The sequence below is a fragment of the Salvia miltiorrhiza genome, chromosome 4 (assembly GCF_028751815.1).
Source record: "Salvia miltiorrhiza cultivar Shanhuang (shh) chromosome 4, IMPLAD_Smil_shh, whole genome shotgun sequence".
Taxonomy (NCBI): domain Eukaryota; kingdom Viridiplantae; phylum Streptophyta; class Magnoliopsida; order Lamiales; family Lamiaceae; genus Salvia; species Salvia miltiorrhiza.
Genome location: NC_080390.1, coordinates 36,229,191 through 36,373,369, shown reverse-complemented (window position 1 = coordinate 36,373,369; position 144,179 = coordinate 36,229,191). Strand labels below are relative to the sequence as shown.

Genomic DNA, 144,179 nt, shown 5'->3' with positions numbered 1-144,179 from the left:
GCCAAGTCAATAAATCAACATTTTTTTCAAATGTATAAAATTTCAATATTAATAATAGATGAGGATCATAATAATAACACCAAATGAAATATTTATACGCTTTCATAATTGGTTAGGAATAATATCACAAGGGACTGAAGGAATGGCTAATCCTAATGATGATTTTTAAGTTAAATTTTACCAATCATGTGATTAGGATTTAGGAATGAACATGTGACTGGTTTTTCCATTTTTTACCCCATTCATGCATTCTGGTCTTTCTTTTAATGTTTTTTCTTGTAGGAGTTCGTGCCACTTTAACATGGCAAAAAAGATTGAAAATTGCTCTGGATGCTGCAAAAGGGCTTGCGTTTCTTCATGCAGTGGAGAAGCCCATTATTTACAGGGATTTTAAGACATCAAACATTTTGCTTGATATGGTCAGTCACATTCTTATGTTGAACTCAAATTATGAATGAATTTTTTTCAATATTTCTGGACTGAACAAAAATGATGCTTGATTAAACTGAAAAGCTACATCGTAATTCTATTTGTTCGTAATTCTCCTTTGGTTATGCAATTTTGTTTATTTTTGTTATAGTTTACACTAAACTTCAAGAAAACAATCTGCAGGATTTTAATGCAAAACTTTCTGATTTTGGACTGGCAAGGGTTGGCCCCACTGGTGATCAAACGCATGTGTCAACACGGGTTATGGGCACGTACGGTTATGCTGCTCCCGAGTATGTCATGACTGGTGAGTCCTACAATAGCAGACTTGTACTGTATCTATCAAATGTCCAAGATGTTTATGGCACAATCTTTTGGCATTATACTCAACCGATCTTCTCTTTCCTTGAAAATGAGATGGCAACATTGCATGACTATTTTCATATCGTCTCATACCACTACTTTCTTGAACTTTTGGCAGCCTACCTGAGAAAGTGAATATGCTGTTTCTTTTTCACTGTATATGTTCTTTATTGGATGTTTGGCTTTCCTCCATCATCATAAAAGCTTCCATTTTTGGGTCTTAGCAATGTCTCACTGTCGCATCGTGCATTGTTCCAGGTCTAACCAATTTTTCCATAACAACTGTTTATGTATGATCGTGTTGTTTTACCAAACCAATGGCTTTACTTTGCAGTTTAATTTGTGTCCGATGTTGATGGCTACATACTTTGATGGATCGAACAAATTCTGAACTTGTTTGATCATGTAATCCTTAATATGCTCAATCTTTATCTATTGTGAATCTAATCTATCATCCAAAGTAAAACGCCCCCTAATGGAGTTACTTTATCATGGACTGGTTCAGGACATTTGACAGCAAGAAGCGATGTTTACGGCTTTGGAGTAGTTTTGCTGGAGATGCTGATTGGTCGGCGAGCAATGGACAAGAGCAGGCCGAGCAGAGAGCACAATCTCGTTGAGTGGGCCCGGCCCCTACTAAACCACAGCAAGAAGCTCGCGAGAATACTGGATCCGAGAATCGAGGGACAATACTCGGGAAGAATTCTTATGAAGGTGGCCAATCTAGCATATCAGTGCCTGAGTCAAAACCCGAAAGGGCGGCCCGTGATGAGTCAAGTGATTGAGATACTCGAACCCCTTGTGGCTCAAGAAACGAATCAAGAGGAGATGGTCCTGAACAACGGAGGTGGCAGTGTAACGCTCTATGAAGTTCCGAAGACACCCAAGGAACAGAGTTTGCACAAAGGCGAGAGCGAGAGTGGGAGAGAAGTGCAGCCTGCAAAGGGCAACGGGAGAAGCAAGAGCGAGCCTCCGAAGGAATGCGACCGTTACGATCGGTCGCCGGAAGATTTGCTGCTTGAGAGATCAACCTCAGGTAAACATTGAATTGCATTTGAATTGTTGTACACTAATTTTGAAATAAATGCATCATCTTCTTGCTTCCTTGTGTACCACAGCTACATATTTTTGCACCTTTTGTTCCTTAATAAAAGTTATGTTTCCACCTTTTATCTCTAATGCTGATTCTTAGTATTACAATTTTCAGCTTCAAGTACGCATGGACTTTGTCAATATTTACCAAAACCCAAAACATAGACTATATCTATTTGAATAAGTAACTACATAAGTTATTCAATATTGATTTAGATCTGGATCTTGATCCGTCTCATAATGAAATAGTCATGTTTAATATGTAGATTTGGTGATATTGGCTGTTAATTAAGCTGTTTTTACGCTGCTAGTTTTTCTTTTTATGTGACTGTTTAAATAAGGCAAAACACATTCATAGGTTTCTATACTTTTTTTTTCCCAATAGATCTTTATACAATATTTTATTTTAATAGATCCTTATATTGCTATTTTTTTAGACGAAAAGCTAGAAATTATATTACGTAATATCATCTTGTACGATATCCATAACATCAACTGGTTGCCTCCACAAGTCCACATCAAAAACAAACTCCACTTTGTCCCTTCGCATCAACCACAACGTTTTCCATCTTGTGCATTTGAAGAAAACAAGACCCGAGAAAAATTTGCTGATAAGACACCGGAATTCATGGAATGCATTTGGATTTCCCAATTCTCTCGCGTTCTAAGCTAAACAATTCATTGCTTCCAACGGGGCTGCACTGCAGCTTCCGCCGATATTAACTCAAGATTCTCGTCCTCGTCCATCAATCTTAATTGCTTGTGTCTTCGTAACCCGGACTTGGTCCCCCAATCTTATATTTCTATATTTGATTTTATCAGGTCTTTAAGCTTTTCTGTTAATTCAGTGACATGTCAACTGTATTTTTATTAACTACATTTTATATCATATCTTAGTAGCCAACTTAATACATACACCACAAATTCTGCACCCTATTGAGTATTAACGTATGACACAGATCTTTTCTTCCAACAATGCAACCAAGAAAAAATTAGTAACACGAGTTTAATGATATCCCTAGAAATCCAAAAGAATTGTTCTTCAACGATGGATAAATTAATTAAGGAGATGGTCAGAGTGAATACAGCCATCATATTCAGTGGCGGAGCCAGGATTTTTTTTTGGGGGGGGGGGGGGGGGGGCTGAATTGTTACGGGGGTTCGCCCCCGGAAATTTTTTTTGGGGGGCATTCAATACATTTTAGACATTTTTTACTAGAATACAAATATAATAATAATAATAACAACATTTTCATAGATAATATAGTTCAAAACATTTACTAAATTTTTTTTGGGGCATTCAATACATTTTAGACATTTTTTACTAGAATACAAATATAATAATAATAATAATAACAACATTTTCATAGATAATATAGTTCAAAATATTTACTAAAATTTTTTTTGGGGCATTCAATACATTTGAGACATTTTTTACTAAAATACAAATATAATAATAATAATAATAATAATAATAATAACAACATTTTCATAGATAATATAGTTCAAAACATTTACTAAAATTTTTTTGGGGGCATTCAATACATTTTAGACATTTTTTACTAAAATATAAATATAATAATAATAATAACAACATTTTCATAGATAATATAGTTCAAAACATTTACTAAATTTTTTTTTTTGGGCATTCAATACATTTTAGACATTTTTTTACTAAAATACAAATATAATAATAATAATAACAACATTTTTAGACATATTATAAAATAAAATAAAAAAAATCAAAAATTGGCGGGGGGGGGGGGGGGGGGGGGGGGCCTGGCTACGCCCCTGATCATATTGTTATTGAATGGACTGAGAGAGAGCTAGTAGAGGCAATGAGTTCTTTATATATTTATTTTTTTTGAAGAAGGGAGATACTGCATTCGTAATTAGGGTTTATATTGCCAATTAACTAGTAGTATATGATATAAAATTTAATTAATAAAAAATGTTTGGCATCTCATTAATTTAACGAAAAAACTAACAATTTCGTTGGCTCCATTAGAAAATGACACAATGAAATCAAATTATATAGAAGTATAAGAATCTATTGAGATAAAAAATTGTACAAAGATTTATTGAAAAAAATAATAATATAGTGACCTAAAGATGTGTTTTGCCTTTAAATGATGTTATGTTGAAGAAAAAGAAAAGAAAAGAAGTATTTTACTCATTATTTCTTGTTCATGACAACGTAGACCTACTTTCACAGAATTCGCAAGAGAATGAATGGGAGAATTTAATAAGTTATCACCTTTTATTAATAATTAATATAGTTGGATAATATTAATTATATCACTATATTAATCATTCCGTTGAAATACAAAGAATGACGTGGTTGATGCTTGTTATCTTTGGATTGAGTTTTTATTTGATTTTATTTTTGAGAGAAATTTTTATTGAATAATTATCATTCTATGAACTCAATCATAATTCATAAACTATATGGAGATCGGACCACCTCCGACATATTGTTACTAAATCTGATTTTATGCCGTAAGCTCTTTTGGCAATTTTGCTTGAATTGTATAATATGCGCAGGTTTTTACAAAAAACGAACCGATTTTTTTAAAACTATTGAATCAATCAATCCAATTCGATTTCAGTCGGTTATTTTTTTTAAAAAATATCAATTTAGTTAAAAAATTGAAACTAGAGCTTATTTTGGTTCAATTTTTATTCTCTCATCGATTTTTCTTTTAAAAATAACTAGTTCAATTTAATTTTTGTTTATAACTCAATCGAGTTCAGTTTGATTTGAAAAATATTTGTTTATATAAAGTTTGGATGGAGATCTACAACGATTTTGTATGAATACCTTTACGAGGATGGATCGAAGATGATAGCGAGTTAAACAAAGAATTTAGACTGTCTTTAAAATGCCTTCAAGAATTTGTAGCTTTCCAAGAAGACTTTGATGCTTAAGTCAGTAATGTAACTGAGGATTTTGTGATGGAGAAGAACACTAGAGAGAAGTTAAGTGTTTTGAGTGAAAGTGTCGAGTGTTTATTCCTTTATGCATGAACACAGTGAGGATATTTATAGGAGAAGAAGGATACCTAAGGATAAATCAGTCTTCTTTCTGAGAATTGGAGGTAATTTCATGGAGACACTCTTTATCTATTCTGTAGCAAGTATTACTCTTTGTGTTGGAACCAGACAAAGGCAATTATATATGTAGGTGTATTTTAGGAGGAACACATGGAGTATGTTGTAAATGAATCAAATAATTTTGCTCGATTCGATATTCAATTTGAAATTTGATATTCATCTTTGAAATTATTCGACTAGTTTTCAAATACGAATATTAAAACAATGATATTCGATTCAATATTCGTATGATATATATATTTATATAGGATTGGGTTCAGGTAGAACCCTTCCCTTAGGTAGTATATATAAGTATAGACAGGGACGGATCCAGAAATTTTTTGGTACGGGGGCACAAAATAATTATATATATATATATATATACATATATATATATATACTCCATATAATATGTTAAAAAAATTACTACTATTAAAATTGGAACCTACGAGTTTCCATTGACAGAAATATTTGCATAATTGACTCATTATTAACATTATCAAAAATTTCTTTATCAATATATACAATTAAACTATCATTCATCTATTGATCTCTCATCCGATTGCGTAGACGATTCTTTATGATATTTATTGCAGAAAATACTCTTTCAACTATAACAGTGGCAACCGAAAGAATAAGAGCTAGTGTTATAAGCAAATAAACCAATTAATATAACTCGTGCTTTTTCGTTTCTACCATTTTTTTTAAGGTAGCTGCACCACTAATTGAAAAGTTGGGTTGTAGCTATTGACTGCCATGCAAACCTAATACCCTATTGAGTTCCTTTATATATATGCATATTAAATTAATAAAGTTACAATTAAAGTTACAATTAAAAAGTGGGGGCACCGAGTTAGTTTGGAATTAGAATTGGTAATTGAGATATTTGTAAAAATATACATATGTAACTAAAAAGAGGAATAAGTTGTGGGGGCACGTGCCCCCATACTAAACAACGTGCGTCCGTCTCTGAGTATAGAACCAATAAGGACCACACATTTTCTTCATGTGCAGCACTAAAAGAATGACACGTGACAAGGAGCTTTCAAGACCTTTCAAGGCAAAATCTGCCCATGGATAAAATTGGAATATAATTTTTGAATATTAAAAAAAAAAATTACTCCATCCGTCCCTGAAATAAATTCATCTTTTTTCCTTTTTTGGACGTCCCCCCAAATAAGTTCCTCTTTCTTTCTTTCCATTTTTGGACAACTACCCCACCACTAATAAAGTAATAATACTTTATTTATTTTTACTTGTTCACTTTTTCACCACTCCCAAACTTAATTTAACACTTTTTCACCTTTTCACACTCTCAATCGAATTATAACATATTTTTTCTCCCTAGCAATACACTACCATTTTTTCTTAAACCACTGGCAGTCCTCAAAGAAGGAAACTTATTTAGGGACAGATGGACGTATTATTTTTAATTTTTATATTTATTCATTTAAAAAAACTGACATATTTTCCATGCATAATATTATACAGAAACATGCATAACTTTACACACAAAATGCTTTTTACCGTCCCACCCCTACCTAGCCCCAACCGCCACCACCAGCCCCCACCACTTTTTTTAAAAAAAAATTATCGAAAAATTCATTTTTTTGCACGCTTAACACCAGATACATGGTTCTATTTTATAATATGCATTTTTCAATTTAGCATGTAGGGTTTACTGACACAATATAGATGGTATTTCTCGCCCCCAACTCCCCACCCGCAACCCCCCTCCCCCCCTCCCACCACCACCACCACCGCCATCATTTTTTTTATATAATTTTTTTAAATTTTTTCAAATTGTTTTTTAATTGTTTTTTTTTTGTCGAAAATTTATTTTTTCGCAGGCTTCATTAACATAAGATGCATGGTTTAGTTTTGTGATTTGCATTTTTCTATTTTGTAATGTGCATGGTTCGTTGATATAATATGCATGATATTTTTCACCACCCCACCCCAAACAGAAGAATGAACCATGCATATTGTAAATCAAAACAATGCATATTATAAAATCAGAAAAAATAATGCAGGGTTCTGTGTAATAATATGCATGAAAATGTGTCAGTTGCAGAAATCTAAAAGAAAAGTAAAAAAAAAAGTCATTTTTTTGGTTTTGTTTTTGTTTTTGTTTTAATATTCATTTTTTTTTTTTCAATTTACCCCTATGCAAATTTTGCCTTGGAAGCCATCTGCCACGTGTCACTCCCTTAGTGCTCCATATGAAGAGAATATGTGGTTCTCATTTGGATCTATATACTACCTAAGGGTAGGGGATCTACATGATCCACTCCCTATATATATATATATATATATATATATATATATATATATATATAGGGTGTGGTTCTAGAGAGAACTACATTATTTGTAAGAACGAGAGAACCATCAAATCTAATGCATCCACTGTAAAAATTAATGCATTCGCTGTTAAAATTAATGCACTAAAAAAATGCTCCCTTCAGGATTCGAACCCATGATCTGCATTCATCCAACAAGATGATGCATCCACCGTAGATCTTGATGATCGAATGGCTGAAAATGGTTCTCCGGTCTTCTTTTATTTATGGTTCTTTCTTGAACCTCTCCCTATATATATATATATATATATGATGTGCTTCTAGTGAAAACCACAATTTTCGTGAGAACATGAGAATCATTAAAATTACTGCATTTGCTATACAAATTAATGCATCCGTTATTAAATTTACTGCATTCGAAAAAAATAAAATTTTTGCTCCCTTCAGAATTCGAACCCAGGTTCTGCATTCATCCATCAAGATGATGCATCCACCGTAGATCTTGATGATCCAATGGCTTGAAATGGGTCTCCGTTCTTATTTTATTAAGTGGTTCTTATTTGAACCTTTCATATATAGGGAGAAGATCAAATGAGAATGGACAAATGTGAATAGAAATGAGGATGAATCTGTAACGTTGAATTTTCAAATCCTATGGCTGATATTTATCTAGAGGGGGCGAATTTTTACTTGGGTTCGAATCCTGGAGAGAGCACAAATTTTATCAATTAATTGAATTTCGTTATGCAGTCATTATAAGCAGCTTATGCAACGCTATATACTAACTTATGCAGTATTCTTATTTCTTACGAAAGATAGCATTTTTAGTATAACCCAACCCTATATATATAATTAACTACTCGGATCTCATTTGAATTTATTTTTTTATGTAATTAAATATTAGTGATTTATAATTATCTAATCAAAAAGGTTAAAAATATAAAATGTGTATTCATCGAATTGATACTGATTAGCAAATCCCGTAAATTACTCAAATTCCATCGGTTCTCTCTCTTCACTCTCTCTCTTCTCTCAACAAGTAAAAACCCTAAATGAAAGCATCTCTTTTCACTTTCTCTCTTCTCTCATCGGTTCTCTCACCGCCCCTCTCTCACAGCAAGCCAGCCACGCCACCCCCTTTTCCCGGCGAAATCATCACCAAAAACCACCTCCGGCGTCGTCCCTCTCTCCCTCTCTCGCGTAACCGACGGCAGACGGCCAATTAGGGAACGTCGCCGCCGCCGTTCGCCTCCCCCTTATCCCTCTCTCGCGTTTCCGGCAGCGGATGACCAAGGAGTGAGCGCCACCGCCGCCGCCTCTCCTCATCCTTCTCTAGCGTCTCCGGCAGCGGACAGCCTAGGAGGAGCCGCCGCTGCCTCTGTTCGCTGCATCGCCTTCCCTCTCTCACCACACCCTCTTTCACCACAAAGGGGTTGGCGTTTGGAAATCAAGGCGGCGCCCTGCGCGGCTGCCTGACACGCACAGGGACTGGCGACGTGCTGCTCGGCGTCGAAAGAAAAGTCCGGTTGCTGGAAGTGAACGTCGCACCTTGTGCGGCCGGCTGATTCGCGCAACGGCCGGTGTTGTGCGCAGTAGTTCTGACAGAGTGTTCGGCGGCCTGGATAGAAAGAGGTAGTTTCGTCGCGGCTGGATCTGGCAGCTGTAAGTTCATGGATTCTAAAATCAATGTTTCAATGAATGTTGCTTATGAATCTAATGAACATGGTGTAGTATATTGAACATGCGCATTGAACATCGTGTAGTATATTGAACGTTGCTTATGAATCTGACGAACATGGTGTAGTATATTGAATATGTTCATTGTTTCAATAAACGTTGCTTATGAATCCGATGAACATTGTGTAGTATATTGAACATTCAATGAGTTGATACTTACTTGGAGAATCTATGGCGGATATTAAAATTGTAAATTTTACTTCAATGAAAAACTAAAGGAATCTCTAGCAAAACCGTCATTTTTTTTTCATGAAAACTTGAGAAATATGTTGAACGGTACATAAATACGATGTTCATTGAAATTAAAGTAATGTTCACTATAATTCGATTACATTAAATTATATTACATATTTATTATGTATTGTTCATTGTAAATCATTTAATTATATTTATAGTCTCATACTTGTATATTCATATATATATATATATATATATATATAATAAATTATATTAATGTTATAAGTTATATATAATTTATTTTAGAAAATTAACATTAGTTATTGATTATATAAATAAAATACATTATTTAATATCATTTGATTATCTTTACTCTCATTTATTTATTTTTCAAAAATGTACTTGAAAATTATAATTATTTTGATATTATTGTAAATTTTTATATAAATTAGTTGCATCTTATTTTATAATTACAAACATAATTATAATTATATATTAAATCTTTATAATTATTTTCATACCTTGTTTCGGTATATATATACCGGTGATGCGGTATCATACCTTGTTTTAATGTATACCTTTAATACGGTTTACAGTATATACCACGGTATCGGTATACACCGATATACCCCGATATTTGGAAAACTTATACCTTTATCTTACCGAAAATCTTCAGTACGATATCATACCTTATCGAAAAGTACGGTATATTTAATTTTAAGTTCGGTATTTCACGATATTTTTTAGTACGATATGACCGGTATACCGAATTTTTGATATATTTCCCCAGCCCTAGATACCGCATCTCTTATATATCTAAATTTATCGGTAGCGCGAACAAGACTCATGATTGGTTTCTTTAACTTTTGTATATTCTTTTTCGAAGCTGATTAACTTGATTACTCAAACCTTAATTGGCGTGCTCCTCAATTAGTTGATTAAGACATCTCAACTTAAAATATAAAATTTTGTTATCTCCTAATTGGCTCATTATATTGTGTTTTTCGACTAGTTTGCTCCGGTAGAAAAGACATAATTTTTTCGACTAGTTGCATTATCTCGTTGATGTCACATGTCATTGTTGTTATGGAATCGTTTCTCAGTTCTAGTTATTGAGAGATGTTATATTAGTCATTTTTAATTTTGTGAGCATCATTTATATTAGTCTATGCTAGTAATTTTTTATATATATTTATTTTGATTCTAGCTAATACTTTAGAAAGAGTTATTGATACCACTAATTTTATAAAATACATAGAAATCAAAGTTCGTCTGAGTTTTTCCCTTTTAACTTCAAATAAATGAGTATAAAAGAATCGAAAGATTTGATTTTTATGTAATTTAGAAATTAAAGATGTTAATAACAAATCTTAATTAATGTATTAGCTAAAATTAAAATAAATGTATAAAAAATAATAATGGTAACATGAGCGGTGTTCATGGAATATAATTATAACATTGAATCACTAAGGACTCGTTTGCTATGTGGTATGGGATAAAACGGATAAGACATGACATCTTTGACTGTGATATCTATTAATTTATTAGATACAATATCATGTTTGGTAAGATATATAAAAAATATTTTACGCTATTACACCTCATAAGTGTGATAGAGAATCTAAAAGATATGGATAGTAGAGAACGGGCCATTAATTTATAAAAGGCTTTGAATTTTGAAGCAAACAACAACATATTCGGGTGTTATAGGTATCTATCTCACATTTATCATACATAATATAAACTATTTTCACCACAATTGCATGTCAACCAATTATAACCACAAACGACATGTACCCTCATTATCACGTGTCACGTGTATATATGATAAACACTCATTTTGCATTATTTTTAGGAGTGTTTAAGTGTTCAAAGTACTAGAATTATGCTTGGTTGTGATATCATTTGGTTTAAGTTTCATATTCTTTTGTGATATTACTTTTGGGTATGGTTTTGGTCATTTTGTTATAGGTTTGAGTGTTTTGAAAGCTACATATGGATGTTGAAGATCCAAGTTTCAAGTTACAAGTGTTCCGGATGAGAAAATCGACGAAACGAGCTTGAAGAGCTCGAGAAAAGGATGAAACGGAATTTCCGGCGATCAACCGGCGACCCAGCCGGCGACCGTCGGCAGAGGAGAAAAATCTGTGCAGCAGCCGGCGACCCAGCCGGCGCCCGCCGCTCAGCCCGCCGAGAAATCGGCGTGGCTGGCGATCAGGCGGCGCCCGCCGGGCGCCCGCTGCGCGCTGAAGGAATTTAAGGAAGAAGACGGCGACCGCCGCCTGCCCGCCGCGGGGTCGCCGTCAGCCCGTCTTTTTGCGGTTTTTCTCGTTTTTTGATGTCTTTTCGAGCTCAAACTCTTTAGTTTTACCCTGGCACTATATATAGGTCTTCCTTGTACCTATTTAGGGTTCCCAGCTTTAGTTTTTCAGTTCTCAATTTTCATATTTCAGTTTTTAGCTTTTAGAATATTTTAGCTTTCCAGTTTTCAAGGCTTGGATCAAGACTGAAGATTCAAGCCGCTACAATCGTTTTATTACGGGTTTTATACAATTAGTTTTTACAATTGCTTTCAATTTAATTATGTTTATGTTTGATTTCATTATGTCTGGCTAGTTTTCTTTATCTGAACCTAGGGTTTGTATATAGCTGATTAATTATGTGTTTTTGATTTATTGATATCAATTTGCCCTCCAACTTGTGATTCATGATTCCTGGTGCTTAATCTCTTGTGAATTATCTGATTAATGATTTACATGTCTAGCTGTTCAGTTTGAGTCTTGAATGTGATAATTGTTCAGCCGATTCAGGAATGCATGATATAGTGTTAGCCTTGAGTCTTGAATGCGATAGGTGAAGCTATAGGAAGCTATTCTTTATGTGCTATTGGGAGTTAATGTATTCCTTGGAGTCTTGAATGCGAAAAGGGATTAATTAATCTACATTCATAGGTGGTCGTTAGAGACGCTTGTGATTAACATAGTGATCTTTCATCAGGGTTGGATTAAAATTGGTAATTGAATCAATAGGTTGAATGCATATAGTTGATTAGTGAAAATACATCCCTAGGGTCAGAGCTTTCCCTTTTATTTGAGTTAATCATCATAGTGTTTATGCTCTTTAGTTTTATTTAGTTAATTTTAGTTTAATATTCACCTTCATATTTGTTTACTTGCATACTGTGAAAGTTTGTGTAGGAAATAGATAGAGTGATTTCGTGTTACAATCCCTGTGGATACGATATCCGATTGCTGTTTATACTACAATTACACCGTGTTAGTTGCGGTATTTTTGTGCTAATAAAATTAGTGATCAACTTTTTGGCGCCGTTGCCGGGGATTGTTTAGATTTTACTTTAATATTTCCAATAGGACTTAATAGTACTGCAAGTTTTATTTGTTTTTATTTTTATTTTCTGGTTTATATAAGTTGTGCTTCTGTAGGTTGCATATGAACACACGATCTCACGAGTCTCCTCTCTTTGAGTTAGACCCTGAAATCAACAAGACCTTGCGCAATCTTAAGAAGCAACAGAATCAAGTTGAGGATAATACGATGGCTACTCCAGAGCAAATCCAAATTCGAGCTCTGCAAGAGCAGTTGAAGAAGCTGCTTGACGCACAGGAGACGAGAGAGGCTCCGAAACAACCAGCCATCAATGAAGCGTTCATACCACAGTATGTATACCAGGAGCCCCCACGTGTGAACGTTACCAACTTTGAGCTGAAAACGGGTCTGATCACGATGGTTCAACAGAGCCAATATGGTGGACAGGCGATCGAAGACCCTAATGCGCACCTGGCGCATTTCCTGGAGCTGTGTAGCACGGTGAAGATGAATGGTGTCCCTGATGACATTATCCGTCTTCGTCTTTTTCCCTTTTCACTGCGGGATAAGGCGAAGTCGTGGTATCATACGCTGCAGCTGGGAAATAATGTTGTGTGGGAGGACTTAGCTCATGCGTTCCTACGCAAGTTTCATCCGCCTGGCCTTACGTTGAAATTGAAGATGGACATCGTGCAGTTTCAACAGTACGATGGAGAAAAGCTAGCGGAGACTTGGGAGAGGTACCAGGAGAAGCTCAGAAAGTGCCCATGCCATGGTTTTGATGAAGGTACGCTAGTGATCATGTTCTACAATGCCTGCGGGGAGCGTACAAGGATGCATATGGATACAGCTGCAGGTGGCTCTCTACTCCAGAAAAGCAGCTCTGACGCATGGAGCATTATTGATAGTATGGCTTCTACGAGCTACCAATGGCCATCTGAGCGTATGCAATTGAAGAAGGCTGCAGCTGCGTCTAGTTCTGATCCGATGGCAGCAATGGTGACTCAACAGGCAGTGATAGCTACACAGCTAGCAGAGCTGACTTCAAAAATTGGTGAGCTGAATGTTGGACGTCATGAGCAAGCTGTGATAGATCCGTCATGCATGGAAGATGTCAACTATGTGAATGGCAGAGGCTATGGGAATTTTCAGCGAGGACAGCCAGGGATGTATAACAGAAGTCAGCCATATCAGCAGGGTCAGCAGCAGTTTCAGCCAGGAGCACGCCCGCATCCGAATCTTTCTTACGGCAATCCGAACAATGCTTTGCAGCCTCCACCTGGATTTTCTGTTTCTAATGGAGGAGTCATCAATGAGACAAAGAAGGATTCGATGGAGGACATGATGAAGCAGATGCTCACAAAGATGACTGGAATGGAGGTGAATGTTGGAAATAAAATCTCTAACATGGAGAATAACTTCTCAGCACTTTCTAAGCAGGTACAGATGTTAGAGAATCAAGTTGGTCAGATGGCTAACCAAGCAGCTGCACAGCACAAGCCGGGCCAATTTCCTAGCAACACTGAGATTAATCCTAAAAATCAGTGTAATGCGATTCATCTAAGGAGCGGAACTCAATATCAAAATCATTCAGAGCTGCAGGATGAAAAAGGAAAAGGTGTAGAGATGGATGAGGAGGATGATGTGGAGACAATTGTTTGTGATCCGCCGCCTACTTCTAAGGCGTCGAGTTCTTCTGCTATCAAGGAGCCCAATCTTACTCCTACATTTCCCAGGCCAGAGTACAAGCCTGTAGCGCCTTTCCCGAATCGCCTGGGAAAGCCAAAGATGGATGCAAAGTTAGCCAAGTTTATGGAGGTATTCTCAAAGCTGCACATTAATATTCCTTTACTTGATGCTTTGAGAGATATGCCAGGATATGCCAAGTTCCTCAAGGATGCAGTCTCCAACAAGAAGAAGTTGGGGAAATATGAGACGATCAACCTTTCCGAGGAATGCAGTGCTGTGCTACAAAGAAAGCTACCATTGAAGCAGAAGGATCCTGGCAGCTTTACCATAGCTTGTGTGATTGGAGGGCAGAATTTCTCCCGTGTTCTTTGTGATTTAGGGGCAAGCATCAATTTGATGCCTCTCTCTATTTTCAAACGGTTGGAGATTGGAGAAATCAAGCCTACATCTATTGCCTTGCAGATGGCAGATCGTTCCCTTACTTATCCCAAGGGAGTGGTGGAGGATGTTCTAGTGCAGGTGGAGCAGTTTATCTTTCCTGCAGATTTCGTAGTGTTGGACATGCCGGAGGACAAGAATACTCCATTGATCTTGGGGCGTCCGTTTCTAGCTACAGGCCGAGCGTTGATAGATGTTCAGGAGGGAGATCTGACTTTCCGTGTCAATGATGAGAAGATGACATTGTCTATCTACGATGCGATGAAGAAGCCAGCTGAGCCACAAGTGGAGGATTGCAATCTAATAGATACTGTGGTGGATTTTCCTGCAGCTGTAGAGGATCCTTTGGAGGAGTGCATCACACAGTCCTTATATCCGTATTCCGATCTTGATGAGGCGTGTGATGAGATTTTGGATTATATCGCAGAGCTGGAGGCCGTAGAGAGCCATCCCATCGATCATGTGCCGTACATGGATATTAACAAACCTGTTGATGGGGGAAGCAAGTCAAAGGAAAAGGGAGCTGATTTTCCTGCGCCAGCTGCAGCTACAGCTGCACCCAAACTTGAGCTGAAGCCACTTCCTGAGCACTTGAGGTACCAATTTTTGGGTGAGAATGAAACGTTTCCTGTTATTGTGTCTGCTTATTTATCTCCGTTGGAGTTGGAGAAGTTGATGCGAGTGTTGAGGAAATACAAGTCTGCTATAGGATGGTCTATTTCTGACATCAAAGGAATTAGTCCTTCTATTTGCATGCATCGTATTTTATTAGAGCAGGAATACAAGCCTAAAGTGCAGCCACAGCGACGTTTAAATCCGGCGATGCAAGAAGTTGTGAGAAAGGAGGTGCTCAAATGGTTGGATGCAGGAATCATATATGCCATCTCCGATAGTGAGTGGGTGAGCCCAACTCAAGTTGTCTCTAAGAAGGGAGGCATGACTGTGGTGAAGGATGAGAAAGATGAGCTTATAGCTACGAGGCTAGTCACAGGATGGCGCGTGTGCATTGATTATCGAGCTTTGAATGCAGCCACACGTAAGGATCACTTCCCTTTGCCATTTATTGATCAGATGCTTGACCGCTTGGCAGGATATGAGTACTATTGTTTCTTGGATGGGTACTCGGGCTACAATCAAATTATGATAGCCCCGGAGGATCAGCATAAGACCGCTTTCACTTGTCCCTATGGCGTTTTTGCTTTTAGGAGGATATCTTTTGGTCTCTGCAATGCTCCTGCCACTTTTCAACGCTGCATGATGGCGATTTTCCATGGATTGATTGAAAATATCATGGAGGTATTTATGGACGATTTTTCTGTCTTTGGTTCCTCCTTTGATAATTGTTTGGACAATCTTGCTCAAGTGTTGCAGCGTTGTGAGGAGACGGCACTAGTGCTCAATTGGGAAAAATGCCACTTCATGGTTCGAGAAGGCATTGTTTTGGGGCATAAGGTTTCTGCCCAAGGTTTGGAGGTGGATCGTGCTAAGATCGTGGCTATAGAGAAGTTGCCGCCTCCTACGTCTGTGAAGTCGGTGCGGAGTTTTCTGGGACATGCAGGATTTTATAGGCGCTTCATCAAAGACTTCTCCAAGCTGTCCAAGCCGCTTTGTGCTTTGCTAGAGAAGGATGTGAAGTTTGTCTTCACCGATGAGTGCCTCGTCTCCTTTGAGAAGTTGAAAGCTGCACTGACCACTACGCCAGTTTTGATCACGCCAGATTGGAGTGCCCCTTTTGAGTTGATGTGCGATGCTAGCGATTGGGCCGTGGGAGCTGTGTTGGGGCAGAAGAGAGATAAGCTGTTCAAGGTAATTTACTACACTAGTAAAACTTTGGATTCTGCGCAGATGAACTACACTACCACGGAGAAGGAGCTGCTAGCTGTGGTGTATGCTTTTGATAAGTTCCGTCCTTATTTGATTGGAACTCATTCAATTGTCTACACTGATCATGCCGCCATCCGCTACTTGTTCACTAAGAAGGACTCCAAGCCCCGTTTGATTCGTTGGATCTTATTGCTGCAAGAGTTTGATATGGAGATCCGAGATCGCAAGGGATGTGAGAATGTGGTAGCTGACCACTTATCTCGATTGGAGAATCCGATTGAGGGGGATGATCCGAAGATGGCCATCAATGAGTCATTTCCCGATGAGCAGATCTGGGCGGTACTGTTTAAGGATCCATGGTATGCCGATTATGTTAACTACTTGGTTATTGGAGTTCTTCCTGAGGGGATGTCGCACTATCAAAAGAAGAAGTTCCTCCATGATGTCAAGTTCTATTATTGGGAGGATCCTTACTTATACCGGAGGTGCGCCGATGGCTTTATTCGGCGATGTGTTAGGGAGCATGAATGGCTAAAGATCATTGAGGAGTGCCATAGCTCGCCTAGTGGAGGCCACTTTGCTGCCAACCGCACTGCCATGAAGGTAAATCATAGTGGATTCTATTGGCCTTCAATTTTTGCAGATTGCCATGCTTTCGTGAAGTCTTGTGATCGATGCCAACGCATGGGCAACATTACCAAGCGGGATGAGATGCCACAGAACATCATTGTTGAGGTAGAGCTTTTTGATGTTTGGGGAATTGACTTCATGGGTCCTTTCCCTCCTTCATGTGGTTTTTCCTATATATTGCTTGCGGTTGAGTATGTGTCTAGATGGGTGGAGGCGATCCCGACTGTCACCAATGATTCAAAGGTAGTCATTAAATTCTTGCAAAAGAATATTCTGACTCGATTCGGAGCACCGAGAGCGTTGCTTAGTGATGGGGGTTCGCACTTCAACAACAAGCTGCTAGCAAGCGTTTTGGCGAAGTATGGAGTAAAGCACAAGGTGACGACTCCATATCATCCTCAAGCTAATGGGCAGGCAGAGTTGGCAAATCGAGAAATCAAGCAGATCTTGGAGAAGAGTGTCGCCAACAAGAAAGATTGGGCCAAGCACTTGGATGATGCTCTTTGGGCGTATCGCACCGCCTACAAGACTCCAATTGGTATGTCTCCCTATCAACTTGTGTTTGGCAAATCCTGTCATTTACCTGTTGAGATAGAGCACAAGGCGTATTGGGCGACGAGGAGAATCAATTTGGAGTTCAAGGAGGCCAGTCATACAAGGCGAGATATGTTGACAGAATTGGATGAGTGGAGGAATGAAGCGTATGAGAGTTCACGTATCTACAAGGAAAGGGCGAAGAAGTTCCATGATTTGAGCATTCGCACAAAGGAATTCAAGCCGGGACATGAGGTACTCTTGTATGATTCTAAGCTTCGACTTTTTCCTGGCAAGCTGCAGTCTAGATGGAGAGGTCCATATGTGGTTCACAAGAGCAATTGGAATGGGACTTATGAGTTGCTTGCATCGAATGGGTCCACTTTCACTGTTAATGGACATCGCCTCAAACCGTATTTCAAAGCTGAGTTGGCCCACGAAGTGGAAGTGGTCAATTTCATTGATCCATGATTGGAGGTATCGTCAAGCTATAGACGTTAATTTTAGCACTTTTTGGGAGGTAACCCAATTTTTATTGCTTTCTTTTAGCTTGTTTTTCTTTAGTTTAATAGTTCTTTTTCGTTTTTCCTAGTAGTTTTTTTTTTTATTACCGTTTTTCTATTCTTTATATATATATAAAAAAAAAAAATATCGCAAGGGCCGGCGACCGCCGGGCGCCCGCCGGATGAAGGGTTATTTTTACACGTGATCCGGCGACCGCCGGCTGATCGCCGGGCTGTCGCCGCGCGGTCGCCGTGCGTGCGGCTGGTGGCTATTTTAAGTGATTTTCTTCCCTTTTTCTCATTCTTTCACACCTCTAACTCTCCCACTTTCAAAACCCACGAAAATCACCATTTTCTTCATCAAATTACTCACAACTCACTTCAAATCCACCAAATTCCTTCCACACATCTCTTACCCACATCATAATCTTTCATTCCATCCGAATAATTTGAGTGTTCTTCCACTTAATCACCAACATTCAAGTTTGGGGGTTTTTGTGTTGGGTTTGTAGATCTTCACCTATTTTTGCTAAAGATTAAGGTAACTCACTTCTATCCTTTGCTTTTATTGTTATTCTTGCTAGTTTTACTAAGATTTTTGCTATTGTTCTAGCTTAGCTTGGTAATTTAGCTTGATTTTATGAAATTGGAGTAGTAGTGTAGTTCTTTATTTTGTGAAGTTTTGTTGTGAATTGAAGCATGCTAGTTACTAATGGTTTACTTGTTCATCTTACTTATGATTTTTAGTAATGCTAGCATGTTAATTTGTTGGAGAATTTAGATTGATTTTTGTGATTTGGGAAGTATGCTTTGCTCATGATATGTTTTGTTTTGCTTATTCATATGAGTAGAGTTAGCTTGGATTTGTGAGATTTAAGGATTGAGTTGTGGAGTAGGGGGATGGTTTTTCATGGAAGTTTTAACCAAAGTTAGGAGCTTCATTGCTTTATCTTTGTTGGATTGTTGGTTATAGATGGTGCTATGGAATTGATTGAAAAAAATTTTGTAGGAACAATGGCACCAAAGAAGAGAAAGGGGAGCGCTGGAGCATCGGGGTCGAGAAACACTCCATTGACACCCGATCAGCCCGAGTATCACGGCGTGGTACTCATGTCGGATCTTGATCGACCAAAGTTTTCAGCATTGTGGCATCGCAAGATAGAGCCCACACGATATGCCGACCCGGCTGTGCTCCAAGAGATGGGGATTTATGGAGATGTCCAGCAGTTGTTCGCCAACATTGGGTGGAACCGTATTCTTGAAGGAGGATGGCCCACGATAGAGAGAGTTGTGCTCGAGATGATGAGCACGTTTGATGAGAGAGTGATGTCGGCGACGTATCCCGACACGATGGCCTTCCAGCTCAACAACAATTGGGAGCATGATGTGGACATGAGCACTATTAACAGCATTTTTGAGTGCCCTACTGATTGTGCTTTCGCACACCTTGCCGGCTTTAGACCGAAGGAGCTGTGGAGGGATTTGGTGCAACCCGAAGGTGGTGTATATGCGTCGGGCACATCAAAGGCAGCTAGCATCAGAAACCCGGTCTTCCGGGCAGTCCAGCGCATCATCGCCCATACTGTTCTCGCTCGTAAGGAGAACAGTAATGTTAGCCAGTTGGACCTCTACATTATCTATGCTATGCTCACTAGGACCAACATCAGCCTCGCCGACATTTTGGTGCAGCAATTCTACAGAGTCGCCAAGGCCCCCAAGGGCATTATTACGATTGGAGGGATGCTCACTCCCATTGCTTTACACTACTGTCGCGAGGTGAGAGATTGGCAGGCTATGAGGGGTGAAACGCTACTACATGCTCGCCGGATGTTTGATATGCGAGTGATTTCCCGAGTAGAGCCGCCTTTCACGTTTATTCAGAGGGACGGAGATCACTTTCCCCTGCCCAACACTGCGCTCACCACGGTCAATGGTAGATATGACATGAACAACTGGAAGTTGGACACTCCTGCCCATCGCGCACTGGCAGGCCCAGGAAGAGGCGGCCACGGGATGCAGGCGCAACCCGAGATTGAGATAGATGAGGAGGAACAGGCGGTGTCTCCTCCCCATGCACATCAGGGCGCTGCTGCAGGCGCAGGAGGTCACTATGACATGGCAGCTTTGACCGAGAGGATGGGTAGCTTGGATGCCCAGTTTACCGTCGTTCGTGGCGACATGATGGCTGTGAGAATGGCGCAGCAAGAGGCCGACCGACGCCAGGCGGAGTTTGAGGCTTATGCACGTGAGCAGTTTAGTCGCCAGCAGCAGTTTGAGGAGTATCAGCGAGGTGAGATAGAGCGACAGATGGCTATGCAGGAGGAGCTTTTACGCGAGTACCGGCGGTTTCGTGATCCACCGGCCTCCTGATTGGGTTTCTGTGAGTATGCATCACATAACCTTTATCTATTCTTCCCTCCAAATTTATTTTCGAGCTTTTGCTCCTTAATAAGTTTGGGGGAGGGGGATGGAGATTGGTTATGTTTTGCATTATTTTTCATGCTTTTTCTTGCTTTTATTCGTTTAGCTTAGTCTGTTTTGCTTGTGTTTGGTCTGTTTTCGTAGCATGTTAGAGTCTGGTGTGTTCTTTACTTGCTTGTTTTATTATGTTTTAGTTGGTTGGTGCTTTGCTGCAATGCTTTTGAGTTGGTTATTACTCCATTAGATTTTTGGTGAGAGGCTTATGATGATTTCTTTGATAAAAATTTTGTAGAATTCAATCTTCTTTGACAAGTTGAGCATAATTTGAACTAATTTGCATAATTTAGGGTGTTTTTGACCTTGATTTTGGGACGTTGAATAAACCTGTGAGGATTTGAGCTATAACTGTCTATCATACACAGTTTATTCTTTGTTGTGAGTTTTGTCATGCATATGTAGTGATCTTCTAGAACTTGCCATGGTTTCTGTGTCGAGGTTGCTGTTGTGCCTAGGATTATGAGATGATTTTAGGCCATCTTTTGTTAGCCACATTATTTTCCCAAACACTGTCCTTGAAAATTTTATCCTTTGTTATCCACTTTGAGCCTATTTAGCTTTTATTCTTTAGCCGGATGATAGGGGGTGATGAAGTATATGGGGATCTTTGTGTGGTGAATATTCATAGTGGGTTGTGAAAAAGAAGGGATGATTTTGTGTTACTATTTACTCTTATGAGCTCTAGAAAAGTTGTGGAAAGAAAAGAAAAAAAAAAAAAACAGTTGTTCAAGAAAAAAAAAAAAAAAGTGTGAAGTCGAGTGTGTATTGAGAAATTTGATAGAAAATCGACTTTGTTTGTTGGAAATAAATGGAGAGCATAAAAGAGTATTTAGCTTTGTATGGTGATGATTAAATCCCTTGAGTTGTGTTGATTATGGTGATATAGTTGGGAGGAAGATGGAATTTATTCCATACTTGATTTGTGAAGTTATAAGGTTGGTGTTCTTGATCTATTTGAGTCACTTAGCCTATATTTCCCTACCTTAACCAATGTCCCTACATTATAACCCGAATAAAAAGACCTTTTTGATCTTAGTCCTGGCACACTTTTAGCGATGGAGATTGTAGACGATTGGCAAGCCTATGGTAAGAGATCTGCATTGCATTGAATTCGATGAGAGTATACACGTCCCATTCTACACATTGAGAGTTGAGTGATACACATACATAGTGAGATTCAATGGTTTGAAATTCAAGGCTGATTTTGCTTTAAGTTGTGTTTAATTGGTGAACTTTGTGTTTACTTGTTGGAGATTTGAGAATTCTAACTTTCTATGTTTTTCTGAGGCCTCTGTGATCCAAATTTCTGCCCATTCGTGTTTATTGAGTTTTTTCTTTCCATTATTCGAGGACGAACAATGATGTAAGTTTGGGGGAGTTGATAAACACTCATTTTGCATTATTTTTAGGAGTGTTTAAGTGTTCAAAGTACTAGAATTATGCTTGGTTGTGATATCATTTGGTTTAAGTTTCATATTCTTTTGTGATATTACTTTTGGGTATGGTTTTGGTCATTTTGTTATAGGTTTGAGTGTTTTGAAAGCTACATATGGATGTTGAAGATCCAAGTTTCAAGTTACAAGTGTTCCGGATGAGAAAATCGACGAAACGAGCTTGAAGAGCTCGAGAAAAGGATGAAACGGAATTTCCGGCGATCAACCGGCGACCCAGCCGGCGACCGCCGGCAGAGGAGAAAAATCTGTGCAGCAGCCGGCGACCCAGCCGGCGCCCGCCGCTCAGCCCGCCGAGAAATCGGCGTGGCTGGCGATCAGGCGGCGCCCGCCGGGCGCCCGCTGCGCGCTGAAGGAATTTAAGGAAGAAGACGGCGACCGCCGCCTGCCCGCCGCGGGGTCGCCGTCAGCCCGTCTTTTTGCGTTTTTTCTCGTTTTTTGATGTCTTTTCGAGCTCAAACTCTTTAGTTTTACCCTGGCACTATATATAGGTCTTCCTTGTACCTATTTAGGGTTCCCAGCTTTAGTTTTTCAGTTCTCAATTTTCATATTTCAGTTTTTAGCTTTTAGAATATTTTAGCTTTCCAGTTTTCAAGGCTTGGATCAAGACTGAAGATTCAAGCCGCTACAATCGTTTTATTACGGGTTTTATACAATTAGTTTTTACAATTGCTTTCAATTTAATTATGTTTATGTTTGATTTCATTATGTCTGGCTAGTTTTCTTTATCTGAACCTAGGGTTTGTATATAGCTGATTAATTATGTGTTTTTGATTTATTGATATCAATTTGCCCTCCAACTTGTGATTCATGATTCCTGGTGCTTAATCTCTTGTGAATTATCTGATTAATGATTTACATGTCTAGCTGTTCAGTTTGAGTCTTGAATGTGATAATTGTTCAGCCGATTCAGGAATGCATGATATAGTGTTAGCCTTGAGTCTTGAATGCGATAGGTGAAGCTATAGGAAGCTATTCTTTATGTGCTATTGGGAGTTAATGTATTCCTTGGAGTCTTGAATGCGAAAAGGGATTAATTAATCTACATTCATAGGTGGTCGTTAGAGACGTTTGTGATTAACATAGTGATCTTTCATCAGGGTTGGATTAAAATTGGTAATTGAATCAATAGGTTGAATGCATATAGTTGATTAGTGAAAATACATCCCTAGGGTCAGAGCTTTCCCTTTTATTTGAGTTAATCATCATAGTGTTTATGCTCTTTAGTTTTATTTAGTTAATTTTAGTTTAATATTCACCTTCATATTTGTTTACTTGCATACTGTGAAAGTTTGTGTAGGAAATAGATAGAGTGATTTCGTGTTACAATCCCTGTGGATACGATATCCGATTGCTGTTTATACTACAATTACACCGTGTTAGTTGCGGTATTTTTGTGCTAATAAAATTAGTGATCAATATATACGTACTTTCATCCCCAATTCAATCTATTTTTATAGTAGTTTATACTTCCTCCGTCCCGCTTCAAATGACTTAAAAAAATTAGGTACATAGATTAAGATATGTGTGATAAAGGTGTAAAGTGGTGGTAAGACAACTCAAAAAGTAGTGTTAAATGCCTAATTTTATTTCTAAATTTGGGTTGGATCATTTAAAGTGGAACAACTCAAAATGAAAATTGGGTCATTTGAAGTGGGACGCGGATGGAGTAATAATCAACATTTTCTGCTAGCTAATTAATTTGATTAATCACCCATGAAGGTACTTCGATAAATTTAATAAACTAAGCAATTGGTATTGGTACCTTACCTTAATCTACTCCAACTCACCTATGTCAGTTAACGTTATACTCTCAAGGCTCAAATTGATCATACATAACTTATAACCTTTATTTAGGATCAAGTCTAACATAATTGATTAACCAATTCAAATTAGACATTTTGGAATATTCAAACCTAATACTTCAAGAACACTCAACGTGCTGATCGTATTAATTGTCCACTTTAGACCCCCTAAGTTCTACGTTTATATTCACTTCGTCTTGCCTAATTCAAAATTAAAACTTAGTTGGGCATAATAACATGCATGAAATAAAAAACACATAATTAACTAAAAAGAACTTATTGGATAAACAACAAACTCCAACATAGTTAGAAAATATTCTAAATGAATAAATTTATTGGCTCAAAGGAAATTAATAAAACGGAAGTTAAATTGTATCTAGGGCTGAATGTTTTAGTGACGGAGGAATGCATGAGAAAAATTAATTACCCCTGTCATTTCTGTCATCCCTGATGGGGTCGAAGATCGTTTATAAGTTCAACAATTTATAAGATATTTTAAGATTTTATAATATGTAAATAACTTAAGAGTGCTGTATAACTTGTAAAAGTATTTGGATAATTGAATTTATAAGTTAGAGAGAGATCTTTGAGCAAAAGAGAGAGAATCTTATAAATTAGAGATAAGAAAATTAAAGAGGGATAAATCTAAAAATGTATATGATAAAATAAAAAATCATAGTATAATTAACTACTCCCTCCGTCCGCCAAAATTATGTAAAATTGCTTGGGCACGGGATTTAATAAAATTGGTGATGATTTTGATGTAGTGGAGAAAGGGTCCCACCACTTTATGAGATGTGTGGTTGAGATTGAGTTTTGAGTGGGTTTTTTGTAAATAAAGAGTGTTAGTAAGGATAAAATATTAAAGAAGATGGTGGGACCATTGCCATAAAAGGAAAGTGACATAATCTTGGCGGACGCCAAATATAGTAATTTTTACATAATCTTGGCGGACGGAGGGAGTAATTAGGAACTTATTTTTTGAAAAGTTTATTTAATTTGTGCAATTTATAAGTTGTTTAGGAGTTTAGTTTATTAAACACTTTTTAGGAGCTTAATTAATTATTAGCTCCTAAATAACTATAAGCTATTTTGAGGGGCGTATATATAAAGCTCAATCAAATACCCTCTAAGTCGAGAGAGTGATATATACGTTTAATATTATTTATGTTTCCTTCAACATGGTCCTCAAAATCGCTTAAATAGTCATTCTAAAGTTCATGAATGCTGCGTAACAATAAAAGTTATTCACGTTGCGACAGATAATTATTATATTAATCAATAGTATCTGATTAATTTTGGATGAACGCATGCATATCGTTGGCCTAGTAGTCGAGTAGCATTATTCATATAGTAATTATTAATTATATGTAATTTATATATGCAGGTATGGGCCATATCTAATATGAATGGATCATGCATGATGCATCTAAAACTTAGGCGAACAAGCCCCTTTGTCACATTTATATATAGTAGCACGAATGATTATTAACTCAACAGTTTAAAGTTGATAAAATAAATAAGACCCAAAAAATGTGGAGACTGAAACTGTCTAAAGGTGATGATGATCCATGGCTAACAAGCTTCAACAATCACACTGGAAGACAGTTTTGGGAATTCGACCCGACCCTCGGAAGAGACGACCAAGAGCAACTACTGGTCGACAAGGCTCGTAGCGACTTTGTGAAAAGCCGCTACGAGCTCAAACACAGTTCTGATCTCCTAATGCGGATTCAGGTGACAATAATTTTTTTTTTCTTTTTCGTATACATATATGGCAGATTAATTAAGGATGTTTTCTTATTAGTTTGCAAAGAAGAAGAAGGCTAGTGAGGTGGATGTGCCGGTGCAGGTGAAGATAGGAAAGGGAGAAGAAGTGAGTGAGGAAAGTGTGGTGACGACGTTGCAACGGGCGCTGAGATTCTACTCCACTCTTCAGGCTGAGGATGGTCATTGGCCTGGTGATTATGCTGGCCCTTTGTTTCTCCTGCCATTCTTGGTACTCTACAAACTTTTTTTCTTTTTTCTTTTTCAAATAGGATGGTTGATCGTTAGCTTATAAACTTTCTTGTTTCGTTTATCCCATTAATAATGACATTTCTTAAAAAAAACTACATTTTCTCACAAAAAGTTGTGGGTTTCACCATAATAACTGTGTCGAACAATAATGAATCATTAGCAATGGGATGGATGGAGTATTATTTTTCATTTTTACTTTTAAAAAAAATGAAAATTTGTTTGAGGAATGTTTGGTTTGGTGAATGAGATACATAATATTTATAAAATTGAATGATGATTAAAATTCAACTTTCGGTAATTATGTAACTGAATGATTAAAGTATGAGTCAAATTATCGATCACAGATTAAATCATGCAAACACTTAATTAAATTAAATTATTTTATGAATAATGCTTTATGATTCAAACCCAATTTCTCTGGCGCGAGTCTAAAGCAGTTTTTTCACAGGTTATATCTTTATTTATAATGGAAGCTCTAAACACCATCCTCCCAGAGGAACACAGGAAAGAGATACGCCGTTATCTTTACAACCATCAGGTTCATCGCTCCCTCCTCTAATTTACTAATTTGGGTAATTAATACGCCTAAATATACGGATTTATATTAAATTTTAGTTTTGCTCATGAATTAAAAATAATGCATTCAAATACACAAACATATACTTAATTATTTTGATTTTTCACACAATTGTCAATTGCCCTCAAATTAGTGCTAAGGTGTATGTATACATGTATTAAACAACTGATGTTCGAATTTTTACATTATGCTAGTCACAATGTTATTAATTTGCCACTTCAACTAGGCACGAGGCAATAATCCGCTAAAAATTGATAATTATGTGAAACATCAAAATAGTTGAAAATTTATACATGAATTTGGTGGCAAAATTTTAAATCATGGGCAAAACCAAAATTTTGATAAAAGATTATAGTAATATTTAGTGGCAATTAGGCTTTATTAATTAAGGGCAGTAGGCGGTAGAGATGAGTTTTTGGTGATAATATTGATAAGGTGCAGAATGTTGATGGAGGGTGGGGACTGCATATAGAAGGGCGGAGCGGCATGTTCTGCACAGCTCTCAATTACGTAACTCTGAGGCTGATCGGAGAAGGAATGGACGGCGGAGATGGAGCGGTGAGCAAGGCCAGGACATGGATTCTTGATCACGGTGGTGCTACTTACATTCCCTCCTGGGGAAAGTGTTTTCTCTCGGTATATTATATTGCATTTCAAGTGGGCCCAGTCACATAATGCATGGGTTTATTAGTGTTGTCTATTTTATTTTTATTTTGTTATGATTGTGAAGGTACTTGGTGTGTATGAATGGGATGGGAACAATCCAATGCCTCCAGAGCTGTGGCTTCTTCCTTATTTTCTCCCAATGCATCCAGGTTTAATTTATCAGACATTACAACAAATATTTGCCTAATTTACATGACTCCTAGTGACAGTCACAGTTAAAATCAGGCCATTTCCAACAAAGTTTTAGACAAAACTCTTTGTTAATTAGCTTTAAGATAAAATATAAATAGGGAGAAGTAGCAAATAACCCTCTATCATACAATCCTCTAACACATTTACCTCCTTATATATCTTGCCCCTCAACATCTCATATATAGTGCAAAATCCCCCCTGTTCCTGACGAACACTTAACACCGTTAAATATTTCTCATTATTTTTTCTTAAATGAGTCCCACTAATATATTTCTTACGCAAAATACACTCCTATAAATATTTCTACGCAAACCTCAATCTTAATTAATAATTAACAACTACCATTAAATATAAATTTTTGAGATGTCACAATTTATTTATTGGTACTATAATTTTGAGATGTAATTCTTCAAAAATTATGTCACTACTATAATATTTTTGTAACTTTTGACCGGCTTCATATGATTAAATCGGTTTTGGAAGCATTGTTTACATTATTGCAAGTGATATAGGGCGTATGTGGAGTCACTGCCGGATGGTGTACCTGCCGATGTCGTATCTCTATGGGAAGAGATTTGTAGGGCCAATCAATGGCCTTGTTTTATCACTAAGGAAGGAGCTCTATGCTCAACCCTACCACCAGATTGACTGGAATTCAGCCAGATTCCAATGCTGCAAGGTCTACAACTTTTGTTTTATTTTTAATGGAATATTTATATGATTAGTGATTGGAAGAGTATAACAAAACATTCTGATTCTGAGGCAGGATGATATGTACTCCCCACATCCACTCATGCAAGACCTTCTCTGGAAATGTCTCAACACTTTTGCAGAACCTCTTCTTATGAAGTGGCCTCTCTCCAAGTTCAGGCATAGAGCGCTACGCTCTGTTATGCAACACATCCAACACGAAGACGAGACCACTAATTACCTATGCATTGGACCGGTGAACAAGGTATCACTATTATATATATGGACACAAAACAATCTAGTAGTTTTATATATCAATCTCCAAGATTAGTATTAACTTGATATCTATGTAAAAATGAAGGTGCTAAACATGCTATGTCGGTGGATAGAAACTCCTAATTCATTGGCAGTGAAACGCCACCTTTCAAGAATAAAGGACTATCTGTGGGTGGCTGAAGATGGCATGAAAATGCAGGTCCCAATAGCATCATCATACATTGCAACTTCACTTCATTTGATTCTTGTCTTAACATGAACCAAATGGCAGGGATACAATGGCAGTCAGTTTTGGGATTGTGTTTTGGCAGTCCAAGCAATAATCAAAACCAATCTTCCTTGTGAATATGGAGTGATGCTTCAAAGGGCTCACCACTTCATCAAATCTTCGCAAGTAAGAGTGCGAAAACATTACAAACTTTCCCTAAGCCATTAGTTGGAGAAGTTGCATCTTACCAACTGAGTTGTACTTGGTTCTCTGAAACAAACACACACACACACACTTACAATCTCATGGTGTTATCTTCTACTCTGTAGGTGAGAAACGAAAGTTGCGTAGATTGGAGTTCTTGGTATCGCCATAGCTCTAAAGGCGGCTGGCCCTTTTCGACTACAGACAATGGCTGGCCAGTATCAGATTGTACAGCAGAAGGTCTCAAGGTAATAACACATAAATCTCTTGCTTTGATCAGACACCATGCATGTCTTGCTTAAAAGTATATAAATATAGGAGTAGAAGAGATTTCTGCTGAGCAAAATTTGCTGTTTTGTTTAAATCAAAAGGCTATTCTGAAATGTAGTAAGATTGAGAAAGGCCACAAAATATTTTCATCTCTTGTCCTGTTTTAGTGATGAAGTTGTTCCTGAAATGCAGGCAGCCCTTATGCTGTCACAGCTCCCCGCAGAGATAGGCGGAGAAGCAATAGAAGTGGAGAAGCTCTATGACGCTGTCGACCTAATCTTATCCCTTCAGGTGCTATTCAAGAAATTAAACTATCTTTTCTGCACACACACAAATGTGTAACTGCCATTTTCACTTCAACTGATGATGCTGCAGAATAGTAGTGGAGGCTTTGCATCGTACGAGCTCACCAGATCCCCTCATTGGTTAGAGGTATTGATCCAAAAACACACACCTTTTTTATCCAAGAAACTAATTAATTAACCAAATGTGGGCTTATGTGCACAGATGATCAATCCTGCAGAAACATTCGGTGACATCATTATCGACTACCAGTGAGCTACCTCATCCTTTCACATTTTTAGTCCATTCACAACTACAATTATTGGTAATCAAGCTTTTTTTCAATATTTATACACCTAGGTATGTGGAATGCACATCTGCAGCAATCCAAGGTCTGAAACTATTCAACAAGATGCATGGAGAATATCGAGCAAACGACATCGAATCATGCATACACAAAGCTCTCGACTTCATTGAGAGCATACAGTTAGCTGATGGCTCATGGTAAATAATCACTTGCTTCTTCTTTTTTCGATTTACTATTCCAAATCGAATGCTATATGGCAACTTTAGTGTCACTTTTATACACATATCAATAGTAAATGATACCGCACTGAACCAAACTCAAATTTTTAAATTTTTAGATAGACCTGAACTTTACTATGTATTGTCACTAACCGGGTGAGATTTTTATGTAGCACTTTGAATAAAATAAATAAGTTAAGTATCACACCCCATAAAAATATAAGTTTAGTAGCACATTCTTGTAAATGTACAAATATATCCCTAATGGTCCCCACATATATATATATATATATATATATATCACTTCTCTCTCTCAATATCTAATAAATAAAATTTTAAAAAAACGTCCACATCCCATCCCCACAAAATCTGCGAACAGCACTTCCAATGAAAAAGTGGGTCAAATTTAGAATCTTCTATCAAAATCAGTTTTGTCCTCTCTCTCTCTCTCTCTCTCTCTCTCTCTTTGTACACGAAATCAAAATTTTGACAAACCCTAGAGCCGTGTACGCGAACTCTCTGAATTTCCAAGGGAACAATACCGTGTCTCTCTTGTACAAGCTCAAATTTCATCCAATTTGAGAGCAAAATTTCACCCAATTTCACATAGATGATTTTTTTTTGAATTTATGAGCAACCGTGTACGAGCCGTGTATGTGTATTGAGAGGATTTTCTTCTTCTTTCTTGTTCAAATGTCTGATGAATGAACATTTGGTTGGTATCCTTCATTAACTACCCACCAGCAACCGTGTACGGAGCATTTAATTTCGTGAATTTAAGGTTGTTTCCTTAACAAGTCGTGTATGACTTTGAGTTGGTGTAAATGCACCCAACAACCATAAGATCACATAAAATCACGCCATAAACGTGAATAGAGAGAGAGAATCAGATTTTGGTTATTTTTAAATCAGATTTTAACGTGATTTTGGTTATTTTTAAATGAGAGAGAGAGAATCAGATTTTTATCACATAAAATCACGAAATTAATTTTAACGTGAATAGAGAGAGAGAGAGAGAATCCGATTTTTTGGTTTTAATAGTTGGTAATTTTAACGTGAATAGAGAGAGAGAATCAGATTTTGGTTTTATTTGGTTATTTTTAAATAAAAAACAAGTAATATGTCACTATCATTCACTTTATTGACTTGTACTTATGTACTTTAGGTCAAATGTGCTACAAAACTTATTTTTTATGAGCCTTGATACTTAACTTATTTATTTTATCAAAAATGCTACTACTATGTATTGTCACTAACGGAAATATATTAGGTTTATGATTTCTCGGGATTGAAAAATTGATGATGAGAATTAATTAGGTATGGATCTTGGGGTGTATGCTACACCTACGGTACGTGGTTCGGAATAACGGGACTAGTAGCAGGCGGCAAGACCTATGAGAACAGCTCCTCTCTCAGAAAAGCTTCTCATTTTTTACTGTCCAACCAACTTACCTCCGGTGGCTGGGGAGAAAGCTACCTTTCAAGCCAAAACATGGTAAAATTCACGGATTAATTGCAACATACCTTATACTTCTCACTTTTCAATTTTCGTATCAATTTTTTTTTATAATTATTGCAATTTCGGCTTTTCTATTTCTTCCTACCACCAAAAAGATTATGTGGATGTCAGCATAGGATAGAGAATGTCTTTTACTCTTTCTCTATTGAATTTTTAGTTAATGGTAATATTCAAGTCATCTTTTTCGATCATGCACACATTCACATCATTTTTAGGTAGCTAGAAAAGTTAAGGAATCTTCAATTACAAAAATTAGAAAATTAGTAAAGATTTGAAAATGAGATCGATATTTCAAATTTGAGTATAAATTCGTAATTTATTTTATAACAAATATTTTTCAAATTTTACGTTTTATTCCAATTTAGCATCATCTTACTCCCATTAATTAGTTCTCGTGGACTGTGACACAATTTTTGTCATTGCTTTTTTTTTTGAGGGAGTTTTTTTTTTTTGTCATTGCTAAGTAATATTGTTGCAACAGATGTACACAAACATTGGCAAGAACAAATCCCATATGGTAAACACTGGATGGGCTTTGTTGGCACTTATTGAAGCAGGGCAAGTAAGTTCTAACACCCTGCAATTTTTGTGAAAAAATACGATGCTCTACTTATTTTCTTTCATTTCAATCCATATTAGCACATCTACCGTCTACGTACTGATATCATTTCTTAATTATAGTGATTAAGAAAAATAAGGGTGTAAATATTAATGTTATTAATAGTCTTAAATTCTGTAATTTTTACCAAAAAAGGAAACAACTCACTTTCATTGGAACAGTAATTCAACTTATCAAATATTTGAATTGCATGATTTGATCAATAATGAATATTTGGCCCAAACTTTAATCATCCATTTAAATGATTATTCATGAATCTAAAATTAAATAAATTATTTAATCATCATTCAATCACATTAATCTTATCACAATATCCGTCTCTGCCTCACATGCATACAATCTTGAAACAATACGCATATTAGACGTACAATTACTATTTAAGTTTATTGAGACTCTCGAGTCTCGTGACTTGAAAAAATATTATCTTGATATTTAAAAAAAAGGAAGACAATATCTTGAATGAATTTTTTATTTCACGTCATATCTTGAATGATTTTGATATTTGACTTTTTCTTTTGTCCAAACATTGGGATAAATAGGCAAATAGGGAGCGGGGTCCGCTTCATCGTGCAGCTAGAGTGCTGGTTAATTCGCAGATGGCGAATGGAGATTTCCCACAACAGGTATAAATAAATTTATTTGAGAAATCTCTCTCTCTCTCTCTATCTCACATGAGTGTGTGTGTGTGTGTGTTTGTTTGCAGGAAATAAGCGGTGTGTTCAATAAAAACTGCATGATAAGCTATTCAGCTTACAGAAATATTTTCCCAATATGGGCGCTTGGAGCTTATCTCAACAACGTGCTGCGACCATCGAGGGACTAAAGTCTGAATATTAATTCATCTGCTCATCTCTTTTCTTTTCTAGAAAATAGAAATTAAAGCAATTGTATATGTTATGTAGGCATAGGCGCGATTCTCACTCCAAATTTCAAATTGTCTTATTTTTCGTACAACTACAACGCTTTCTTCGGGAATCAATATGTACAAAATAAAATGCACAAGCCGAGTACAGCCGTATGCGTTCACTATTGAAATGGTGACGCCACATGGTATACAATATAACGACTAAATTTGAGTATTGTTTATTTTATTTTTTAAATCCTTACTGTACTAAAAATGTTAACACCCACCTCTTTATACGAAACCATTACTTTAATGTAGATCCTAAAATTAATGAATTACAGTTGAGGTGAAGGAAAAACTACTTTATAATGAAGTAGTTTACGTCTCTCAAATATCTTGCTCTCTTTCTATTTTGGTCCGTACTCAAAACATCTTCTTAATCTACTTTTGGTAATAATTGCACTCACTATTACTCTTACAATCTTTACTTTTTTTGGGGCTCAATTCTCACTCATATGTAACACAACTAACTTTTATTAAAATTTGTACCTCCCTTAAAAAGATGTTTGGGGGATAAAGGGAGTAGTTTTTTTTTTTTTTTTAATGATTTCCCTAAACTAAATCGCTGTTAGAAAAGAATTCATTGAAACACAAATTTAAAAATGCAAAAACTTTTTAAAACATCACTGTTAAAAAAGAATTTATTGAAGCACAAATTGAAAATGCAAAAACCTATTAAAACAGTGTGCGCTAGAAGATTAATGCCCAAGACCTGAAATCTTGAATTCAAGTCTTCCGTCGTGTGGACTTTAAAATTTCATTATTTATCTATGTAATTTATAATAATAATAATAAAAAACTGTCAAAAACAAATGTTGATGGTTTAAAAAAATTGTTTATATTGTACAAAAGTTTAAAATTTATATCATACAACATTCAAATCAATTATATATAGTCTCACCTTCTTCCATTTTCGGCTTCTTACTGTGGAACCAAAATCTTTGAATTTAATAAAGCATTTTTCGCAAGTGTGAGTTCAAAGCTGCAGATTCGATAGTTTGATGTTCGATCCAACAAAAGTAAATTTCCAACTCGTCGGATTTCTCTATTTTACAATGGTCATTTCCCCATAGCGGCAAGAAGCACACTCTTGTGCACCCGGATACATGGTGCATTCAATAAATTCTAACTAGGAATTAATAAACACTAATTGAGAATTAATAAGCCCCAAATAAAACTCTAATCAGCCCCTAATCTCACTACTTGATTAAAACTTAATGAATGATTGCGGCGTAACAAGCAATTATATGACACTGCGACGACATGCACAATGAAATACAAGCGAAATCACAAGTTAATTAGACAATAATCTGATCAGAATAATTTTAGCAGAAATACAAGTCGAGTGAATTAAGCATGCATATATCTTCAAAGTGACAGTTTTTGCTTTCAGTTGAATCATATGTATATATATGAGCAATTAAGCATGCAAATATCTTCAAATACATAGCAGAGTATGAAATTTAATTGACATTCTGTTGAGAAACTAATATCTTCAAAGGCGGGATTAGGCATGTCGCAAAGCAAGATGAAGCATGGACTTAATCAGCAACGATATCGAAAGAAACAATGAGGCGGCAGCAGCAGCTGTAACCAATGTATTACTCACAACACTACTGACCTTCATCCATCACATCGCTTCCTTGACAAGTCTGAGATCTCAAATCACCGCCGCCTTCGGATTCACTTTTTCTAGCAACCGAATCTTCTAGGGCCTCAAGAAATGACGGAACAGTGAACTTGTCTGCCCGAAGATGAAAAAGAAAAAATTAACTAAGTTATTGATAGAAGGATCTAAATAGGGGAAATTAGTGCACATTTTTTTCTTAGTTCAGATGAAATGATCTAAAAGCAGAACATGAAGAGGTTATATAGATTTTTAGACTTACATTTACTGGGATCTATACCAAACTGGGTTAGATCCACCTGTCCCGTGCGCAGCACCTAGAATGAAAAAATAAGGAGAAAATCAAATGTGACAAACACTCGAAAAAGTAGCAAACAAAACATATTTTCAAGCAAATTTTCCATTTCGTTACCCCTCGTAAGATCAATATCATGACCAACAAGGTGATTGGGAAAGAAAAACTGGGTCAGAGAGAGCCTCACATAAGTAAATGAATCTAGTTGTTGGCGGAATGGGGGGCTCTGTAGCAATTCTAGTAACTCCTCCGGGGTCCATTTTCCCTGTAACTACAGAGGGAACTTCTTAATAACAAAGCAGATAGAATGAATTGGATTGCTGAGAAAGCCATAGTCAAAAACTTACCTCGGGTAAATATGAAGTCAATTCTTGATCTAAATGTAGCTCTTCAATATGCGGCAATAAAAATTCCGGCTTTAAAATATCACCTAATCCCAAGCCTAGATAACCAGAAGATTAGAACATATTTAAGCTGGACACAGGTTATAATAACCAAACACCATAACTCGAAATGCAAAGTACAATTTTTGAAAAAGAAACAAAATAACACGACTCAAAGATATCCAGCTGACATAGATGTTTCGTGTCCTGACATAAACCGACATATTTGCACAATTTGATGAGGTTTTGATGTTACCAACAAGGATTCCTACATCTCGATGGTGTGCAGGGCATATTTTTAGAATATTAAATCTTTGGCAACATAAAAACCTATGGAGATAGACAACGGGAAGATGGATTGCGATAAGCTGCCACTTTTTGACACACTCTCAGCTCATACCATCATGTATCAACAAGAAGAAAAATAATACCTGCATCCGGGTCTTCTGATACATCTACATCATGAAGAAAAAATATATAAGTTTTCAGAGGTGAGGAAGAAATAAGTAACAAAGGACAAACCAATTCATCATAACTTAACCAAGAATACCTGATGATCCTATGTTGCTAAGTATTCGTTGCAGATCTGCCAGTTTTACAGGTCCTGCAGATGTTACATCACTACTTACTTCGGCACCCATGCTGGGACCAACCAAATCTCCAGCCCTGTGAAAGAAGAAGCAACACCAAGTTAGAGACTCTCCAACAAGCTCCTAGTGATGCAGTGGGGTACTCATCTTGCTCAAATTTAGATATGAAGACTTGAGGATCTTATCCATGTGAGCTATCACTAAACAGGTTTCTAGATACTGTTAAAAGTACCTAGATGAGATATCATCTTCAAGAATAACTTCTGAGCTTTGCACAGGGACAGAAGCATCAGGTTCACCCTCAACAGGTAATTCTGTTTTGACATTAAAGGAGAAGGTATAAGAAGAAGGATCTTAGAAACTACGACGCTTATTGAATTCAGGTAGAAATTATATTAAAAGGAGAAGGTATAAGAAGGATGAAATAAGGTCGTCGTCCAAATACCTAAAGGTTGATTCAGGTAGAAATTGACAGAGTTGCATAACTGTGTATCATTCTCGGCTTTGGGCTCCTAAAACAAATAGAAGCAAAAGAAATTTTATGAATTGTAGAGATATTATACCCAATTGTGCAGATAAAGGCAACTCGTAATTTAACCTGCATCCAAAAGAAGAACTTTCTGTCATCTGTACGAAACTTCAGGATGTATACTCTTCCAGAAGATTGATTAACCTGCAAAGTACAGACAAAAGGCGATATATGCAAAATTTTAAACAAAAAACAGTTATTAAAGAAATCTTCAGGTATGAGTACTACAAAGAATGCAAGAAAGATGTACCTTCTCAAATCCTGCCTCATCAGGAAAAACAATTTGGTCCTACGTCAAACTTAATTAAGGAAAACAAAATTAAGATCAGACTGAAGATGGAAATAGTGAACATAGATAAGGCGTCAAGCACAGGCAATTAGCCAAATGAAAAATGAACTAGGATACATCCTCTACTATGTTTAGGGATCTGTCAAGCCATTGGAAATGCACCAGTCCTTCTTCTCCCTGCAAAAGGTACGCACAGATGATTGAAGAAAGAGGGAAGTCAAGACGCACCATTAGTTCACTAAGATGTGTGAAGGGCTTATAAGCTGTCAAAGTGTTTGGATAATTGAGCATATAAGTTAGAAGGAGAAAATTGAGGAGAGATGAAACTGGAATGGTATATATTGGGAATAACAAACCATAGTAAGGTTATTTTTGTAAATTGATTGTTGCTTATAAGAGCATAAAAAAATAAGACAAGGTTGAGGAACTTTTTTTTAGGAGCTTATAAGTTGTTGGAGCTTATTTTTACGGCTTATAAGTTGTTTAGAAGCTTATTTTGCAAAAAACATTTCAACAGTAAACAACTTGCAAGCTATTTTAAGGAGCTTATAAGCTCGGCCAAACACACTCTAAATCCTACTCCCTCCGTCCCGGTTATAATGTCCCAAAACTATAGGACAATACTATAACTTTGGGACGTTATAACCGGGATGGAGGGAGTATCACAGAGGGGCAAAGTAATTTTTAGTTTGGGGAAGAAAGAATATAAAAGGCTAGAGAAATTAATTATTACTCCCTCCGTCCGCCAAGGTTATGTCACAATTACTATATCGGGCGTCCGCCAAAATTATGTCACTTTCCTTTTATGGCAATGGTCCCACCATCCTTTTTAATATTTTATCCTTACTAACACTCTTTATTTATAAAAAAATCACTCAAAATTCAATCTCACTCATCTCATAAAGTGGTGGAACCCTTTCTCCACTACATCAAAATCATCACCAATTTTATTAAATCTCGTGCCCAAGCAAATTGCCATAATCTTGGCGGACGGAGGGAGTACGAAGTATGATGAAAATAAGCTGTATCTTCTCTTACCCTCCCAATACGAACAAGCCCTTTACGAGAATCAGGCAGCACACGAATTCCATCCATAAGCATTTTCCCAGCACGAAATTCCAGAAAAACTTCCTAAAGACAGAAAGTATATCAGTTATATTGTCAAAAGGAAAATTTCTTCAGTATACATTTGAACATACGAAAACCTTTAGCTAGCTTTAATACAGAAAGAAGAGGTTGTCTGATATAGTTGGACTAAAAACTCTAGCATGTTGTGAAATAGATTAAAATTAGAAATTACAGCAGCATAGACAAATTAAAACTCGTGTATATAGATCACCCAAACAATTCATTCACACATACAACTCATGAAGAGGATACTGACACCAAGCTTTCCCAATATATGATTATTTCCTTCCATAACTCCAAAAACATCTAGCCAGATACTCTAGTCATATATCAGATATCTGAAGAATCACATGCTTTCGGTATATGAAATTGACTTGGGGGAAAGCAAAAGTCAATTTAATACCCCCATAGTTCGAGTGAGATCAGCTAGTTCATTGGTGTAATAGCTAATTATATTATGCTAGAGATAGAAATTTTGCCAAGCCATGATGATGTGAAAAGATCTCTCGTAAAGCATGCTTCCGAGAAATAAAGCGATAATCAAAAAATGCAATGATGTATGCTTGATTCTATTATATACCAAATTACCAATTATAACAAATACAATGATGTACGCTTGATTCTATTATATACCAATTTTACGAAACTCTTATCATTAAGGAGAAGCTTTTGCGACTAATATCAGAGCCACTCTCCTCATTTGACTATTTTAGAATAGGTGTTTTATTTTATACTCATGGTTACCAGGATCACCCACCCCCCACGGCACTCCACCATCCAGATCACAGATCCTGATTCTAGGATCCAATGTTTTAAAGTACGTTTTATGAGGTGAGGCGCTTTTCTACCGCCACAAGGGCATAAGCATCGAGGCGGTGCGAGGGGTAGACCGAGGCGTAAATAATACAATACACATAACAGTATAACTAATATAATAAAACACATATAAACACAGCAAATATATGAAAACGCATAAAAACATGAGTTCATAACTACTTATTATGAATCATTAAATCTTTAAAATCTTAAACTCAAGTCCAATTAGGGCTGCAAGACTGAGAGAGAGAGAGAGGGGAGCAGGAGACTTTTGCCAGATTTTCTTTAAGTTTTCAGTGTTTGGGAGGATTTTTATTCCTTTTGATTTGTTGATTAGGGCTGTTTTTTAACAGCTCATGCAAAATTGAGGCTAAAATCAAAAGCCCATATAATTTCGGATCTTATTAGCCTAGAAAATAGGGGGGGGGGGGGGGGACATTTGAGCCTTGGCGCCTCTGTGAGCCTTGGTTGCATAGCTGCGCCCCAGCTGGACCGAGGTGTGCGCCCTATTCAGACCAGGTGAGGCACCACCTCAGCCACGGATTTTGACCGCCCTGCACTGAGCCCTGAGGCGTGCCTCAAAGCCTTCTTTTAAATCATTGCGAGGATCAATTTTTACCCAGATTGCTTGGGCACGCGAGCTGTATCAAAGTAATTGGCGAGCCAATTTTGAATAGTGAAAAAGATCTTTACCTTGATACTTATCTTGATAACTGATTATTGGCATCTTCGTGATTTTCGGACAAAATATCAGCGGCTATATGGTAAGATGTAGGGTTTTCGATGAAAGGCTCAGATGCGAGAAAAACGGAAGAGAAATAGGAGATGGTTTATGAAATTGGTGAGTAGGGATTGGCTCCACCTCTTGCAAGAATATGAAATATGGAATTCTTCTGTCTTAAGCCTGTGGGCTCTGGACCCTAAAAAAAAGGAATATTCTATGTTTTTATACTACAATTTAAAACCTCTGATACAGTTTCCATAATTTAAGAACACAGTCTTCATATTGAATACATTTTAAAGTTTTGCTAATTTATGTACTCCCTCCGTCCACGATAAGTGTGGTGTGATGGGAGGGCACGGGTTTTAAGAAAATAGTGGGAGATGTGTATAAAGTAGAGAAGGGGTCCCACCAAAGTTGAATTGTTAGTTAATTAATAAATGGTATGTGAGATGGGCTTTTTGTAAATATTGTGTGTGAATGAGGTAAAAGTATAAAGGTATATGTCCTAAAATGGAAAGACCACACTTATTGTGGACGGACGGAAATGGCAAAAAGACCACACTTATCATGGACGGATGGAGTATTAATTTGTAACAATTATCCAGGATTCACATTTTACACATACTGCAATGGGAAATTGCACACTGAGGTAGCCTAATACGACGAAAGTATTGTTGCATATCCGCAAATCCATCCTGGGATCAAGATCATGCCACAACCAGAATAAGTAGTTATAAAAGTGCAGAATTCTAGTAAACCACAACGAACAACTTCTCTAGACTAACCCAAGAACTATACGTGACGTCAGCTTACTATGAAAAATTGGGCATAAGCATTGGCCTACCTATTCAAATATGGTCAATAATGATCTCATCTTGCTCATCACCATATGATATTTCATATCTAAGTTTTAAAAGCAACCAAATAAGAACAAAGAAGTTTAGGATCCACAAAATTTCAAAGTCAACACCTCACCAAAATTTCAAGCAACCCCTACATTAATCTAGTCTAACTGAAAGCTAATCAACAGTAAACATCACATATAATACATGGTAGTCCCTGCCAATCCATTAAGAACATATTATTGTGATCATTATGAGTGCCCCGGTACACCATCGCAAACTAAAATGAAGATTGCTACAGATACAAAATAAATGATATAGCAGGATTACATACCTGAATATTTGCCAAAGAAGCCATGAGCAAAGCAAAAACCTTCTTTATATCCCTCGACCCTCGTATATCACTTTTATTGAAAATGACTGCCATCAAAACAGAAAAACATCAATTTCAACTAAGAGTCGTTTTTTAGGACCGGGATCCTCTGTCATGCAAGTATTAGTACAGGCCTAAATGGCCACCTAGCAACTTTTAGAACACTGCTTTCTGAAATTTTAAAAACCAGATTATATGTAATTTGCCCCATAATACTAATCCCATTTGCTAAGTATGAGATTAGTACGCTTATAATCAACTCAATCAACCCACTCCATGAACGCAATATATTTAACTCAGTAGACCCCAACCCAACCTAAGAAACTCCAATCGACCCCGCAAAAAAACTGAGATAACTAAAACAAATTACCGAGGGCATAATGATGATTTAAATCAATCGATTAACATCACGAAGCATTATAATAGTTTACTTATTACAGAAACTAAAACGTTTCATCTTGGAATCAAGCAGAAATTGCTAAAAGGTTTCAAGATTGTAGTATTTTTTAGCGGATAAAGCATTCAAGATTAAAAACGTAGATATACTCCTAAAACCCTAAGTATTCGAAAGTATAATTAGGAGGAGACTAATTAAAAAAGTAGCTGTCGGACGATGAATTTATCAAAAGTTTACCTGTTTTGGCTGTCTGTAAGCAAACGTGCAGAGAGAGAAGGGGCAGAGAGAGAGAGGAGAGAGAGATTTAAATATGATTTTGAGCCGACGTTGACAGTAGGAGGTAGGCAGCTGGGCCAAATAGAGTGGAAATTGGGCTTTCATGGAATCCAATTAACATTTTCACAAAGTTAAAAGAGTTGTCAAAAGGGTGAATTATATTCATATCCCTCGTTTTACTCCTTATTAGGGATGGCAATCGGGTACAATGGGTACGGATAGTGATTATTTATACTCATACTCACGAACTAAATGGATAGTGATTTTTACCCACGAAACTATCCATGGATATCAAATGGTATCCAAACCCGTTACCCGCGGATACCCGCTACCCGTCGGGTATCCACGAACCCGCTATCCGATGGGTATCCGTCACCCGCTATTCGCCGGATACCCGCCACCTACTATCCGTCGGATACTCACGAAACAAAATTTAAATATAAATTTACAACAAATTTAATAGAAAAAAAATCAACATAAATAACATAGTTCAAATCCATATGTTGAAATCCACAAAAAACAATGTTTAAATTCAAATTCATCAACTAAAATATAAAATCCAACAAAATTCTATAATTGCTCAACAAAATTCAAATTTAAATTAGATTATTAGAATTTGGGCCTTAGTTCAGTTTCTGTTTGGGCCTATTTTAAGATATAATATGCTAGCTCATAATCTCAAAATATATATTCAAAGCCCATATTTTATAGAATTTTTTGTGGATATTTGACGGGTAATTCACGGATAATTGACGGGTAATTGGCGGGTATTTTTCGCGGGTAAACGGGTTTCGCGGGTTTGGATAGTAAGTATCCAAACCCATACCCACGAACTAAATGGATAGTGAATTGCAACCACGAAACTATCCGTGGATATCAAATGGTATCCAAACCCACCCTAATAGGTTCGGGTTTTCGCGGATATCCGTTACCCGCGGGTAGATTGCCATCCCTACTCCTTACAGCTCATTTTTTAAAATACTAATAATAATTAATTAGAAATATATTATTTTATCCTATATTTTATTAATCCCCAATTAAATTCTTCAAGGAACTCGATTCCAGCATATTGTGACGGATGTGGCTGCGAAGGGAATCGACATCCCTTTACTTGATAATGTAATCAATTTTGACTTTCCACCAAAACCCAAGCTTTTTGTCCATCATATGGGGCGAGCTGCAAGAGCTGGTCGAACAGGCGCTGCATAGTCTTTTGTTACATCATAAGACATGGCTTACGTATTAGATTTCATCTCTTTCTCCCGAAACGGATCAGGCCTGCTCCAACAGAGGAAGAGCTGTTGAGAGATATGGATGGTATTATGACTAAAATAGATCAAGCAATAGCAAATGGAGACACTGTTTACGGGCGGTTGCCTCATAGACCTATAGATCTAATTTCAGACAGAGTTTGAGAAATAATTGATTCATCTGCAAAATTGAGTACTTTGGTGGGACCTTTATCGAAAGCATTTGGCATGTACTCAAAGACGAAAGCAAAACCGTCCAAGGAGTCCATTAAAAGAGTGGAAAAATTGCCTCGTGAGACATTTTCTTTTTTAGAAATAATAAGAGAAATTAAGAAGTTAATTAGCCAAAACTAATTACACCTTTATTTCTTCTTAATTAAGCTAATTAGTTATTCTCTCTCTGCTGAAATTAAATTATCCCTTCTCTCTCTACCTTACGTCGGATGCACAGTTCATTTTCTCCCTTACAACCTTCCGGCCACTACAACACAGAAGTCCGGCAGGAGCGGTGTTTAGCATCGTCCTTCTCAGCTCTGTTCATCGCCGTTGAATAGAGCCCTAGCTCTCCCATCAAAATCACTACCGCCGCGCCACTGTATGGGTGAAAATTGTCCCAGATTCGCTACAGCGCACAAGTCCTTTGTCGCGTTGTCACCCCGTCGATCCTGAATTTGAGTCGCTGTCACTGGGGCAATTTGGGGGCGAGGGAAATGGGGGAGGGGGAAGGAAGTGTGCTAGAGATTTGGGAAATGTGAGGAGGAAGGAAGCGGTGCTAGGGATTTGTGCCACGGCTAGGGATTTGGGGGTGGAAGGAGGAAGACGGAAGGGCGTGGTTGGGGATTTGAGGGTGTTTGGTGGTGGTGGAGACGGAGGGTGGCGCTAAGGTCTTTTACCGCAGCTGGGGATTTGAGGGTGGGAGGAGGTGCCGGTGGTTCTAGATTGGGGGAATGAGAGACGTTGGCCGTTTAGCTAGGGATTTGGGTGGTGAGGGGGAAGAAGACAATGGTGGCTGGGGATTTGGGTGGTTGGGAGGAAAGTGGTGGTCGGGGGTTTGGGGGGTTGGGGGTTCAAGGTGTTTGGGGAGAGGAGAGAAGGGGTGGGGGGTGTTTTATCAATTATTTTTAAATTAATTATTAAAAAATATTTATATTAAAAAATCAAATTATTCAAAAACTAAATATGATCTTAAAATTATTTAAAACTATTAATTACATATATAATTATTAATCCATTAAACTAGAACTACACTTAATACACTAAACAATAACTCCTTAATTCTCATGTCAAAAAGAAATGCACCGCTCATATTGGGACGAAGTGAGTAGGACATTTGTAATGGGACGGGGGAAATATGAAGGAAATTGAGTTAGTACTTATTTCCACTAGGGCTAACTACCGTTCTATTTCACATATAAAAAATGAGTTATTGGAGCTTTAAATAGATGATTTTTTTTAGCTTATTTTAATTTAAATTATTGGTGCCTAAATATACGAACTTTGGGTTTATTTTAGTTTTTCTCACGAATTTTAAAAGTTGTTAAAATATACACGAACTTTGGCTCATTTTATTTTTTTCCCACGAACTTTGAGATTAGTCAAAAAATTACACAAACTTAAACATTATTGTAATTTTTCCATAATTCAAATTTTAGTCAAAATTGGATCTAAAATGACGTCGACATGACACAATTCTAATCATAATGACGTTGTTTTTTGTTTTACTCCATGAATGCACGTCACAAGTTAAGTTCTTCATTTGATAATAGAGATGAAGAACGAGAAGTGGGTGACATGAATTTTTTTTAAAATAAATTAGAATATACTATTTTGTAATTACTCTATGAATTTACGTCACAAGCTAGGTTATTCATTTGATAAGAGAGATGAAGAAGAAGAAGAAGAAGTGTGTGACATGGAATTTTTTTACAAAAAAATAAAATATATTTCATAATTAAGACCTTTGTTTTGATTAGAGTTGTGTTACGTCGGCACCGTGTTAGATTCATATTCGACTGAAATTTGAATCATGGGAAAATTACAAATAAAGTTTAAGTTTGTGTATTTTTTGACAATTCTCAAAGTTCGTGGGAAAGAATAAAATGAGTTAAAGTTTGTGTATTTTTTTGACAACTTTCAAAATTCGCGGAAACAACCAAAATAGGCCCAAAATTCGTGTATTTAGGCGCCAATGATCCTTTTAATTTTTATGAATTGTGAAAGTTGTTAAAAGATACTGCATATTTCCTGCAAAATAGTCACAGGAGAGAGTGAAACGAGTTTTAATAAAAGTGATTAAATATATTATGAGTGAAGAAAGGTTTCCACCTTAAAGGTAATGTTAATAATGATAATTAATTATATTGTGAGGGCTCGTTTGGTACGCAGTATGGGATAAGGTGTGATACGTTTGACTAGATTGTCTTTTATTATATGTCATATTAATATCATGTTTGGTAGAATGCATTAAAAATATCTGTAAAATATAATATATTGTTTGGTATGTGATGCGTCTTCGACTTTTGGGCCATTTGGCCTTATTTTTTCTCTTCTTTGTGTTTGTTTGAGTCGTCTAGGGGAGAAAATAGGTATTCAGGAGGAGGAAGCTCGGAAAAGGGCATATGCACAAAATATGATCAGAATGGGCATTACCGGAACAAAACTATCCAAGCTGCCATAAATGAAACTCACCAGGAAGAGAGCTCGGCGAAGTACCCCTCAGAACCATTTGAGGCGCGGGAACCTTCGAAGTGTACCACCTAGTATGAGGCCAACCGAATGAAGCAGTTGGTAAGGCCATAACAGCAGTCCCAGTCAGCACAGATGGACTATATATGAACAAGGAAGAGAGCTAGGCGAAGTGCCCCTCAGAACCATTCGAGGCGCGGGAACCTCCGAAGTGTACCATCAGGTATGAGGCCAACCGAAGGAAGAAGTTGGTAAAGCCATGACAGCCAGGCACGATCAACACATATGGGCTTTATATGGAAAGACGTGTGAAGGAGATTGCCCGGAAGATTCTGCCGAATTCTAGCAAATGAAGGATCTGGAAGAATGTAGAATCAACCCCAAATCAGCTGGAGATCCATTACCAATCAAATCAATCAAGGATCAACCTAAATATGGAAGGAAATCAGCTGCCAGATATGGTCTGCCGGCTAGGGTTTGACTGCTACCGAACTGCTATTTAAAGACCATCATGTGTGGCTGGCAAACAGGCATGTTACATAACTCATAGACGAATTTTTACACTTGCACATCAGTTTTTAGTGCTCTTCTAGACTTAGACTTTTGTTAGTTCACCAAGAAAATAATTTACATTTAGTTATTTTACATTTTTCGCATCAAACAATTTAGTTACTTTTCGTATTTCAATTCCATTGTGACGAACAAAGCCAAGGTTGTTGCCTTAGGTACTTTTGATATTAAGTATTTCGATTTTCCTTTCATTCATGTGTTCATTATATTTCGCATATACGTTTTTTCATTATGTGTGAGTAGTTCTTTTGGTAAGGTTAAGGGGTGGAAATAATTGTTGTCGATATGTAGAACTATTGTGAGGCATTTGTGCTTTCGGTTGAGTCTAGTAGTTCCAGATGGATCTGAGCCAAAACCATGGACAGTAGGTCCCTAACGGGTGATCTTCGTTCGGTAAAAGGCTGTCCATGTCAAGCAAAGGCCAGACATACTTGGGCGTGACAACCAGTATGTCCATGACCGAGTAGCTGCGCAGCATCAATAAAACATGTTGTAGATCTGGAAGGCGAGGAAAGGATTGATGGGATACACTGTCCTCCCTCGATCTTGGACTTCTCTAGTGACCATCCATCAACTGTGACGAGGCATAAAGCCATGGTTATCGATCGAGGAAAGCACTACGCATCCGTAGGAGTATCACATGATTGGTTGGACGCAGTTCTGGAAATGAATAGCTCATAATGGTATTCCTTTCGAAGGTGTGGAACCGTGGACCTCAGGAGAGAAGGTTGGCGAGGGTCATACTTGGTGAGTGACGGGTATGGCTACTATCTAAGAAGGAGTGAAGCACAACCTTGTGACTGAGGAAAAACCATGATCTTCGGACCAAGTGATTACAATGGACTCAACCATCCTAAGTGTGAAGTATGATCTCTTGAAACGCCCCAATGTCTTTGGGCCATGCCTTGAGATCATGTGGATCATGGACGGATCATCAGTATGCCTATGACCGATACAAATATCGACAACAGTTATGGGCTAACCGAAAACCTTACCCCCTTTTATATTTGATCTTTGTTTAAGTTTACTTATGTAGATAAATAGGTTGAGACCGTGACAACTCAATTTGTGCACCCGAATAGTAAAGTGGTTCCTCACTCCTCGTGGGATCGACCTTAGCTTGCCGCTAAGACTAACCAGTCCAGTTATGGGCATAGGAGCGTGTACTGTCCGTCTGGGGCATACACAAAATATTTTGATACCGCACCGCACGACTGGTGCGTCGTATCAAATTGGCGCTGTTGCCGGGAAGTGACACGCATTAATTCTACTCTTCATTTTTCATCTTTCGCTTACTATGAGACGCGGGATGGCAATTGCCACCCCGTAGACCATACGTTAGCTGGCATTCCCGGCTGACCTGAACCTAAAGCCCAACGGTATAACTTTACCGACCATCGAAGGCCGGTATGAGCTGAAGCCAGACCTGATCCAACTCATGTCCAAATTCTATGGCATGCTTGAAGATGATCCAATCACACATCTCCAAGACTTCGAGATGATATGATCAACGGAGAATAACAGGGCAACCATGGGAGAATACATACCGTTGGTCTTGTTTCCTTTCACACTTCAAGGTAGTGCAAGGAAATGGTACTATAGGTTGTCCGCTGACAGTGTGACCACATGGGCTGAGATGCAACAAAAGTTCCTGGAGCAGTATTACTCAGCAACAAAAGTCTTCAGTATGAGGAGGACCATACAGAACATCAAACAAGGAGAGCTCGAATCATTTTACGAGTATTGGAGCCGATTCTAGAGGTTATTGGAAGAATTCCCATACCATCAAATCCCTGAATATAATTTGGTGGAGCACTTCATAACGGGACTCAAGAAGTACGAGAGAAAACTCGTTATTGCGGCATGTGAAGGTTCGATGTTTGACAAGACGCCCAAAGATGTTTTGCAAGTCATTGAATGTATGGACACAAAGTCGGGGGCATATGAATACAATCTGGAGACACCAAAGAATGTGGATAATGGAAACCTCAACGTGTTGAAGAAGGAGATCATGGAGCTTAAACAACTCGTAGCAGTCTTGATCACACCGGAGAATGTTCATCAGTGTGACCCATACCACATGACTGAGCATCAGACTGATGGAATACCCTCTCTCCTTAGGGGGTAGACCAATGAAAGATGTTGCTATGGGAGAAAATGATGACTAGCACGAGAGGTATGATCCATTCTCTTACTCTTACAATGTTGAATGGAGTGAAGATCCAAGTTTCCAATGGGGATATGGAGAAAAGAAGAATCAACAATTGCACACCCTTGTCCCAACTAGAACCACAAGGAGAACCAACTTGGGAGGAGTTAATGGAAGCAATAGCGAAGGATGTTGAACTCTTCGAGTTTGAAACAAAAGCTGGGATCGATCTGACCGAAGAAGCTAATAGAGCAATGTGGCAAGAGGGGAATGATTCTGAAAAACGGCATGTCAGTATGCCCAAAACACCAGGCACTGCAGCTAAATCAACTGGAAAAGACATACCAGAGTCTGAAGAATCTGTCAGAGAAGCCCATACAGAAGAGATTACCCAGAACTGCCAACTACCACACCGCCTTGTCTGAATAGCTTGGAGCAAGTAAATAATCAAAAACGGCCAGTAACCCAAAATACTTGTCATTTGGAGAAGAAGGCAAGAATGGAAAAGGCTGGAAAGTCAGAATAGGTGGTGGCGGTCATACCGGAGAAGGAGTTGCTGAAAGATCTTACTGACAGTGATGCTGCCAAAGTAGAAGAGTTTGGGAAAACAGATCTGGAATCATACTTTTTGGAAGAACTCACCCAGGAAACCCTGAAAAACGAGGTTGCACCATCTCGATCTGAAAATAAAGTTGAACAAAGAATGCAACAGGAGCAATGCATACGGTGGTGCTAGAGTGAGCAAGGAAATCGGAAAGTGAGTCTATGATCCACGCATACTAAAGATGGAGAAATGTTTTCTCGTAGAGCTTTATTTTGCATGAAGAAATGGACAGCGTCAAGCTCAAGACAATAAACAAGAGCGCTGATTGGGAGGCAACCCAGAATAAGGTCGCTGGTATGACCATTACTGCTTTATTTCATGTTTCTTTTGTTTTCTTGTGTTTTGTGTTTCTTGGAGGACTAACCATGCAGAATAGTTGAGCTGGATTCTATGCATCGAAGATCAAAACCCACTTTGCGAAGCAAAGTGTGTAGGTGGGGCCAGTGGAGTTACAGTAGGGTGGTCAAGGAATTACCGCATCAGCAGTATGATATGTGGTCAGAGTCTGCCCGACTGGCAAGACTTTAGCATTGAAGGATCAGAAAATTCATTCGTCCACTCTCCACCACTCCATAACTGCTACACATGATCTCAACTCCATATTGATGTCAAGGCACAATTTGTTGGATATTAGGGATGCATTCCACCGAGAGAAGAATCAACCTCTCGAGACCGAGTCCTCGCACTCCACGAATAAGTTTTCTCTCCCTAGTTGAGTCTTTATTTTTCTTTTGAGTCTTGAGTTAGAGTCTGTCTGCACATGTTGTTGGTATTGGTGATTCATGCATGCTATTTGGTTTGATTGGTTTGTTGGTATGATGAGCATGATCACATGATAATAGTAGTGAGCATACTGAATACTCCCACCTATGAGATCTGAGCCAAAATTCTGTGTGACTATGCTGATTGGTAACCCTATAACTTGTTTATGAATTTTAGCTAGTTGGTATAACTTACATGATTAGGGGAATTTCTTCAAACTAGAGCCCCAGAATTATTTCCTTGAGCTTTAAATGATAAACCCTTGCTAAACCATTGAATTATTTTATAAACCCTTGAATTGAAATGGATTAAAAGGTGTGACTTCCACACTATGCCAAAAGATAAAGGGAAATTTATTGCTCTAAGTGAAAAAATATAACTTGAGAAATGAAGGTCTGGGCACAAAAACAAAAATGGAACAATGAATTTGCTTGAATTGAAGAAGTTAAATCCCTACTGAAAATAATGGGAGAAGATGAAGTGGGTGTGCCAGTACTGAAGAAGATAGGTCGGTATGACTGGAACCAAGTCTTAAGCTACTTATCCAGAAATCTTTACCTCCACTTCGTATGCCCTACTACAACCTTTAAAAGACCCTTTGATGAATTATACAATTTGAATACTTGCTATGAATCCGTAATCAAGCCTATAGGTGAGCTAATGCAGCATACTATGAGAGTATACACTTAGCCATAAACTTGAGTGTGTGAGAAAAACTGTTATCTCTACATGTGATTTATCTGCTCAATGGTTTGTGGTATGATATTACGGATGATACATGCATGTATGATCTGAACTCATAACTGTACAGTTTCGTGTCTTGAGTCTTTATTTCTTTTCTTTCCTATCTTTTCGTCGGTGTCTTTTGTGAATCCACCTACATACTTGAAGGCAAGTATGGTTTAAGTGTGTAGGTGTGATGCGTCTTCGACTTTTGGGCCATTTGGCCTTATTTTTTCTCTCTTTTTTGTGTTTATTTGAGTCGTCTAGGGGAGAAAACGAGTATTCAGGAGGAGGAAGCTCAGAAAAAGGGCATATGCACGAAATATGATCAGAGTGAGCATTACCGGAACAAAACTATCCAAGCTGCCAGAAATGAAACTCACCAGGAAGAGAGCTCGGTGAAGTACCCCTCAGAACCATTCGAGGCGTGGGAACCTTCGAAGTGTACCATCTGGTATGAGGCCAACAGAAGGAAGCAGTTGGTAAGGCCATAACAGCAGTCGCAGTCAGCACAGATACGCTATATATAAACCAGGAAGAGAGCTAGGTGAAGTGCCCCTCAGAACCATTCGAGGCACGGGAACGTCCGAAGTGTACCACCGGGTATGAGGCCAACCGAAGAAAGAAGTTGGTAAAGCCATGAAAGCCAAGCACGATCAGCACATATGGGCTATATATGGAAAGACGTGCGAAGGAGATTGCCCGGAAGATTCTGGCGAATTCTAGCAAAGGAAGGATCTGGAAGAATGTGGAATCAACCTCAAATCAGCTGGAGATCCATTATCAATCAAATCAATCAAGGATCAAGCTAAATATGGAAGAAAATCAGCTGCCAGATATGGTCTGCCGGCTAGGGTTTGACTGCTACCGAACTGCTATTTAAAGACCATCATGTGTGGCTGGCAAACAGGCATGTTACACAACTCATAGACGAATTTTTACACTTGCACATAAGTTTTTAGTGCTCTTCTAGACTTAGACTTTTGTTAGTTCACCAAGAAAACAATTTACTTTTAGTTATGTTACATTTTTCGCATCAAACAATTTAGTTACTTTTCGTACTTCAATTCCATTGTGACGAACAAAGCCAAGGTTGTTGCCTTAGGTACTTTTGATATTAAGTATTTCGAATTTTCTTTCATTCATGTGCTCATTCTATTTCGCATTTACGTTTTTTCATTATGTGTGAGTAGTTCTTTTGGTAAGGTTAAAGGGTGGAAATAATTGTTGTCGATATGTAGAACTATTGTGAGGCATTTGTGCTTTCGATTGAGTATAGTAGTTCCAGATGGATCTAAGCTAAACCATGGATAGTAGGGCCCTAACGGGTGATCTTCGTTCGGTAAAACGCAGTCCATGTCAAGCAAAGGCCAGACATACTTGGGCGTGACAACCAGTATGCCCATGACCGAGTAGCTGCGCAGCATCAATAAAACATGTTGTAGATCTGGAAGGCGAGGAAAGGATTGATGAGATACAATGTCCTCCCTCGATCTTGGGCTTCTCTAGTGACCATCCATCAACTGTGACGAGGCATAAAGCCATGGTTATCGATCGAGGGAAGCACTACGCATCTGTAGGAGTATCACATGATTGGTTGGACGCAGTTCTGGAAATGAATAGCTCATAATGGTATTCCTTCCGAAGGTGTGGAACCGTGGACCTCAGGAGAGAAGGTTGGCGAGGGTCATACTTGGTGAGTGACGGGTATGGCTACTATCTAAGAAGGAGTGAAGTACAGCCTTGTGACTGAGGAAAAACCATGATCTTCGGACCAAGTGATTACAATGGACTCAACCATCCTAAGTGTGAAGTATGATCTCTTGAAACGTCCCAATGTCTTTGGGCCACGCCTTGAGATCATGTGGATCATGGACGAATCATCAGTATGCCTATGACCGATACAAATATCGACAACAGTTATGGCCTAACCGAAAACCTTACCCCTTTTATATTTGATCTTTGTTTAAGTTTACTTGTGCAGAAAAACAGGTTGAGATCGGGACAATTCAATTTGTGCAACCGAAGAGTAAAGTGGTTCCTCACTCCTCGTGGGATCGACCCTAGCTTGCCACTAAGACTAACCAGTCCAGTTGTGGGCATAGGAGTGTGTACTGTCCGTCTGGGGCATACACAAAATATTTTGATACCGCGCCGCACGATGGGCGCGTCGTATCAGTATGATGTTTTAAGATTATATAAAGTTAATAATAGTTATAATTAAGATTTGTATTATGTATACCACCTAGAGAGGTGGGATACATGTTGGGAAATAAAAGAATATCCAATCCTATATTTTGATGATACCAAAACTATGGGTGAGCAGAAATCGAACCGGATTGGTGCGGTTCGGTCCCAATTCTATTGGTTCGGTTTTGAAAAGTAAAAATTGAAAACTTTCGGTTTGGTGTCGGTTTTTTTGGTTCGGTTTTAAACTGAACCGAACCGATACATATTAATATTTTATTATATATAATTATTTTATAATATTTAATTATTTTTCTAATTTTTTAACCTAAAACTAAAACCCTAATTCACAATTATAATATATAATTATTTATCATGTTCATGTTGTGGGGATTTGACATTTGAAATTTGTGTATTTTACATTATTTTACAATTTTTAATTGGTATTTTTTTAAAAATAAAATAAAAAAAATTGCATTGTTCGGTTCGGTTCACCGAACCGAAAACGATAGTTTTATCTGTTCAGTTCCGGACCCCCTATTGGTGGGGTTCGGTTCCAATTTTAACCATCGAAATAATTTTCGGTTTTGAGTTTTTGGTTCGGTTTTGCACCGAACCGAACCGATGCTCACCCCTAACCAAAACAACTGAAAGGTACATTCTAGCTAATGGTGGTTTGAGTTTCTTGGATAGCTAGACTGGAGTGAATATAAGATAACTGAAGATGTCAGCTCGACTGAAGACTTGCTCAACTGAAGCACGCACACAAGTCCAGAACACACCCTGAGATGCAGACTCAACTGAAAGCTCCTAACTGAATGAAAATGCATCAAGAATGACTGAAGAAAGAAAGGGCACATGAATAACTTCTATGACACGCCGCAGTTAATGAAGAAGTCAGAAGCATTGACTTTAAACTGAGCCAGAAAAGAGACGTTATCTCCCAACGGCAGGATTTGAAGAAGAAGATCTCCGCCAACAGATCTATTCCTCATAGACGCCTATAAATAGCTCAGAATATCTCTAAAACAAAAAAATGAGAGAGATGAGAGAACAGAAGATTCCGATTCAATTCTCAATGCCAATGCTACATCAGAAAATCAAATCGAGCTTAATATTCTTTAAGCATTGAATCGAAGAAGAGAGGATTTAAATGTTGTAAAATCAGTTTCACTGATTACTTAAACTCTCTTATTGTAACTTGGATTCTCACATAAATAAATCACTAGCTTATTGACCGATTACTTGAGATTCTGTACTCAGTAATCTTAGTTGGTATATTACAATACCCTCTTTTCAAAAGAGTGAAAAGAGTGTTTGTACTCGAGCTTGAGACTTACACCAAGCTCGGTGGTTGTTTAGTACAACTAAACTAAACAGTTAGGTTACTTAGCACCCGTAAGCTAAGTGTGAAAATCCAACCCAATGAGTTGGTTGTTGTAAGGTGTTTCCTTATCAGTACGGGTTACGTTGCACCTGTAAGCATCGCAGTTAGGTTTGCGTTGCACGCGTAAGCATCGCCGTTAGGTTTGCATTGCACCCGTAAGCATTGTGGTTAGGTTTGCTATGCACCCGTAAGCATATGCCTAAAGTGATTGTCAGATGTGTTCTGGCCGTGGATGTAGGAACATTATTTTTCGAAGGGTTAATTGCATGTAATATCATGAACTTAACGCGAAATCCAAATTTAGCACGAATTTAAAAAGTTCCAATTAATATCACTACCTATGCCCCGTGTCCAATTTTAGCACCGTTTTTTGACGTGGCTTGTCGGCACATGCTTCGATCCTACGTGGCTTGCCGGTACAAGCTTCCGACCGGCGAGCCAAGCTCTCTCTCTCTCTCTTTCTCTCTCTCTCTCTCTCTTCCGCCGCCTTCACCCTCACCTCCTCCTCTTCCACAGCTCACGCCTCTCACCTCCTCCTCGCGATTCCGGCGACGAGTGCCGCCGCCTCCACCCTCACCTCCTCCTCTTCCACCGCCCACGCCTCTCACCTCCTCCTCGCGATTTCGGCAACGAGTGTCGCCGCCTCCACCCTCACCTCCTCCTCTTCCACCGCCCATGCCTCTCACCTCCTCCTCGCGATTCCGGCAACGAGTGCCGCCTCCTCCACCCTCACCTCCTCCTCTTCCACCGCCCATGCCTCTCACCTCCTCCTCGCGATTCCGGCGACGAGTGCCGCCGCCTCCACCTCTCACCTCCTCCTCGCGATTCCGGCGACGTGTGCCGCCAATTCCAGAATTTTCAGAATTTTCAAACCCTACCCCCAATTCCAGAATTTTCAGTCGCGCCGCCGCCGCCCTCTGCGCGATTCCCCTTCTCGGCGACTCCCCTCCTCGCGACGCCGCCACCCTCATCATTCTGGTAGGCTGAGGTGGGGGAGGGGGGGTCGGGGTCGTCGCGCCGCCCTCTGCAAACCCGCCGATTTTAGCCCCCCCTCTCTCTCTCTCTTCGGAGTACGTGGCAATGACGTGTCTACCGGAAGACACGTCATTGCCACGTGGTTCTGTCGGAAAACAAAACGGTGCTAAAATTGGACACGGGGCATAGGTAGTGATATTAATTGGAACTTTTTAAATTCGTGCTAAATTTGGATTTCGCGTTAAGTTCATGATATTACATGCAATTAACCCTTTTTCGAACCACGTAAAAATCCCGCGTTCATAAAAATTAATTGGCATGTTCATCTATTAGATTGTTTCTCAACTTCTCAACACATTTGAGCTTCTCAATAAAACCTAACCTTATATATATATATATATATATATATATATATATATCAAATCATGATTGGTGATGAGTAAATAGCAATGGGAATTGATGAGTAAATAGCAATAGGAATTATATAGAGTATTTATATCGATATATTTATATATATGCTAAATAATATATATTGGAAGGTTCCATAATTAAAGAAATTAGCACATTATACTTTTTAGATAGAGAAATGAATAGGATGAATGTTCGACTTAGGCAATATAGGCTTGGTAAAGGCATTCTGCCACTCATTGGCAGGGTACGTCTTTTGATGTTGTCATGTCAAGCTATATATATACATATATTTGTATGTATATAAGAGTAAAAAGTGAATCAATGCTAGATAAGATGGGTGTGTCAGATTAACACAATTACTTATAAATATATTGACCCGTAAATTAATTCCAAGAAAAGGGTATGATAAAAGCTACTTCCTTCTATGCGTGTAACATAAATCATTTGTACCTGAAAGATTGTTCTTTTCATGTGTCTATAGTTTTCGTGGTCGTGTGAGCATTGGGCATGTCAGGTAGAATGGGTAGATAAAAGCTAGTTCCTTTTCTGCTACATCAAATTTATTTTGTGCTTGAATGGATAGAAAGAGTAGGGTTAATCCAGCTATTGTTCCAAAATAAAATCTCCATATATACTTGTCAGGTTGAATGGATAGAACGAGTATGGTTGATTCCACCTGTTGTTACCAAATAAATTCTCCATACATACTTGCCTTATTTATTGTAGTCGATCAGACCAACATGTAGTTTTTTTCTTTTTTTTTGTATGCAAACATATATATATATATATATATATATATATATATATATATATATATATATATATATATATATATATGAGCCTTGCTTAATTTCGTCTGGTTAGTCGGATTGATAAGGGGTTTTATTCTACACGATTGTTTCAGCATTAAGGTGCAACTTGGCTAGACTCATCAGCAAGATTGAAGACAAACACAATGCATCCTGAGGCGCTGGATACTCTAAATATGAGAAAGGCAGTCTCATACAACCTTGTTGGCTCATGTGGGTTCCGGTAAGTTACATCCAACGATTGTTGTGGCGTGAATACAAACATTCATTCTTATACTAAGACATGACCCCACCATTTTTTCTTATATTTTATCCTTACGAACACCCCTTATTTACAAAAAAAAAATCATCCTTAATTCAATTTCAACCACTCATTTCAAATTTTGGTGGGACCCTTTCTTCATTACATAAAAATCACCATCAATTTTTTTGAAACTTGTGTCCACCAAAAGTACGAAGAGAGTATAAAATAATAAATTTCTTTTTTATTGACATACACTTCATTTTTGTTGGATTTTCTGGAGGACTTCAAAGGCTTGTAGATTCTAAAGTGAAGACTTTTGAAGAAGAATTTTAAGAGGTTGGTTTTTTTTTTTTAACAAACACCCGAAGGGTGGAAGGTTAAGCAGACCCTCAACCGGTAGATAAAAATATCAACCAATGTCCCATACATGACGTTTGCTCAAAAGTGACAACGTCCAACATAAACCACAAGAAAAAATAGAAAATCGACAAAACAAAACCATACATAGATTTAGCCCTCAAGTGACTACATCCAGAGGACAAAAGAAACGACACCAAAACAAGAAACAACTCAAGAACCAACTAACTATCAACATGAAAACAAAATCTAAAGTTAGGATAACCGGGTTGATCCATCCTACTAACTAGAGCAAGAAAATAACGAGAAGCGGATAAATAGTCGAAAGTAGTCAACGCCTGGATCTGATGCCCTCTCCTAGCCATAAAATCAGCAGACCGATTTCCTCGCGATAGATATAAGTAAACGAACCCGCCGATGCTGAATAAGTTGTCGGATCTAGGCAATAGCACGACAGATGCTAGCATGACCATAAAACCCAACAGACATGAGCGAAGCGATCGCAGCAGCATACAGTTCAACCCAGACATGGGCTGAAAAAGTAATAGCAACCTAAGACCCTCGGGCAGAGCAGCTAACTCTGCCTCAAAACTGGAAGTGGCAATACAAGGTGTGCAAAAAGCAATAAGAAGGGCTCCAGTGTGATTACGAACCAGTCCTCCACATGCACCACACTGCGTATGTGAATCGTAAGAACCATTAATGTTTAGCTTTATCCATGAGGACTCCGGAGGGATTCAACTTACCATAGTGGAATGAATAATCCTCATCACGGGTAGAGCTGGAGGCATGAAATCGATTGGAGGAGTGCAACCTCGCCAATGGGTGTCGGTAAGTGTCCTCGCCGCAACGAGAAGGTGTAGATGATGAGTAACCTGTCAAATCACGTGAGAAGCACTGAAAGGGCCTTATGCTTGTGGCTATTCCTTTCTGTCTAAAGGAACCACATAACTAAAAAAGGAATCAGAAAAGAAATGTCTCTTGGCCTCCCTAGGGAAGGCGCGGTGCCAGTGCCCTAATCTACATGCAATATCAGTGCTCGTGTGATAAAGTGTGTGCACAGAAGGAAACCAAGAGTCAAAATGCGCCCACACAATAAAGCAGCCTCACTCCACAGAAACACATGCAAACACGACTCAAGCTGAGGAGACAAACAACACAGACACATAGAGGCAAGAGATATGCCTCGCGATTGGAGACAAGAATCAACAGGGAGACGACCAAAAAGTAGACGCCACAGGAAAACAAAAATGGTGGGGGTAATACAATCACTCTAGATATCAGCAAACAAAGTCTGCCGGGAAAGCCGTCTCCAGACAAGATCCCAAGCAGAGGAAGTCGAGAACTCTCCATGGCTGGTCAAATCCTAACGCATCACATCCTCCGTCTACATCACAATCAGCGTCCGACTTAGAGCATCATTCAAATTAGTAAAAATATCATGCAAATCACATAAAGTATCCAAGCGAGTAACATCCCAAGCAAAAACATGCCAAAAATCACAAACTCGAGGAAAAGTGTGACCATTTTCAGGATGACTATATGAGCTCAAGGGGTGATTCCCAAACCATATAGCATCCCAGGAACTGATCCTACCATTCCCAATGGACCACATAATATGACAATCAGCCAACTCGAAAATACGTATCATAAGGCGCCAAGTAGGACTCACATGCACTGTGTAATGTGAGCGCCGACGAAAACGATCAGTACAATACTCGGCCCACATATATCTAGCCCAAAGTGACTCTCTAGCTTGAAAGCGCTACCACAACTTAAAGCTGAATGAGCGAACTAACTTAGAGAAGCGGCGAATGTCGAGACCCCGCTCCGCTAAAGGCATGCAAATCTGTTCCCAACTAGATTTGTTAAATGTTCTTGAGGTTCTTCGAATATTCTCCATGCTTTTGTTAAATTTTTCGAGCAAGTTGCTTTCATATTTTTGCTTTAAACTTAGCTCGATTTGTCGTTTATTTTTTTGGCTTTGACTCTTGGAAGCCATTTTTCACTTGTGTTTTTTATTGCTTGGTTGGTAACCATGTGCCTCTCTTAAATTTTGAATTTGTTCCTTTTTAGGGTGTCATACAGATTCATCGGGTAGTTGCGCCAGGCTAATTGGTGATGGAGAATGCGTGATTCCTCTTGGCATAACGAAAGACATGATTGTGGGGCATGTTGGGCTAAGTTATCCGCTACAAAATATGGAGTCGGGTTGGGGGTGAATAGCTATGATTTCATTATGGGATCTAAAAAGATAGATAAAATTCTTCCAAAAAGTTTGAATACTCTTAATAAGATATTTCACTCCAATTGGTATATTTAGGGTATGGTTTGTATGTATGAGCTTCCCTTAACTTTGGGCATCCGTGTTCCACTCATTCGTCTAGTTGTTGAGCTTTGCAAATATTATCAACTTTCTCCTAGTCAATTAATGCATAATACTTGGAGGATTCTATTGGTCACGGTTGTGTTTGCAGAATTGAAGGGTTTTGAAATCGATATATTTGATATCTTATATGCTTATCAGTTAGGTGAGGCCTGTGTAGATAAAGGTCTTTACCAATTCAAGTCTGACGTTTTAATATTCATTACTAACCTTCTAGAATATACTACAAGATGGAAAGAAAAATATTTCATTATCAGTGTCAAAGCTTTAGGGGTCCAAGCTGGTTACAAGGTTCCGTCTGCTTGTTATGAAGCATGTTGCTATACAATTGCTATCTAATGATTTTACATTCGTTTGTTGTGCAGATCGGATCAGGGAGAGGCCTTTAGTTATATCTAGGTTTCCAGACTAGCGCAATGATTTTACTTGTTTTTGGAGGAAGATCGTGATTATGGGTGATCTTATCAAAGAAAAATCTTAGGGAATCTTCTTTGTGGCGTGAGGTTCCTATCCGTACTGAAGGTATTGTTCATCCACCTAGTCATGCTCAATTTTGTATTGCTCTAATAGTCAGTACTTTGGAAATTATAAGGAAAGGTGAAAGATTTTCCACTATTATTTGAATTGACCATTGTTGAACGCATATTTGTTGACCAATTGACGGCGAAAATTTCATTCTACAACCTCCAGGGTGGTCATGCTGCTTATGAACACATCCAACAAAAGAAAATCATAGTTAGCTCACGCAAGAAACCAATTGGTGCCCTCTTAGATTTGGTGCCCACACCCCCGTATGTTGATAAAAGCAAGCGATTTGCGTTACCAAACGTTGCTGGTCGGTCAAGTAGCTTAGCCATTATTAAGTTTTATGTGGATGCTTCTACGTTTTGTGTTCCGCTGTCCGAGGATCATGCTCTCTTGGAGGCTGTTGGTATTGATGCGGCTATGAAGACTATTGTTTCACACTCATTTTGATAGGTTCATTTTGCACGTATTTCTTCTTCTTGACGTTTCTTTTCATTTTGCTCATTTTATTTTATAATTGTTTGTCATGTTGTTTGTTCTATCTTATAGGGCACATATCGTATTTTTTACTTGAAGGACAAAGTAAAAGAACTTGGGAAACAATTGAAGCAAATTCGCTCAGAGCAAGTTGACTGCAAGAAAGAGAATCATGACATCATAAAATGCAAAGTTAATTTGTAGAAGGTGATTGAAAGCTTTAAGGAAATAATGGTGTTCGATGAGCAAGATGCTAGAAAGCTTCATGATACACTTAAGCATTTGGAAGCTGTTAGTGCTTGCCTAAAGGACATTGAGTTTAAGATTGAGGTGTTAAATGACAGCATGAAAGATATTGGGTTAGATATTGAGGTTGTGATTTGTGGCGAAATTTATCAAGAGTTTCTTGATGTCAAGACAAATAAATGGGACACCTGCATCCGTGCAAGGTAGGATCAAATGAGTTCTTAAAGGAAAACATCAATTCATTCATACCAAGTAAAGATGAAGCACATATGTAACAGCTCCTGCCTCGCACAGATACACCCCTCTGTGTCCCACTAATTTGTCTTGCTGTAAAAAACTTTTGATACATCTTGTCACGAATCATGACCTCACTATCTAACCCAACATCTTTCATGCTGTCCTTCAACACCTCGATTTATGACTCAAGGTCCTTTACTTGAGCACTACCAGCCTCCAAAGTGCTCAAGTGTATCCTGAAGCTTTCTAGCATCTTGCTTATGGGACACCATTATTTCTTTTAAGCTTTCAATTACCTTATCTAAATCAACCTTACATTTCTTCAAGTCACGATTCTCCTTCTTACAGTCAACTTGGTCGGTGCGAATTTTCTTTAATTATTTTCCAAGTTCATTTATTTGTCATTCGAGTAAAGGGTACCATTTTTGTCCTACAAGACATAGAAACAAACAACATGATAAACAATTATAAAATACAACGAGCAAAAAGAAAAGAAACAACAAGAAAAATAAGAAGAAGTAAAATAAACCTATCAAAATGAGTGTGAAACAATAATCTCCATAACCACATCAATACCAACAGCCTTCAAGAGAACATGATCCTCGAGCAGTGGAACACAAGATGTATAAGCATAAGCATCAATGGGAAACTTCATAACGACTAAATCACCGGACCAACCAACAACATTTGGTAACGCATACCAATTGTCGTTCCCAACAGGCAGGGGTGTGGGCACCACATCCTAAAGAGCAACAATTGCTTCCTTGCTCGAGCTAACTATGATTTTCTTTTCTTCTTCTGTTGGATGCCTTCATAAACAGCACGACCACCCTGTAAGTTGTAGAATGTGATTTCCGCCATCGATTGATCTACAAATACGCGTTGAGCAGTGGCTAATTCAAATAATATTGGAAAATCTCCCACATCCCCTACCTTGCCTTAGAATTTCCAAAGCTCTAACTATTGGAGCAATACAAAATTGAGCACGACTAGGTGGATGAACAATACCTTCAGTACAGACAGGAACCTCATGCAACAAAGAAAATCCCCTAATATTTTTCTCTGACAAGATAACCCACCAGTCATGATCTTCCTTCGAAAATAAGTAACACACTTGCACTCTTTCCGGTAACCCGTATATAACCGACAACCTCTCACTGGTCTGACATGCACATCAAACGCCTGCAAAATCGTTAGATAACAATTGTATAGCACCACAATTCATAACAAGCAGACGGAACCTTGTAACTAGCTTGGGTCCTTAAAGCTTCGACACTGATAAAGAAATAAGTTTCTTTCCATCTTGTAGTATCTTCCAAAAGGTTAGTGATGAGTTCGATAATTTCACCCTTTAATTATGAGAATGATGATTCACCTGTAGTGTGTTAGTGAATCGAGAGAAAAAGACGAGAGCAGCTAAAGCGAGAGAGAAACTATCGTATTAGTATTTGAATAGCATGTGTTTACATTGACCAACATATCTTCTATTTTTAAACGCCTACGATAGGGGTAAACTAGTAATTACACAGCTGATAGCGACCCCGGTGGTTAAGAAGAATCTTCTAGGTCGTTGTTAGTCAGTTGTGCCTTCACTCTTTTCCAGCGCTGCGGGCATCCGCCAGCTCTAACGCTTTCTCCCTGACTATGTCAGCCCTGCCTGAGTCTGGGTGTTGCCCCTTCCGTACTTCATTCCAGATATGACCCTCTAACTTGTTTCCTTCCTCTCGGTTATATCAGCCCTGACGCCTATGGCGTTCAAATCCTCTTGACATGGCCCCAAAGTTCCTGCCTCTCATGCTTTTCTCCGAAGACACTATTCAGGCTTTTTTCCCTACCTTTCTTCCCAGCGCTGACGACACATGCGCTGTCCGGTTTACCTTACGCATATTTTACTCCTCATCAGCTACTCCCCCTAGTCTAATTGAGTGTTCCTATTGTTTACGCTCAATCAGCTCTTCCCTTACTCCCATTTGTTGTCAACGCTGCCCTTTTCCCTCTGTCGGGCATTAAATGCTTTTATGTTGGGTGGACCCCAGCCCGTCTAATCACCTCTCTCATTTTCAGAAAAAGACGCCTCTTCAATTGCAACCCCCGTTTGAAAATGCCACGTATCACTCTTGGATTGGACCAGTGGAACCCTCCTGCTCCGCGCCGCCCTCAACGTATAAAAGGCCCTCCGTCCTCCCCATTCTTCATTTTCGGCATCTTCAATTTTTATCCACAGTTTCTGACCGTTGTATGCTCCCGTCGTTCGTCCGACGATTCCTCGATGTCTACCGGACCCTGCTTACTCCCTTCACATTCCCGCGATCGAACTTAAGTACTGTTTCTGCTCCCCTCTCGAGTTGTGTGTCTGTAAAAAACCTCTATCGTCCCTTCTATTTCTAGAAAAGTTGTAAGTAGAATCATCGTAAAAACCGTAGAGATGTCTTCCTACTCTGTCCCCTCTTCGATTATGACCGTGAGAGAAATGAAAAGGCTGGAAAAAGCCTTATGGGGACCTATCCCTGGCTTGACCTTCCGCCTCCCTGATAATAAATCTCTCGAAGGTCCTTCTAACTTACGGGAGAACAGCATCGCTCTTTGGGAGCAGCAGGTCTGCGCTTACCCCCACCCCCTTTCCTCGTAGAGGTTTGTAACTACTTCTGTATCCCCTTCTACCAACTCGCCCCTTCAGCTCTGCGACCATATCTTAAAGAGATATCATGGTTGTCAAGACACGGTAGAGCTGTTTTGTCAGATCCAGATCCTCAAGAAAACCAACACCCATTACAGCTTCTCCACCAACAAAAAATATAAAACCACCTTTATGAGTAAGCTGCCCTCCACAGATAAAAATTTTGTAAATAAATATTGTATAGTTTCCCCCGAAAAGGGGACCTGGCGCGCCTTTGCTGAGGTCACTAACGTGATCTAGCACCCAGAGAGGCATACCCAGCCGCTCCGCTCTCTACCCCCTCCCTCTTACCAGAACTTAGCCATTTTTGATCAGCTCAACACCTTTCACTCTTCTCAGCCCTTCCCTTCCCGACGCTTAGTAGAAAATAATTCAGCGCTTGCGGTAAACGGGCTGTTCTCCCGTTTTCCCAATTCAAGAATAGGTATTTGTTTGTTTTTAGTTTTTAGTTTTTTTTTTTTTATGCGTGTTGATGAGACAGGTTCGATGTTAACTCGCCACTTATTTGTTTCAGAGATGGATTGGATGACGGATTGTGAGGGCCTTCTCCCAGCCCCGGCAGACGAGGATGAGGCCAAGGCTGAAACTCTCAAGGATGACACTCTTCGGGCTGATCCTTCTGACGCCGACACGTCCAAGACGGACAGTGACACTCAAGAGTTCGAGGGCCCGACGGAGATCCCTTCCTCCATTGACATTCCCTTGACTGAGGGCGTCTCCTCAGTTATGATTTCCTACACGTCCTTCCACCCCGGCCCGCGCCACCCTTGTCCAATTTTGGAGCAAATCACCCATATATCCACTGTCCACACAGGGTTGCGGGACGAGTATGAAAATGAGTCGGTTGAAGAGGACATAGAGATCCTTGATGTGGAGCCGGTGTCTGCTCTCCGCTCGGAGGCTGCCAAGACGGCTCCGAAGAGGAAGAAGAGGGACCTCTCCAATGAGAGAGTGGAGGTCCTCGCTCGCAAGAGAAGGGTGGTCCGTCTGGGCAAAGTTGCTGCCCAGGAGCCAGAGCTGCCAAGAAGTAGTCCCGAGGACCGGACTACCCTGTTGATCAGTCTCGTCTCCACCATGGAGGGGCGGGAATACAACGAACAAATGTTAGCCCGTGTTCACCCAGATGATCGGGCCATCACTCGTGAGTTCTCCGGCAAGGTGGTAGTCGAATCGCTGAGCCACGCTTACATGACGGTACATTTTCTCCCATTTGGTGTCTTTGTGTCCCTCATCTTATTTCTTTACTAACCCTATGTGAATCCCAAGGAAGAGGACCTGAAGGCAGAGGCTTTGCGCCGGGTGGAACTTCTCGATGAAGTGGAGGGGCACTTGGATGAGGCCAGATCTGCCTTGGTCCTTAAGGAGAAAAAAACCTCTCAAGCAGCTTCTCGCCTCAGCGAGGCAGAGGCAGAGCTGGCCCGTGCTCAAACCAGGCTGGCAGAACTGGAAGTTGAGATGAACTCCTTGGAGTCTACCCTTCAAGAGGCCAAGCAGGAGACTCACGAACTGGGCTATAGATTAAAAGAACGTTATTCCAAGGAGTACGATGAGTCTAAGGAGCGGTGGAGGGAGGCCCGCATCAGAGCCCACCGAGAGGGGATATCTTCGGGGCTCGCGACCAGCGATTGGAGTTTTTCCTGTCGCCCCAGGACCACCAATTTCTCAAGCTCCTTTTTTAGGAGACGGTGGATGCATTTTGCAAGACTCCCGACTTCCTGCGGAGGTTTGTCCCCGCCATGGCCCATATGATAATGGAGATCGACCGCAAAGGGGCGGAGATGGCTGGAGCCACTGCTGAACAAGTGGCAAAGCTGGATCTGCGGGCCTTGATGAGGTCACTAGATAACAACGCTCTGTGCGCGAAGCTGAGCATAGATCCCAATGCTCCCGCCAGCCCTGAGTGGTGGTATCCAGCGCTGGACTGTGCCCTCCAGCAATTTACTTTGGGGCTCTGTTCTGAAGATGTCCCCACTGAGCCTGTTTTCTCCAGCCCTTTTCTTGAGATCCTTCAAGAATTTGTGCAAGATCTTTCTGGGGACCGATTTCGCTGAGTTTGGGATGTACCCCCTAAACCTTTGTCCTCCGATCTAGCCAACCCTTCCGCTTCCCGAGAAGAGGTCCTTCAAGAGCTCGCCAAGTTATACAAAGATGAGGCCAGCTTCACACGTTCTTTGGTCGGGGACTTGTTCAAAGATCCAGACCCTTTTCCCGATGTTGATGCTTCCAGGTCTTTGCCTATCTTTAATGAAGGTCCCTTATCTGCCTCTTCCGGCCCTGGTCCCTCTAGCTCTGCTTCTGCTTCACTTCCTCCGCAACCCGAGGCTTCTCCTCCATAGATAGGCTAGGATGTATATGTATTTTCTATCTAGATCATATGTTTAGATAATCTCTTTTGACTCTGTATATGTACGAACTTTTTATCCCATATAAGTTACTTATCTCTTTTGTTGTTTTCAATTTATTACTTCGATCAGCTGGGTATTGGTGACAAGTTAATTCCATCACTCCAATTTTCTATCATTTTTCCACTTTGAACGAATATACATAGGTCTGACTTCCTTGGTACCCGTGCTAGGCCAGCTCTGGGAGCTCGGACTTGGGCGATCTTCGAAATTTTGACCCTTTTGGATGCCCGCGCTATGCCAGCTCGGACTTAGACGACATTTGAGATCCCGATCCTTCTGGATGCCCGCACTAAGCCAGCTCTGGGAGCTCAGACTTAGGCGACATTTAAAATTCTCCCTCACTTAATGCCCGCGCTAAGGTAGCTCTGGGAGCTCGCGCTTAGCAGACTTCTAGGTCTTATGTGCTCGCGCTACTACCAGTATTAAGATCCGATGTAGACAGTTGCCCGCGCTAAACTTCCTACATCCACGGTCAGTCGATCACACTGACAAATTTCACTGGGCATGTGCTTACAGGTGCACAGCAAACCTAGACAACTGAAGATCCTATCTTCAGTACCAACACATTGGGTTGAATTTATCACTCTTAGCTTTCACTAAAACAAAACTATGCCTTTCCGCAAAGACTAAGATCTCTTGGAGTCTGAACACTGGTCTGAACTCCTTACAACTCAAACTCTCAATTCGACCGATTGAAAAGAGGTTCGAAAATTTGCCAACTAGATTACAAAGAACAGGTTCTCTGTAATCAGTTATACCTAGGCTTTGGATATACAATATTTTCCTAAGTTCTAAGAGAATGTATGTAATCAGCAGTGACTGATTTTTGACTTTGTGATTCTCTTCTTCGATTCAAACTTTGAAATCGCTTTGAATGCTGAGTGACGAATTCGGCAGCGTTTCAGCTTATGTAGTTGAGTCGGTGAAAATTGAAGTGATCCTCGAGCTCTATTTATAGGAGAAGTCTTGAATAGATCCGTTAGCTGAAATGGTCTTCAAGAATTCATCCGTTATAGATAGATTTGAACTTTGTTGAGGCCTCAATCTTCGAGGTTTCTTTGTTTGGTGAGAACGTCTACTTTGATAGCAGGAGATACGACGTCTCTGAAAAAGGTAATCACCAAAAAAGAAGGCTCTGCAGAGAAAAGACGATCCTCGAAATCTCTGCATTTAATGCGGCTGTACTTCTGGAGTGCGTGGCTTCCTTTAAGGTTTGGAGCTTCAATTCAAGGAAGAATGTTTAACTGATACTTGACTTTGGTACCAGTCCGCTGAATCCACGTGGCTCGCATTAAATAATCAGTCGTAACTGATCCTTGGACTGGTTAGTCAAATATCAGTATTTGACTTTGCCTTAATCGTCACATCAGTCGGCAACTTCAGTCTTCAGTCTTCAGTCCTCCGGCTTCAGTCTTCAGAACAGCAACTAAACTAGAAAAAAACTCTAACACTTGAGTTCGAACAGTTCTAGTCTATTACAAGTCAAAGCTATTGATTTTGGTATCATCAAAATTAGGATTAGGATATTTCATTAAGTTCCCAACAATTTCTCCCTTTTTGATGATGCCAAAATCACACAACAATTCTAAGACAAGAAAAGACAGAGCAAGAACAACAAGTTACTAAACCGGGTGAATACTATTCCCCCTTAACAAGATAACCTATTAACTTGCATTCTCGAAGGAAAAAAAACAATTCAAAAGAACAAAACGAAGACATAACTGATGAGATCAGAGCCTAGACAAAAAGATATTGTTTTCAGGTGAGATCAAGAAAAGTTCATTTCATTTCATGAGAACTGATGAGAAATCAGTTACATTACAAAACAGAACTTATAGGAAAAGACAACCCTAACAGCTAAGATTTCTGACCATACATAGCGAAGACTGTCTTATAGATCTCTTGATAGTCATTTGGGTTATTGTCCTTGGTAACATTCCATATCCTGCGTATAGAATTTACTTCCCTCTTGATGATGTCTCTGTTGACACCAATTCTGACTCTCGGAGGGCAGATAATCTTCTTCAGTGGATAGGGAAATATTTGAATCCTTGCTTCCTTCTGAGCAGCCCAAAGTTTTTCGATCAAGCCTCTTTCAACCCAATTGATCATGAAGTATCTCCAAGCTTGTCTTTGGAAATCAGGAGTCCGATCCAGATTCGCAAAGACTATCCACTTGGTATAGCATTCCTTCAGCTTTTTCCACCAGTCATTCATATCAGCAGGTACCCAAGTATCAATTCTATCGCATCTGTCCAAATGGGATATTGAAAGACCTTCTGCAACATATGGCTTTAATCTATGTTCTTCTTGCAGATTAATAGGTGGGGGTGGAGGAGGAGCATTGCCACCAAATTTAAGAACTTTCTTGGCTTTAGGCTCAGAAGTTCTGGAAGAATCTTCTCTAGGCCTCTTTATGCTATATTCACCTGATACTGAGGGAGTAGGAGCAGGAGCAGGATGTGCGACGAGAGACTTAGATTTGGCAAAGGCCAATGCAAGATCATCGGGGAGATCAGGAAAAACAGGATCATCTAAATACTCTTCCCCCTTTTTGGCATCATCACCAGGGAGAGAGTTAACTTTCCTTTGGAGCTCCTGGAAGTCAAAGAGCATCATCTGGATGAGAGCAGAATCGAATGAATTACGAACAGAGTTGATCTCGCCTTCCAGTTGAGCAATCTTGACTTGAACTGGGCGGAGTGCTTCTGCAACCATAAGTTTGGCATATGTAGCAGTCATGAATTCCTTCATGAATTCAATGCGAAGGCTGTCAAGTTGTTGTTGTATATCCATAATCTATTGCTTAAACTGGACTTCTGCTTCTAGTACGTGTGTATGAAGGTCTTTGTGGTCTTGTTTCAGTTTTGGGAAAGAGACCTGAACGGGGACCATTTCCTGAACATATCTGAGGTGCGTGACACGTTGTTCGTCAATCCTGCGGCGATTAGTTGCTTGAGGAATTTTACACTGTAGATATCTTGACGTTCTCGTTCATGCTTGAGTGTCGCAATCTCCAGTTGCTGATCAGAGATGACATCCAATAAAGCTTGGATTAGATTTTCCGTGCCTTTAAGAATTTTGAAGGTAACCTTGTGAGGTTGTCTTCCTTTCCATTCAGTGATCCGGCCATTTGTATCTACATCAGAATCGTATCTGATAATTCTGGGCCTCCGTGGGATCTCAATGAATTCAACAGGTAGCTCGGGAGAAATGTGAGATTGTCGGGGTTGCCTCCTTAAGAAGAGAAAGAAGCAGCTTCAGTGGCTGGAGCAGAGAAAGTGACCTGCTCATCATCTGTTGTGAATCATCTCAAGGAACTAAAACAATAGACGATCAAAGGAGGCACCCAATCAATTCGCCCTCCTGAAAAGACTGGAAAGCCGATTTCAGTCGAAGTATGGAGAAAGATCTTCCAAACTGAAACAACAACATGGTGGAGCAAGGAAGCAACCTTACCTTCATCAGTCCAGGGGGAAGTTCAGAAGCAATCAGAAACTTAAACCTGTTTAGTTCAGAAAAGAACAACCATGAAAACAAGCAAATGAGGAGTTCAGTCATGCACAGTTTCAACCTCGACATCATATGACTGGACCTCTTTAGTCTCAGTACAGACAACTCCAACCTTTTGCTCCTCACCATCAATCTAGACACCATCATTCAAAACCAACTTCAGTATCTCAAAGGAGATACACATCTGATCAAAGAAGACCTCCAGTCTACAAAAGACCTAACTTCTACAAGAAGGAGAATCCAAAGAAGAGAAAAAGGTTCAACCAAGAAAAGCTCGTGTGCCAGCTGATGTATCGATCACCACAGTCAGCCGATCGGTCAATCGCAAAAAGGCAACAACACGACCAGTGATGAAACAGATCTGGGTTCCCAAGGGAACAATTACTAACACTCTAGGACCCAAACATTGATTGGGCACCTAAAATACTTCTTCCTTGCAAGGCAAAACCAGAAAACACAAACGAAGGAAGAGGTCAAAGCTCCAATCAAAACTTGGATCCTGGACAGTGGCTGCTCGACAGGCTTCAAAAAATATCTTACTCAATATGTTGAGAAAGTTGGACCAAAAGTTGCCTTCGAAGACAACTCAATTGGAAAAACAAAAGGATATGGTGTACTCAACATGGGTAATGCCAATATCAGCAATGTTAGCTATGTTTCTGGACTAAAACATAATCTGTTGTCTGTGAGTCAATTTTGTGACAGCGGGTTCGCAGTGAAGATCAAAAAGGATGAATTCACTATAAAGAACAATCAGAAGAAGGTGGTGCTGAGAGGAATCAGGCAAGGAAATCTTTACGTCGTCTCTTGGGAAGATAGCCCACCTGAAACATGCCTCACCAGCAAAAGCAACACTGAACTCAACTGACTTTGGCACAGAAGGCTCAACTACCTCAACTTCAAAACTATCAACAAGCTTGCAAAGCACCAATTGGTAGAAGGCCTACTATCTATTGTGTTTAGAAGACGCAAGAATGTGAAGCATGCCAAAGAGGAAAGCTAAACAGAGCTGCTTTCAAGTCGAAATCAGGCCATTCCTCGGAGAGAATACTTCAACTGCTTAACATGGATCTGTTTAGACCTGTGTCTCCCAGAAGTTACAGTGGTAGGAAATACACCCATGTAGTCGTAGATGATTACTCTCGATATACTTGGGTTCTTTTTCTTTACAAGAAAAGCGAGACACTAGAGGAATTGCCAAGACTGATGAAAAGACTAAATGTTGAGAAGGACAAGAACATCATCAGTATCAGATCGGATAGAGGAACTGAATTTCTAATTTCAGTTATTCGAAATTACTGCGAAGAAAGATGAATCAGCCATCAGACCTCAGCAGCAAGAACTCCACAACAGAATGAAGTAGCTGAAAGAAGGAACAGGTCTCTAAAGGAAGCAGCTAGGACGATACTAGCCGAATCAAAACTTCCTCTGAAGTTCTGGGTTGAAGTCATCAACAACACATGCTACACTTAGAAACGCTCATTCCTCACTCAAAGACATGGGAAGACTCCATATGAGTTATGGAAGAACAGAAAGCCAACAATTTCTTACTTTCATGCCTTTGGCTCTAGATGCTTTATCCACAACAATGATAAAGCAAAGTTAAACACCTTCGACAGCAAGGCCTATCCAGGATTTTTCCTTGGATATGCCAGTACTGAAAAATCCAGCAAAGCATATCGGGTGTTCAATTCTCAAACATTAGGTGTGGAAGAAACACCTCACGTTATCTTTGATGAGTTCAGGAAACGGAAACCCGAAGAAATTGCCAAGAATAAAAGGGTTTCATGTCCTGAAAAGAAAAGCAGTGACCCAACTGAAGTGTTGGTGTGGGGATCAGGGAAAGATGAAGATCCTGCACAACTTCAGTATCATAAGGTCACTCCAACTGAAGCTGCCCCAGAAGGCATCCGTCAAGAAGAAACTCCTCTCACTGAAGAAAACGTTGAACCAAAGTCAACAGAAATATCGTGAATAATTCTGACTGAAGAACCTCCACCATCTCCAAAATAAATCAAGAAGTACAGAAGATGATTGATCTTCACTCAAAACACAACATTATTGGAGAAGCTTCAGCAGGAGTTAAGACTAGAAGATCAATGTGCAACTTCGTCTACGACATCAATCAAAATTGCATCAACGAAGATGAGAACTTCAGCTGCTTCTTATCTGACACAGAACCAAAGGATGTTGAAGAAGCACTTAGATCCACCCTATAGATAATTGCAATGCAAGAAGAGCTAAATGAATTCAACAGGAATTCAGTCTGGGAACTAGTGGATCGTCCAGATGATGCAAATGTTAGGACTGAAATGGATTTTCAAGAACAAGAAGGACGAGAAATAACACGTTGTCAGAAATAAAGCAAAGCTAGTGGCCAAGGAGTACAGTCAAGAAGAAGGCATCAACTACAACGAAACCTTTGCCCCAGTTGCTCGACTGGAAGCAGTCCGACTCTTCCTAGCCTATGCACCATTCATGAAGTTCAAAGTACACCAAATGGACGTAAAATGTGCATTTCTCAATGGAGAGCTCATTGATGAAGTCTGCGTGGAACAACCTCCAGGATTTGAGGTTGCTGGACCAAACAAGGTGTACAAACTCAAGAAGGCACTCTACAAATTGAAGCAAGCACCAAAAGCATGGTATCTGATCGAACAAAGATTCAAGAGATGATCAATGGACAGAACTCTGTTCACTTTGAAAGAAGGAGAATAATTTCTACTCGAACAGATATATGTTGATGATATCATCTTCGAATCCAAGTCCGAACGAATGTGCAAGAAGTTTGCTGAGATTATGACAAGTAAAATTTCAAATGTCGATAATGTGAGAAATGAATTTCTTTCTGGGATTACAAGTGAAGCAAACCAATGAAGGCATACTGATCAATCAATCAAAGTATGATAAGGAACTGATCAACAAGTTTAGAGTCCAACACATGAAGATCGTGAAGATTCCTATGAACACCAACTGCAAACTCGATCCAGAAAAAGTGGAAAAATCGATTTCGCCAACGAAGTACAGAGAAATCATTGGATCACTATTTTACCTGACTACAAGCAAACCAAACATTGCTTTTGCAGTAAGAGTTTGCGCGAGATATCAGTCAGATCCTAAAGAAGCTCACATAGACGCAGCAAAACGCATTCTCAGATACATCAAAGGCACACCCAACGTAGGCATTTGGTATCCAGTCAATGATGACTTCAAACTTACAGGATACACTGATTCAGATTTCGCTGGATGTGCTATCGACATAAAATCAACTTCCGGAACTTGCCAATTTCTTGGAAGTAAGCTTATTTCATGGTTCTCAAAGAAGCAGACATCAGTCGCCACATCCACAACTGAAGCCGAGTACATGGCTGCTGGGAGCTGCTGCTCACAAATCCTTCGGATTATTCAACAACTGAAGGACTACGGGATCGAAGAAAGTGAGGTTTCTATCTTTTATGACAACTCAAGTGCCATTGCAATCTCGCAAAATCCAGTTCATCACTCCAGAATCAAGCACGTCGCTATTCGACATCACTTCATCCGTGACCATGTTCAAAAGAAGGACGTTTCAGTTGAGAATATCCACACAAGCATTCAACGAGCAGACCTACTTATAAAGGCACTTCCTGAAGATAGATTTATTGATCTCTGTGGAAGAATTGAATTAATCAATCCAGAAGAATGAAGATGGTCACTCCTTGAAGAAGTTAACTGAAACTGGAGTAGATGACTAACTTTGTCAACTGATGACCTTCCAACTGTTGTCATATCCACCAAAGAAGCGAGTCATCAATCAAGGGGGAACCTAAGTGTTCAGTTAACATCCTGAGGTATCGACTGACTACGATGATCAGTCAACCAATAAGTGTTTTTAAGTTAACTGAATCTTTTAACTGAAATATCCTTACATCTTTGTTAACTATCTTCACATATATTTCTTCTTTCATGAGAATCCCGCTTTATTCTAAGAAAATCATATTTTGAAACACGTATCGTAACTACATTCTAAGGCACAACTTTTCATGTTTATCTCTGCATGTTCATCTTCTCCACAGCAATTACCAAGCACGTTTTCTTTAGTCCTTTTCTGTCACATCCAAAGTTTTCTACTTTGTCTCTTGCCCTAACAACTCAAATACACGACTCACACTGTGAAAAAAGATCTAAAATTTTCAAGAAAATATGAAGATTTAAATTTCAAATGCGAAAGACTTCTCAATCCGTGATCAAGAAACTTGTTCGCTACGAAGCCTCAATCTCTCCAGAAATTCTACAAAGGCAGAGCGATTACGACAAATTGCAAGAGATTCTCTCTCGCTATGGATGGCTCAACTTCATTCACTCCATGCCTCCGTTCCTCCTCGGAGACGAAGCGATCAAGGAGTTCTACAGCACCATCGCATTCAACGCCGAAATTGGACAGTACATGGCTCAGATCACAATCTTCACATCCGCCGACTTCTCATCATCTAAGAAACACATAGTCAATGTTTCTCAAGCGGTCATATAGATCTTTCAACTTCTCGCCGAAGGATCTGCACCTATCTCCGACGAAGTCACCAACCAATTTCTTCGTGCTGCATTAAAGGAAGAATCATCATCTGGAGTGCAACGTACCATAAACATGCCAGTGCTTCAGCCCCACCTCAAGATAATTGCCAAAATCATCAAGAGGTGCTGGTTTGGTAACCTGGGATCGCCATATCACATCTCTCGATCCCACAAAATAGTGCTCGCAGCACTGATCCAAACACGCCCATTCAACTGGGAACAAGCATATCTCCGAGTCCTCGCGGAAGAGATGAATCAAGCCCATTCCTCAAGACATCTTCGTTAAAGGAGATTATATGCTTTTAGAATGAAGGAAGTCCAGTGACTAATGCGATCAATCTCTTTAAGAGCAGCCTAAGCTCATCCCTTGCAACTTCTACACCATCTTCCACGAGTACAACAACGAATTCCCCTTCGTCGTCTACCAGAATACATAGCCACACACGCTTCTCTCAGTCCAGGCGTGATGTAGGCAAATTTGCAATGTCAGCACTCACGCATGACACTGTTCCTTCGAACATAGATAAATTTTTGCCTCTCTTTTTGGCGTATACTCTCCCATCTTGTGGTATCATTGGCCCCATTGCCATATTCTCCACATATTCTGTTGAGAACTTATTGAAATATATGGTCCCTAGTTTTGATGATACCAAAACTTTTTGTTCTTCCTGTTTTAGACTAGAACTTTTTTAACTCATGTGTTAGAGTTCATGCCCTTAGTTAGACTGAAGACCACGACTAAGAAAGGCTAGAAAAGATAAGTCAAAATCCATCAATTTTGACTGTATGAGAGCTTCACTGAATCATCAGTGATGATTTATGCTTTTATGCGGAGCAAATGAAATTAGCGGACTGATACTCCTGACAAGTATCAGTTAACATTCTTAATCGAACTGGTACTCTAAAGATGGCATTAAATGCTCCTGCAGTCGCATTAAATGCAGAGATATTGAAGATCGTCCTTACTCTGTAAAAAATTTCTATTTGATGCAACATGTCCCAGAGGAACTCAGCTAGATTCAAAACTACTCTCACAACGACAAAAATTTTGAAGACCATCTCTCCAACAAATCTATTCAAGACTTCGCCTATAAATAAGAGCTCGAGGAACTCTACAACCTTCACCGATTCAAATACACAAGCTGAAACTCTGCCAAAGTTGCAACTCAGCCTTCAACTGCTATCAGAAGTTTGAATTGAAGAAAAGAATCATCAAAACTCAAATCAGATCATTGATTACACATATTCTCTTAGTTCTTAGGCAAATCCTTGTTCTACCCAAAACCTAAGATTCTGATTACTTGTGAACCTATTCTCAGTAATCCTAGTTGGAATAATCCAAATCCCTTTTCAACCGAGCGAAAAGAGAGTTGGAGTGGGATTTGTTTAGTACAAGTCTAAAACTAAACAGTTTGGTTACCTTCAAGTGTATCCCCCCCATACACCTATTAAAAGACCCTCCGGGATCCAACATATTCCACAATCCTTGGCACTTTGTTCACGGGCTATAAGAGTCTTTATCATGCTCATCTTGAGCTCTTGCGAATTCTCTATCATATCCACCATTTGCTTCTTGAGCTCATAATTGGGAGTCACTGCACTAGCTTCGACCCTACGACTACGAGTCAACTTTTGTTATGAACTCTCTCGACTAGAGTCTCAAAAATTTTGTTGAACTCCTCGACGATCTTCCATGAATTGCAAGGTCTACAACAAACCATCATAAAAGAATTGACTCAACATAACTGAAGCCATTTGCTGTTGTGGGCAATAGCAAAGAAGCTCCAAGAATCGTTCCCAAACTTCGTGGGAAGGTTCATCTAAACCTTGCATGAAGTTCATCTGAGTTCAAACTTCTAGGGTTTGTGATTGGGTAAAACTTCGACATAAATTTCTCAAATTTATTAACGAAGTAATTTATGCGCAGCGTGAAGATTTTCAAATTCCCTAAAATAAATCGAATATTTTTGAAGAGACTAATTAGCATTTATCTAGTGACATGTAATGTCAATATTTATTTTTGTACTAGCAATCAGTCCAAATACCATTAACAAATTGAAACTTTATGGTTTAATCACATCAGATATTCATCAAATAAAAAAAAGATTAGAAACTAGATTATATGATTGTTTTATAATACGCTCAAAGCTAATCTATTAGTAAATCTAAAAGACAAATGCCAATTTCACAATATTTAGTTGTAGCATAAATCACATTAGCATGATCATATTCATCTAAAATAGAAGACGTCGTACCTGATTGCACACTTATACTAGTTTGGTGTTGTAGTTGAATTTGAGAAGCGATTTTAAATTCGACAAAATCATGCCTTTCCATGTGCAATAAAAGCGTAATGTATCCTCATCATGTTGACCATTTGTAACTTGTATTACAATAATTACAATAGGCAGTATGTCTTTTCAAATCTATGGGACATTTGTCAGATCTTTTGGTCTAAGAACTTTCTTGAAATACTCACAAATATGTTACAAGAGATCAATCTTTTTTAACTTGAGTTGGTATCATCAGAATTCCATCATTTTGCTCTTGCTCCTCCGCCTCTCTGTGTAAATTCTAAGCAAATTCATATCCACTCTCTCTATAAATGAAGAGCAACTTGCTCACTTATAAAATTAGCTTCCTCACAGTGTTAGAGCCCCATCCTTGATGATTTAGGTTGAGGGTAAGTTGGACTTGCAACATCTACTTCGGAGTTAGAGTTGAAGGCAATAGACTTACTCCCAAATAAGCACGAGGACGAGATGGAGACATAATTGAATTTTGAAAAGAGTAGGATTTAAGTTCAAGTATAGAAAGACGATAACAATATATTAAGAACTTAGAAATAAGAACAAGTAATTGACTAATTAAAGTAACTAGTCAATTAAGATTTTTGATTCTCAGGAGATGAATTCCCATGTTGCAACATCTTCTTAAGCCATTTAACTTTGTTTATATATTTCTCCAAATCCACGATTGTTGCTTCAATAGTGCCAGAGCGTCTTGAATTTAGAGCATCTCTTCCACCGGCCATGTACCGTTTTTGACTCGTGTCATCCAAAACAACTACAACCTCTTTTCCAACTGTGCTTTGCCTAGAGTTAGTATCCGTTTGACTTGTTTTGCCAATGTTGTTATCTCCACATCCTTGGCTTGCATTTTTTTCCATATCGATCTTTTGTTTCTTCGAAAGTGTTGTTCTCTGCACACGCTTATCCATCTCTATTGTTTTTGTGCTCTTCACTTCACTTGATGTTGTTGAAAGTGTTGTTCTTCGCACACGCTTATCCATATCTATTGCTTTTGTGTTCTTCACTTCACTTGATGTTGTTGAGTTAGATGTTTCGGAAGAAGATAACAACAATTTAACATGCAGTTGAACTGACCTCAAAACATCTTCAACGCCTGCATTATGGGTATCCTCAAATCGAATCATTGAGTTGATAACTTTCATAACTATTGTTGATGAAAGGGAGATATACACACCAGACAAAACTAGGGTTTCAAAATAGGAAACGAGTATCATGTGTGTGCGTTCATCACCCTTCCAATTTTGTTTTTCATAAGCAAAACTGAACATTTACAAGATCTATTTTCTCCAAAGGCTGACAATTCATTGTTTCTAATCGTTATCATGTTAACACAGTAACGATATAACATGATAAGATCAAACACGAACTCGCTAAAAATCTTCTCAAACGCAATTCATACAAACACGACGATTTGGTAGGTGTTGACACGACATGATAACAACACAATACGATAAACAAATCCTAATACTCCCTCCATCCTCCAAGATTATGTAAAGATTACTATATCGGGCGTCCGCCAAGATTATGTCACGTTCCTTTTAAGACAATGGTCCCACCATCCTCTTTAATATTTTATCCTTACTAACTCTCTTTATTTACAAAAAACTCACCCTAAATTCAATCTCAACCACACATTTCATAAAGTGGTGGGACCTGTTCTCCATTACATCAAAATCATCACCAATTTTATTAAATCTTGTGCCCAAGAAACTTTACATGATGCGGACGAAAAGAGTATAATTTAAATCAATAATAATAATAATAATAATAATAATAATAAATAATAATAATAATAATAATAATAATTATTATTATTATTATTATTATTATTATTATTATTATTATTATAACGTTATACAAACACGACACAAATCAAACACAAACACCATATGAAATTTTCATGTCCTAATCTCATGTCGATGCAATAAAGCTCGACGCAAACCATTAATTATGTGGGCATTTGTGTCATGTCAAAAATTATCAACCCTATTATATCCATAAAAAAATTTATACTTCAAAAATTATTCCTTTACCAAATAGTTCGAGCTAAAAAAAATAAGTGAAAGAGCTTAAAATAATTAAAGGAACTAAGAAACTCGAAAAATAATGCAAATATTACACCATAGTAGTTGACCCCAACTTTTAGCATTTTCCAAAAAAAACCCCAACTTCTATTTTCTTTTAAACATTAAGCATTTTCTAAATAAATGCATGGGTATGTAAAATCCATGGACAGAATGATGAATCAACTCATGATTTTTAAGTGGAACAATGTTGTTTTATTGGGTGAGGTGGAAAAAATATTCCACCTAAGAATTCAGCGAGATGTTTATCGTTCTGTCGTCGAATTTTGTAGCAACTTTTTAGAAAATGCTGAAAGTTGAAAGTTGGGGATTTTGAATAGAAGACAAAAGTAAAGTTGTGAACATTTTTCGGATGGAAGTTGGCGACACAAAACATGATTAACCTTAAATTATAATTTGGAAAGAGACAAGTTTATAATCTCACAAATAAATTATAACTTCCACACTTAATAACTTAAAAGCCATGGAATTTCAAAAGTGAAAAATATATAATATTCATGCTTAAAAAAATAAAAAGTAAAAAAACCTCGCACTATCTTAAATACCATGATAAGTGAAAAATATATAATATTCATGCTTAAAAAAATAAAAAGTAAAAAAACCTCGCACTATCTTAAATACCATGATAAGTGAAAAATATATAATATTCATGCTTAAAAATTAAGAAAGTAAAAAGCCTCGCACTATCTTAAATATCATGATACGTAATCGACTATAAAAATCACAATTTTGGTTACAATTTCAACTAATAACCTCCACTTAAGATTAGTCAACATTCTAACCCAATTTTCATATCCATTAAACTCGTCTAACTCTAAAATTAGTTGGCATAGGTAAGAGGCCTAACATTCTCGAGTTAACCTGTCTAGGGTCAAACATAACCTAAACCTTCTCAATAAAACTTATTTCACCTCCATTAAGCACCTCAAGCCTTTGAGGGAATACATGAGTTCCCAAATAAACTAGTCACGCCAAACCGAATCATAAGCAAGCTAGTGTATATTGCAACATATATAACCTAATAACCTTTACATTGCACTCCCAAAGAATAACCTCAATCCATAAGTTCCTCAAAACAGAAGATATAAAGGTCAAGTAAAAAAACAGGAAAAGAATAAAACGTAGAAATATTCAACCAATAGAACAGGTGTCATGTACAAAGACCAACAAGAAGGTGACACCATGTCCTAAATTCATGTTGTAGACAAAGATTTGCCTTGCATGACAAACTATCACCTATAGTAACACTACTTATAAACATCATATGAGAAGGAGTGCTTTGAGTTCAATCAAACATGCATGTAAAGATCATGCTATAATTATGTTAGAGAATGATTCTTCAACCATGAAGACAGGAGTGCACGTTGCAGCAGCTGATTCTTGAATTGAATCTGTTTTATCTCTTATTTCATTATTTATTATTTTTTATATTCAGTTATTTTGATATTATTCCATTTCCCCTTATAGAAAAGGAAGATTAGGAAAGAATCCTTTTTCCAGTAAGGAAAAAGATTCAAAAGGAAAAATAGGTTATGAGAAGTCTCATCCAGGATTATTAAATTGATCAGGAACAGCGCTTGTCGCTTGGGAGCAGATATGGAATTTTTATTCAGTTTGTTTTTTGATTGTAGTTGTTGATTCTTTAATTGAATTTGTTTCTCTTATTTCATTATTTAGTATTTTTGTTATTCAGTTATTTTAATATTATTTCATTTGCCCTTATAGAAAAGGAAGATTAGGAAATAATCTTATTCCCAATAAAGAAAAAGATTCAAAAGTAAAAATAGGAGACTTCTCAAGTCTGAAGTCTCGTCTAGGGTTATTATATTGATCAGGAATAGCGCTTGTCACTTGGGAGCAGATATGGGATTTTTATTCAGTTTGTTTTCCTATCAAGAATAGTTCTACTGTTCCTTATTATTAGCATCCGAAACATCATCATGAGTTGTTTGTTGCTGATTCGTACCTTGATTTATTGGTTTAATAAGGCGAGCACAAGGGTGACCTGTACCATCTTCCTGCAGTTTGCAACAACAAAGTTATTCCATACATCAAAGAGGAGATCAACGAGTGTAAGGTATCATAGTGTACATGCATGCAACAGCACTAATAGCCTTTGAAAATGGTTGAATGATCTGGAAGCACAAATACCACTTCACAGAGAACTACAAGCACTCATGCTCTAAATTTTAAATTCTTTTTCCCCTTTACATAATTTAGCTTTCAGACCTTAAAGCAAATTGCATAGATGAAATTTTACCAATATGAATTCAAAGGGCAACTGAACCTTAATGTTAAAGGTAAAATTAAAACATTGAAAAGTTACCAAAAATAAAACAATAACAGTCGAATAGATAAATAACAAATGATAGGTTGTTGCATAATTCTATTCAATTTATCATTCTATTGACAATCACATGTCACAATATATGGCATTTAAAGAGCAATTAGGACACGATGAATCAACACAATTATATAGGTAGTTTACTTCATAAAGGAGAAGACATTGCAACTAGAAGCAAAACTACTTACCACTCGAACCCCCCTAAACATCAACCACAAAAACGTATGATAAAATCTCATAAACAACCTTAATATGACTACATTGGGATTAACCACCCAAAAGCAGGAGCTAGCTCTCAACAAAAAGAGTCATTTCTTCAATTTTAAGCCACCAAATGTTCCCTGAACAAGTCATAACTAGCACCACATGGAAGACACTTCAGTATAGAGGAATCTTAAGATCAAACATCTCAAAGAAGCAACACAGACTTGCCATTTTCCTTTAGATATTTCAGATAAAAACATATACGCGGACAAAAAATCCCTTGAGGGTTCAAGTTATGTTGTTGAACTTGCAAATAACCGCCCATGACAAACACTCAGTTAAACATATGAATCAAACAAGAAACGTAAACCAGTATTTACACGTTGACAACTTTACAAATTGTAAAATCTCTGTTAACCAAGTTACATGTGATTCCAAAAGTAGATGTTCAGGACACAAGTTATATACAGGAAATACATGCCCAATAGAAGAGAAAAGATGACAAACCTGAGTAGGTAATGTCCAACCATGTGCAGTAGACCAGTCTAAAGATGGGCGTAAATCCTTGAGAAGTACTCTATAAGACAAACCTTCACCATGAGGTGGTGGTCTCAACTCAATCTAACAAAAACAAATCAAAAATAGGCTAATATAAGGTTCACGACATAGTACTTGTTTAGCCCTATTTTGTGATGAATCTCTGGGTATTTACGTCTTATATTGACTTTTATTTTGGTCTCTTTCACTTAAGAGTTGAATGATTTGAGCTTTTGTGCTAATTTTGTGGTCTCAGGATTTTGTGCTCAAATTGATTGATATGTGGACAAAAATAAAGTCAGAATTTAGTTGATTGGTTTGAATAAGAATCGAAGTTTGTCTCGATACGAGTTCGTAGGCGAAAACGGATCCAAAATCCGACTTGAAACGAGGGAGAACAGGCCAAAACAAAACCGCTGCGCATTGCAGTAGACGGCGGGCGCCGTGGGACGGCGGCCGCCGTGCCCATTCTGCGAAAGGCCCTCACGGCGGCGCCGTTACACGGCGGCGGCCGCCTCTGTGCAGATCCGACAGTACGATTTTTCGATTAAAAACCCCTTTCTAGGGTTTTACTTTATTATTCTAGTCTCCAGCAGCCTCCATAGGCGATTTTCACCTCTTTCTTAAGGTTTTTAGAGTTCCACAACACTTACCTTCAATCTTGGATTCATTGGATTGCTATGTTTTGTAAGAACTCCCTTTGATTCTCTTTGTTTATGAATCCTTTGGTTATTTAAGTCTTTGTTTCTCTTGTCTTTAATGAATATGATGATTGAAGATTATTGTTGTTGATTCTATATTCTCTTGGTTTTATGAATCTTTTGGTTAATTGAGTTTTGTGTTTTATGTATTTGATGAATGTGAATATTGAAGTTCATTGTTGTTGATTCTAGATTCTCTTGGTTTTCTAAATCCTTTGGTTTATTTGAATCTTTATTTTGTGTTTTGATTAATATGATGATTGGAGATAATTGTTGTTGAGTTTAGATAATCTACGTGATTCGTAGTTTGTTGCTATTGTTTACCCTTTTCCTTTCTTGTTGATGAATATTTAGAGATTTCTTTTATGGAGATTAAGATTTTCTTGCATTCGAATCTTATGCTTGATTGAGTTTCTTGCCTAGGTAGTTATTAATCTTTGATGTTTACAAGTTTATGATCGTTTGGTTTAGTGTTGGAGTTGGAAACTCTAGTTGATTTCGTTAATGTTCAAATGCCATGTTCTAGTTAGTTCGTCGTTGAGTTGCTTGTGAAATTCTCTTTGATTGTGTGTGTTTGCTTAACATTCATTTGATCAAATGTTAATATGTTATTTCGCCTAGATAATCGTTGTTTATGGTGTTGAATTGATGATTGCTTTCTAGATTGCTAGTTTAGAACCCTAGCTTTGTTTGCCTTCTTGCATTCTTATTGGCTTTATATCTTTTGCCTAGTTAACTTTATATGCTTTATTTTAATTACGCATTAGTTAATCGGAGAGAAAGTGTCAGACCCAAACTTCTGATTAGAGTGTTTAGATTTCTTTTAAGTTTCTTGTGAGCAATACGATTAGAGCCCTGCTAAGTCTTCCTTGTGAGACGACTTGAGTCACCTTACCACCCTAGGACGACCTCGTATAAATTCGAGTCCATCCGTTAGGTGTTTTTGGATGAGTCAAATTTTGGCGCCGTTGCCGGGGAAGGCTTTAGGCATTTGATTGTGTTGCATTGTTTTCCGTGTTTATTTTTGTTTATTTCTTTTGACTCGGTTATTTTCTCCCTCCGGTGCGTTTGATTTGTTTGTTCGTGTTGTGTATGCAAGGACGTAGAAGCTTGAAGAGAAAGCTTGCACCTTACTACGACAACATTCATCAACCTCGGGAGGTTCTTTCAAGCCTGGAGAAGGAGTCCGAGTCCAGTTCGAGAAGCCTTGTGGAATCACAGTTTAGTGAGGAAAACTGTGAAGAGAGAATTGCTTCCAATCCCATTCCGGAAGCCGTTGAGGAGACACTTTCCGTGCATTCTGAAGAAGAAGAAGAAGCTCGGCCCAATCCTGACCAAGAAGCAATGGCGGAGCAGAATGTCCAGTACATGGGAGATTTTTCCAGGCCAGTTATTGGGACCACTAGCACTTCTGCGATAGTGTTTCCCACGGCGGTCCGGAATTATAATCTGAAGCCCAACGACTCAAACCTGCTGCCGCTCTTTCACGGGATGCCCAGTGAGGACGCCTTGCAGTTCATCCGTGATTTCTGCACCCAAGTGCAGACCTTCCCACTGCTGGAGCTCACCGAGGATCAGTTGAGACTCAAGTGCTTACCTTATGCACTCAAGGACCGGGCGAGAACGTGGTTATTGTCCTTGCCGCCGAACTCCATCACCACATGGGGAGAGGCAAGTGAGAAGTTCATGCTCAAGTACTACCCTAATCACAAGACTCAAGAGATTAGGAGCCAAATAATGAACTTCATGCAAGGAGCTGACGAGCCTTTCCACGAGGCTTGGGAGAGATTCCAAGAGCTCCTCCGCCAGTGCCCACAGCACCAGTTACCACCTGTCATGTTGATGCAGTTCTTCTATGACGGATTGATTCAGACGGCACAGTTTATGGTGGACAGTACAGCAGGGGGCAACATTGCCCGGAAGACAGTTGATGAGCTCAAGGAGATTTTCAACACACTTGCAGCGAGTTCTCAACAGAAATCAGCTAGAGGAAGGAGGGTTGAAGCCAATGCAGTAGCTCCCAACAATGAGCTTCAGAAGCAAGTAGCAGAATTGATGAGGCAAGTTCAGCACCTCAAGATGAACCAGGCAGAAGCCCCACCAGTTCACGCGCCACCAGCAGAAGGATGTGGAATTTGTGGCGATTTTGGTCATGGAACCAACGCGTGCCATCGCATGGGGGGATTCACACCTGAAGGAGAAGCAGAGGTCTATGCTGCTCAGAGCTATCCGGGGAGGCCTCAATTTGAACAGAGGCCTATCTTTAATCAAGGGCAACAAAGCTCCAATTCGGGTTGGAGAGCTCAGCAGCAGAACTACACTCAAGCTTATCAGCAGCAGCAGCCCCCGCAGTATCAGCAGTATCAACAGTTTCCTATGCAACAAGGGAATTTTCAGCAGCAGCAGCAATACCAGAATGCCTCCCAACAGTGTCAGAAGCAAGCTCAACCGCAGAAGCCGTCTCTCGAGGACACCATGCAGTCCTTCATGGAGATGACCAAACAGAACATGGAGTCTCAGAGTGCTACCATCAAGCGCCTCGAGACTACAGTTGGGCAACTTACAGGAGCCCTAAATCAGCTGCAGCAAGAACAGCCAACTGGGAAGTTCCTAAACCAGGACAAACAGCCGCGTCAAGCTCATGCCGTGGCGGTAATCAAGGAAACTACCCCAATAACCACGGGGAAATGGAGAAGCAGAACCGTGCAAGCAATCAAGGCAACCCAATGCCCCAGTGAGCCACTGCCACCTGTCACTGTTGCACCAGACCAACCACCACCCAAGCAAGGAGATCCAGGTAGCTTTATCGTTGATATTAGCTTAGGAGGGGTTGAAAAGGTCTTGGGAATGCTTGATTTGGGCGCGGCAGTCAATTTGATGCCGCTTGATATTTTTGAGAGGTTGGGAAATAAAGAGCTGAAATGCACGAACATTAAGATAGAACTAGCTGACGGCTCCATTAGCAGCACACGAGGCCTTGTAGAGGATGTTGAGGTAGTCGTGAGGGGGATTAGTGTTTTAGCTGACTTTGTTGTACTTGATGTGGGAAAAGGGATTAGAGGCGAGAATGGGCATCTCGTGCTACTTGGCCGACCCTTTATGGCTACCACCCATACTCGCATTGATGTGGGTACGGGAACTGTAAGTATGGTAGGGGCAGGTAGAGCGGTAACATTCTCTGTTTTTGATCAAAAACCTACTACCCCCACTCGCTTAATTCAAATCTGCTCTTATGTTGAAACCTTTAATGCTTTGGAGGAGAACTATATTGTGCAGGAACTCCTTAATAAGTTGCCGGAGGAGGACGAGATCGTGGAGGAATTCCTTGCTAACCTGCAGGATGAGGCTGACATTGAGCAGGAATTGCTGGAAAAGCTGCAAGAGGAAGATGATAAAGAGCAAGGCCTTCTGTGTGCTTTGCTATTGGAAGAAAAGCTTGATGAGGTTGAGTCACTCAATTTCGTTGGATGTGTGGATAGAGGGCCATCCCAGGATATGAGCATGGATGACTCATTTGGAGGACCCGCAGCTGCAACTCAAGAAGATGTGTTTACAAGGGCGCTAAGGCAGCTGGAGCTTCAATCGGATTTTGGTTAAGGGGTTCTCTTAGTCGGGCTGGCGACTTAAAAACTAGCGCTGCATGGGAGGCAACCCATGTTTTCTTGCTTTTTCTTGTTTCGTTTTTCTTTCGTTTTGTTTGTGTTGTGTTTTGTTGCTTCTGTTGTTTGGTGCAGGTTGTTGCGTTGGAGACTGCTTGTTCTATGGATGAGAGATAGGCAGACATCGTGGGAAACTACGGCTCGCCACTTGGATCGATATTCAGGGATGTTTTTCTCTTTCACCCCTATTTTTGCGAGCACTGAGGACAGTGCTAGATTTTAAGTGGGGGGGGGTGTTTGTTGATCCTATGGGTGCCTTTTTGTTGTGTTTTTGGGCTTTCTTGTGTGGGGCAAATGGTCTCCTTTATCTTGATTGTTGTTTGGCTTCAAGTAATAATGCACACTTTGATGATTTGTTCACAAGTAAATTTCATGCTTTGTGTTGGCTTGGTTGCTATCTTTGTCTCTCAGGCTATGCATATTCCTCTCTTGATGTAAGTTGTTTAATGTTTTGGATGCAACACCCTTATGAGCTATTCTTGACGTGATTTGTCCGGTAGATGCTAAAGGGAGTGTTTTCATTGTGATAGCCTACGATCTTATCCCTTGAGTTTGAATGTTGGTTTGTTGTGAAGTTTTCTATAGCTCTGGGTCTCTGCTCCTCTGACGGTAGTGTTATGAGCATGGAAAACCACGTGAGAACATTTTGGATTACCTCCAAAAGTGTTGATCTCACGAAAGTTGGCCCATCTATTGAGAATGGAATAACATCACCTTTAAAAGAAAGATGTATAAAATTATTTTTGGTTTGAATGTTTATCATCTTCAAGGAAAATGGGATTTGATTATAAAGGCAATCACATTAGGGAATTCACCTCTAGCGGAGAATTGGGTCTGATCGGATTGAATTGTATCATGTGGTTGTTGCTTCTTAAAATCTTAACAATGAACATCTCGTGAGGAATGTGAATGGCTAAGAGACTTAGATTGGTTGGAGATGTGAATGGTGAGGAAGTTTTCTTGTGAACTATCTTTTGGTGTCGTGACTTTGCTTGAGGACAAGCAAAGGATCAAGTGTGGGGGGGTTGTTTAGCCCTATTTTGTGATGAATCTCTGGGTATTTACGTCTTATATTGACTTTTATTTTGGTCTCTTTCACTTAAGAGTTGAATGATTTGAGCTTTTGTGCTAATTTTGTGGTCTCAGGATTTTGTGCTCAAATTGATTGATATGTGGACAAAAATAAAGTCAGAATTTAGTTGATTGGTTTGAATAAGAATCGAAGTTTGTCTCGATACGAGTTCGTAGGCGAAAACGGATCCAAAATCCGACTTGAAACGAGGGAGAACAGGCCAAAACAAAACCGCTGCGCATTGCAGTAGACGGCGGGCGCCGTGGGACGGCGGCCGCCGTGCCCATTCTGCGAAAGGCCCTCACGGCGGCGCCGTTACACGGCGGCGGCCGCCTCTGTGCAGATCCGACAGTACGATTTTTCGATTAAAAACCCCTTTCTAGGGTTTTACTTTATTATTCTAGTCTCCAGCAGCCTCCATAGGCGATTTTCACCTCTTTCTTAAGGTTTTTAGAGTTCCACAACACTTACCTTCAATCTTGGATTCATTGGATTGCTATGTTTTGTAAGAACTCCCTTTGATTCTCTTTGTTTATGAATCCTTTGGTTATTTAAGTCTTTGTTTCTCTTGTCTTTAATGAATATGATGATTGAAGATTAGTGTTGTTGATTCTATATTCTCTTGGTTTTATGAATCTTTTGGTTAATTGAGTTTTGTGTTTTATGTATTTGATGAATGTGAATATTGAAGTTCATTGTTGTTGATTCTAGATTCTCTTGGTTTTCTAAATCCTTTGGTTTATTTGAATCTTTATTTTGTGTTTTGATTAATATGATGATTGGAGATAATTGTTGTTGAGTTTAGATAATCTACGTGATTCGTAGTTTGTTGCTATTGTTTACCCTTTTCCTTTCTTGTTGATGAATATTTAGAGATTTCTTTTATGGAGATTAAGATTTTCTTGCATTCGAATCTTATGCTTGATTGAGTTTCTTGCCTAGGTAGTTATTAATCTTTGATGTTTACAAGTTTATGATCGTTTGGTTTAGTGTTGGAGTTGGAAACTCTAGTTGATTTCGTTAATGTTCAAATGCCATGTTCTAGTTAGTTCGTCGTTGAGTTGCTTGTGAAATTCTCTTTGATTGTGTGTGTTTGCTTAACATTCATTTGATCAAATGTTAATATGTTATTTCGCCTAGATAATCGTTGTTTATGGTGTTGAATTGATGATTGCTTTCTAGATTGCTAGTTTAGAACCCTAGCTTTGTTTGCCTTCTTGCATTCTTATTGGCTTTATATCTTTTGCCTAGTTAACTTTATATGCTTTATTTTAATTACGCATTAGTTAATCGGAGAGAAAGTGTCAGACCCAAACTTCTGATTAGAGTGTTTAGATTTCTTTTAAGTTTCTTGTGAGCAATACGATTAGAGCCCTGCTAAGTCTTCCTTGTGAGACGACTTGAGTCACCTTACCACCCTAGGACGACCTCGTATAAATTCGAGTCCATCCGTTAGGTGTTTTTGGATGAGTCAGTACTGCAGTTGAAAATTCTGCCAAAACTAACTAGCTTTCTCAACTTACTTCTCCGCCATAATAAAAATAAAACCTTCAATTTAAAAACATTTGCATGCCAAATGAGCTGCATTTTTGTAAACCTATGGCAGTGATTGCTCAGTTAAGTACTTGACAATGAACATGAAGACTGAAATTCAAACTAGTATGTACTCCCTCCGTCTCACTTCACTTGCCCTATTTATTTTCGGCACAATTATTTAAGAGGTAAGATTAGTGTAAAGGTGTTTTGACCCATTTTTTTTAGGGGAAGTGTTGGCCCATATTTAATGTAGTGTGAAGTTATTACCCAGAAAGGAAACAGGCCAAGTCAAATTGGACAACCCAAAAAGAGATACAGGCCAAGTCAAAAGGGACAGAGGGAGTAATAAATAACATAAATTATATTTTTCTATTGAAAAGCAAAAGAATGGAAGAGAAACTAATACGAAATGATATTTCACCCAGACCCAAGTAAATTTGGCACATCCAATTTGCTTCACAAAAACAGAAGATGGGAACATTTTATAAGCATAATATAATGTAACTAAATTTGATGACCTTCACTTTCAATGTAGTTGAAAAACACAAATGTGCATTTGTGGAAAACTAGAGGCCAGTTATAGAGGGAAGGGTATCAAAGGATTAAGAGATTAACCAAAGCAACCCAAGATTAATATCAAGGTTATTTACAGCATTCATTGAGCCTACAATAAAACTAACAGAATGTCCAATGCAACATAAGAATGTAGGGGGAAGAAATAAAGCCTTCGATATCGAAGAGCAGTATCCAGCACCTATGCATCATACTTGCTGCATTCATGTTCAGTGGCAGGTCTTCTGTAGTAATTATTATATACGTCATATGAATAGCATTAGAGAGCTAGGGAATACAATACTTGCTAGAGAATCGCATGTAGAAAGATTAACCAAAGTGACATTCTTCTTAAAAACATTGAGACAAAATCAAACCAACAGATACTACAGCTTACAAGGAGTATCCAGAACTTATTACTATCTGGTTGTATATATTTCTCTTTTCCTTATTTCCTTTTTTTTCACCCTCCATGCAGGAGGTTATTGTGGAAGTAGGTGGTCAAGTTTATAATTTGAAAGGATCGTTCACTATTGAAAATCCGGATACAATCTAATGTGTGTTCATGCATAAAAAGGTCTCTAAGAGTGTTTACCTGCGCCTCTTGATCGTCAAATACTTGTGATATTCTTCCACACCATAAACAGCCACTATTCATCCAGTCAACCAAATCACCCACCTTCCAGGAATCACAGACAATTACTATAACTTCTGAGATCTCACTGACATGAGGCATTTGCTTTTCATTATATAAAGTAGGGTACTGTGGCCTCAGAATTAATTCTCTACGTTTCTCTTTCGTGTTCCCCTTACCATGAAGGGGTATCTGATATAGCTTAGTCCATCTTAATTCTACAGAAAAACAAATTCAAATGCAAATAAGTGGTAATATAAACTTTTAAAAAGATGAGAGTCAAGGGGAAGCATGATAAATCTCACCAATTAACTAGGACAAGATGGAAGAATAACTGAAAACAAGACTCCTTCAAGAATGATATTTGTTCCCAGTTAACAGCAGCAATCATCAATAAAATTAGAGATAATCGTAATTTAAACTTTGGACCTTGTTGCAAATTAGACCCAACTTCATAAGCATTTTAATAAAGTTCCAACCTTTTGATTTGTAGTCATTTGACTCTTCTATATTTTTTCACAAGTGTGGAGTTGAGATTTAGACATCCATCCAACGTCGAAACTCAAAAATTATTGAGGGCTTTTGAAGCCCATTGTCTGGGTGGTTGTCCTCCTCTGTTGTCAATTTTATCATCTGATATCCGATAGGTGAGTCATACAATCGGGAGTTGGCGCATTGATGAGTTATTCTCAATTGTCTGAGTTGCAATTCTGCAGGTCTAATTAGGGATGGCAATTTACCCGCGGGTAATGGTTACCCGCGAAAACCCGAACCTATTAGGGTGGATTTGAGAGGCATTTGATATCTATGGATAGTTTCGTGGTTGCAATTCACTATCCATTTAGTTCGTGGGTATGGGTTTGGATACTTACTATCCATACCCGCGAAACCTATTTACCTGCGAAAATACCCGCCAATTACCCGTGAAATACCCGTCAATTACCCGTTAAATTTGCTATAAATTTATAATTAAATTTTATTTCGCGGGTATTCAATGGATAGTGGATGGCGGGTATCCGGTAGATAGTGGGTGGCGGGTATCGACGAATAGTGGATGGCGGGTATTCGACGGATAGCGGGTGGCAAATACCCGACGGGTAGCGGGTTCGTGGATACCCGACGGGTAGCGGGTATCCGCGGGTGGCAGGTTTGGATACCATTTGATATCCATGGATAGTTTCGTGGTTAAAAACCACTATCCATTTAGTTAGTGGGTATGAGTATGGATAGTCACTATCCGTACCCGTCGTACCCGATTGCCATCCCTAGGTCTGATGGTGGTCTTAACATGATAGGACAACCCAAACAATGGGATTCAAAAACCCTCAACTGAATTTAAGGTTCAAAGTTTCATGGATGTCTAAATCTCAACTCCAAACTAGAGCAAAAAAAATTAAGGGAATTGAAAGATTGGGACATTATTGCAACGATTTAAGTTGAGTCTAATTTGCAATGAGGTCCAAAGTTAAGGAATTAAATTGCAATTATCTCATAAAATTATCATACCCAACCCTACTAACTACAAAGGAGGATTATAAATACTACTCATATTCTTAGGGTTGGCCCATGATCCAACCAACTCCCCACTAACAATAATCAATAACGATAAAATTAAACAATAAAAGAACAAAGATTCAAACATCTGCCACAGACTTTTTCTCCCTCCCTTGGTGTAACGAAAAAGGACACAATATCAACTCCTTTTCAGTCAAAACAACCTCAAGGTGGAAGTGCGGAAGCTTAGCTCGAAGATCAACCCCATCCAACCAAGACACCTGCTGATAACCATGGTCATCTATGAAGCACGGGGACGTTACAAAATACGTATGCGATATGGGGACATAAATACGTCAATTTTCCAAAAATAAGATCGATACGTCAAAAATATGTTTCTATTTTTTATTTAATATATATTAGAATTCCATAATTCATTAATAAAATATATAATTTAAGATATTTTAAACTTTCCTTTTGGTAGATAATTTATTGATTGGAGAAAGGATCCCACCATGTAGAAATGAGTAGTTGCGGTTGAATTGAGGGTAGGGTCATATAAAAATGAGTGGTTGTGGTTAAAAAGAGAAAGTGGGGTTATGTCCCAAAATAGACATGATACATTCTAATGGGATGGACGAAAATGGAAAAAGTGATACATTCTTATGGGACGCACGGAGTATATAAATTCATAATATATTTTATATATATTATAAATCCATAATCCACATGTGAATACCACACCTCTCAAATCTTGCTGCCCACACATTTAATATGAGAAACCCATATGGTCCCATGCGTCTCATTCCCATCCCATCCCATTTCTTGAATTTTAAACCTAATTATTACTTCTCACACCAAGCAATACCACATGTTGCCCCTCAATTGAAGATGTAAAAGCCTGGTAAGAGGATGGCGTGGATGAAGCAGGCGAACCCAGTGGCGGCGAGACCTGGATAGGGAAGACGCTAACGATGTGTGACATGCCACAAAGGCTGATGAAGGAGCAAAAAGGACAGATGGCAGCGGTGGCAGCGAGGCGAGCAGCGTGCGTTGGCAGCAGAAACAAGGTGAGGATGGTGGTTGAGAGATGAATGAGATTTGAGGGTGGCGTTGCAATTCTAGGTTTAGGTTTTTTAGAAAACGTATTTTTGCTGACGGTCCCTAAAAACGTACTTTAATTAATAAAAATTGAAAAATAAAAGACATCCCCCAGGACGTATTTTGGCGTATCGTCCCGCAAGATATCCCCTGAACAAAGACGGAGGCTAGGAGCCATCCCCGTGCTTCCTAGATGGTTATGCAATTGGATGTAAGTAACTAGAACTCCATCCAGTTCAATAGCGTGGCAAAGCACCTCCTCCAGACCTCTGGTTAAAATATAGGTTCGTCCCGAGAAATTTCAGTAGTAATGTAGGAGGAAATTGTGTTATCACCCTTCAATAGCTTGAGCTCTAATAGAAATAGGGTGATAGGATTCATCTGCCTAATGCACGCATGACATTCCCGCACCGGATGATATACGCAAATCAACAGTGAAATTCTCATACCCTTCTACATGTGAATGAGGACTATTATATCACTTTTGTTCTAAGTACTAGTCCATGATCCAAGGCCAACCCACTCCTAACTAACAATAAACATTAGCGATGAAATTGAATAAATAAAAGAACAAAGACCCAAAACATATGCAGCCTTCTTTGGCCTCCTCTCACAAACTAATATATTAGCCAACTGATGCCACAAAATCCAGAGGGGTACACTTACAAAGTAGATGACAAATTTAACTTAAGACAGAATATATATCAAATAGAGAGACTTACTTTCATCCGGGTAGTCATAATATTCCAATAAATGATGAAGTATTCCTTTTCTCTTGGTGATCTCTCTAATCTGATACACGATATATAGATATTGATATAAGTAACAAAAACAATATGCCGAAAACTGATCCAGGGACTACATCAACATATACTAACCAAAAGCACAACAAGTGCAAAGGGATCTTAAAGGCAAAGGCACCAATAGCTTTGCACTGCGGCTCACAAAATTTAGAATGAACTCTTGTATGACAAAGTCAATAAGACCATGGCATAAAAATCCGCAAAATCAGAATCAAACACTAAAATTCATGTAGGTATAAATTGCATCTTCATATGATAATCTTAAACTTGCTTAACATATTTCCAAATCCATATTTGAACAGCCAAGAAAGATACATGTTCGATAGGTAAATAAAACATAGCTATAGACAACCTTGTGCTACTAAATATCTTATAATCCAAAAGCATGTTGATGACTTAGAATCACCCTCTTCATCTTTACGTAGTAGAGAGGCACCGGTCCTCTTTGACAGGCTCCACTTAGCTTTTGTGGTCCAATCGGGACTGAATTTCATACCCTTCTTATTTAGTGCATCTTCTAAATTGCGCAGATTGGCGCCAAGGAAATGAATTATTCAAGTGGTGCACTTCAAAATTGTAACTCGTAAGACACTATGTCTCACATGTGCATTGAGCCTTGGGCACAATTTTAACAACTATGTCTATAGATAGGTAAATAAAACATAGCTATAGACAACCTTGTGCTACTAAATATCTTATAATCCAAAAGCATGTTGATGACTTAGAATCACCCTCTTCATCTTTACGTACTAGAGAGGCACCGGTTCTCTTTGACAGGCCCCACTTAGCTTTTGTGGTCCAAAGCATGTTGATGACTTAGAATCACCCTCTTCATCTTTACGTACTAGAGAGGCACCGGTTCTCTTTGACAGGCCCCACTTAGCTTTTGTGGTCCAATCGGTACTGAATTCCATACGCTTTTTATTTAGTGCATCTTCTAAATTGTACAGATTGGCACCAAGGAAATGACTTATTCAAGTGGTGCACTTCAAAATTGTACCTCGTAAGACACTATGTCTCACATGTGCATTGAGCCTTGGGCACAATTTTAACAACTATGTCTATAGAGTACTTAGGCTATTCTGGTAAATCTTTTTTCTGAAATATCCCCTTTCTCTCAAGAGGATAGTGTTTTTTCTGGAGCTGGTTTCAAGGCCATATATCTTTGGTGGTGCCCCATTAGATACATGAAAACCATATTGTTTAGCCCTATTTTGTGATGAATCTCTGGGTATTTACGTCTTATATTGACTTTTATTTTGGTCTCTTTCACTTAAGAGTTGAATGATTTGAGCTTTTGTGCTAATTTTGTGGTCTCAGGATTTTGTGCTCAAATTGATTGATATGTGGACAAAAATAAAGTCAGAATTTAGTTGATTGGTTTGAATAAGAATCGAAGTTTGTCTCGATACGAGTTCGTAGGCGAAAACGGATCCAAAATCCGACTTGAAACGAGGGAGAACAGGCCAAAACAAAACCGCTGCGCATTGCAGTAGACGGCGGGCGCCGTGGGACGGCGGCCGCCGTGCCCATTCTGCGAAAGGCCCTCACGGCGGCGCCGTTACACGGCGGCGGCCGCCTCTGTGCAGATCCGACAGTACGATTTTTCGATTAAAAACCCCTTTCTAGGGTTTTACTTTATCATTCTCGTCTCCAGCAGCCTCCATAGGCGATTTTCATCTCTTTCTTAAGGTTTTTAGAGTTCCACAACACTTACTTTCAATCTTGGATTCATTGGATTGCTTTGGATGTCAATTAACACTTCATCGGATTGGTTTTCCTTGGATTGCTATGTTTTGTAAGAACTCCCTTTGATTCTCTTTGTTTATGAATCCCTTGGTTATTTAAGTCTTTGTTTCTTGTCTTTAATGAATATGATGATTGAAGATTATTATTGTTGATTCTAAATTCTCTTGGTTTTATGAATCTTTTGGTTAATTGAGTTTTGTGTTTTATGTATTTGATGAATGTGAAGATTGAAGTTCATTGTTGTTGATTCTAGATTCTCTTGGTTTTCTAAATCCTTTGGTTTATTTGAATCTTTATTTTGTGTTTTGATTAATATGATGATTGGAGATAATTGTTGTTGAGTTTAGATAATCTACGTGATTCGTAGTTTGTTGCTATTGTTTACCCTTTTCCTTTCTTGTTGATGAATATTTAGAGATTTCTTTTATGGAGATTAAGATTTTCTTGCATTCGAATCTTATGCTTGATTGAGTTTCTTGCCTAGGTAGTTATTAATCTTTGATGTTTACAAGTTTATGATCGTTGGTTTAGTGTTGGAGTTGGAAACTCTAGTTGATTTCGTTAATGTTCAAATGCTATGTTCTAGTTAGTTCGTCGTTGAGTTGCTTGTGAAATTCTCTTTGATTGTGTGTGTTTGCTTAATATTCATTTGATTAAATGTTAATATGTTATTTCGCCTAGATAATCGTTGTTTATGGTGTTGAATTGATGATTGCTTTCTAGATTGCTAGTTTAGAACCCTAGCTTTATTTGCTTTCTTGCATTCTTATTGGCTTTCTATCTTTTGCCTAGTTAACTTTATATGCTTTATTTTAATTACGCATTAGTTAATCGGAGAGAAAGTGTCAGACCCAATTACCCGATTAGAGTGTTTAGATTTCTTTTAAGTTTCTTGTGAGCAATACGATTAGAGCCCTGCTAAGTCTTCCTTGTGAGACGACTTGAGTCACCTTACCACCCTAGGACGACCTCGTATAAATTCGAGTCCATCCGTTAGGTGTTTTTGGATGAGTCAAATTTTGGCGCCGTTGCCGGGGAAGGCTTTAGGCATTTGATTGTGTTGCATTGTTTTCCGTGTTTATTTTTGTTTATTTCTTTTGACTCGGTTATTTTCTCCCTCCGGTGCGTTTGATTTGTTTGTTCGTGTTGTGTATGCAAGGACGTAGAAGCTTGAAGAGAAAGCTTGCACCTTACTACGACAACATTCATCGACCTCGGGAGGTTCTTTCAAGCCTGGAGAAGGAGTCCGAGTCCAGTTCAAGAAGTTTTGTGGAATTACCGTTTCGAGAGAAAAATTGTGAAGAGAGAATTGATTCCAATCCCATTCTGGAAACTTTTGAGGAGACACTTTCAGTGCATTCTGAAAAAGAAGAAGAAGCTTGGCCCAATCCTGACCAAGAAGCAATGGCGGAGCAGAATGTCCAGTACATGGGAGATTTTTCCAGGCCAGTTATTGGGACCACTAGCACTTCTGCGATAGTGTTTCCCACGGCGGTCCGGAATTATAATTTGAAGCCCAACGACTCAAACCTGCTGCCGCTCTTTCACGGGATGCCCAGTGAGGACGCCTTGCAGTTCATCCGTGATTTCTGCACCCAAGTGCAGACCTTCCCACTGCTGGAGCTCACCGAGGATCAGTTGAGACTCAAGTGCTTACCTTATGCACTCAAGGACCGGGCGAGAACGTGGTTATTGTCCTTGCCGCCGAACTCCATCACCACATGGGGAGAGGCAAGTGAGAAGTTCATGCTCAAGTACTACCCTAATCACAAGACTCAAGAGATTAGGAGCCAAATAATGAACTTCATGCAAGGAGCTGACGAGCCTTTCCACGAGGCTTGGGAGAGATTCCAAGAGCTCCTCCGCCAGTGCCCACAGCACCAGTTACCACCTGTCATGTTGATGCAGTTCTTCTATGACGGATTGATTCAGACGGCACAGTTTATGGTGGACAGTACAGCAGGGGGCAACATTGCCCGGAAGACAGCTGATGAGCTCAAGGAGATTTTCAACACACTTGCAGCGAGTTCTCAACAGAAATCAGCTAGAGGAAGGAGGTTTGAAGCCAATGCAGTAGCTCCCAACAATGAGCTTCAGAAGCAAGTAGCAGAATTGATGAGGCAAGTTCAGCACCTCAAGATGAACCAGGCAGAAGCCCCACCAGTTCACGCGCCACCAGCAGAAGGATGTGGAATTTGTGGCGATTTTGGTCATGGAACCAACGCGTGCCATCGCATGGGGGGATTCACACCTGAAGGAGAAGCAGAGGTCTATGCTGCTCAGAGCTATCCGGGGAGGCCTCAATTTGAACAGAGGCCTATCTTTAATCAAGGGCAACAAAGCTCCAATTCGGGTTGGAGAGCTCAGCAGCAGAACTACACTCAAGCTTATCAGCAGCAGCAGCCCCCGCAGTATCAGCAGTATCAACAGTTCCCTATGCAACAAGGGAATTTTCAGCAGCAGCAGCAATACCAGAATGCCTCCCAACAGTGTCAGAAGCAAGCTCAACCGCAGAAGCCGTCTCTCGAGGACACCATGCAGTCCTTCATGGAGATGACCAAACAGAACATGGAGTCTCAGAGTGTTACCATCAAGCGCCTCGAGACTACAGTTGGGCAATTTACAAGAGCCCTAAATCAGCTGCAGCAAGAAAAGCCAACTGGGAAGTTCCTAAACCAGGACAAACAGCCGCGTCAAGCTCATGCCGTGGCGGTAATCAAGGAAACTACCCCAATAACCACGGGGAAATGGAGAAGCAGAACCGTGCAAGCAATCAAGGCAACCCAATGCCCCAGTGAGCCACTACCACCTGTCACTGTTGCACCAGACCAACCACCACCCAAGCAAGGAGATCCAGGTAGCTTTATCGTTGATATTAGCTTAGGAGGGGTTGAAAAGGTCTTGGGAATGCTTGATTTGGGCGCGGCAGTCAATTTGATGCCGCTTGATATTTTTGAGAGGTTGGGAAATAAAGAGCTGAAATGCACGAACATTAAGATAGAACTAGCTGACGGCTCCATTAGCAGCCCACGAGGCCTTGTCGAGGATGTTGAGGTAGTCGTGAGGGGGATTAGTGTTTTAGCTGACTTTGTTGTACTTGATGTGGGAAAAGGGATTAGAGGCGAGAATGGGCATCTCGTGCTACTTGGCCGACCCTTTATGGCTACCACCCATACTCGCATCGATGTGGGTACGGGAACTGTAAGTATGGTAGGGGCAGGTAGAGCGGTAACATTCTCAGTTTTTGATAAAAAACCTACTACCCCCACTTCCTTAATTCAAATCTGCTCTTATGTTGAAACATTTGATGCTTTGGATGAGGATTGTATTGTGCAGGAATTCCTTAATAAGTTTCAGGAGGAGGACGAGATTGTGGAGGAATTCCTTGCTACCTTGCAGGATGAAGCTGACATTGAGCATGAATCTCTGGATAAGCTGCACGAGGAAGGTGATATTGAGCAAGGCTTTCTGTGTGCCTTGCTCCTAGAAGAGAAGCTTGATGAGGTTGGGTCATTCAATCTCGTGGGATGTGTGGATAGAGGGCCATCCCAGGATACGAGCATGGAGGATTCATTTGGAGGACCCGCAGCTGCAATTCAAGAAGATGTGTTTACAAGGGCGCTAAGGCAGCTGGATCTTCAATCGGATTTTGGTTAAGGGGTTCTCTTAGTCGGGCTGGCGACTTAAAAACTAGCGCTGCATGGGAGGCAACCCATGTTTTCTTGCTTTTTCTTGTTTCGTTTTTCTTTCGTTTTGTTTGTGTTGTGTTTTGTTGCTTCTGCTGTTTGGTGCAGGTTGTTGCGTTGGAGACTGCTTGTTCTATGGATGAGAGAGAGGCAGACATCGTGGGACACTACAGACTCACCACTGGATCGGTATTTAGGGAAGTTTCCTCTTTCACCTCTCTTTTTGTTTGCACTGAGGACAGTGCCAGATTTTAAGTGGGGGGGGGGGGTTTGTTGGTAGTTGTGAATCCTGTGGGTGTCTTTTTGTTATGTTCTTGGGCTTTCTTGTGTGGGGCAAATGGTCTCCTTTATCTTGATTGTTGTTTGGCTTCAAGTAATTATGCACACTTTGATGATTTGTTCACAAGTAAATTTCATGCTTTGTGTTGGCTTGGTTGCTATCTTTGTCTCTCAGGCTATGCATATTCCTCTCTTGATGTAAGTTGTTTAATGTTTTGGATGCAACACCCTTATGAGCTATTCTTGACGTGATTTGTCCGGTAGATGCTAGAGGGAGTGTTTTCATTGTGATAGCCTACGATCTTATCCCTTGAGTTTGAATGTTGGTTTGTTGTGAAGTTTTCTATAGCTTTGGGTCTCTGCTCCTCTGACAGTAGTGTTATGAGCATGGAAAACCACGTGAGAACATTTTGGATTACCTCCAAAAGTGTTGATCTCACGAAAGTTGGCCCATCTATTGAGAATGGAATAACATCACCTTTAAAAGAAAGATGTATAAAATTTGATTTGGTTTGATTGTTTATCATCTTCAAGGAAAATGGGATTTGATTATAAAGGCAATCACATTAGGGAATTCACCTCTAGCGGAGAATTGGGTCTGATCGGATTGAATTGTATCATGTGGTTGTTGCTTCTTAAAATCTTAACAATGAACATCTCGTGAGGAATGTGAAAGGCTAAGAGACTTAGATTGGTTGGAGATGTGAATGGTGAGGAAGTTTTCTTGTGAACTATCTTTTGGTGTCGTGACTTTGCTTGAGGACAAGCAAAGGATCAAGTGTGGGGGGGTTGTTTAGCCCTATTTTGTGATGAATCTCTGGGTATTTACGTCTTATATTGACTTTTATTTTGGTCTCTTTCACTTAAGAGTTGAATGATTTGAGCTTTTGTGCTAATTTTGTGGTCTCAGGATTTTGTGCTCAAATTGATTGATATGTGGACAAAAATAAAGTCAGAATTTAGTTGATTGGTTTGAATAAGAATCGAAGTTTGTCTCGATACGAGTTCGTAGGCGAAAACGGATCCAAAATCCGACTTGAAACGAGGGAGAACAGGCCAAAACAAAACCGCTGCGCATTGCAGTAGACGGCGGGCGCCGTGGGACGGCGGCCGCCGTGCCCATTCTGCGAAAGGCCCTCACGGCGGCGCCGTTACACGGCGGCGGCCGCCTCTGTGCAGATCCGACAGTACGATTTTTCGATTAAAAACCCCTTTCTAGGGTTTTACTTTATCATTCTCGTCTCCAGCAGCCTCCATAGGCGATTTTCATCTCTTTCTTAAGGTTTTTAGAGTTCCACAACACTTACTTTCAATCTTGGATTCATTGGATTGCTTTGGATGTCAATTAACACTTCATCGGATTGGTTTTCCTTGGATTGCTATGTTTTGTAAGAACTCCCTTTGATTTTCTTTGTTTATGAATCCCTTGGTTATTTAAGTCTTTGTTTCTTGTCTTTAATGAATATGATGATTGAAGATTATTATTGTTGATTCTAAATTCTCTTGGTTTTATGAATCTTTTGGTTAATTGAGTTTTGTGTTTTATGTATTTGATGAATGTGAAGATTGAAGTTCATTGTTGTTGATTCTAGATTCTCTTGGTTTTCTAAATCCTTTGGTTTATTTGAATCTTTATTTTGTGTTTTGATTAATATGATGATTGGAGATAATTGTTGTTGAGTTTAGATAATCTACGTGATTCGTAGTTTGTTGCTATTGTTTACCCTTTTCCTTTCTTGTTGATGAATATTTAGAGATTTCTTTTATGGAGATTAAGATTTTCTTGCATTCGAATCTTATGCTTGATTGAGTTTCTTGCCTAGGTAGTTATTAATCTTTGATGTTTACAAGTTTATGATCGTTGGTTTAGTGTTGGAGTTGGAAACTCTAGTTGATTTCGTTAATGTTCAAATGCTATGTTCTAGTTAGTTCGTCGTTGAGTTGCTTGTGAAATTCTCTTTGATTGTGTGTGTTTGCTTAATATTCATTTGATTAAATGTTAATATGTTATTTCGCCTAGATAATCGTTGTTTATGGTGTTGAATTGATGATTGCTTTCTAGATTGCTAGTTTAGAACCCTAGCTTTATTTGCTTTCTTGCATTCTTATTGGCTTTCTATCTTTTGCCTAGTTAACTTTATATGCTTTATTTTAATTACGCATTAGTTAATCGGAGAGAAAGTGTCAGACCCAATTACCCGATTAGAGTGTTTAGATTTCTTTTAAGTTTCTTGTGAGCAATACGATTAGAGCCCTGCTAAGTCTTCCTTGTGAGACGACTTGAGTCACCTTACCACCCTAGGACGACCTCGTATAAATTCGAGTCCATCCGTTAGGTGTTTTTGGATGAGTCACATATTATAGAAGTGCACAAACATTTATAATTTATAGGTTCATACCAAGAAAAGAAATTGTTTAACTACATCCAAGCTCAATTCCTTGGTGTATATCATGTATAATAGGAGGTTGAGAGCAAAACACGTCAAAGTGAAAAGTAGTGGGGAAAATATGGACCGTAGGAAGTTGATAATTTGGCCTTCGATTATGAATGGTATGTTGGTATTAAGAATGAGGCCGATGAAAATCTTCCAACTAATAGTGCTGCAATTGCACAAATGCCAAATGAGGGAACTTCAACTTCATCAAGGACAAGTAAGAAGAGAAAGAAGAGCACAAATTCAAAAGGTGAACTTTAATTAATAACTTTAGGCTGAAGAAAATTTATTATTCTTTCTATATTGTTCAAATTTACTACATTGTAAGTAGTTTAGGACAAAATGTAGAAAGAAAGTAGTGATCGATGAGGAAGAGACCGAATGGGATGATGAGGAGATATTACCAACTAGTTTGGATTACCAACATGTTTGGATGAGAGTGATGATGAGGATAAGGATGTTGATGAGTGGAGCATTGTGATGTTTGAAGTTTTAAGTATTTGACGAATTGGTGAATTTGGTGTTTATGAAATACTTTATGATTTTATTTTGGTGATTTTAATTATTACTATTTTTTCATAATTTTTATGAATTTTCTTGTCTTCATTCAGAGGCTTATGCCTCAGGTCTCTGCTTACAGCATTGATTTATATAATGTTTTCCACTAACCCCAACAGGAAAAATTGACAAAACTTCTACCAAATCTTCAAGTAATAACACATAACCCTTCCTAATAGAACAAGATTCCCAAATCCCACTACCCTAACTAAATTGCCCAACAATACTTTCCCCAAAAATAAAATCAAATGAAGCCTAAAGTTTCAGTTGCAGAGAAGAAATAAATGAGTGAAGAACTTCGCCAGTCTAACCAGAGTTCTAAAGAGAGAAGGTGAACGTCATCTCTCAGACCACACTAAACTGTAACCTTAAGTTCCAGGATTGAAAATGAAACCAACTTAAAAAGCATTAGTCCAGTATGGCACATATGGTATATATGAAGGCCTTCTACAAAATTGAGACATACAGAATGACCAAAATACAGGTAACCAAACTGAGGCATGCAAAATTATCAAAATACAGGTATAAACAGAGAAATAGATATTTAAAAGTTCAGATCAAATATTAGTCATATTGTAAATGTACACTTAATAACACATAAGCAATGTTGAAAATGGATATCAATTTACCATAATTGATATTTCCAGTTTGCTCCTATAAATCTTGTAGGTTTACAGCAATTTTGAGGTTCTATCATTGTGATATGGCATGGAAACAACTCCAAATGTAAAAGGTCATTTAAGACTAAAACACCATCTGCTACCAAGGAGGCTAAAGGTACTATAGAGGTCTAGCCAATCTCTTAGGTTTAATGAGTTGGACAGCCATAACCAATAACCATACATATCTATAGGATAAAAGTGCCTGCTGCAGAAACTACACCCAATTCTTTTGTCCCTTTTATTTTGTAAACTTGTAGCTCACAGGTGAAATTTGACTATGTTTTCCAATTATGAGTCCTTTTAACAAGGAATGCATGGCCCAATCAGCTCTAGCATGACCTAAGTGAAATGGAAGTTTACTAGCATGAGCTTCATGACCTGAGTGAATTGGAGAAAATGAGATAAGGGCCAACCACAGGATATTTTATAAGCCAATCTGAAAACATGTCTCGTTACAGGACATTAAAGTTGAAATTTGTAATATGACCCAATCCATAAAATTAACTGGCCAAATCTATTCCACAAAGAACTCCAGAAGTTCCTTACACAAGACTATCAATATAGCTTGCAGCACTAAAAAAAATGTTCAATTTGTCATTTGGGTGGCAGTTGAAATTCAATATTCAGGTGAAATTGAATCCAAGTACAAGCGGGCTAATGAGCTTTGGGGATGGAAATGACATACAAACTTCTGTAACTGTAATTTGAAGTTTATGACAAGATAATGTTAAACCAAGTCTCCCTTATATGATATGTGTAATTACAATACGTGTGTGTGATAACGGTTTACACAGCTCAATCATTAAATTTCTAAGTTTATACAAAAATCTAGATTATGTCAACAAAATAACGTTCCAGGATAAACTTTACAAGGAAGTAATCCTATTTAGGGAAACTTCGCTAACCACTAAATAACTTATCCCAAATATGTTTCTCTCATATTGCAATTCATTCTGAAATATAGAACTAACATACAAATTCCTCAACATTACAGATGTGGCATCTTCCATTACCTTGCATCGAAACCACGCACCACGATAACCAGAACAAAAGGACCTTAATTCAGCCAGTTGTCCAACTTTAAACGGTATGTTCTCCATGGAAGTTAAACCAGCAATGTGCATCCCTGTCCAAAACATTCAACACAAACCACACAACTCTCAGACAAAACACACACGCACACACAGTGAATTTATTGCAAACAGCAATACACACAGACAACCACAGAGTTACTGCATCACCTCTTACAAGACAATACTCAGCAGAAATGCTTGTAAACAGTCATTCCTTATTATTTGTTCTCTTTCATCCTCTCATAAAAAAAATTCAACTACAATTAACCACCACTAAAATCCTACTTCGCTTAATAATTTCACTACATCTTTTCTTGCACTAAATAATATTCTGAGGAGTACAATCTTTTAAAAAATTAAGAAAAATCGAATACTTATAATGATAAGGCAGGTTCAAAACCTTCTCTAATTGAGTTTCAATTACCCTAGTGGAAGTTGGTGATGGAAGTAAAATTGAGTACCTAAACAAGCGTTTACTATGATTGAATGGAATGGAAACAAATAAATTTCTAGCAATTTATAAGAAACTGAAGAAATTGACATGTTTTCCTTACCCTCGTGAAGCAATCAACTTAGGGGCGACCAAAACTGTGAAAATTTCCGACATCCAGTGTTTTTGAAATCGATCATTGTAGCTTCTTGGGCCATCTATATATATATATATATATATATATATATATATAAGCTAAGCGAAGCCATGTTTTAGTCATTTTCCCGCCAATAGAGTATGAGCTTATTCTGTTGTGTAATTTGTAAAAGTGTTGGCTGAATTTTATTTCTTGGTCAAAAATCATTGTTGATACAAACAACTCAGGTGCGTTCTCTTTGCTTGATAAACTTATCATGAGAAAATAAGACATAACAAAAATTTATCCTATTAGGGTGTGTTTACTTTGATAGAAAAAGTTAGAAAAAGTATATTTTCCATCATTTTCACATGTTTCCTATGATGGATAATTTTCTCCGATCAGGCTGGAAAATTTATTCGGGCAGCCCCTTTTCACTCCTTTTCTCACAAATGTTGGATAATATTATCCTATTGGGAGGATGTGAAAATATTTTCCAATATTTCAATTTTTTTATCCATCCATTTATAATAAAGTAAACACATGATAAAAAATGAGAAAAAGATAATATTATCTCACCTTTTCTTATCCATTCTTTTCAAATGAAAATTTTACTACCAAAGTAAACGCACCCTAAGGGTGTGTACTTTGATAGAAAAAGTTAGAAAAAGTATATTTTTCATCATTTTCACATGTTTCCTACGATGGATAATTTTCTCTGGTCAGACTGAAAAATTTATTCGGGCAGCCCCTTTTCACTCATTTTCTAACAAATGTTGGATAATATTATCCTATTGGGAGGGTGTGAAAATATTTTCCAACATTTCAATTTGTTTATCCATCTATTTCTAACAAAGTAAACCCATGATAAAAAAAAGGAGAAAAAGATAATATTATGTCACCTTTTCTTATCCATCCTTTTCAAATGAAAATTTTACTACCAAAGTAAACACACCCTTAAATTCGTCTTTCTTTTCCATCATCTTCTATGAAACAGAATATTATCGATTCCCATGCCTTCTTTTCACTCCAAATTATCCCTCCATTTTTAATGTGATAATATTATCAATTCACTCCAAGTAAACCTCCATTTTTTATGTGATAATACTCCCTCCGTCCGCCAAAAGTGGACCACTTTGGCTGGGCACGGGATTTTATAAAATTGATGATAATTTTGATGTAGTGAAGAAAGGGTCCCACCACTTTATGAGATATGTGGTTGAGATTGAATTTGAGGTGGGTTTTTTTTTGTAAATAAAGAGTGTTTGTAAGGATAAAAGATTAAAGTGGATGGTGGACCATTTCTATAAAAGGAAAGTGGTATACTCTTTGCGGACGCCCGATATAGTAAAAATAATCCACTTTTGGCAGACGGAGGGAGTATTATTCATTATCATTATTATTTGAAGGGGATGAGAAAGGGTAAATTTGTCAACCAAAAAAAACAAACCCTAAAAAAACAAAAAAATTGAAGTGATACATATAACTGCCTGAATATCAAGGATGTATATAAGAGCCAACATTCATCATTCATCATTCAAAGGCAAGTTTATTCTAGAAAGGATAACAGGTTTGCCTCAATTTACAGCATACAAAAAAAAAATAAAAAAAAATAAAAATAAACCGAACTTCTAAACGGCACGAATAGCCTGCCGGCTTACCTGCAATACCGGAAATTGAGCGTTGGAAACTGTTGCTACTGCAAGTCTGCAAAGTCGGCGGAGGGAGGCGCTGAGGCTGAAGGAGGCGGGTCGAGGGCTGGGATATTTTATATTTCGTCTTTTTTTTATTCTATATCCCTCTTAACAATTGAGCTAATGTGTTTATTTATATTGGTCTTATCTATATAGGTTTTTTACTAATAGAAATTAGAAAACGATTGCCCTCCCAAAAAGAGATGGTTTTTTGAGAAATTTGAAAAAAAAAAAAATATGTTTAACTTTATTAAGGTAAAAAATATAGAATTATAAATAATTCAGCATTTAGACTTAGTGATTGTTTGGTTCAAGTAGATGAATGAAAATGAAATTGAATCAAATAAAAGAGTAGAATAGTAATAATAATCATTACTTTTATTAAGTGTTTGGTTTAACAATGAAAATAAATCATTAGTAAGTGATTCTCTTTCTTTTGTTTTCCCTCTATTTTGAAGGGTAACAAATTGGTTGATTGAATTACCTCAAATAAGGGTAATGGTTAACTCATTACTCAAACCAAACATCAAGTAATAAATTCAATTAATTGAATCTCTTTTCAATTGATTCAATTAATTAATCTCTTTTTAATCTCTAAAAACACCCAACCAAACGTGGGCTTAAAGAGATGGAGAATGAGGGTTGTTGGTGGGGAAAGATATATACGTAGTGTGAATAAACTAATAAAGTGTAAAGTATAGATATTTGGAAAAATTTCCTCAAAAAAAAAAAAAGAAAAATTATTGTGAATTGAGAAAGATAGAAAAGTGTAAAGAAAGGATAAATTTTTTTATTTATCATTTTACTAAAATTCAAAATTGCAAAAAAAAAAAATGCTAAACCGACTCAATGAAAAATGCCAAACTGACGGGTTTTTTATGCAAATTAATGTAAGTACTCTGATTTTATATTAAACTTAAATATTTTTCGCCTATCTTAATATGTGTTTCTGACTATATAAATATATGAAAATTATTTTTTAAGAATATATTCTCTTTGTCCAACAAAAAATAGTCATCTTTTGTTATTTTGGGATATTCATAAAAATTAGTCACTTTCCATTTATAGATAATACACCACCATGCGCTTTCTCCACTCACAATACAATTAATTAGCATTATTAATAATACATTTTAGGTGGGTATCTTTATTCACTCACAATATATTCAATCATTTTTATTAAAATTTGTATCATCCCCTTCTACAATTATTTTTGAAACAATAGGGCCGGATGGCCCTATTGGTGATTGAAACTTAAATTTTGTCCACAAAATTTGAAATATCAATATTTGGTCATCTTTTATGTGCTCTACCTAATCTACCCTTTAATCCAACAACTTCCTTTGACCCGGATCCAGATTTAGGGATTAACCCATGCAGCAGCACATACACATGATTCAGCTTTCATCATCTCTCTCTCTCTATCTCGCCTGCAACGTGAACTTTCATCCGGCCAATTCTCCTCTCCGCCTGTTTCATAAGTTGCGACGATGATGAATAAAGCCAATTCTCCTCTCCGCTTGTATCTCGCTCTCGCCGGCGCCGACGAAGAGATTAGAGAGACGATTATCCTCTCCTCCTCCTCTATCTCATCGCGATCGACGTATCTGCAACCTCTCTCTGATTGTCCTCTCCGCCTCTATCTCTCTCTCGCAGGCGCCGACGAAGAGACTAGGCGGTGGATCTGATCTGATCGTTGCGTTGCCTCCTCCATCGGCAGATCTGATCTCCTCCTCCTTCGATTTCAGCCATCGACAGATCTGATCTGATCTGATCTGTGCTGCACGTATGGCACTTATGGCACTATTAGTGCCATAAGTGCCATAAGTGCACATTTCCCCTAGGGTTTAGATATTTCATTTAGGGTTTAGATTATCCATTTGGGGTTTAGATGTTTCATTCAGGGTTTAGATTATCCATTTAGGGTTTAGATGTTCCATTTAGGGTTTAAATGTTCCATTTAGGGTTTAAATGATGTTGTTGTGTCTGTATTTGTGTTGCACGTATGGCACTATTAGTGCCATAAGTGTCAAAATGACCATTTTACTTGGTTTTATTTTGGATTTCCGTTGGCACTTATGACACTTCTCTCTCTGATTGTCCTCTCCGCCTCTATCTCTCTCTCGCAGGCGCCGACGAAGAGACTAGGCAGTGGATCTGATCTGATCGTTGCGTCGCCTCCTCTATCGGCAGATCTGATCTCCGCCTCCTTCGATTTCAGCCATCGACAGATCTGATCTGATCTGTGCTGCACGTATGGCACTTATGGCACTATTAGTGCCATAAGTGCACATTTCCCCTAGGGTTTAGATATTTCATTTAGGGTTTAGATTATCCATTTGGGGTTTAGATGTTCCATTCAGGGTTTAGATTATCCATTTAGGGCTTAGATGTTCCATTTAGGGTTTAAATGTTCCATTTAGGGTTTAAATGATGTTGTTGTGTCTGTATTTGTGCTGCACGTATGGCACTTATGGCACTCATAAGTGTCAAAATGACCATTTTACTTGGTTTTATTTTAGATTTCCGTTGGCACTTATGACACTTATAAGTGCCATAAGTGCCAACAGAAATCCAAAATAAAACGAAGTAAAATGGTCATTTTGGCACTTATGGCACTATTAGTGCCATAAGTGCCAACGGAAATCCAAAATAAAATCAAAGTAAAATCTTGGCACTTATGGCACTAATAGTGCCATAAGTGCCTAACCCGACCCGGCACACGACCTGCGTGCCTGATCCTACCCGGTCCGCCTCATTAAGGGTAAAAACGTCCAAATCAATAAAAAATGGCCAAATTTTGTGTTTTTTCAATTTGTGTCCATAAATTGTGTTTTATGCTTCATTTTGGCTACTTCAAAATTTTACTCATTATTTTTTGTGGACCGAAAAAATTTAAAAGTTAATTTATTTTGAATTGGAACAATATATACATATTTATAATGTTGGTAGTTCATTTGAGTTTAAAAATATTGATTGGCCTTTAGTAACATTATACTCTTAATCGCCACGGTTTCAAAATTTGATTTATGATGTTGATCAGGATTTTACGTTTATTGAGAATTTTGTGTATAACAAAGCTTGTTCAAAAATTACGATGTACGTAAGATATTTAGCATGTTGTTTTCTATATTATATTTTGTATAATGAAAATATTATTGTTTTTGTTGAAAGTAGAGAGAAAAGTAGAAGAAAAGATAATAGCGTAGAGAGCATAAAGAGAATAAATCTGCAAGAGCCTCTTATTGTGAAGACTAAATGCATGTCTCTATTTATAAGAGATACAGAGCTAGGGTTAGGGTTTAGGGTTAAGTCATTAAATAGGGAAATATATATTTTATATATATTTACAACACTCCCCCTTAAATGACTAATACTAAAAATATGTTGCATCATTAAAACCTTGTCAGGAAAAATTCAATGGGACAAAAACCTAGTCAAAGGAAAAAGAGTACAGTTGCTCCCCCTGAAAATAATCATTGTATATCTTTGAGTCGATGCATGTCGATCTTGTGTACTAACTTTCTAAAAGTCGATGTTGGTAACGCCTTTGTGAATAAGTCCACCATGTTATCGCTTGATCGAATCTTCATGTATCCTTTGAGTTTCGTGCAATTTGACTCCAAAGAAACTTCTCATTTAATGTTAGAGTTTAGATATTCATGCCTTGTTAAAAACCTCTCTGTATAAACCCTATGGAAAAAATTCGATAGAGGAAAAAAGTACAAGACATATATTTACTCATATATTACACTAGTTGTCTCGTTAAAAACCTTAACTAAGAAAATCTAATAGGAAAAAACTTAGCAAGGGAAAAAGAGTACAGCCATTCGGCCTTAAGGGCCATTGACATTCAAAGTCTAATTTTCGAAACTATTTAAAAGATCATGCTCCCCCTCAAGATAACAATCTTGAATGTATTCAATATAGTTTTCAAAATTAAATAAATTATCAACATCATCCACCAATTTTGAATTTCGATTTCTTTCATAACATAGACCAATTGTAATTTGCTTTGAATATAACCAATAACATGCTCAATATCATTTAAAATTCTCCTTCTTGGAGAAACATTAAATCTTGCTAGCAAATCAACTTCGAATTGTATATCATGCATGATAAAAGTAGTGTTTCAATAGCACACAAGTAAGGAACTTCGGGTCTTAAGTAATTTCGTTATTTTCTTTTGGTCTAGGTGAATGAATGTGATATAATCATATTCATCAAAGCCGTCTTCGGGTAGATCGATTAATTCATATAAAATACAGATCGATTAGTTTGAAATACTTTTATCGAAAAGATGTTCGATCTACAAGTCGAGACAATACTTAGTTTTAACTAAGTTTTTCAAAACTCATCTTTAGACATGAGTTAACTTCCTCAAGTTTTAAGTATTCATAAATGTTCTTTCTTCGGGAAGAATTCACTTAGTTGATTATGGACTTTCACATATATGTCCATGTTTAATGACACATATAATAATACAACCATAGTGTCCATAAATTTGATATCTATATTGAAGAGGACTCATATACTCATCAGTGATGTGCTTAACAATACAAGGATATTTCGCCTAAATTACTATTATCACGATTATAGAATTTACCACCGCAGCCAAGGTGTTTTCCCGCGCAGACAAGGTGCTTTCCCGCGCAGCCAAGGTGCTCTCCCGCCCAGCCGCGCAGTCGACGTATGATAATTCAGTTTTGAGATTAAGACTAGTGTAGTGGGTTTTAGGCCTAACTGACTAAATGGGTGGGCCTTTAGAATTAGGTTAGGGTTTACTTGTAAAACTATAAATAGCACATATATTGGAAAACTTAGGGGGAGACGTTCATTCTAGCACTTCACCTGTAAAATGTAAACTTTCTTGAGTCATAGTGAAAAACGACGAAGAACTCCCGTGGACGTAGGTCTTGATGACCGAACCACGTAAATCCGTGTCTCGTTTATTGATTTATAGTTTAGGTGCTGATATTATGCTTTATCATATATCAATGATTACTGCCATAAAATATTATATAAATAACGAAATATAATGTCATGTATAACATGAGAATATATTTGATTGATTTTGGGTTTCCCAAACCCTTGAGCTACTAATCTCGCTTTATTATTTTCATTTAGCGAGTTCGGTTCTGCCTCATTGCATATGTCTATATTTTCCAGTGCTTCTGGCACACTAATATCATTTGTTTTAGATCCAAATAATCTTCAAGTTGAACTAGCAATTTGTTGAGGCAAAAGTGTTGTCGACAACTATGATTTTTCAATTTATAACGTATTCACAAAGTTAATGGCAACGTTAGTAAAACCAAATTTTCACTATTTCTCATAATATTTGGTCTAGATGTTTCGTAATCCCAATATTACGATAATTTAGTGCACATGCAAAATATATTAGGATTATCGTCTTCGGCACGATCCTCTTCATGAGGTTTTTGGAATGATTTGATTTATTTATTTGATTTTGTAATTCGCATATAATTTATCTTGGGCACCAATAGGTCGTTTACGCTTCTGGCGTCAATAAGAATTAAATCAATTTCGTCCTTCGTGGACTTCAATTATTTGTGGTGCAATATGACATGCATATGAAATTTCACTCATTTGACAGTCAATAATAACTTGTTGAACTTCTAGTTCATTAATGCATGAATCTAACATAATTAATCCAACGAGAAATTTAAGACATTGTACAATTCATCATTCATATCTCCCCCTAACGCCGAAAAAAGTTTTAATTTGGATAAATCAAAGTATGAACATATGAATTGGTCCTCAATTATTGGCTCTATATATGTATTTTTCACAAAGTATACATATAATTTTCATAGAGCTATGAGTGCATTTGAATGGTGATAAAAGAATTTAGTAGACGGGAAATCCTCTTCAGGAGGTATTTTAACCACGCACTAATTGTAATGTAGACAACCCAATGAATTTGAAATTCATCTCGACATGACTATATGATAAAATAATAGATCATGTATAATTATTCAATTCTCATGGGAGAATCAATGAAGCTCTTCCGGAGCCCACACAAAAATATTATCAATTTACAATTGTATTATCCATATTCTTAACAAGAGTTCAACAAACAATTGAATAAAAATTGCTCTTCAAGAGCTTGTAATATTCATCATGAAAATTAATTGTGCTACTTCAGGAGGAACAATATGAATCAAATAGATAAAACAATGTAATAATTAAATGAAATACTAAATAATGATAAGTAAATACCGAAATAAAGCTTAAAATAAAAATTCATTCTCAATATTTTAATATTCTTCCGGAATATTAACTCTATCTCACGTGTTCATTGGGAACACATTATATTTCATATTTAATATGAAGAGATATCATTGTATTTTTATCAATTAAGAACTTCAACGATTTATTTTTAATAATCTTCAAGATTATCAAGAATCATAAATTCATTCCACAATGATGAATTAATTAAATAAAGCAATCATTCGGGGATTGTATTAATAAATCAATTCAAATGTGCTCATCGGGAGCACATTATATTTAAAACTAAGGGAAACATTACAAACAATATGTGTATAACAGTAGTTATCGTTAACATTGTTTTGTATTTTTTCAAGGATCTAATAGAAAAAGGGTAAAAAATAACGTGTACGATTCAAATATTATATATATATATATATATATGTGTGTGTGTGTGTGTGTGTGTCTAACCTATTGATCAAGTCATAATCAATGGTTTATATAAGCTCGTAATTAAAAGGTTGATAAAAAGTTTCTATGTGATAACATTTTATGGGCTTAGATTTTCTAAGAAGTAATTTTATTTTGTCAATTGTAAATGTTGGTTTTGAGTAAGTACATATACGTGTATAGGAGGAACACATCAATTGTAAAATTTTCGTTGCTTATAAAAAAATAGCTTAAAACAAGTTCAATTAATGATATTATCAGTTAAGGTGACTCAACTCAGCTAATCAAGAGAAAGTTGACTAGTAATCTAGAATCTAGATAAAGCTTATATAACTTACAACGATCAATTAGCAATCATATTGACTATTTGGAAGTTGAGCAATTAGACTAACAATTGATGATGTGTGGAATGTGGTGGTTAAACTACTCGCGTATAAGTGAAAATCTTTATGTGTTTGGTATTCAGTTTGATCAGTAGATTGAGTCTGCTGACTAATGTTTGCTGAAAAGTGAGATTTCAACCTAAGCTTATTGGTGCGGGTGTTGAATGTGTGTTGATGAATGACAATCTGAAATACTTAATGGAAATACTAAAAATAAAGCACATAACAGTTTAACGTGATTGAGAGATAATCCTCCCACATCTACGAGCCTGAGTTACAAGCGAATCCAATAATTTTGGATCTCGTGTTATTAAAGCTGCAAGTCAACTTAACCAACAAGTTAAGGAGTTATCATGCCCGAGATAAAAGTAATGAGTTATCGTTGGTGTACAAGACACAGACAAGGAACGGCTCCTATTAATGCATCGAAGCGGATGGATACATAAACGATCCAAAGCACACCAGAAAGAGATGGATTCCAAGAATATACAAGAATGAGACTACATATTCGAGAAGATCTTAAATAAGTCGATAGGTGATAATCATACTAATAATGCGCATTTTCTTTTCTAGTGACCACATAAACTCAACTGAACAATTCGACTCGAAAAAAATTAAGGATACAAAATTGCAAAAATTAAAAATATAGTAGTCCCTCCGTCCCATTGATCTTGTCCTGTATTCCTTTTTTTGTTTATCCCATTAATCTTGTCCTATTTCTATAAATAACACTCCTACTTTACCACTTTATCATTTTCTCTCTCCTACTTTATTACTTTCTCTTTCATTCTCTCTCCTACTTTATCTACACACTTGACACTACTAATACTCTCCTTAGTAACCGTGCCGAAACCAAATGGGACAAGCCCAATGGGACGGAGGGAGTAATTTAATTCGTCTGGTAAAGCATAAATGAACGGTGATCATTTGTTTTGTGAATTATCGGTGAATCGTGGATTTTACCTAGAAATTGATCGGAAAAATGAGAGAAGATTGTGGGATTGCTGAGTGCACGAGAAAAAGCTGTTGTAGTATTGAGAGTAAAGATAGCGTAAATTTACAAGATACATGCTAAGGGCTATTTATAGATTACACGTTGAGGGTAGAATAGTAAATTTAGTGCTTGAAACATGCGCCTCGCGTGGTCGAGGTCATAATAGTAAATTTGCCCTTAGGCGGGAGATTTTCCCGCTCCTCTGGTGATTTCCCGGACGAAGGTCATTTCTCTGGCGAGAACGGTTTCTCTGGTGAAGACCGTTCCTCTGACTTTTCTACGAGAGTCTATTTCTTTGATGAATCCCGCTCCTTTGACAAGCCCGTTCCTCTGGCTAAGACCACTTCTCTGCTCTGCACGTATTACTCCTCATCATCGTCACACTTAAAAAATCCACATTATAATTACACTTTCAAAATAATTCATTATTTTATTTGTTAAAATCTTTTAACATTTTCATAAAAGCTCTAAAAGTGTGAGACTAAGAGCATCTCCAATGGGCTCGCGCGAGCCCCTTGCCATTACCGAACGGTGCTGAGGGAGAGAGAGAATGTGCGTGGTGTGCAAGCACCAATCAAAAAATAACTAAAAAAACACATTTAATCGGCTGAGATGATCGAATTGTTCAAACTTTTTTTTTCTTTAATTCCATAGTGTCGTTGGCAACGACACTTTGATAATTTTTTTTATAAATACATACATTACTCTTTCACCAAGTACCCCAAATTCTCTATTTTTCTTTGCTCTATTTTTTTCTTCTTCGTTATTCTATACTCTAAAGAATATCTTCTTCCAACAATTCGTCCTCTAATTCTTTATTCGGTGATGAAGTTTCGACGGTAATGCATCCAGATCCGAATCTATTTTCAAATGCGAAATATTAATCCTAGAGCTTTTTTTTATGCATCTTGCCAACAAATTTATACAAGTACTATTAAGTTTGATCCTCCTCCAGCAAAAAAGACCAATAAAGTATAAGTTCACCACGATCGTGAAGCCGATGGTGAACGACTTTATCGGAATTACTTTGCCCCCAATCCTATTTATGGCAAACCATTTTTTCGGTGTCGCTTTCGTATGCACCAGTCTTTATTATTGGGCGATGTCATGTTTGCGTGTATTATTTTGCACAACATGATAATCGAGATGAAGGAGAACATGCGACAAATTGGGAGATTGAGGGGAATGATGAGGATCAGGCAGTGGTGGTTCTCAAACCTCATACCAATACCGAAGCTCCGAGGAATTCCGCACTTATTTGGCTCGAGACGCAAGCATCCACCAACCTCTGAATGCACATCTTCAAGATGATTTAATCGAGCATATTTGGACACAATTTTTGTCATATCGAACCATAGTTCGTATAATATTTTTTTAATTATTGCATTTTTTAAAATTTTAATTTTTAATAAAATTTATATCGCTAAATTTAACATTTAATTTAATTAAAAAATATATTAAAAAAATAAAATAAAATAAAAAGTCTGGCTTTTAGCGAACCGCCCCTCGGCTGCGGATGCTGTAACATATGAACCCCCGATTCCCTTCTCCATATCAAAAAAATGAATAAAAAAATCTTTAGCTCGTGTAAAAAAGAATCTATATATATATAAAAGCTCAACCTGAGCCAATTGGAGCCATTTTGGCGGGAAATTGTATCATCCTTTTAACCAACATGTATTCATTTTTTATTTATCTGCTGTGTAAATTTACAAATATTCAGAGGATCCGCACCTCCAATACTTTGGGTCCAAGAAAATACTTTGGCTCCAAGAAATTAATCAATATAAATATCAATTTAATTGTTATAATTCCCACAAATCAAAGGATGCTTTGGCTCCAAGAAATGATCTAATATAAATACTCACAAGTTCTCATTCATTCTGTCATTACCATAAACCAGGGGAGAGAAGAGGAGATAAGAGGGAGCAAGATGGTTAGTGGTTATGGCCGATCAGTTCGACGGTGACGGCAGTGGATCGGTATTATGAAGAGGTGAAGAGAAATAATGTCACAGCCCGCCCTAACTAGGGATAGTTAGGCCGAGTGATCCACGACTAGGGATGGGGTTAAAGAAGAAGGGGAAGAAAAGGGGCGTCATTTATAGCCGTAAAACTTACTCATCTTAATAAAACTCGTCATTTTTATTCATTAATACTCAATTGAAAACAGTCTATGAAAGACAACATAAAACTTAATTAATATCATTAATCAAGTTATACATCGTATGAAACCATTCTCTTAAGACTCAAAGTATGACATAACATACTATAACATCAACAACATCTTGCAGCGGAAAGTAGCTAGACATATGTATGAAGACATATTCTAGACAGGTTAACTATTTATTAACAACCCTGGAGACTCCGCTCATTGCAGCACCATCATCACATCAGCTCAACCTGCACATTTAGAAAACATATGCAGGGCTGAGTACAAAAGCACTCAGTGGGCACGTATGCCTAGGTATAAAAATACATGCTTCAAAACTGTAAATTGTCATGCCATCATAATCAGTACAGCAAGTGTAACAACCCACTCTTTTATTATATTTAAATCCAGGAATACGATAATTATTATTTCATCTTTCAGTAAATCAAACCCAGTAATTATTTATGATTTAAATTCAGCTTATGACACTGGATTATATTCAATTAAGCAGGATTATTATTTTATTACAAGTCAGTAGCTTCGCGTAAATAAAACCGCGATGAGAATTATTGAGTAAGCCAATAATTATTTATTCCAGATTCATAACTGACTTAGTAAAGTCATGTTAATTATTAATCACAATAGAATTATTTTTCTATTTTTATTATTATTTCTTGAGTCGTGAATTTATTCCGGCTTGTGAAGAATTAAATCTACGATATTAATTTAGATATTATTCCATATATTAAATCTAGCACGCCATGCTCCCTCAGCCACTCTATTCTCACCCGTGCTTAGTTTTTATTTCACTCTTACGTAGTCAACAAAATTGCTGCAAGCAAAATCTCAACAGACAAATCTAATTTGTCAAACAGCAAATCTAATCTCATTAATTCTTCAACCAAAATCTCAAGTATTCAACAGACAAATCTAATTTGTCAGCAGCAAATATAATCTCATTGAATTCTTCAACCACGCCTAAACTTAGCCGCACTATTCACCATATTTTTCACACTAGCAGCTTCAGTATTTACTCCCTATAAAAGGCATCCTCACTTACCTAAAATCCTTAGCAGCTGCAAAGAATTTTAGACGAAACAAGATCATCATATATAACTCAGCAACAACAACCAACAAACAAAACTTTCAAGGTATTCACTATCTCATTTGCACGCTTCGGTTTAATTAGGAATACAGAATGGTAGAGAACCTACATATGCATAAATGGACATAGCAAATATAGCAAACCATTCGTTTCTGTGATACATAATGAGCTATGATATGTTGTAAAAATAAGAATACAGAAAACCAAGTTTTCATTCCAAAATCAAGTCTTTATACAAAGTTGAATTTTCTGAAAATTATTCAAATTTACGAACCTATCGTGAGTGATAAAACGAGAGAGAAAGGATGGTGGATTGTCGGAGCTCTGCGACTCACGGCGACGGCGGCTCCGGGAGAGGCGGCTGCCGGGCTCTTGCTGCCAACAGCAGCGGTCGGCGGCGGCGCTCCTCCAGCGAGCCACTGACCACCGGACGAGCCTGCAGCAACTCCAGGCCGCGACTCCGGCAAAGCAGGCCAGCCAGCGGCGACTCCATGAACAGCAGCGGTCGGCGCGACTCCATGAACAGCAGCGGTCGGCGCGACTCCGTGAACAGCAGCAGTCGACGGTTTCAGGCGAGGAGCTCGCCTTGGTGCTCCACGAGCAGTCAGCGGCAGCAGCTCCACGCGGCGGCCTCGCTGGCGACCGGAACGGCCAGGACGCGGGGAGGAGATGGCCGGAATCGAGCGAGAGAAAGAGAGATGTTGCAGCGTTCTTTCTTGATTGAGAGAGAGCCGGGCGGCTGGATCGAGCGAGAGAGAGAGATGTTAAGCAGTGTCCGATTCTTGAGAATTTAGAGAGATGATGAATAGTGTGTGAGTGTGTTATGAGAAAGAGAAAGAGATGTGCAGTGTTTCTTCCTTAATAATTGAGAGAGAGGGAGTGTATGCTTTAAAAAAAAAAAAGGGGAAGAATCGATGATGATGGTGATTAAAGAAAATGGTGGGTTATGCTTTTAAAGAAAATGGGAACCGATGATAGTGAAAAAAAAAGAGAGATAAGGAATTTTTACTTTAAAAAAAATAGAGAGGGATTTGTTAATTAAAGATATAAAGTGTGTGTGTGCGTGTGGTGAATTGAGAGAGAGAGAGAGGTAATATAAAAATGTGAGGTGTATTATTGTAGGAGTGAAAATGATGGGTAGTGCTTTATTTTAAAGAAAGTGTCGATTTTGTGGGTTTACATGAGTGCTATAAATTTTAAAAAAATTTCTTAATGATGTGTCGATTTTGTTGTTTATGAGGATTTAAAATTTCTGACCAAAAAGAAAAAAGAAAATAGAGTATTTTAATTGTGGCAGTATTGATTTTAGAGAGAGATGCAGTATTGAAAAAAAAAAGAGAGAGAGAACGTGTCCTGCTTGGAGAGAAAGGGATAACCGAGAATTAGTGGGAGAATGGGCTTTGATTATTTTCAGTATGGGCTTTTCTTTTAATTTATTTTGGGCCTAGTTTAATTTATTGGGCCGGAGATTAATTCAATTGGGCTTTGCTTATTTTATTTCCATTGGGCTAATATATATATTGTTTGGACTCTATTATTTTTATAAATGGGCTCTTATTATTTATTTTGATTGGGCTTCTATTAATTGTTAATAATGAATTTATTATTTTTATTAATTGAACTCCTACTATTTTAAATTGATTAAGTTCAATGAAATTTATTAGTTAAGCCCAATGAGATTTATTAATTTAGGCCCCATTATTTAATCCTAATTATTTTAATTAGTGATTAAAATTAAAATTTACCAACTATTTTAAGAGTGATGATGGGCTCACTTATTGGGCTTCATGATTTTATTATCTTGGGCCTCATGTGTTGGGCTCTAGAATTTAATTGATGTTGGGCCTAATATTATTAATGCATTGGGCTTTGAATTTATTCATTTGGGCTCAAATTAAATTCCTTTTGGGCCTTGATTATTTTTATTTTAATTGGGCCTTCATAATTATTCTATTAAGTTTAATTAGAGAAGACTTTAAGACTTACTAATTATTAATTAGTAAGTGAATTAGATTATTTTAAGATGAGTAGATTATTAAAGATTAATAATCCGACCTCATAAGACGAGCTTTAATTCCTTAAATAGGATTAGCATCTCATAATTTAATTAAAGGAATATGAGTCATGCATAATCATTTCACGCATCCTCATTTATTGAGATTTTTCGAGAATTAGAATCTTATTTTATTTTCTCGGATTAAAGGTCAAGCACCAGAGTTAGAGCTAAACCGTGAGTCTGCTATTCAGGTAGGCTTTCTAAGTATAAACTAAAATTATATATTAGAATTGTTAAGACTTTATGCTTATGAATTTAAATGATATTGTCAATGCCTAAATGCTTTATGTTTTATTATTAATTGCCTATCTGATGTTAATCGAATTCGGATTCTGGATGGGACCGCAAATCCCTTCGGAATTAGTGTACACCTTGTGATCGTGAGTCATCTAGCGGGTTGGCCGATCATAGTGTCCGTAGAGGGAGGCCTCCCTCTCGGCACGAGTTACTGATATGGTAATTAATGATATAAAATACCTGCGCGGGTTATTGATAAAAGAAATGATATTATGTTTGGTAAATACGAGTCTTTAAAGGAAAACCCTCGTATCTTACTACTGTTGAAAGGCTTGACAATAAAATATTATGCATGTATGTAAATTTCGGCAAGTGTCCACTAAGTACTTTTGTACTTAGCCCTGCATGTATTTTTAAATGTGCAGGTTGAGCGGTGATCGAGGATGTAGTGTGCAAGCGGAGCTTTGTCAAACTAGGATGATTACCTCAGAGTAGAGTATATGTCTTCATACATATACTCAAATTGTTATTCCGCTGCGAACACTGATTATGTTAAGATATTATGTCAAACAATATGTATTATTTAATAATGTACTAAAACTATTGAGTACCCCCGTTTTGGGATAATATTATGTACGGTCCCCTTGTGGCCTTCATTGATATCTAGATATTTCGATTGATTTCCTTATACAAGTCGAGTCATCAAGAAACCGAATATGCCCCTTTCTTACTCCCGCTCCTAAATTCCCTCCCTTAGTCGCGGTTTCCCCGAATTTGCTATCCTTAGCAAGTGCGGTCGTGACAGAATGGTATCAGAGCATTTCTTTTGCTCTGAGTACTACTCATTCCTTCTAAGTTGAGTCTAGATTAAGTAAGTTAATACACTTTTGAACTAGTTGACAAAAGCTTGGCACTACATCTCGTCACGCTCAACGGAGGTTATGGTAAGTACTTTCAAGTTTTAATTAAGTTAATTTCTTGAAATGTATGAAGCATGAATAGGTATGACTATTGTATGAATCACAAGAACTTAGAACTGTTAAGTTATATATGCTCACTCTCACGACGGAACATAGAAGAGAACTTAGGGAGATGCCTTAACTTTTTCTTCATGTTACGATGACATCGACAATGACGGTCGAAATAGAGAAAGAAGAGTCACACGAAGGGTCGCATGATGAAACCACGAGCATGAAGATTGAGCAGCGTAACGAACGCCAATAGTACGTTGATGGCATGGGCATAGCTTAAATATTCGAGTGTTTTTCTACGATGAGATCTCGAATTAGCTTGGCCTTTTGAACTTATTTTGTTGAAACTTTTAGTGCTCGTTGCTAGATTTAAGAAAATATCATCATCACATAACAAGCCCTAAGTTCGGTAAACAACGACACTAGAACTATATGATAGTCGAATTAGGTAATCTGTGATTAAGTATTAAGAACCTGTATGACTTGTGTAGATGCTAGATTTAGATGATGAGGTATTTTTGCACGTTATGGTTATTGAACCGAACTTATTTTCCGATTTTAGATATTTAGAACCTTATCGCCTTAAGTTACTTGTCGTATGCTACTTTTGACGATAGAACTTCCTTTGTTAGATGGCGAGGACTGTTTTCACCCGACGACGACCACTACCCCCATGGGCTAGTCCAGAGGAGGTCGAGCGGTCCTACCGCACCTATGCTCCATGTCACGGGGATAACCTCGGACAGTTCCTCGCAGGTTTTCACAGACACTGGGTCGAGGCGAGTGCACATGGAGTATCAGGTTATGACGGTATCCAGAGGTTGATCTTACTGTTACCTTCCGAGTGGCAGGGATGGGCTAGACAGATCTCTGCCCACTACATCTTTCGCCGAGAAGATTACCACGACCTCATGGGAGACTTCCCTAGCTTTATTGCGGAGCTTCAGATCTGTTTCACTTTGTGGGGCCGCGCCCCTCTAGGGCCCTACATCCTTCCGGGAGACTACGTACAGGTGGGGACGCCTTTGCCAGCGGAAGCACCCACTACTACTCCCGAGCCCTCGATGGCCTTGCCCCGAGATCCTCCACCACGAGCCTCAGTTCTAGGGCGCCGTGGTAGGCACGATGACGAGGCAGGCCCTTCTCGTCCACGGGCTCGCAGGGATTTCCCATCGCCTCCTGACTCATCAGCCCGGGCTGTTACTCCTCCACCACCAATGATACCTACGGCAGAAGCAAGGCTTTCGACTGCCATGGCCAACGCTGACAGGGTCATGTCCAACCTGAGGGAGTTCATAGATAGGGGCAAAGCCCCTATGCAGGATGATGATAGTACAGTACCGTATAGTACGATGAGGAGTACTCATCCCGAGCCCGTGCCACCTCCAGCTCCAACCAAGCCTCGTGCCACGGCCAGGATCAGCACCAGAGACGATCCGATCCGTGAGATGGTGAACGACATCTTCCGCTCAGCCCAGATCATGCGGGAGACAGGCGAGGGCCAGGGAGAGACTCTGTTGCCCAGCTGGGAGCCGGGCGAGGATGAGGAGGAAGACCCCGAGGAAGATGAGGAGAAGGACCCCGAGGAGGATGAGGAGGAAGACCCCGAGGAGGATCCAGAAGAGGACCCCCTGGCGTCACCGAGGAACAGTCGTACCGCGACTCAGAGTTCACAAATTTGATAGTTTTAGCTTGTGGATGTACTCCGGAAACGATAATTCGTTCCAATGACTATGGTTTTATCTATGTTGTTTCTAGCTAGCATTAGTACGGAAATGTTGGTCTCTAGGACGTTCTGTGAATAAAAACCCTTTTGTGATTGCTTAACTAGTAAGCCGGTACATCATAGGGAGTACTAGATAGACTTTACTTACATTTTGGGTTGACGATGTAAAAGCCCTCGATGAGACAATTTTTCATGAGATATAAATGACCCTAGCATGGGTTTTCTACGACGATCTCGTGTATGTTTTATGTTTCTCTACGGGTTTTATTCTTCACGAGTCAGTTAAGAATGTAGTAATTTTGAATAAAGTGACTCGTGTATGCAACAGATCCTGTTATATTTTTGGAGTTATGATAAGTTAAATTTGACAAACAGTTCTTTATTAATTGCCTTAGAGATTCCTGTATAGAATGTATTAAAAAGGGTGTTTGTAATTTGCAGAATGCCGCCTAAACGAGGTCGCCCCCCTAGGAGAAACGTTAACAATGATGGAAATCGCGATGAAATACCTGAAGGACGACGAAACGACAGGGAACCTACCCCACCCCCTCCACCCCCTGCTAGAAGGACTGAAGAACTGTTTCTTCGACAGAATCCGCCCACATTCACTGGGACAGGCGACCCAGCCGAGGCCGAAGCTTGGATACGCGCCTTGGAGCGTATCTTCACCTTCCTACACTGCACAGAAGAGGAGCGACTCTCATGTATGTCTTTCCAACTAGCCGGATCGGCTGACTTTTGGTGGGAAGCCCGCCGAAAGACTCTGACTCCCGAACAATGGGCAGCATACACTTGGGAAGACTTTAAGACGGGATTATATGATAAGTATATTCCCAAAAGCTACAGAAAGAAGAAGGAGGCTGAGTTCTATAGCCTGAAACAAGGGAAGAAGACGGTGACAGAGTATGACAGAGAGTTCTGCGATTTATCGCGTTATGCTCCACAACAGGTGGATACTGATGAGAAAATGGCAGAGAAATTTTGTGCCGGTCTGAGGCACGAGATTCGGATGACTCTAGCTAGTCATGGTGGACTCTCATACACTGAGTCTTTAAACAGGGCACTGGACATCGAAGCTGCGATGCCAGTAGAAAGGTTGGCTCCGCCACAGACCTCAGCGCCAGCCAACCCACCTGCACGCCCTCAGAACTTTAAAGGGAAGCGCAACTGGAACGACCATAGAGGAAATGAAAATCAGACTAACAAGAGGCCATGGCAAGGAAATGCGCCGTTGGGACAATATCAGCAACAAAGACAAGGGAAGCAACAGGGTTTTGCCCCGGCTGGAGGCAGCCAAAGACAAAATGAAGTTCCCCTTTGTCCAAAATGCCACAAACCACATCGTGGTGTCTGTAAGGCTGGAACTGACAGTTGCTACACGTGTGGCCAGAAGGGCCACTACTCGTCACAATGCCCCAACAAACAGCAGGGCGCGGCAATCAGGGCCACTTATGCCCAGCCCCTGCAAGCAGTTCAAGGGCAACACCAGCCCCGCCAACAACAGCCATACCAGCAGCAATACCAATACCAGCCCCGCCAACAACAGCCATACCAGCAGCAATACCAACACAAGAACCAACAGCGCCAACAGCAACAGAGGCGGCAACAACCATTGCCGCAGCAGGCGAGAGCCTTTGCTCTCACCCAAAACCAGCCCGAGAAAAACCAGGGAAACCTGGCAGGTATGGGCAAGCTTAAAGGTTTTTCCATAATAATTCTGTTCGATACTGGTGCCTCGCATTCTTTTATATCTACCCCTTGCGTAGAAACCGTAGAAATCGAATCAGAACAAGCTAAGTGTGCCTTAAGAATCACTACACCCTCAGGAGAAAGATCTACCACCACACATGTTTGCTCGAACGTAGAATTTGAAATAGGAGAACTTAAGATGGTAGCGAACAATCTTAATATTCTGCTCATGTGGGACGTAGATATGATCTTAGGAATGGACTGGCTAGCTGAGAATCACGCCACCATCCTTTGTAGTGAACGAAAAATTTCTATTCGACCACCTGGAAAGGAACCGACGGAATTTCACGGCATAGGTATGAAGAAAAGAGTACCAGTGATATCCGCATTACAAGCCAGGAAGGAGATGATGAAGGAAGGAAGCACAGCTTATCTCGTCTACCTAAACGGGGAAGCTAGTGAAGACAAGAAGGTGGAAGATGTGGCAATAGTACGAGACTTTCCAGAAGTTTTTCCTGAAATATTGCCGGGACTACCTCCAGACAGGCAACTAGATTTCACCATTGATCTAGAACCTGGATCTGCCCCAGTATCAAAGGCACCGTACAGGATGGCCCCAAAGGAACTACAAGAATTAAAGGTGCAACTACAGGAACTCTTGGACTTGGGTTTCATCAGACCCAGTGTCTCGCCTTGGGGAGCGCCTGTACTCTTTGTCAAGAAGAAAGATGGAACCATGAGAATGTGCATTGATTATCGAGAGTTGAACAAACTGACGCTTAAAAACAAATACCCTCTTCCAAGGATAGATGATTTGTTCGATCAACTCAAAGGAGCCAGTGTATTCTCAAAAATAGATTTAAAGTCTGGGTATCATCAACTGAAGATCAGACCAGAGGATATATCTAAGACCGCTTTCCGCACAAGATATGGTCACTATGAATTCGTTGTCATGCCATTTGGTCTAACCAATGCACCGGCAGTATTCATGGACCTCATGAATCGAGTTTTCCATCCATACTTAGACAAATTTGTCTTAGTGTTTATAGATGATATCCTCATCTATTCTAAGAATGACCAAGAGCATGAAAATCATTTAAGAATCATCCTGGAGACATTAAAAACGGAGAAGTTGTTCGCCAAATTCAGCAAGTGCGAATTTTGGTTGAAAGAAGTAATGTTTCTAGGGCACATCGTATCAGCAGATGGAATCAAGGTGGACCCCGCCAAGGTGCAAGCAGTGCGCGAGTGGAAATCACCAACCACACCTAATGAAATCCGAAGTTTCTTAGGTTTGGCAGGATACTACCGGAGATTCATCGAAGGATTCTCTAAAATAGCGAGACCAATGACGCAATTACTTCGTAAAGGAATCAAGTACAAATGGGACGAAGTGTGTGAAGCCAGCTTCCAAGAGCTGAAGAGGAAATTGACAACTGCGCCAGTGCTAGCAGTTCCAGCAGCCGATAAAGAATACGTGATCTTCACAGACGCGTCCAAAAATGGGCTAGGTTGTGTGTTGATGCAAGAAGGAAAGGTCATTGCCTACGCCTCGCGACAACTAAGGCCACATGAATTGAACTACCCCACTCATGATCTGGAACTAGCAGCAATTGTGCATGCTTTGAAAATTTGGAGACACCATCTATACGGAGTTAGATGTGAAATCTTCACTGATCACAAAAGCCTTAAGTATTTTTTCGAGCAGAAAGACTTGAACATGAGACAGAGAAGATGGCTCGAGCTCGTGAAGGATTACGATTGCGGTATCAACTACCACCCGGGAAAAGCTAATGTAGTAGCTGATGCTTTAAGTCGTAAAACTCAATCCGAGTTAGGACTTCTTCTCACTCAAGAAGACACGCTTGTAAGGGATTTTGACAAATTGAAGATAGAAGTGGTTCAGCCACCGGCAACGACAAGAGCAATTATTGCAACTCTAGTAGCCGTCCCAGACCTCAGAGAAAGGATCGTCAGTGCCCAGAGAGCGGATGAGAGCTTGGAAAAAGTTCGTCTCAAGATCCGAACAGGCACGCCAGGAGGCTACCAAGAGGCAACGGATAACGCAGTTCTTTTTGAAGGAAGATTGTGTGTTCCCCATAACGAGGAACTCAGAAACGAGATCATGAGTGAAGCTCATGACACGCCCTATACCGCTCATCCCGGAAGTACCAAAATGTACCAAGATCTAAAACAGAAGTTTTGGTGGGACGGGATGAAACGAGATATAGCCTCGTTTGTAGAGCGTTGCCTTGCATGCCAGCAAGTGAAAGCTTTACATCAACGACCATATGGGAAATTACAGCCATTGGAAATCCCAGAATGGAAGTGGGAGCACATAGCGATGGATTTCGTGACGGGTTTACCCAAGACAAATAGGGGCAACACAGCTATTTGGGTAATAGTAGACCGTCTCACGAAGAGCGCTCATTTTATACCGATTCCAATTACCCATGGATCGGAAAAACTAGCCCAACTGTACATTCGTGAGATTGTACGGCTACATGGAATACCAATATCCATTACTTCAGATAGAGATTCAAAATTTACTTCTAGATTTTGGATCAGTTTGCAGAAAGAGTTGGGAACGAGATTAAACTTTAGCACCGCCTTTCACCCTCAAACAGATGGACAATCAGAAAGGACAATTCAGACCCTTGAAGATATGTTGAGGACAGTGGTGCTAGACCGAGGAGGAAGTTGGGAATCAGTGCTGCCGTTAATCGAATTCGCCTACAATAATAGTTACCAGGCAACCATTGATATGGCACCTTATGAAGCGCTGTATGGAAGGAAGTGTAGATCACCACTTTACTGGGATGAAGTGGGTGAAAGAAAGATCCTTGGGCCAGATGCAGTAAGCGAGATGATTGAGACCATCCGCCAGATTAGAGCAAGAATTAAAGAGGCCCAGGACAGACAGAAGTCTTATGCTGATACCCGACGAACTGAACTACAATTTCAGATTGGAGACAAGGTTTTCCTTAAAATATCACCCTCGAAAGGGATCGTTAGATTCGGTGTTAAGGGTAAGTTGAGACCCCGTTTTGTAGGACCTTATGAGATCCTTGAAAGAATAGGTCCCGTAGCGTATAGGTTGGCACTGCCACCTAGCTTTGGAAACGTCCACAATGTATTCCACGTGTCACAGCTGAGACGGTACGTGTTTGACCCCAAACACGTGATTCACCAAGATGAAATGATTCTTAACCCAGACTTGACGTACGAAGAAAAACCTGAAGCCATTTTGGACCGAAAGGTGCAAGAGTTGAGGAATAAATCAATCGCGTCAGTCAAAATACTGTGGAAACACCATGGACCGGAAGAAGCAACGTGGGAACTTGAGGAACAGATGAAAGAAAAATACCCAGAACTTTTCACATAGGTATGCAAATTTCGGGACGAAATTTTTGTTAAGAGGGGTAGTATGTAACAACCCACTCTTTTATTATATTTAAATCCAGGAATACGATAATTATTATTTCATCTTTCAGTAAATCAAACCCAGTAATTATTTATGATTTAAATTCAGCTTATGACACTGGATTATATTCAATTAAGCAGGATTATTATTTTATTACAAGTCAGTAGCTTCGCGTAAATAAAACCGCGATGAGAATTATTGAGTAAGCCAATAATTATTTATTCCAGATTCATAACTGACTTAGTAAAGTCATGTTAATTATTAATCACAATAGAATTATTTTTCTATTTTTATTATTATTTCTTGAGTCGTGAATTTATTCCGGCTTGTGAAGAATTAAATCTACGATATTAATTTAGATATTATTCCATATATTAAATCTAGCACGCCATGCTCCCTCAGCCACTCTATTCTCACCCGTGCTTAGTTTTTATTTCACTCTTACGTAGTCAACAAAATTGCTGCAAGCAAAATCTCAACAGACAAATCTAATTTGTCAAACAGCAAATCTAATCTCATTAATTCTTCAACCAAAATCTCAAGTATTCAACAGACAAATCTAATTTGTCAGCAGCAAATATAATCTCATTGAATTCTTCAACCACGCCTAAACTTAGCCGCACTATTCACCATATTTTTCACACTAGCAGCTTCAGTATTTACTCCCTATAAAAGGCATCCTCACTTACCTAAAATCCTTAGCAGCTGCAAAGAATTTTAGACGAAACAAGATCATCATATATAACTCAGCAACAACAACCAACAAACAAAACTTTCAAGGTATTCACTATCTCATTTGCACGCTTCGGTTTAATTAGGAATACAGAATGGTAGAGAACCTACATATGCATAAATGGACATAGCAAATATAGCAAACCATTCGTTTCTGTGATACATAATGAGCTATGATATGTTGTAAAAATAAGAATACAGAAAACCAAGTTTTCATTCCAAAATCAAGTCTTTATACAAAGTTGAATTTTCTGAAAATTATTCAAATTTACGAACCTATCGTGAGTGATAAAACGAGAGAGAAAGGATGGTGGATTGTCGGAGCTCTGCGACTCACGGCGACGGCGGCTCCGGGAGAGGCGGCTGCCGGGCTCTTGCTGCCAACAGCAGCGGTCGGCGGCGGCGCTCCTCCAGCGAGCCACTGTCCACCGGACGAGCCTACAGCAACTCCAGGCCGCGACTCCGGCAAAGCAGGCCAGCCAGCGGCGACTCCATGAACAGCAGCGGTCGGCGCGACTCCATGAACAGCAGCGGTCGGCGCGACTCCGTGAACAGCAGCAGTCGACGGTTTCAGGCGAGGAGCTCGCCTTGGTGCTCCACGAGCAGTCAGCGGCAGCAGCTCCACGCGGCGGCCTCGCTGGCGACCGGAACGGCCAGGACGCGGGGAGGAGATGGCCGGAATCGAGCGAGAGAAAGAGAGATGTTGCAGCGTTCTTTCTTGATTGAGAGAGAGCCGGGCGGCTGGATCGAGCGAGAGAGAGAGATGTTAAGCAGTGTCCGATTCTTGAGAATTTAGAGAGATGATGAATAGTGTGTGAGTATGTTATGAGAAAGAGAAAGAGATGTGCAGTGTTTCTTCCTTAATAATTGAGAGAGAGGGAGTGTATGCTTTAAAAAAAAAAAGGGGGAAGAATCGATGATGATGGTGATTAAAGAAAATGGTGGGTTATGCTTTTAAAGAAAATGGGAACCGATGATAGTGAAAAAAAAAGAGAGATAAGGAATTTTTACTTTAAAAAAAATAGAGAGGGATTTGTTAATTAAAGATATAAAGTGTGTGTGTGCGTGTGGTGAATTGAGAGAGAGAGAGAGGTAATATAAAATGTGAGGTGTTTTATTGTAGGAGTGAAAATGATGGGTAGTGCTTTATTTTAAAGAAAGTGTCGATTTTGTGGGTTTACATGAGTGCTATAAATTTTAAAAAAATTTCTTAATGATGTGTCGATTTTGTTGTTTATGAGGATTTAAAATTTCTGACCAAAAAGAAAAAAGAAAATAGAGTATTTTAATTGTGGCAGTATTGATTTTAGAGAGAGATGCAGTATTGAAAAAAAAAAAGAGAGAGAGAACGTGTCCTGCTTGGAGAGAAAGGGATAACCGAGAATTAGTGGGAGAATGGGCTTTGATTATTTTCAGTATGGGCTTTTCTTTTAATTTATTTTGGGCCTAGTTTAATTTATTGGGCCGGAGATTAATTCAATTGGGCTTTGCTTATTTTATTTCCATTGGGCTAATATATATATTGTTTGGACTCTATTATTTTTATAAATGGGCTCTTATTATTTATTTTGATTGGGCTTCTATTAATTGTTAATAATGAATTTATTATTTTTATTAATTGAACTCCTACTATTTTAAATTGATTAAGTTCAATGAAATTTATTAGTTAAGCCCAATGAGATTTATTAATTTAGGCCCCATTATTTAATCCTAATTATTTTAATTAGTGATTAAAATTAAAATTTACCAACTATTTTAAGAGTGATGATGGGCTCACTTATTGGGCTTCATGATTTTATTATCTTGGGCCTCATGTGTTGGGCTCTAGAATTTAATTGATGTTGGGCCTAATATTATTAATGCATTGGGCTTTGAATTTATTCATTTGGGCTCAAATTAAATTCCTTTTGGGCCTTGATTATTTTTATTTTAATTGGGCCTTCATAATTATTCTATTAAGTTTAATTAGAGAAGACTTTAAGACTTACTAATTATTAATTAGTAAGTGAATTAGATTATTTTAAGATGAGTAGATTATTAAAGATTAATAATCCGACCTCATAAGACGAGCTTTAATTCCTTAAATAGGATTAGCATCTCATAATTTAATTAAAGGAATATGAGTCATGCATAATCATTTCACGCATCCTCATTTATTGAGATTTTTCGAGAATTAGAATCTTATTTTATTTTCTCGGATTAAAGGTCAAGCACCAGAGTTAGAGCTAAACCGTGAGTCTGCTATTCAGGTAGGCTTTCTAAGTATAAACTAAAATTATATATTAGAATTGTTAAGACTTTATGCTTATGAATTTAAATGATATTGTCAATGCCTAAATGCTTTATGTTTTATTATTAATTGCCTATCTGATGTTAATCGAATTCGGATTCTGGATGGGACCGCAAATCCCTTCGGAATTAGTGTACACCTTGTGATCGTGAGTCATCTAGCGGGTTGGCCGATCATAGTGTCCGTAGAGGGAGGCCTCCCTCTCGGCACGAGTTACTGATATGGTAATTAATGATATAAAATACCTGCGCGGGTTATTGATAAAAGAAATGATATTATGTTTGGTAAATACGAGTCTTTAAAGGAAAACCCTCGTATCTTACTACTGTTGAAAGGCTTGACAATAAAATATTATGCATGTATGTAAATTTCGGCAAGTGTCCACTAAGTACTTTTGTACTTAGCCCTGCATGTATTTTTAAATGTGCAGGTTGAGCGGTGATCGAGGATGTAGTGTGCAAGCGGAGCTTTGTCAAACTAGGATGATTACCTCAGAGTAGAGTATATGTCTTCATACATATACTCAAATTGTTATTCCGCTGCGAACACTGATTATGTTAAGATATTATGTCAAACAATATGTATTATTTAATAATGTACTAAAACTATTGAGTACCCCGTTTTGGGATAATATTATGTACGGTCCCCTTGTGGCCTTCATTGATATCTAGATATTTCGATTGATTTCCTTATACAAGTCGAGTCATCAAGAAACCGAATATGCCCCTTTCTTACTCCCGCTCCTAAATTCCCTCCCTTAGTCGCGGTTTCCCCGAATTTGCTATCCTTAGCAAGTGCGGTCGTGACAGCAAGGGAGTTTTTCGCTAAAAATGCCCAAGCTTACTAAGTTCATTTGTGATTCTTAAAGTTCGTCTGATCAGACTAAGTTCTCTTGTAATCTATCATATCTGGAACTGTGTGCCGGAGAGGTGGCCACCTCTCACGGTCACTTGACCGGCCAACCCGCTAGATGACTCACGGTCACTGGTGTACACTAGTCCTGGCAGGATAGCTATCAACTGCTCAAGACCCGAATTCGATTGCATCATTGGCAAAGCCAAAGCAGATAGATATCATACTAAAATTTAAACATTTTATGGCAAGACAATACTTGAAATAACTTTAACTCAAATATTTTGTAACGAAATAACTTGCTCAAATGTAACATTAAACTCATTTGATAGATATATATAAAACTGAAATTAACAGTTAAATCATCTCATGCATTCATTCGTATAAGAGGCCTACGACACGCAGGGGATCTCTATATACGTATAGTAAAAGTAATGCCCACCTCGTTGTGTCTCTGTATCAATGAGTAACGTCACTCTCTCCCTCAAGTCGTTACTTCCCAAAAGGACCTTCATCGTTATGAAGAATTGGTGAGAAGTTATAAAAGAAACCTCGATTAATAATCTAATCTCTTTTATGAAACATTAGTATCTCTAATGTCCATCTCTCTTGATTGTTAATCAATATAACAATTATTATCTCTCGTCATTACTCATTAATTATAACATCCTTATGTTATAATTAGCAGCGCTTCAATTAAAAGAAATATTTAACACATCGAAAAGTCCACTTTCTTAGCAGATATATTCGCTCTCATCTCGTCTAATTAACCAATTAGAAAGTTAAACTTTCCATTAGGCATGTATTTGAGTCACGGGTCAACAAGAATTTACTATGCTCAAATTTTAATTTCACTAAAAATTTCGGCATGACCTATTCATATATAATGTCAGCCACGAGATTTCAACGCGTGAATCTCACTACGTGAACTCGTCTCTCGACTCAAAACTTAACATCTTGACATCTTTTCAACGCAAACCAAACAATTCAAAATCATCAAAACTCTTTATCAGTAAACTATCATTTATACTCGACACCAATTGTTCGAGTGTCAGATACCAACATTTATGTGCGTTAATCATAACTCTCACAACTCACACCATTTAGTCATATCGTATCATCCATCAAAACAAATATAATCAAGTTGTTTTCTAGAAAGTTTTGCTGTTTTTGTGTCATCTTTAAAAATTCATAACAACCAACTCAATCATCATAAACTCTCATACCAATTGATCTCAAAAACTTCATGAAGTGTAGTTCACTCTAAAAATGGTAGTTAACCAAAAAGGTTAAAGGTTTTTGGAGATATTGCTCTTTTAGTGCAGACTGTCAAAGATTGACAGTTTCTGCCAATTTTGTTTAGGCCATTAGAAACCAAGGCAAACCTTAATAAAATTCCATCAAATTTAATCATCCAAAACTAAAGGTATCCTTGAAGATTTGGTTAAAATTTCACAAGAGAAAACGTTCATATGATCTGCCAAATAAACAATGAAACTCATACACTTTTACTGTTGGACAAATATGACAGCAGAACAGGGCATTTTTGAAATAATAAACTGCTCTGTTTCAGAGATCATAAAAATCGAAATCTTATGTTTTTAGAAAAGTATTGAAGTCTAGTTTCGTTTAAAAAAAACGGTGATGCAAAATCCTTCATGGATTAATAGATATAAACGTTTTTGTGAAGTCTACCAACAGTTAACAGATTCTGTCAAGGATTTTTCAAAATATCTTTAAAATAGCAAACATCATCCAAAAGACATGAAATTTTGCAGAGACGAAATACACATATCATAGATAAACATACTAAAATTTCAGAGCCATCAAGCAATGAAAACTCATCGAAACATAAGCTTGAAACTGCTGTAAAATTTTGACAGAATTCCAGTTTTAATTTCGTTCAACAATTATCATCCATAAATTGTAAATCAATTAGCATGCTCATGTGATATCGTAGAACACATATACGCAATAATATTCATTATGCAACGTCTCAAACTTCACGAATTTAAATAATCATACTCTAAAAATTTATACAATTTTCGTGCTTGGAAAAATACGAATTTAATATATATCGATTCTAGCATACCCCTAAGCACAAATATCAAGTCAAAACGATCAAACAAAAATCGAAAGACAAGCTAATATGTGAAAAACGGGGCTGCCCTCATGGGTTTCATAGCTACGGTTCGTTCCGTTCTTACTCCCTTCATTAAACATGCTCAACATCTACCCAAGAACAACATACTAAAATTTCACGACGATCCGACGTCGTTTCAAAATAAAGTCGAGAATCGACGTTTTTCGACGTCGACGAAAATCGAAAAGAAAACCATCAAAACGTAGGTAGAGATCTTACCTACTTAGATACGTGATCGAAAAGATGATCGGCGCTCATCTCGGTGCTCAAATCGGAAGTCAAAAGCTCTAAGCTAATGTTTTCGTATATTTTCATATATCGATTCGTAAGACCAAGCTCCCTTATTTATAAGCGAAGAAGACAATTCTAAATTGTCTTGTCTTCCTTAGTCAACAATTACGACTAAGGAATTCACACTTGAGTCAACAATTACGACTAAGGAATTCACACTTGAACTGTCTTACTTAGTATTAGAATATATCAAATATATCCTAATCTAGTCCATAATATCTTTCAGTTTTGGTGGGGTAGCCTTAGATATTTAAGATATTAACCCGTTAGTCGTTAAATATCCCGTTTCGTCTCGTTTTAACGACTAATTACCCACATTCTTCGTTACTCACCCTCTTAACTCCTACTCACTTTCATTACACTCGTAATTCTATATAAATATAGGAAACGCAAGCTCGTTCTCGAAATTCTGATAAACGAGCTCGGTTCGTTTATCGAGAAATCCCGATTTACTATTCCCTCGTCGTCCAAAAATAAAAACTTTCATTATTGGACTCGTATCGAAAAATTAAGAATATTTCTCGACGACGTGCACATAAGATTTTGAAAGTCGACAAAAAGACGAAATAGCAGTATTTTACTATTCATCGTCAAAAGTCAAAATTTTGAAAAACGTCTTAACGGACTCAGATCTCACTTCCGAGTTCATCATTCTCATTCAAATAATTATCTCGAATTATTCAAATACTCAAACTCAAATACGGATATAAAATCTCACATCATTCTCACATCATCGAAAGAACATCTCAACATCTTAAAAAAAAATAACAAGAAAACTTCATATAACTCCTCATCTCTTTACAAAGTAAATCAAACAAGGGATCTAAACCCTAATTACTCAAACTCAAGAAATTAAACACGTCATCAAAAGCCCGGGTATTACAAATAAACAATGAAAAAGAAGTTACTGTAAAGGGATTGTGGCTGGACAGCGCTGCCGGGCACCGCCTGCGCCACAGCGGCCGACGATGAGAGAGCAAAGTGGCGGCGGCGGCAGGGGTGGCTGCTGCCCATTCTGATAAGAGAGCGAGGGAGATTGATGGAAGGCGGCGACGAATCTGGAGAAGAAAGGCAGACAGCGAGGAAGGAATGATTCCGGCGAGGTGACGAGAGAGAGATGGTCAGAGGGGGAGAGATGTCGGAGGCAGAGAGAGAGAGGCGCCGATTCCGGCAATGGCGCCGGCGCGACGCGGCACAAGAGGAGCCGAGTGGGTGAGAGTATATGTGAGTGCGAGTGTGCTGTGTGTTTTGTGCTTTGAAAAGTAGAGAGAAAATGAAGAAGCTCTCTCTGTTACAAGAGAGAGAATGAAGAAATTGAAAAAAAAAAAATAGAGAGAAGATGAGATGATGCGGCGCTGCTTGGCTTTACAATTAAAATTAGGGTTGTTTAAATTGTACTCCATTTGCCTTTCAAAAAAGTTGTACTGCATTAGCTCCAAAAAAGAAAAATTGTACTGCAATTTGTATTCTTTTTATCATCATTTTATATTTTTTTAATTAGTTTTGTTTGCCTAGATTGTTGAAACTAATTGATTTTTTAAAACATGAGAGATTGATTTAATTAAATTTAGTTTGAGCTTTTTATTTCTTTAACGTAATAACTTGGGCTTTATATTTCAAATATTTTAATTCAATTAAGATTCCAAAATTACTTGGATTTTTATATTTAAAATTTACATTTTAGATGGTAAACATATTTAGTTATATGATTAAATTGTTATCATATTTATTTATATAGTTAAATCAGTGTATATTGTTATATTGAAAACATTATTCTAATGATATTATTCGCTTTAAAAAATTGATACTAATTATTAATTTACAAAACTTTCTATTTTTGTAATTTACCTACCTTTTGAAATAGTACTACTAACTAATAAAACACAAATACTGATAAATCCTTATTGTTAATGTCTCCGTAGTCTGTCTAATATAGAGTCATTAGAGTGTAATAGAAAGTTAGGAAATGAACAACCCACTGTAATACCATTGCTCTAAGCAATAATAAGCATGCAACATGCTTAATTAATTGTTTTATAATTACTCATCTTTGATAATGATAACTAATTATTAAACAAAATGAACTTGCTTGAACATCAAACAAAAAAATCCATTATAAACAAATATGTAAGTTGAGAGAGAGAGAGAAAAAGAGAAAAATTCACTAAAATACGGATATGCGGGTACCGGCCTAATACTCGCATCGGGTATTAGGGTACCCGACAGTAGCGTCGGGGTGGGGTCGGGATCGGGTAGGGCAATTTGGAAATTTTTGGGGTTGGGTACCCGCAAAAATCAGATAGGGTACCCGACCCGCCCCGTTTAGCCACCCCTATTTTCATAGGTTGGATTCATTTTATGTTCGTATATCAATGGTTACTAATTATTGATATTTGAAACTTGAAAATTTTTTATTCTCAATAATATTGTTTATATGAAACTCTATGAAATTGATTTATAGAAAATATTTTGTTATTTATTATATATATTTTGCTTTATTTAATATTATATTTCTTTTTATATTTATAATTATATTTCATATATTTGTGAATTTCGTACCCGTGCGTATGCACGGGTAAAAATACTAGTTACTAACAGATTTTTAACCTGGTTAAACAGAAACAAATAAACATCGCAATTTTCAATATCCTCCCTTCTCTCCTCCCAAAAAGGGAAACAAAAACACACAAGCAGAGACAACTGGTAAGGGAAAATGGCAATTACGGATGAAAGTTCGCCAATCTGGGTACAAATTGACCGCGCTGAAAAGTAAGAACATGCGCTGCAGCTGGGGTTCTTCATGGGCCTATGCTCTCTCTCTCTCCTCGTCTGAAATTTTCCGATTTCATGTGGACATTTACGTGTTTGTAATCGGATTTGCAGTTATCTCGTGTGCTGCATGTTCGATGAGGCGGCATCGTTAGCTTCCACTGTTCTTAAACAATTGCTTGATAATAATAACCGCAGCAATACGGATTCGAAATTTCCAGAGAGTTTTGAAAATGAATGGAATGATATGCTGGAATCAGCTGGTATGGTTCTCGTACAATCCAATAAACAATTGAGAAGGTGAAGAGTAATTTTCTTTTATTTTGTAATTTTTGCTGAATAAAAACCCCCTTGATTTCGGTTATTGGTGGTATTTTTATTTCCCCTGTCATTTGCAGGACGTCGGAGATACTGAAGGAGCTCAAACTGTTATTTGGTTCGGTCAATCTCATCCCCGTTCAGGTTTTCATGACGGGGTATGTTTAATTTTGTGAGTATTGATTGCTTGGAATGATCTAACCTTCTCCTTATTGTGGTTGGGCCAACTGTTAGAGGGTGTTTGGCTAAGCTTATTTTGAAGAACTTATAAACTTCAACAACTTATAAGATATAGTTTCTCAACAACTTATAAGTTGTGAAAGTGTTTGGAGAGAGAAAATTGAAGAGATATGAACTTGAAATGGTATATGATGAAAATAACAAATTATAGTTAAATAATATTTGTAAAATGATTGTTGTATATAAGATTATGAAAAATAAGTTGGGTAGATGAACTTATTTTTTGGGGAGCTTATTTTTTTGAACTTAATAAGTTGTTTAGGAGCTTATTTTGTCAAACACTTTGAAGGAGCTTATAAGCTCCTAAATGACTTATAAGTTGTTTTAAAGAGCTTATAAGGTCAGCCAACCACCCTCTTAGTCCGACTCCATGATTCTTAACTAGAGATTTTGCACACTTTAGGTTTTGTCTTCTTTGGAAAATGTTTCTCCAATCCAATTCTATAACTGATAAGCCAATCCTAGTGTGCACTCTCTTTATATAGTATGAGAGACAGTTCGCGTAGGACTTGCGTTCAAACTTAATACATGAGTTCTACGTATGTGAATGTAAATTATATGCATTAATGGCATTGTTTCATTTTGGTGTTGAAGGACAAAAATATGACATTTGTCAAGAGAAGGCTAATTCGAGAATTTCCTTATCCCCTCAAAGCCCTTAATTTGAGTTCTCCATGTTTCAGAATTTCATGGTTTTAGGATAGATTTAGTCATTTAGAGGAACTTAATAGTTGACTATGATACATCTAGGCTGTATAGAATGTAGGCGAGTGATCTCAGTTATTTGATTTGAGAGTTGGATTGTGGCGGTGGAAGTGTTCTAGTTAAAATTTGACTTAGCCTATAGATATATGTTCTTGTGATGAGAAGCCTAATCATGCATTCTCCTTTTCCAAGTGCTTTATTCTGCTACATTGAATATCCTCAGTTGAATGCCATGATGTCAGCAAGGCTGTTTTATTGCCCCTCAGGGTGTGCTTTCAATTGTCGGAGAGCCTCTCAACTACTGCTCAAGGTTTTCTTGAGGACTTTGTCAACAGCTGGGTGTACGTGGATGACAAATACCATCCTCTTGCAGGTGAAGAAGCTAGGGTAGCTGATACAGGAGGATCTTGCTCTCCATTTTCAATCAGTGTTGACAAGTATTTAGAAGTTGTTGAGCTCTATGTTGTGACACTTCTTGCTACAAGTTTGAAAGACACAAACTTGGCTATCTCCTGGGTGGAAAAAGCTGTGCTGCCCATGGAGAAGCGTCAGGTAACATAAGAAATGTCTCATCTTTTCTCTGATTTCATAACGTCAAATATCTTATGTTATTTCTAATTTCACAGATCTTCAGAGTGATTATATGATGCATTATCCTTGCAATGAGCCAATCACTACTATTGATCAATGGTCGTGAATATAGCAACTTGGTATAATTTATATATCTGCTTAAAATTTTGCACAAGACAAGGCAGATGCCCTCACTAAAATTAAGAATCACCTTAAGCTCTTTGCCCATTTATCTATAATTTGCAATGGAGATCTGACAAGTAGAAGCTAAGGGTTTTCTGGGAAGTTAGTATCTAAACCTGTAATTGTTGGAGCAAATCACATTGACTGAGTGTGTGGAGCCCTTTTGTTATTTGATACTGGGGCTTCTATCCAAATTAATATTCGTTTTGTCGGTTGTTCTATTGTATATATATACAATGGTTTGTGGTACATTCATGCTCATGAACAATATCCATAAGTAAGTAATTAACTCATGTAATTTCAGTAGAAGCTTTCTGCTGTTACGTAATCTCTTCGACTATGGTCTCTCAGGTTCTTCTGAGGCGCTTACAATCTATGAGTTCTTCCATGACCAGCTCATCTCAAACTTCTATATCACCTCAGCTGTCAGATGTATACAAATCTGAATTCTTAAAAGACCAAACTCCATATAGTGGACATCAGAAAGATATTGCACCAGAATACCTAACTCACGAACAGAATAATACAGCAAAGGCAGAAATTCTGAAACTTTCGCGGAACCGAGTTCCATACTTCTGGTGGTTTCCTACTTTTAATGTGAAGTTAGGAAATATTCAATTATCCATACCAAGTGGGAAATTTCTGTTGGCATCTCTGCTATTGATCATGTGTTACATCACAAGAAAAAAGCAAGCTCTGTTGAAGAGGTAAGTATATTCTTTGCATTACTGGTGGAAAGCATTGAGATCATTATTAGATTTAAATTCTCATGATTCTCTATTTCAATTTTGAAAGACTCACAGACAGACTACTGTACTCTTTGGAATACTTGCTCTCTCGCCTTAAAAGTTTTGTCTAGCTCACATCTAAAAATGTGATAGTCCTGAAGGGAAGTATCATTAGTTCTGCATCAATTGAATGGAAAGGAATCTCTTTATAACTTCTCCACACTAAAAGTCCTATTTGTGCAATCAATACTTGACTGAGGATGCAACCATACATGGACATTGATAGTGATATCTATATTCATTTAGAAAATCAGCATTTTATACAACTTGGATGTTTTTATTGAATATCTATGGACTTTTTAAGTTCCAAATGTAAACCTTTAACCCTGACATGGTGGTTTTCGGTAATGATCGGCCGTTGCAGCTGTATCAAAGGTGAATGGGGAGAACAGGAGAGGCTGTACGAGTTATAGTATAATTTACATTCAGTTGTCACTATTTCAGTAGTCCTTTGTTGTTATGCAATATTTTTGTGATATTTGTGCCTAGTTTGTTACAGTCCGGGGCTTGAGTTTTTTCAGACCTGGGTTTCAAGGACTAATTTATAGTTTTCTTGAGTCTTATCTTTGGGGTGTTGTGGAATTTCTGGTTGTGGGCATGTAGCTGGGCAGAGGATGCTTCCATGAAACCTTGTTCTTTCACTAGTGCTAATTGAATTTGTTTGCGAATATTTGGACAATTTCACAACCTACGTCAGTTGATATGATAGGGAAGAGATGCATAATTTCCTTATATTTTGCATGGATTCTGTTGAAATATATTTATTGCACTCAGTTAACAATATGTTACTGTGTCTAAAAGATGTGATCACTTAAAATTTAGGTATTAGCAAGGCATTTATAAACAGAAACCTTTACTTGGAAGCAAACGATGGATGAATCATCACAAGCCAAGTAACTTCTAAGCAAATCATTTGAGTGAGAGTAGATGAGTTAGAGCATTGCATGATGCCGAAGAATTAGTAATTGGATGCAAACTAGTGTGTGTGTGTGTGTGTGTTGGTCTAATTATAGAGTGGATAATGTCTGAGGCCAAAGGTCTTAGATTTGGGTTCACAATAACCCAAAAATTGGATGCAAACTGATACTTGTTGTGGTTGCAGGTTTCTTTCTAAGCATGCTCTCTCTTTCAGAAAGGCTTTGCTGGACCTGTGGCAACTTGCATTCTCATACCAAGTGAATCCCCTAGCTGCTGTTCAAACATTGCCTAACTCGACACGAGGGAACCACTGACGGGAAAATATCTCCTGCCACTTCAATCGGGATCAACCGTGCAAGAACTATAGTCTGCACTTGGAATTTGAGAAGTTTGATTCCTGTTTGGCTGATGCTGCATTTTTGGTAGTGGCTCGAAGTGCTTCTTGAGGTTCGGCGTGTCTTATTTGAGGGAAATTGTGAGATGATACTCTTTCCCTTTGTGTAGGGGAGATTTGCTAAGAATCAATACCTACCTATATATATAAAAAAGCATAAACCACTTTCAGAAACCACTGCCAGAAATAGTAATTAATGTTTTTCTGCAAAAATTACCTTTACTATTTATAATTTTTTTTTTTTTGTCTTCTTCATATCATGCGTATTTTTTTATTGTAATTTTTATATTGTCCAAATAATATATAAACTATTACTGTAATTTTTATATTGTCCAAATAATATATAAGTTAAGTTTTATCAATAAATATATGAGTCCATATGTGATAATGGCCACTTTGCTACAGTGAAAATAAAAATTATTGTAAATATATCTTTTAGATATATCTTATGTGTGTTGAGCAAGAAATTTTCCTAAAATAGCTTCCTACTTGTATAAATAGAGGCCTTTGACCCTCATATTGAATACGCTTAATACATATTCTCTTCTCTATTCTCTTTAGTTTATAACAGATGATAGTTCTAGTTCTCTCATCTCCCTTCGATCGTAGAAAGGTAATTTTACTTTAATTTTTGTGTCATCAATATGTGTCGATTTTATGTGAATCATATAAGAGTGTAGTTAATTAAATAACTTCATCTCTATATTCTCATATTATGTATGATTTTATAGAAGAAGAGTTTTAGGTTTTTGATGGCTTGATAATCGTGAAACCTATTTTGAGAGGATATGCTTTATTTGATTAATTGATTTCATGCACCCAATTGTAATTCGTATGATTCATAAGCATGAGATATAGAATTAATTCATATGTTTATTTACTTATGTGTTCTAAATCAAATCGAGAAAAGGAATTCTGATTGTTTTCAGAATATTGCAAATGTGAGAATGCTGTTATGAATGTAAATTTTTAATTGTTTTTCGTTTTTGATTGCATTGGTTGAAAAAAAATAATAATAATAATGTACGTTTCAACTGCAAATTGTGCCGTTTTTTTACTACTCAATGTATATTGTCTCCGTTTTCTTGAGTTTTATTGCAATAGTTAACAATATTCTAGACATTTATGCATATGTTCAATCAATAATATACAGTATGTGTCTAAACTTTACATCTCTATATAGAGAGACTTACACACTCACGGCAACACAGTGATATAGATGTATGTGGTGATAGAGACTTTTTTTTTTTTTTTTTTTTTTGAGAGATGATAGAGACTTCTTGAGAAATCATTTTAGCTTTTTCGTATCGATCTTGTTTTCAAAAATTGAGTAACTGGCAATAATTATCTCATTTGATTACTCGGTCAAACTTTATTTGAATTGCTTTTACATATGATTATCGAAATTGTTTCGATTAATTGCTTTGTCTCCATAGCCTATTGCCTGAATATATATTCTCGTATTACTTTTCCAATTTTATGTCAATCCATATAAATACGCACGAATCATAAAATACCTTCTTTTATGATTGAATATTAATTATATTATTATATCTATGGAGGTCTTAAATTATTTGTGCATATAAATTACTTAATTGCTTGTATTTGATTAGATTATCAATTACTTTAATATTTAATCAAATTACTTCTTTTATAATTCCTTATAATATGATGAATTGATATTCATTAAAATAAATCAAATCAATTTGTTTACCGTGAAGTTTATTGTTATCAATTTTCATGCCATGATGAATTGATATTCATTAAAATAAATCAAATCAATTTGTTTACTGTGAAGTTTATTGTTGTCAATTTTCATGCCAAACACTACAAAAAAACTTACCGGACACCGACGGAATTACCGACGAAAAATAATCCGTCGGTGATTACCGACGAAACAACGGCGGAATTCCGACGAAGATGTTTTAAAAGTTTAACGACGAAATTACCGACGAAGATGTTTTTCCGTCATTCTTTCGTCGGCACCACAAGTCTTAGATATCATCTCGACATACTTCAAGGTTATGAATAAATGATATTGTATATTAAAATAGAGTTTAAATGAATTAATAGGTGCTAGTTATATCAATAATACGCGTGTTCTGTACTGGTAACCACTTGAAAGGAACTTCAAAGTTAAGCGTGTTTGACATAGAGCACAACTAAGATGGGTGACCCACTGGGAAGTTCATCTTAACGTATTCAATTAAGTTCAAAATATATTATAAATACCAAAATACTTGTGGGGAATAAATCTAGATTAAAAAAAATATTAAATTTCGTCGCTGATACTGACGGTCATTTCCGTCACTATTTTCGTCGCTGATTTCAGACGATGCCGGTATCATCGCATCCTCGCCTACGGACGGTCCGTCGTCTTTTTCGTCGGTATTTAGCGACGGAGGCGAAATTTCGTGGGTAAAATTTTTACTGACCACTTTCACGGCGACACATGGCGTCCGACAGTATATGGCTTTACCGACAGAATTTTTGACTTAAGCAATGGAATTTTTCCGTCGGTAATCGGCCAGGAGTGAAACTCCGTGATTTTTGTGCTCTTATTTCGAGTTTTGACATGTTATATTCTGAAATATTATATATTTATAGTCTTTTTTTTCGAAATGATCTTGAAAATTAATTGATGCTATATAAATAGCACAAGTAGTATTCTTGAATAATATTATATTCAAGATCTTAAATTGATGCTATTAAAGTAGCACAAATAATATTCCTAAAGAATATTACAAGCTTTTGAAGAGCAATTCATATTACATGCTCTCAAAAATTAGACTTTGAGCACAAGTAGTATTCCATAATAATATTACATTCAAGATCTTAAATTGATGCTATTAAAGTAGCACAAGTAATATTCCTGAATAATATTACATGCTCTTGAAGAGAAATTCATATTACATGCTTTCGAAAGTTAGACCTTGAAGGTCAAATGGCCCGGCCTAAAGGCCGAATGGTTGTACTCTTTTTGCCTCACTAAGTTTTTTCCTACGAGGTTTTCTTAATTAAGGTTTTTAACGAGGCAACTAGTGTGATATATGAGTAAATATATGTCTTGTACTCTTTTTCTCTACCGAATTTTTCCCATGGGATTTTTAAGGAGAGGTTTTTAACAAGGCATGAACATCTAAACACCAACATCATATGAAATCTTGTGATATTGGTCTTGGTGAATAACTGCACATATTATTCTTCAAAAGAAGAAGTATTTTCTTAAGTTGACATTAGATGATAATAATGTTAACACAATATCAGGTGTATCAAACATCATTGAAGGCTCTGGAAGAGCTTGTACATTTTGACAAATAATACTAAATTAGATATTGAAAATGTCATGTACTCTAGTAATTAAGTTTAAAAGAAACTTACTAAGTTTCAAGAATATCCGCAATAATGGATACCACATCGAGACAATTGCGGAAGGTAGCAATGAATATCTTTACATAAATTCTTTTGTTTCAGGCTATAAGTTGACAAAAGAAAAATTAGCAACGCTACCTTCTGTAATGTATTACACATTCATTAAAGTAATTGAGACAAACCATGTCATGAACGTGAAGTTAAATGACATAAAAAGCTTTAGGCTTTGGCATGATAGGTTTGGACATCCTGGAGCAACTATGATGCGCCGAATAATCAATAATTCATATGGGCACAACATAAAGAATCATTAAAACAAAAATTGTTGTATGGGTTGAAACAGTCTGGTCGTATATGGTACAATAGACTGAGCGAGTATCTTTTGAAAGAAGGATACAAGAATAAAGATATATGCCCTTGTGTTTTCATTAAAAAAACTGAAAGTGGATTTGCAATCATAACAGTTTAAGTTGATGATTTAAATTTAATTGGGACTCCTGAAGAACTCAATAAATTAAACTGCTGAATATTTGAAGAAAGAATTTGAGATGAAAGATTTGGGAAAGACAAAGTTTTATCTTGGCTTGCAAATGGAACGTATCAGTGGATGAACGTTTATCCATCAATCCACATATACAGAAAAAGTGTTAAAATGCTTTTACATGGATAATGCACATCCATTAGCATCACCAATGATCGTTAGATCTCTTGATATTAAGAAAGATCCATTTCGACCAATTGAAGAAGGTGAAACGATACTTGGTCCTGAAGTACCATATCTAAGTGCAATTGGAGCGTTGGCTTATCTAGCTAATAATACTAGACCAGATATAGCTTTTTCTGTCAATCTTCTAGCAAGATTTAGCGCTGCACCCACTTTGAGACATTGGAATGGTGTTAAGCACATTCTTCGTTATCTAAAGGGTACCATTGACCATGGATTATATTATCAAGAAAATTCTTATAATACTCTAGTGGGGTATTTGGATGCAGGATTTTTATCCGATCCACATGAAGCTAAGTCACAAACTAGATACGTTTTCACATGTGGTGGAACTGCTATATCATGGAAGTCTGTGAAGCAAACCTTGACTGCAATATCCTCAAATCAATTTGAAATCATTGCAATCCATGAAACGAGTCGATAATGTGTATGGTTGAGAAATATAACGAGTCATATCCAAGAGTCGTGCGGGTTAGCTTCATCAAAGGCCAAACCAACTATTTTATATGAAGACAATA

The 144,179-nt window shown here is 38.1% G+C and overlaps 5 protein-coding genes across 21 annotated transcripts in view; 3 read left to right on the top strand and 2 right to left on the bottom strand.

Annotated features, from left to right (window-relative positions):
* Positions 1 to 1,971, top strand: part of LOC131021394 (probable serine/threonine-protein kinase PBL17) — a 5,789-nt gene extending 3,818 nt beyond the window's left edge. For both annotated transcript variants that reach the window (XM_057950579.1, XM_057950578.1), the window contains 3 exons: positions 283 to 419; positions 613 to 736; positions 1,298 to 1,971. In XM_057950579.1, the coding sequence (XP_057806562.1) occupies positions 283 to 419; positions 613 to 736; positions 1,298 to 1,839 (803 nt within the window). In that variant the 3' untranslated portion in view covers positions 1,840 to 1,971. The remainder of the gene's footprint in view (positions 1 to 282; positions 420 to 612; positions 737 to 1,297) is intronic.
* A 23,297-nt stretch (positions 1,972 to 25,268) lies between these two features.
* Positions 25,269 to 33,003, top strand: LOC131021393 (probable oxidosqualene cyclase). Its single transcript, XM_057950577.1, has 18 exons — positions 25,269 to 25,607; positions 25,678 to 25,869; positions 26,338 to 26,427; positions 26,908 to 27,102; positions 27,197 to 27,281; positions 27,837 to 28,003; positions 28,091 to 28,279; positions 28,376 to 28,489; positions 28,562 to 28,684; positions 28,828 to 28,950; positions 29,165 to 29,263; positions 29,348 to 29,404; positions 29,480 to 29,526; positions 29,615 to 29,758; positions 31,097 to 31,274; positions 31,780 to 31,860; positions 32,457 to 32,540; positions 32,621 to 33,003. The coding sequence occupies exons 1-18, from the start codon at positions 25,404 to 25,406 to the stop codon at positions 32,738 to 32,740; spliced, it is 2,292 nt and encodes a 763-aa protein (XP_057806560.1). The 5' UTR covers positions 25,269 to 25,403; the 3' UTR covers positions 32,741 to 33,003.
* A 1,198-nt stretch (positions 33,004 to 34,201) lies between these two features.
* Positions 34,202 to 41,212, bottom strand: LOC131021392 (26S proteasome regulatory subunit RPN13). Of its 5 annotated transcripts, none has more exons than XM_057950572.1 (14): positions 41,052 to 41,212; positions 40,379 to 40,464; positions 37,573 to 37,665; positions 36,652 to 36,711; positions 36,496 to 36,534; positions 36,315 to 36,389; positions 36,162 to 36,228; positions 35,949 to 36,030; positions 35,677 to 35,792; positions 35,558 to 35,581; positions 35,091 to 35,185; positions 34,931 to 35,014; positions 34,711 to 34,765; positions 34,202 to 34,565 (listed from the first exon to the last, which is right to left on the bottom strand). In XM_057950572.1, exons 2-14 carry the CDS (start codon positions 40,400 to 40,402, stop codon positions 34,435 to 34,437), a joined length of 945 nt encoding a protein of 314 aa, XP_057806555.1. In that variant the 5' UTR covers positions 40,403 to 40,464; positions 41,052 to 41,212; the 3' UTR covers positions 34,202 to 34,434. The 5 variants fall into 5 exon arrangements, with proteins under 5 accessions (XP_057806555.1, XP_057806557.1, XP_057806556.1 ...); XM_057950574.1 differs by having other exon boundaries at positions 34,931 to 35,008; positions 41,052 to 41,164; XM_057950573.1 differs by lacking the exon at positions 41,052 to 41,212 and adding an exon at positions 40,788 to 41,016.
* A 15,118-nt stretch (positions 41,213 to 56,330) lies between these two features.
* LOC131021390 (uncharacterized) lies at positions 56,331 to 105,087 on the bottom strand. Of its 12 annotated transcripts, XM_057950564.1 has the most exons (9): positions 104,923 to 105,083; positions 102,636 to 102,748; positions 92,173 to 92,242; positions 88,817 to 89,073; positions 80,672 to 80,785; positions 79,583 to 79,634; positions 57,555 to 57,590; positions 56,950 to 57,079; positions 56,858 to 56,877 (listed from the first exon to the last, which is right to left on the bottom strand). In XM_057950564.1, exons 2-8 carry the CDS (start codon positions 102,744 to 102,746, stop codon positions 56,973 to 56,975), a joined length of 747 nt encoding a protein of 248 aa, XP_057806547.1. In that variant the 5' UTR covers positions 102,747 to 102,748; positions 104,923 to 105,083; the 3' UTR covers positions 56,858 to 56,877; positions 56,950 to 56,972. The 12 variants fall into 12 exon arrangements, with proteins under 12 accessions (XP_057806542.1, XP_057806546.1, XP_057806544.1 ...); XM_057950559.1 differs by lacking the exon at positions 57,555 to 57,590 and having other exon boundaries at positions 56,331 to 56,867; positions 56,950 to 57,078; positions 104,923 to 105,085; XM_057950563.1 differs by lacking the exon at positions 57,555 to 57,590 and having other exon boundaries at positions 56,331 to 56,877; positions 56,950 to 57,078.
* Positions 105,088 to 135,288: 30,201 nt separating this feature from the next.
* LOC131021389 (protein APEM9) lies at positions 135,289 to 139,739 on the top strand. The gene is made up of 6 exons (XM_057950558.1): positions 135,289 to 135,449; positions 135,564 to 135,749; positions 135,848 to 135,925; positions 136,979 to 137,264; positions 137,817 to 138,172; positions 139,356 to 139,739. Exons 1-6 carry the CDS (start codon positions 135,394 to 135,396, stop codon positions 139,483 to 139,485), a joined length of 1,092 nt encoding a protein of 363 aa, XP_057806541.1. The 5' UTR covers positions 135,289 to 135,393; the 3' UTR covers positions 139,486 to 139,739.
* Positions 139,740 to 144,179: the final 4,440 nt, after the last annotated feature.

Coding starts and splice junctions, on each gene's coding strand:
- LOC131021390 (XM_057950559.1), bottom strand. CDS start 102,746: ATGCACATTGCTGGTTTAACTTCCATGGAGAACATACCGTTTAAAGTT. Junction 80,786..88,816: donor TTGACGATCAAGAGGCGCAG/GTAAACACTCTT, acceptor TGTTTTTGTTAG/ATTGAGTTGAGACCACCACC. Junction 56,868..56,949: donor GGATTATTCATTCCACTATG/GTAAGTTGAATC, acceptor AGTGTGGTGCAT/GTGGAGGACTGGTTCGTAAT.
- LOC131021389 (XM_057950558.1), top strand. CDS start 135,394: ATGGCAATTACGGATGAAAGTTCGCCAATCTGGGTACAAATTGACCGC. Junction 135,926..136,978: donor GTTCAGGTTTTCATGACGGG/GTATGTTTAATT, acceptor ATTGCCCCTCAG/GGTGTGCTTTCAATTGTCGG. Junction 138,173..139,355: donor AAGCAAGCTCTGTTGAAGAG/GTAAGTATATTC, acceptor TTGTGGTTGCAG/GTTTCTTTCTAAGCATGCTC.
- LOC131021392 (XM_057950572.1), bottom strand. CDS start 40,402: ATGGCTTCTTTGGCAAATATTCAG. Junction 36,535..36,651: donor CCCTAAACATAGTAGAGGAT/GTATCCTAGTTC, acceptor AGTTTGACGTAG/GACCAAATTGTTTTTCCTGA. Junction 35,186..35,557: donor ATCAGAAGACCCGGATGCAG/GTATTATTTTTC, acceptor CTGGTTATCTAG/GCTTGGGATTAGGTGATATT.
- LOC131021393 (XM_057950577.1), top strand. CDS start 25,404: ATGTGGAGACTGAAACTGTCTAAAGGTGATGATGATCCATGGCTAACA. Junction 27,282..27,836: donor TTTTCTCCCAATGCATCCAG/GTTTAATTTATC, acceptor CAAGTGATATAG/GGCGTATGTGGAGTCACTGC. Junction 31,275..31,779: donor ACCTTTCAAGCCAAAACATG/GTAAAATTCACG, acceptor TTGTTGCAACAG/ATGTACACAAACATTGGCAA.